General features: G+C 39.1%; 2 protein-coding genes and 1 long non-coding RNA gene across 6 annotated transcripts in view; 1 reads left to right on the top strand and 2 right to left on the bottom strand.

The window, feature by feature from the left end:
* Positions 1-36,308, bottom strand: part of SH3GL3 (SH3 domain containing GRB2 like 3, endophilin A3) — a 57,998-nt gene extending 21,690 nt beyond the window's left edge. The window contains exons 1-3 of one of the 3 annotated variants that reach the window (XM_042039656.1): positions 36,243-36,308; positions 34,046-34,126; positions 24,753-24,832 (exon numbers count right to left, since the gene is read on the bottom strand). In XM_042039656.1, the coding sequence (XP_041895590.1) occupies positions 24,753-24,832; positions 34,046-34,126; positions 36,243-36,246 (165 nt within the window). In that variant the 5' untranslated portion in view covers positions 36,247-36,308. Of the gene's footprint in view, positions 1-21,297; positions 21,438-24,752; positions 24,833-34,045; positions 34,127-36,242 lie in introns of those variants that run through there. The other 2 variants (XM_042039659.1, XM_042039658.1) reach the window with 2 other exon arrangements.
* A 30,334-nt stretch (positions 36,309-66,642) lies between these two features.
* On the top strand, positions 66,643-141,212 carry BNC1 (basonuclin 1). Of its 2 annotated transcripts, none has more exons than XM_042039323.1 (5): positions 66,643-66,811; positions 132,317-132,419; positions 132,581-132,816; positions 134,036-135,957; positions 137,996-141,212. In XM_042039323.1, the coding sequence occupies exons 1-5, from the start codon at positions 66,803-66,805 to the stop codon at positions 138,675-138,677; spliced, it is 2,952 nt and encodes a 983-aa protein (XP_041895257.1). In that variant the 5' UTR covers positions 66,643-66,802; the 3' UTR covers positions 138,678-141,212. The 2 variants fall into 2 exon arrangements, with proteins under 2 accessions (XP_041895257.1, XP_041895255.1); XM_042039321.1 differs by lacking the exon at positions 66,643-66,811 and adding an exon at positions 119,997-120,243.
* Positions 117,680-132,317, bottom strand: LOC121669820. Its single transcript, XR_006017905.1, has 3 exons — positions 128,432-132,317; positions 126,791-126,956; positions 117,680-117,948 (listed from the first exon to the last, which is right to left on the bottom strand). It is a non-coding gene; the product is annotated as an uncharacterized LOC121669820 (long non-coding RNA).
* Positions 141,213-144,179: the final 2,967 nt, after the last annotated feature.

Below are 144,179 nucleotides of genomic sequence, written 5' to 3'. Positions count from 1 at the left end.
GAGCCCTTTATTATTTGTAACTTCTCAGGCAAACAGGAGCAACAAGATCACAGACTATTTTTAGGAATAGATGATAGATAGTTTTAGATGAACTGAGTAGCACAAGGATATGGCAGCTGGAGAGGAATAGAAGAGAAAGGTGTTTGCAACGTGGCTTGCATGGGAAGGGAGATCCCAGGGCGTCCCCAAACACATCTTTCCCACATGGAGATGTTCTGTGAGCTGCCAGGGTGACATGAGCTCAGCATGGAGCATGTCACTGTTAAAGGGTCACGTGCAGATCTGTGCCAAGCATTATTATTCAATCAATTCAATTTTTCAATAACATGGAGCAAATTCTTCACAGCTGAGCATGACCCAAAGTGTAGAGAAGCCCAGCCAGGCAATCAGCTGAGACCTCTACAGCCAACCCTCCAGCTGCCAGCATCAACAGGACTGGAGCCACTCCATCAAAAGTGCCCATATGCTCCTGCAGAGAAGAATGCCCATTGACACGGGGAACGCAAGGCCTGCAGCTCTCACACAGAATCAATGAACAGCTGCAGCACAGCTCTGGCATAGGCTCAGAAGTGGCAGCTCAGTTCTACTCAGAAAGGAAGCTCCAATAGCACAATCCTTGTATTCTGGGATCCAGAAAGCCCTTACAAGCACTGGTACCTACAGGAAAACTGAGCAATGACAGCACTCCCCACTGATGGAGGAGTTTCAGCAGGCAATCCACATACACCTCTCAGACAAGCCAAGACGTCTTTCAGCAAAATCCCCTCACCAACCCATCAGCCAGAGGTTCTGCTTTCCCACTGATTGAGTGAGACACTCACACCAAGGCAGACAAGAATTTCTGCTGCTTTCAACTCTTTTGTGCTGTACCATTTAGTGTGAACTCTCCTAACTTAGAACAACTTGTATGAATAAAGACTCCTGAAGACACCTGGGTACATGTCAATGTATTTAATCAACAGCCTTTGCTTGGGAAACCCCATCAAAGAAAAAGGAAAAGGCACAGAGCCCAAGAACATGACAAACATGGTTGCTGGTTGAGGAATGTGTCTTTTTTTGAGGAAGGACTTACACAATCCAAAAAAATAGATGGAAAAAAGTAGTTTAGAGTGTTACGAGTTGAACTGCCTGATTTTACGTAGTCTAAACAAAAGATTCTGCCATGTGGGAGGACTATCACAACAGAAATTTTTCAAAAGAGAAGGGTGGCCATTTTAACAAAGCTAATGAGGACTTTACAGAAACATCTGCCACGCAGTGTCTGTGATGTGGGTGTTTGACCACAGCTCTAATTCCCAGCATCCTTGCAATTCTTTCTGCTGACAGGAACGCCGGGATGCATTAAATAGTTTTTGATTCCTGCTCTTTCAAGAAAAAGAAAGAAAACAAAAAGGAAACAGACATGAGTACATTAAAGATCTTGACAGATTGAAAAATTCTGTGGATGTACTTTAGAAACTCATCATCTCAGGAAAGCAGCAAAAGACATAGTAACACCTCTTGCTCTCAGAAAAGGTCTACAATTGATTAGGTAAGATGAAGCACTTGGCATTAAACAACTAAGGAACCTGTAAAAACAGGCCAATATGCCAGACATGGTCCTGCATTTTATGAAAGTCAATAATAACACCTACCAAAAGATTATTTATTAATCAATTTGGTATTTGCTATATCTGTTTAAAAAAAAAAATTAATCTCCTTTCTTTGACAGCAATACTGAGAATTTACCCCATGATTCCTGTGCTCTTCCTAGTGTATTTCTTGTATGTAATTTTCTGCCAGAATTAGGCACAAAATTACATATGGCTTGGCTTGGAGGTTTTTTTTATTAATTTAGTAACAGAAACATCAGACATTGAATTCTAGCTCTGATATCGCTTAAAGTTGTTCTACAAGTAAGTCTATGCCAGCAAGAGAATTTTAAGTAGGGTCAGGAATGCTGGGCACTTGCTGTTGCTTAGTCAACACTCAAAATCCTGTACCCAGCTGATCTCATCTGCACACAATCATGCAGCCTTTTAAAATAACCTTATTAACCAAATGCAGCCAAAGTATGTGTAAATACAGACTGTGCAATCTAGCCTTACAAAGAAGTCTGCACATTGAGAAGGGTGCTGTCTCTTGCTCTAAGCAAGAGAAAAGTCTTAGCATATTTCAGAATATTTTATCCTCATAATGTAATGGACAGCTTCACCCTGTCTGTGACACTCCAAAGGTCTCGAGTGTCTCATTAAAAGCAAGCCCATGCTACGTGTGCTGCTTTTCCACCTGTCTGGATTCCAGATTTTTTGCTCTCAGCAAGAACTATTTTTTAGCCACTGCTATAGCTTTGGATGCTTCAGGAAATATGGGGAACAAATGCATACAGGCTGAAACCACACATCCAAGCTCCTAATACAACATTAATGTAGAAGAGGAACTGAAAGACTAAATACTTGAATTTGGGTTAAACTGACTTGTCCTTGGCCACACAGTAAGCAACTGCTAACTCTGAAATGAAAATGCTAGGGTCCCAGATCTCCACTTTTTGCCCTGAGGAATGCAGTCTTAAATAAAATATTCTATCTATACTTCTAAGTAGGCAAAACAAGGGAAAGTTATGTTTATGGGACACAAATTTTGAGTTGCACTATTTATTTATAATGAGAATGAAAATTATTTATTGTGAGAATGTAATTTCAGATTTTGTCACAAAAAATTAAAAGATGAGTGTACAATCTAAGCAAGAAAGATTTTATTGTACACAGTCTGTGGAAAAGTGAAAAGTGTTCATATCTATTTTCCAAGTTAAAACAGATATGACTCGATGGCTCCAGTTTTTCAAAATTTGAGTGGAAACACTTAAATTCTGAAAAATGATGAGTCAAATGACATTCTTTTCCATGCAGGTCAGAAGGCCCAAAGATTAACAACTTTTCCCTTTGCTTCAACAAACACAAGCAATGTAATACAAGCAAGTAATGAAAACCAAGTATAAAACAAAAAAAATATATATAGGAAAAGAAGATACAAGCATAGCAGTATTTGTGAAGTAACTCAGTGGCTCAGCAGACTGGGATGGAATGTTATTTCCTATTGAATTTGATATGATTTTTCTTCAAAATAATAGAACTAATCAACAGCTTTTATACACACGCACATGTGCATATACACACTCCCATATTCCCTTAAGTAAGCCAAGAGGTATTAGGGACCTGGATGCTTTTGAACACCCCACCAAGTGCTTATCTAAATCTCTAGGCATGTAAATACTTCTTAAGATTCTAACCCAAGAGACTCATCAGAGAAGCACAGAGGACTCAACACTGCCAGGATACAAGCTCTGTTTCATTTCAGATTCTAGTCATAAACAGCTGAGAGCAGCTAAACTACTACTACTGCATTACTATTACTTAATGTCTTCTTTTCAATAAATATTTTGTCCTCGAGTTTCTTCTGGCACAGCAGAGCAAAGGCTTCTGTTATTTATATTCAAATATAATTGCCAGATAGGTTGTGGGTATTTTCTTAATCAGTCTATACATCCAATAGATCTATAAGCGATCTATATTCTTCATCAATCTATACATCCAAAACATAGAACCTTAGGGTACATGGAGTTTAGAGCAGCTTCTGTGTATGGTCTCCAATTACCACAAAGAAAACACTACAGAAATTGCCAACATTTAAACCATTGCTCGACTGTGGAGTTACCTGTGCACGTTTGGACCCATCACTTCCTTGCAAACTACAAGGTGCACAGCAAGATCCACAGCACTGTGGCCTAACACATTTCAAACAGCATTAAGAATTCTGACAATCAGCAAATACTTTTTTCACAAAAATAAGCTAGATGCTTAAAAAGTACAAAGAAACTTGAGTGCTCTAGAAAGACGGCAGATTTGCACAACAAAGCTCAGATTGAAGGCTCCTGGCTTGGCAGCACTCTGTCAGAGCAAATGAAAAGATACACTTTTGCAAAGAAACGCTGCATGATTATTTGCAAAGCAAAGGCAATCCTACCTACCCAAAAGGCACATGTAATAGTATTAAATTATACACAGAAGTCCCATTTTTTACTGGGAAAAAAGTTCCATTTTTACTTTTTACATTTTTTCTTTTTCCTGCAATGAATGCACTGATTTCTGCCAGGAGTCCACTACATGCCTCCTTTTACTTCTCAAATCCCAGTCCTCTGCACTTGCAAAGTTAGCTCAAGCTGGCACTTCTCTCACTTGTATGATCAGTGCCAGAGTTTGCAAAAATGAAGTTTTAAAGGAAACCATGGCAGAAATCACTGCTTTTGAATGAGTAGCACATTTAATGCTCCATAATAACTTAATTCCGAGTCCGATTTAAAACATTAGCACTTTCTATTCCTATATTTCATTTGTGAGCCCATTTGAATTTAGCTCTATTTTCAAAGAATTTTGCTACAATTTCTTCTTTTAGCCTGAGGATCCCAGTTTCAGAGCCTCTGGTGAGACGTGGCCTGAAGCTGTACCAACCATCACAGTTCAGACAGTGGAGAAGAGGTGCAGGAATGGAATATATCCCCAGAAGGGATGTAGCAATTCAAAGCAATCCCTAAGCAGCCACTAGCAGCTGGGTTCCCAGGGTCCCAGTGACAATTTAAAGACTGCTGAAGCTCCCGTGCAAGGCTGTAGTACAAACACTGCTTGCCTTCCTGGGAGAGAGACAGCGAAACCGATGCTCCTCTATCCCATCAAGGTTAAATCAATGCCACAGGTTCAAATACCAGGACAAAGCCTGCTCTTTGTTAGGGTATCATCGTCTTTGAGACTGAGAAATAGAAGAGTTTGGCTCAGTGCTCAAAAACTGAAACAAGCAGGGAAGGGTAAAGCAAGGAAATCACTTTACCACTGACTGTATTACCCCCAGCTCTGTGCCAGGGGCAGTCAGCTCTGTTAAGGCACTCACCTCCTGCATCAGGTTTTCCTGGCAGTGCCCTGGGTGTGCTCACCTCACCTTGCAGCCCAGGAGGGCAGAGCTGTCACTCTCGCCCATCCCTTGGGTACTTCTACTAAGATTTGTATGTTTTCTCTCTCACAGACATGTTAAGAAAGCCATGCATCCTGAGAAATGTTGTTTTCTCCTCATTTACTAATCACTAGTAACGTTGGCACCTTTTTTTCATCTATTTTAGTCTCTTTCCGCTACCATTTAGTTTGTTTTTCTCTCAGTTGCCTCACCCCTCATTCCCACTTACCCCTCTTTGCCTTATGTTTCTTTCAGTTTCCATAGTTTTGTTCTAACATAACTTCTCTCCACCTCTGCTGGATGTATGGCCTGCTCAAAACCTGAGCAAATCTCATACACACACACACACTTTTTCCAGAAAAAGGTCTAATCGTGATAGTTCCAACGCTAAGCCCAACTCAGAGGGACCAAGAATTGTCCAGCTATTGTTCCATTTTTTGCTGCATAAATGTAAAAAAAAAAATGTTCCCACATCTAGGAGCAGTGGCTTGATAAATTGTGCAGAGAAATTATACTTGGGCAGGAAATGAAACACTTCAGAAGGACCAGTTACTTTGTGCATCTACAGATGATAAAAATCACTCAACCTTCCATCCTAAATATTCTCTCTCACAAGCCAGCCCCTCCTTCCTTTTTCCCTGCTAGTGTCTCTTTTCTGTTCCCATCAAGACATGCATATACTTTTGTTCTCTTCAGTGCTCTGTTCAGGAGTCATTTATTGGTACACTCTCATGCTCTTTTATCAAAGTACAGGACTGGTTTATCCTGGTAATTTATGATTTCAACTCAAGGTTAAAAGAATAGAGTCCTAGGACAGAAATACTGTAAAGAACATCCCAGACAAGATCATGTACTTGCTGTTATTTTGAGAAACAGAAAATAACAAAAGGAGCAGGGAGAAAACAGCCAGAAAGAGATAAAAGCTACCTTTGCTTTCAAAGAGACTTGCAATAAACCTTTCCTTGAAAAGCCACCTTCTATCAGGTTTGTTTTCTATCACATTGATATGCACCCTTTATGACTCCACATTTCATTAAATTTAACCTTCTGCCTTTAAATTGCAAAAGCACTTTCCCACAGATGCAGGGGCATTTAAGAACACACCAGATAAGCATCACCACTTGCACTGACTGTGAACAACTACTCATCAAATGGCTTATGAAGCACACTGAGTGCCAGGCTCAGAAAATGCAACACACCTTGGTTCTAAACCACCTGCAAGAGTAGAGGCTTTTGATTAGAAATCTGTCACTTAGACAAAATGTCATCAGCATGTATTAAACCATTTTTTAAATGGGACTTGAGTCTCCTCCTGCCTTCAGCAGCAAAACACTTTTTGATTTAAGCTTCAAGTGAGACCTACAGCTCTACCAGGTAACATTAAACCCATGAGTTGGAAGCATACAGAATGTTTAATGTAATTCTAGCAGAAATGTTTAAAGGAATGTATTCCACCACTTAATAAACCTAAAAGGCTAAGTCCTTTCTCTTACAATGCATACAGTATTTGAGATAATTTTCTTTACTAAGTTTTTTGACAGAAAAATATTAAGCAATCAGTAATCACATGCAGATCATTATGGAGGGACCCTCAACTGTAGCTGTAAAATGTGCCTTTTATCTCTTCCCCATAACATAGAGCAGCTTTCTCCCCTTCCTATTTACAGGCATTCCTCATTCTTTTTAACCATTAGCACAGAGTTTAAACATGAGCCCCTGAACAATGTGAAAGGAAATGAGTTGTACATTTGAAGGGAAGAAGAGCAGCTGTCACAAAGCAGAAGCTTGATTCCAGCCACAGAGACCTAGAACAGCATCTCAACAGCAGTGGCCCAGCGCCTGCTATTCCAGGCCATTCTGGCCAAAGGACTTGAACTCCAATAAAGAACAATTCAAACACAATTCTTCCCCCTCTGCTCCCCCATAGCCTCTCACAAATGAGCTGGACCACCTAGTGATTAATGGAACTTGTTATTAACTTACCCAGACAATCTACTGCAGTAATATCATTATCCTGAATTTGGACTTTTACCTCCAGGTCCTACAGGCTCTTAAACCAGCTGAACTTGGGCACAGCTGCTGCTTCTAGTTCTGTAATTCTGAGACACATTGTGATTGTGATCTAGTCTTAAGTGCTTTAAACTTGAAATCCCTATCAGACTTGGCATCCTTCCCAGGTACCCACACAGGCTGAGTACACCCAGTAACACTGCAATTTTCACTCTGTTTGACCACACCAGTGGGATGAAAAAGTAAGAAACACAGGCTTCACATAGGCACTTCTAAACCACTGTGCTTTTACATTTGATGCCCTTGGCAGTTACTGAACTTTGGAAACAACAAAAACACTGAGAAGTATGTTCCAGAAACTGCGTCCATCTCATGGCAGTTTTTCAAGTTACCTACACACTGCCTACTCCTCCTTGCCTATAAATCCAATTTGTGGCAAAATCCAGACACATTTCAACAAGAAAAATCATATTCCTAAACAAAGCCTTCATCTCTATGCCATTGCGTAAACCATGGAGCTCCAGTAACTCTCTCATGCTCTCTCCACACTTATTCCAATTCTCTGCACAGAAACATTTCCCACTGCCCTTTGATGACTTCAAATGTGATCTTTCCAAGCAGCACTGAATGATCTTTCCTATTTATTGCAACTGTTCAGTCAGAACATAAACAATTGTTCTGAAGCAAGCCCAAACAAATACAGCTCTGAGGCCAGTATTTCTACATATGACAAAACAGTCGCTCCAGTTTGACAACTATACTCAGTCTTTAATCAAATCTGAAAAAGTATAGAAAAAGGAGAGTAAGATACAGAACCCTGAGAAAATGGAGGCAAATGGCACGAATCAAACAGATCGCCAGCAGGAGATGGTACATACACCAATGCAATGCTGTCTGTGGGCTTAAATTAGACACATACAGATATTGAAGAAAACCATTATCAGGGACAAAGGACAGTCTTGTCCATATATGAATAAAGTACACGACTCTAGACTCTATAATGTGATTTTGCATCTCTATAGAGAGTGACTCATTTCGCACCAGGCGGTGACACGTCACGCTATTACTGAGCATTTTAGTCCGACTTGTCTGCTGCAGCTATTCTTCAGCACACACATTGTACAACAAAAACTACTTTGTACTGCAAAACCTTGAACTCTTCCTGACAAACCTCCACTGTTTCCTAAAGAACTCAACACTGATGCTGACACATGCATTTATAGATCAGGAAATTCAAAGTCACCGTTATTGTACCCATCTCTAAGGGAAAACATCTTTGTAAGAATTCAAATGTAATAAACTAACCTATCTAGGACACAGACACATTATTTGTTCTGCAAGCCTACTCAAAAAAATGTAACAGTGTCAGACTCAAGACTGTCCACTTCTCAGAAGAGAAGATACAAGTACTTTTAATGAGAAAACCTGATTACATCAATGTCTCTGACAGTAATTTAAATTAATTGATGTGAGAGCTCAAATAGCCAAGAACAATGACATACCTGAAACCATGAATCTCCATGCTCACAGAATCACACTTTTACTTCCATATTTCATTTTGCAAATCTAAAATACTGTTCCCTAATCTGTTTAAAATCTTGTTTGTGAAAGTGAGCATACCCTAAAAAGAGAAATGTAAAGCCATCAAAGGGCCATAAAAAGATACCTGTAGTGATTATCCTTCCTCATTTTTCAATTTCACTGACTTTTCACTCAGTTCCGAACTCTCGTTTAAAAAAAAAATTCTGAATTTCTTTGAAAAGTAAATTTTGGGGATTTTTATTCTAAACTATGGTCTATTTGGCAGTTGCTTGTCCAGCCAATATAGAGACAGAATGTGCATGAGCACTGCAGACAACTAGAAGTAGTGGGTGCATCCCACAGAGACAACCCGTCCTTCCCAGGGTGACCAGGACAAGCAGCACCTCAGTGCCTGTCAGAACCATTTTCTGACTCTCTTTCAGCATCTTGTTTCAGGTACAACTGGGCAATATTTCATCCTGTTTCCTCTGCATGGAGAGGAGCTGGAGCTGTGAACGACAAGTTACACACTGCATGCATTCCACTGGCTGTTACCACATTAACACTTCTTCCTCCCTCCACAGGTTCCCAGTGCAAAATTTCACTTGGCAGCAATACCATTCTCATTTGGCCTTAGAACAATCCCCCTTTCTGAAGTTGTTCTCTGTGCTTGTAAGGAAGGCGTGGCTTCCTTTTGATACACTCATATATACCCACTGCAAAGATGGGAAAGGGTGATTATACTACAAACCAAAACCCTTAAAATCAGAGATTTAAACAACCCCTTTACACACTTCCTTTACAAGTAATATGAGAACCTTTCATATTATCTTCTTACTCCTCACTCCAGTGTCATTTAAGATGTTTCTATATTGGATGTCTCTCATGACTGTATTTAAAAATTGCTTTTACAGATGCTAATAAGTAATTGTCAAGGAAGTCCCTCAAAACGTTCTGTTTTGTCCAGAGTATTGAGAGAACATGAGAAGTTACACCACACTTATTTTTTACTGATTAGCTTGCCTCTTGCTACCTTTAACATCCTTTGACAACTTCACCCTGCCTTGTGTCTCTGTTGTACATCATTTGTCACACTAGTGCTTACTCCAGCTAAGCAGAACTTCCTTCCCCAGATACTCCTCTTGGTTGAAATAAAGGCACTCTTTCCTCCACTGAAGAAATGTGTTTCCTCTCTCCTTCAACAGCATTCTCAGTCTTTCACTGAAGTCAGGCTGAAGACTCTCAGATCTCACTGTGGCTTGAGGTGCTGCTTTCACCAGGAACACTCCTTTTACCCACATCCAGGTTGATCACCGTTTCACTTAAACCACTCAGCCATCCTGTTTGGATTCCAGGCCTGCAGGATTAGGGATAGATCTTTTTGCCCTCACATGATATATTATCATTATCACAACAGTCACCATTAACCCAGGGTGAGCTGGTAGCAGAGATTCCTTGTTGGCTCATCACTCAGAATGTCAATGAGATACAAATCCCTTGCAAAGCAGAGTTTATTCTACTCTGCGAACAAAACATTCTAATAATCATTAAGGTACTTTTCCACAGCTGCTTAGCCTTCTCTAAATCCTTTTCATCCCTGTTGAGACATTCCCTCCATTTCCCTTGTACTGGTAGTAGTGACTCTTGTGTGCTGTGAGCTCTTCAGTGGGTTAATCCACCTGAAAGCTGCTCACACACTGGAGCTGGGTTGATTCTGAGACAGATAAGCTGCCTTTAACAGCTTAGTGTGTGTGATCACACAAGCACCCAGAGCTAACTCAAGCAGGTGGACAGGACTTTACCCTGAAGGTAGAGCAAGGCTACCACAGCCTAGATTTAGGGTGATGCAAGCTACCATGCAACTTCATCCTGCATCTGATGGCATCCAGCTGTTAAAGCTGACTGCAGAAACATTGTACCTGCACAGGCAGTGAAAAGGTGTGTGTACAGTGAGATGCTCTGACCTCTTTAATGACCTCTATGCCCTAAATCAGTAAGCTTTACATTACCTTGCCCATTCAGTACTGGTCAATTCATTTCTGCTCTCTTCATATGACAGCTACCATTGCCACTCAGTCTAGTGAAAATCTATGCTCTGTTCTAGAGAATGTTGGCGTATTGTCAGTCATAGTTCTGGAAGAGAGCACTACTCTGATTCATAGCTCCTAAGAGGAATTGAATACACTTCATGTTCCCAGAACATTATGTGACCAGTTCCAGCACAATGCCCTGGAATTAAACCCAGAAACTGGATCCTTCACTCTTTTCTCAGGTTAAACTACCCTATCTTATTCAGGAAGATGGCTCCCACTTCCTCTTGCAAAAGTTAACATTAAATACATCACTGATTGCAGCACAGTCCTGAACTCAGGAGGGTCTAGTCAGCTTTCAGCACATCAACAGTCACAGAACTATCCATGGATGTAAAGCTGTGCAAGTATTTTACAACTTAATGGATTAGCGTGGTACCCTGTAGCTGGGTCCTGCATGAAGTCTGACTTTGTTAGAGTTGCTATAGAATAGCCAAATGCACCATTTTCCCACTAGAGTAACATGCTATTGTTGGTATTTCTTTTACACCATTTGAAACAAAGAAAAAAATCCTAGTTTGTCAAATAGGAGAGATCAAGCAACACATCAATCATAGCCTGCATATGCAGAACAGGAAATCAAAATCCTTAAAACATGTAAATATTATTTACTTCTTAAAACATGGGTAATGTTCTGCATAATTCATGACTACCCAATTGCCCTCCTGCATTTCCACCACCAGAGATTTCTGCTTATTCCATGACTTTACTGAAAATCCATTTAAACAAAAATCAGTTGATCTAAAAGTTCGAGTTTTTTTTTTAAGGCTGAATACATTGGACCACGTTATCAGGACACCAAGCACTACACATCCTCAGCGCCCACACGCACGATTAGCAGGATCACTTGACACAACCGATGTCAAAGAGCCCTGTCAAAGAGCAGGAAAAAGTAATGGATAACCTAATTCTGATTTCTGTAAAGCCAGAATATGTTCACATCACCTTTCCTTAAGTCAGACCTATTCATTATACATTCAACACCAAAGCAGTTTATCTGAGTCTCAGTAATTACTTCGCAAATAGTTTTAAGCACAAGCACGGACCAGCTACAGGAGAAATAACATAGACAAGATGAGGGCATTTTTAACAGTGACTTACAGCTTTAAGCTCAAAGCTTATGTATTTGGGCCAAATATTTTTAAATCTGTCGAAGTCCAAGAGCTGCTAACACTAAAAGATACGTTGCAAATATTTAGAAGTATTAGTTTTAAAAGTTACTATACAACTATTTATCTAAAGTAAAAACTTCCTTGGCAGTGCCATAGTTTAAAGTGACAGTTTTAGTGAATCCATTACCAGCAAAAATGTGGTCAAGATCATCCACTACAGCTGTGCAGAGGAAGCAGAACAAGACTCTCAACAGAAGCTGTACACAGCCAGATACACTGACAGTCAAAACTGTAATTTTAAGTTGATTCGCTTTGGAATTAACTTCTCCTCACATTAGCATGCTATTTCTCATCATCACTTCTGCATGTTTATCAGCAAGTCTGCTTTTTATGCATGAAAAATGACAAATAATCTGTTTATTGCCCTTTCAGAAACTACTTTCCAGACAGTAATTCTTACACAACTCCATTCCACATATTCAAGTTAGAAATTTGTCCTTCAATATTATTAAACTGCTGCTTACATGTTTTAGCACTTAGACGAGCTGTGTGAATTTTAAATCAATATAAAACAGACTGAGAACTCCTTCTCATATCCTTACTTTTTACTGCACATTATTTTGATTTAAATGGCATCATTCCTACTTATCTAAGCTGCCAGTCCTGTAGTTTCCTGTGCTTTTGGTACAGTGTGAAACACCCACATTCTTCTGCCACACAGTCAGCCCCCATTACTTGCTACTCAAAGCAATCCACCTGGTTCTGCTGTACGTGGATTGTGCACTTTCCCTTTGAATCAACAAGCATATTGTCTGCACTCTTTGAGAGGCTTCTTGTTTATTTGTTTCTTTCTTTTTCTTTTTTTTTAAGGCATTTTAGTTCACAGTTTTCCCAAGTCGAAGTTCACACCCAGCATCAGAGCACTGTGAAGCAACATGCTTCCAGTTCCTGGGTCTGCTACAAATGCAACTGAATTTTTAATGGCCTTAAAAGTCTCATTCCTCAAATATTTTGAAAAATCCATCAACGTGCTTCCAGCAGTGCTGCTGACTTAGCTAGAATCCATGGAGGCCCTTAGAAATACTACCCATGGGAAAAAAGAAAGGACTTAAGATAGCTCGCTCTTTGCTAATGCAACCTGTGCTCATCAAGAGTTGGAAAACCTAAATGGAACAAACAAGTCTCAAGCACTTTAATGTATCTGAAAGTTTGTAATAATCCCTGCTCCTTTCACTCACTTACTAGAAAACCTCCATGTATCAGAGTGAAAAGTGAAGAAAAAATCCCTCACAACCATTATTTCATCACTTTGTTCACCATGACTAGTTTGGAGAGGAAGTCACTGTACATTTTTGCCTTATTTTCGTAACTCCATTTCAAAATATGCCAGTGGTTTTAGGAAGGAAGACACTGTTACACACAACACCACAAACTCCAATACAACTGGGGATAACAGGTCTCCTCAGCTCCATTTCTGAGAAAGACACACACTGGAAAGACATCTCCACAAAGCACAATTCTTTCTAGTAGTAAGAGCAGCAGTGCAGAAATGCACCGCTGACTTCATCCATGGGGACAGAAACTTCCCTCAGCATGCACATAGAATTGACTTCCATTGTTATCAAATTAAACATATGACAGAGAAAACTGAAATAATTTCCAAGAATAATTTACACACAGAACACAGACCTCTGCAGAATTCCCCAATGAGCTATAAAGCACTGGTGCAAATGAGGTCAAAGGGCTCTGTCCCCCTCTGTGGGGGCACAGGGCTCTGCAGCAAGAAATTCCTACAAAAAAGGCAGTACATCCATCAGTAGCAAGACAAGCCTAGTCCCATGAAACAGGAACCTTTAATCACAGCTGAAGAGATCACTGAAGTAAAACTCTTAATCATCAAATTCAGAATGAAAATGCCATGATTCTTGCATTCTCCATACAAAACAAAGCAGTGGATATGGCCCTTTGAATCCTAGGTGGTTACTACAATGTACAGGGGAAAGAACAAGTAGGGGTTATTCAGAAGCTAAAGCCATAAAATGATAAACAGTTAAAGGTAAGTAACAGTTGCTGTGTTCCAGTGCCTCAGGCAGTCATCCAAGCAGATCACACCACACACGGAATTCATCCTAACATCTTTAAAAATATTACTTTCTTTGGAAGAAATTTCAAAAGAGCAGACTGGAACTGCTGGTTCTGAATTGATGAAAGGTTACAGTCTTTGATTACCTATTTCCTCATTTAATGGGTCTCCTTCCCCCCTCACCCTGCACACATCTTTTGTGACCCAGATGCCAAGCTGGCAGGTGCTACGCTCCCTGCGGGAATGAAAGACAAAGCGTTCCCACGTTTGTGACATTCTCTGCCCATACAGATGGCACAGGCACCATATTTCACTTTCTAGCTCTCTCAACAGGATTGCAAAAGGCAAAATCATAATTTTGAAGCAGAACACTGACTTTTTGACCCCCAATCCAACATTTTGTTTATGGCACCAAGTACATTTCACACACACACACACAGACACACGCCCCCACTGTTTTCTGCTGAGGAGATACCATTACCTGAAAATCCCAGTTTCTAAAAGACTGATTGCTCATTCCAGAGGGGTATTAAATACAGTAAAGGTAACTGAAAATACCGTGTTCAACCTTGCTGAACTTTGAGTCAGTGAAATTACATCACATTTATTCGGAAACTTTAATCCGAACTCATATCTACATTTTGCATTTATTGATACATATGCAAAATAAATTTTAAAAACAATTTTTTTTTTTTTTAAAACCCACAGCAACTGGACATTGCATCAATAGTCTGGAAGCACATAATCTGCTTTTGGTTCTGCCACTGACTAGCTCCTTATCCTTGAACTCAGGTCGCTTTCTAGTACCATATTCATTTGCATCTGCAAGAAAAAGAGTGAGAGCACTAAGACCTACTAGCATTTGCAACAGACTCACAGGGAATAAAGGGGCTGTTACTACCTAGGACCACTAATACTTGGTTTTTATATTTCTTTTTTGCTTGGTTAAGAAAATAATTAAAAAATATTTTCCCCACTTTTTCACCTTCGATCTGTAACCTGACTGCACAAGAACAGAAACACTGGCACTCTTAGAAAACAGAATTTTAGAACCCCCTGATTTCCTTTGAGTCCTGGATTCTTAAGTCATGTTCAGTTGACTAATTTCACTGTAGTCATTACAGTTCATTAAAAACAAGTACAGTATCAAAAATGCACCTTAATTAGGCTAGCAAAGAAACAGAATTGATTCTCCTCAGAGGCTTGGCATTGTCCTTTGAATAGAAAGTATGTAAGGCCAAGTTATTTTTGTGTTTCACATGCACAGCTGCTGCTATCTGAGATGCTGCAGGAAATTAACTGGTATATTCTCCCATCAAGGCATATAACTCTTAATAACTTTGGTAACAGAAACAGGTACACAGTGATAGGACACTGGGGCTCTCGAAAATCGAATTGAAGGTGTAACCTGAAATTTGAATAGCCCTTTTCTAAGTGGACTTGTGAAAAGCATTGTTAAAACCTGCATCTTCAATTCTCAACTAGTCATAAAACTCCAGCAGTGCCTTTCACGAACAGAAAAGAGACCAACAGTGAGAACTCAGCACAATACAGAACTAGACTGTGGCAATAAACCAGGGTGAAAGTGGCATTAACGTAAACAGAAGAACTTGTCCTTAACAATATCATTATAAGACCAAGTCTGGGGTCTATATGGTTTTTACAGAAGCTGTGGAGAATGGGATGCATTTTATATTTGAATTACATATGTGTTTAGAGAAAGTGGTTGCACTGCAACTTCAGGTAACACCAAGTGCTGCTGAAAAAATGTCAATGCAGTGCTGCTGCTGTGCTTCACTTGGCTGTTTGTTTTTCAGCATTGCAGGATTCTCAGGAGCCTGCACTGCGATGTATTACCCAGCATGTGCCGCAGTGACTCAGGCAACAGCAGGAGCTTGGGATGGAGTGCCAGCTCTCACTCGACTTTCAGGATGCCTGTGCAAAACTCTACAGCAAAGCCAAGAAGCTATAAAAGGAGATGAATTCAAGGAGAAAGTTCAGCTCCCACTCTATTATGCCACTCTCTATTGCAATGCCATTCAGACTTTCATATATAAATATTTTATGTGTAAAATATAAATAACCTCCTTCCAAATTGCAGCTGCATCTCTGCTAGGTTTCCAATTTACTGCATTATGATCCCTCTATTGCAGGCTCTGAGAGCTGCATTGTTAAAAGCTGCAGAGCACATGACCTCTACCTTCTGCTAACTTGTCCATATGCTGACTGAAACACTTACAGTTTCTTTTTGCTACACTTCTGCCTTACTGGCAGGCTACCTTAGCAGCTGATAAGAAGCAGAAGTAGTATAATCATTTCTTTCAAAATAGAAACTAAATTCTAATGTCCTTTTCACCACTGTTCTTCTTCCACAATTCTGTAAGATTTGAAGAAAAGTAAATCCAATTATCTAATAAAATGTAGGAATAGGACAGAAGCTTTCTCTCTACTACTGTCATGGATTTATCATGCCCAGTTCACACTGGCTGTTAAAGGACAGTATCTCTAACAGACTGTATGGCAACAGCTTATAGTCCTGGGAAATAAATATAGCTGCGTGTAGGCAATAAAGTTTCCTTTCATGTCTTACTGTCAGGATCAGGTTCTCTTTGTATAAAGTTTACCAAAGGACTTCCTTTGCTATCAAGCACTTGTGTAACTGAAGCTTTTGTGTATTAACTCAGTGTCAACACAGACTTTAAAAAGGCTTAAATATTATGTCTGGGCTAGTATCTACAACATAACAGAGAAGAAAAATAGTCAAGAGAACAAAAAAACCGAAAAACACCACTATCAGCCCAAATAACCTAACAACAAAATCCAATCGCACAACTTATTCTGTCTGGGGAACAAGGTGGTCTTGATTCTGAGCTGGTTTTCACTCCAACAGACTGGATTAAAATGCCACATAAATTAAAGGAGCAAAAGCAGAAATCTGGGAGGTATGAAGCAGCATCCCTGCAACTGTTAGTGATAGCTGAAAGTATAAAAACTATTAAAAAACAGTAAAAGGCTTTTTAAAAATTGCTAAAAAAATTGCAGCACTTGAAAAGAGAAATGCCACTCAGGATACATAAGAAATTAAAACAGAGCGTATTATTTATACATTTATTACACTGGGTTAAATAATTTTCAGAAAGCAAAAAAAAGTAGTAACAGGTTTTGGTTGTTTTGGTTAGAAAATCTGTTCCCCCTTAAGCTCTATCTATAGACAATAGAACCAGCTCCTGATTCACATTCTCTTGGAGCCTTTCTTTCTCCACTGACAATAGGAGAAGGTTTAAGAACCCAGCCTGCAGAGGCTACAGTAGCTGTTGATGATCCCATTACAAATAAGGTATTCACAATAGTTGTGAATATTGGTAGTTGTGTTTCCTCAGAAAAGCCTTACTTTCCACTAGCTCTGAGAAACTAAGCCCAAGAAATACAATATGAATAAGCTGTTGAGAGTGAAACTGCTTCTATACACAGCCTTCAGCTACAATTAATTAAAAAAATATTTTATAAGTGTGAATTCAAACTCAACAGCAGATTTCCTATGCCAGTATCGTGGCTGAGCTTTCAAAACAGCCTAGGGGAGTGAGGTTCTGAGCTCGCCAGCCTCCAAGTACTTCGAAAAATCCCACATCTTTACACAGAGATCCTCACCTGGCTGTGGTTTTAGAGCACAGCAGAAATCAGAAATGCGTCTGACACCTATTAAGGCTTTCTTATTCACTCTCTGTGCCTCCTGCTTTTCTAAACTCTAAAAATACTCCCAGTATGCACCAGAAGATGCAGTCCTTCCACCACCTGGGTTATCCCACATGCACAGCCACCACGAGAACAAGGGCTGCAGAACCAGCAGGCAGAGATACACACACCTACATCAAACGCTTTCAAATCGAAAACAGGAAAACAGATCAGATCTGGCAGAGGCTGAAAGCGACAGGACACAAACTCTCACTGCAAACACAACTCCACGAAAGTTAATTTAAAAAATTATATTTGAAAATATATTCTAAAAAAAAAAAAAAAAAGCTGAATTTCATGGGAGTTGCACATGAGTTAATCAGCTTTAAGAAACAGCCTGGCCTTGCTTATCAGCCAGTGAGAGCTGGTAAGACACTTCATGGGTTCTGCTTGGTATTTCATTAGTCAAATGAGTTATACTCAAGGAATCATCACTGATATTTAATGGAGAGAAAGGAAGTGATCCTCATTGCAGTCCACTTTCAATTAAAGAACTTCAATTTAAACTTACAACCTAGTAAGCAGAAAGCATAGTAAAGAAAATTCTAATAACGTGAAGGGTATTATCACTACATAACAGACACAGAAACTTTGAGACACATCCAAGCTTTGGGTCTATCCATCCTGTGACACCAGGGGAAGCAATCATTAGGGGACAGACAAGGGAGTAGCACTGCAGCTTTATATATTGGAATGTACAGAAAAACAGCTAAGACCCCTACTGCCCCTGGGGTCCAGATCTCCCTGCGGCAATTTCAACAGATACTGTAACACAAGAGTTCTTTCCTAGATCTCACTACCAGACACTTCGGTGAAGAACAACAAACACATGCAATTTTCAATGGGAAAAAAAATACAATTGGGTAAAAAATTCTAGGGGAAAACCATCAGAACACTTCTTGTGAATTACTGGATTGCAAACAGACAGACCCATGGTGACTTTTTACTACACCAACCAAGTTTGCAATAGCGTGTCATGCCTGATTTTGGCAAGGGTGTTAGTGACCATAAAAAGTTAGCTGCTGACCTTTCATAAAGCAAACACTCATTTACTTAACTGTAACTTCAGACAAACCAAGCTGACAAGCACCAGACAAACATTCCAGAAACCTCAACTGCATGTATAAAATCATAATTTTTGCTTTTCTCCTGGACTCCTGCACTTAGAATTTAAGCCTACACACAAAGGTGATCACCACCAGTCAATGAAAAACCTGTACACAAAGACACACAGAAGAGGCAGGCCTTTTACAACAACAAAACTGAAATGCAGTTCTTTTGCAAAAAAGTTCAGTGGTTCAGTAGGAGTAAGCAGAATTATTCCATAACTCCATTTATTTTATTTTACTTAATCTTTTTATACTCTACATCAATACTACTCTACATTTCCTTTAGAACTGTAGTTTATTTATGGAACAGAAGTCTATTTTAGCATGGACACAGTATATATATGGATCTTGTCACTTTTTTGATATTTATTCACATTTCTGAATGAACTGTTAAATACAGACTGTCTTAATACACTTGCTTCAGCCTTCAAATTTTTTGTCCTTAGGTTCTGTCAGCTTTCAAATATTATTCCTTAATCACATGCCCTGGCACAAGTCTCATTCCCTCCAGTATTCCTCAATGTCCTCTGGGACATTTGCCAGTTTTTGTCATCTGCCCCCATTCTCCTTTGGGAATACTAAAGGAATTAATTTCATTCTTTCCCCAAGCAATGCCTGTCTCTGCTGTTAACAGTTACCATTGGCATCTCTCAGCCACTCAATACACAAAGGTCTGTGTCTCCTTAAGTGATCCCACAGTACTTGGAAATGTAACAAATCTTCTGTAGAGAAATACCTCTCATGCTCTGCATTTGCTTGCTTTAGCACTTTGTAAAAGAATTCTTCTAAAAGATGGAATCCCAGTATTTCCACTTTTCATGTTCCACCTTACTTTTGTCAGTTCAACAACTTTACACACCTAGGCATGACTGTGCCTCTGTGTGTCAGAGATAAGCAGTTTCATTGTTTAGACATGGGTGTTTTGATCCACTATAGATATATGTTATTTCTTCTGTTATTTTCCACTACTATTTTGCCCAACATCTCATCTGAATTCTTACAGAATGAGCTCCTAAGAAGTGTCTTATGTTACCTCATGTAGCAAAAAAAAAAAAAAAAAAAGTATCTTATTCCTGGACTTTAATTTCCTAGTAAGCAGTATTTCTGTCCATAACAACAGACTTTTTCAATCAACTGATAAAAAATTTCTTGCTGAGTTCTACATTTGAAAATGAGTCAAAACGTTACTTTTGACCCTGAGAAGAAGAATATTCTTATGCATTGCAGTTCCTCACTGTATTGAATACTGGAAGTCATACCACAACTTTCCAATAAATGTGGTCAAATTCAATATATCCTACAGTTCCTTTCTGCCATTATTACTACCTTTATCAGATCCCATCCAACCTTTTTTGTTTGTTTGTTTACCTGACATCTGAGCAGGATTAAGTAACCTGCACTGTTACTAATTGCAAGACAAGATGACTCTTGTGGTTACCTCTCAAACTTCCTCAGTTAAGTATCTTCTGCATCTTGAGTTACAAGCTTACCACAGCAAAGGCTGCATCACTTACCAGCATGTCAAATGCAAAACAAGCCAAAAATCTTTAATAACTTGTCCTTGGATTTCTTTGCCCTGCAGATCGAGCATTTTCTCAAAAGAACAGAGAAAGTTAACTAAAAGATACCAATTCACAACATTTTTCAGGATCAGTACATTCCACGAAAGAGAGCACACTACTGAAACATTAGATACAAATATTTAGCATCTCTGTATCCAAACGAAGTGCAGATTCTGCACTTGGGCTGCTGACAAGCTACAGAGCTGAAGGAAGGCCTAGAAAGACGACAGCCAAGCATTCAATGAACCTTTATTTTCTTCACTCTCACCAAGACGAGCAGCTGTCGGATTTGACTGAATAGGTTACAGGTTAATTTCGATATTACCATTATCATTAATGACAGCCAACACAAATACAGATCTCTTTGACGTGGAATGAGCAAGCAAAGCAGCTGAGACTTCCAAAAACCTTCAGTGGAAGAATCCCACCGCAGCCACATCCTGAAGCCCCGCATCAATGCGGGGTTTTGCGCTGGCACCATCCTGCCGTGGAATGCAACCAGTCTACCTGCTTGGCAGAAAGGTGTTTCTCTCTTAAAAGAAACCAGCTAAACTATTAAAGCAAAGCACATTTAACAGAGAAAAGAGATAAAGGGATCAGGAGAAGATGAAGATTCACTCTAGAGAAGATAAGGGTACAGCATCTAGAAAAGGAGGGAAAACTCTAGAAGCATCTGATACCCTCTACAGGACAAATACATGGCATTCCAGGTAGGATAATAAACCAGCAATTTGTGGAAGATTAAAACAATGAACTCTTTAAGGGAAAGCTGCTACCCTACAGGCTGTAGCTTTAACTGAGGCCTCAAAACACGAACACGAACCCATCACTAAATAACAATTGTTAATCAGTAAAGACATGAAGCCCCAAGCAAAAGAATGGAACGGGGAACCTTCTCTTGTGAGAACAACACAAGAAGCTGACAGGCAAAAACACAGGCAAAGAACCCGGAGGTAACGCTGAAGGAAACACTCCCCGGAGATGCCAGGGTGATGCTGCCACAGACGGAGGAGGCATCCGCCGCGCCGTGCGGGAGCGAACGCTGGGCGAACCGCCCATCAACAGCAAAGCCCGCCCGGGCCCCGCCGCTCCCCGTACCTGGCTGGCTTTGTGAAACTGCTTCTTGAGCCCCGCCACCGACATGTTCGAGCCGCCGCTGCCCCGCGGCCGCCCGGGCCCAGGGCCGCCAGGTCCCGGCAGGTCCCCGCGCCCGGCCCGGCCTCTCGCTGCGCCCTCCGCGCGCCGCCGGGAGCATCGCCCTCCGCGCGCCCGGCCGCCGCCGCCCCATTGGCCACCGCCCGGCCGCATGCAAATGACAGCGGCAGCGGCGCCCGCCCATTGGCCACTCGCGGGGTTATGCAAATGAAGCGCTGGAAGACGCCCACGGTGCGCTGTCGCATGGAGACAGCGGCGGGAGCCGGGCGGGGGGACGGGAACCCACGGGGCACCCACGGGGAGCACCGCACCCACGGGGCACCGCACCCACGGGGAGCACCCACGGGGAGCACCCACGGGGCACCGCACCCACGGGGAGCACCCACGGGGAGCACCCACCGGGCACCCACGGGGAACACCCACGGGGAGCACCCACGGGGCACCGCACCCACGGGGAGCACCCACCGGGCACCCACGGGGCACTCTGCCCGCGGGGAGCACCGCCCGGGTCCCTACGGGGCACTCTGCCCGCGGGGAGCACCGCCCGGGCACCCACGGGGCATCCCGCTGGCAGGGAACGCTGCCCGAGCACCAAAAGGCCAGTCAGCTGCCTGGTTCCATCTGTCTTATGTCTAATAAGGCTGAAAACGTCTCATAATGGGTCTGTCTCATTTCTTGTGGTTCAACGTAGCATCTCTAGCTGAGCTCATTAACCTCAGGTCTATTATTGTAGGTAGTAATTTAATTATAGCTCTTAAAACATGAAAGCTCTTGTAGTAGTCCAGAACACACCTGGTTGGTGCTGTGCACCAGAACAAAATCCACTTGGTAGTGTGATTCCAAACCTGCAGCGATGCTGCTCAGGGCTCCAAAGGGCACAGTCTCTCACTCAGAGGAGCAGATGGACTAGAAAGAGCTCTGCTGAAAGGATGTTTTAGTTGGTTGGTTGGTTGTTATATGAGGGATTGATTGGTTATATACTGAAATACGACTGTGTATCAGGAATGTGCTGATATAAACTGGAGATGTGGTTCTGCCTTCATGGGAAAGCACTTCCAAGCGACGCTTAGATTCTGGGGAAGATAAGCTCTGTGATAATGCTGCTTGATCCTGGCTGTAAGGATACTTGGGAGTTATGATTCAGCTGAAACTTATGCAGGGACCTGGGGAGCAGTTCAGAAATAAGCTTTGCTGGCTGCAGCAGGGCTCTCTGTCACTCACTGTCATGCTCACTGCATTTTGATTGGGTTGGGAGAGAAAGGCATTTCCAGAGTGTGTTATAATTACTTCTTTAGAATAGCAAAGAAGAAAAAGAAAGGCATTTCCAGAGTGTGTTATAGTTACTTCTTTAGAATAGCAAAGAAGAAAAAAATATAAGAACTTTGAGAGTGATTTTCATATTGTAAATTGGGAGAAAGGAATCGCTGTTCGCACTTTTTAGAAAAAGTTATTATACCACTAAGAAATTAAGTGTAAAGACAAACACATTAATGAGTTAAGCATCTGGATATTACTTGACAAAGGACTCTCTGTAGAAGAGACAGAAGAGAAAGCAAAGAGGAGAGCACCAGTCAGCATTTGCTCTGGAAGGTTTTTGGAAATGTTTGAAAGAAGCCAGCAATCACCATGCTATCTGGTGCCACCTGTGTCTAGGGAAAGAGCTTTTTCGGCCTCCTTACAAGTAAATATGATTACACCTCAGACACCTGATTTCAGCAGTTGTTTCTCCTCCCTAATTGAAACTGGCAGCAAGATGTTAACTGCCAGGGCCAAATTAGGTATGGCTTAAATTAGCGACACATTTGTAGACACCTCAGGTGAGGAAATAAGGTCTAAACGAAGATACTGGAGCTCCATAAAAGGAACTAAAGCAAGCTCTTACTGTACTATGGAATTAGGGAGAGAAGGCAGCATTGGCTAATCTTCGCCTTTAAGAATGGCTGGACCAGAGCAAAGAAGGAAGGGGTTTGAAATAAATCGCTGTGGAAGGGAATGAATGGATTAGGGAGTTGCTGTTGCTCTTAGCTGTAAAATTGGATTAGATAAAGAACTTTAATAAGGCTGTATGCCTACAACTTTTTTTTTTAATCCTGCTTGTAGCCCAAGGATAGTAGCCATGTTGTCTCTGCTGAAGTGATACAAGAATTTGCAAGTGGGAAATGCCCTGTGGAAATTTCACTTCAAAGCCTAATTGCTCAATGACACAGACAAGGTGAAAACCTAATTAACGAGCCAGCTTGAATAGTCCAGGTGTTAATGACTTGGTGGAGGCAACCTGAAAGACACAGGTACTCAGTTCAGATACAAGTAAAAGTTATAGCTTGGAGTCAGTAATACAAAGTGGCTAAGGAATGTTGGAAGGCTTTATAATCACATAGTTAGATCTCATGGAAAAAAAGGATTGGAATTTGCTGGGTGATAATCCTTAAGTTTTATGCAAAGTTAGTGATTTAGTCTGCAAAATGAGGGAAATGAGAAATACTACAAAAAAATGGGAAGTGGTTCAGATAAATGCTGATGCAATGGTAAAAAAGCTTCTCTTAAAGGTAACTGTTACAAGTAGAAGAGGTCAGGGCATAGTAACACAAGGGCAGAGTGAAAAATACTTCACAAAGGGGGCCTTCAGGGCAAAAGTTCCAGATGTCTGTGTATTTAAACAACAATTACAGCTCCACTACTCAGGAAACATTAAGTGCATGAGAGGAATCCATAATGGCTCCAATATTTTACTGAATCAGGTGTGCTAAAATGGACAATGAAATTTGTGCAAACTGAGAACTCCTAACTGGGTTCAGATCAAGGTAGTGACTAGAAAATATGCACTGCCTGCTTACATGGGAGAACTGTGCTTGAAAATGGGTCCTGTGAAATTCAAACAAGATAGACTCGTGGATAAATGGTTAAATTTATAATTCACTTGCATTTCAGTATGGCTAATACTATGGAAAAAACACTGTCAGCAGAAACTCCATCTAAGGATTTGGCAAACAATCTCTAAGGTGTTTGGTTTTCAATGAACAAATCATCTTACTACAAACAAATCATAAACTAGAAATATTGTTTAAATTACCTAGAGGCATCTTAGCATTTGAAATTACTTGGAATTTGAAGCCAACTCCATCCACATTCGTTTGAATGTCTTAAAAATAATGAAAACTGTCATTGAAATACAATCTGGGTCTTTAGTGGTTACTGCCTTAAAAGAAACATCAAAAAGGGGAGGAAAGATGAGTTTGTGATGAAATTCTATTGTATTTGATTCTGGGCCACGCTGACTACTTTATTAAAGCACTTTTTTTTTAATATTTAAGCCTTAAGGAAAAGATAAATTACTGTGCATCAGCTTATCATGCAATACATTTCAACACAAGGCATTAGGAGACTTTGGATGTACTCACCTGATCCAGGATAAGAGCAACTACAGTGAGCAAGACTCTCAGACATGATGTGATATCCATTAATGGTCTGTAAGGATTCTCTGTATGTAATGACAGGGCCAATTACCTGGTTAGTTTTCATGTTAGTTGTCAAAACTGTGGCAATAGGCTGTGTTTTTTGGTCACAGGAGGAGAATATATTAGAAACTTATTGTGTAGAAAACAAGCATTTGGAAAAGATGATCCTCTAGGAAAAATATGCCATTTGAAAGAACAATTAGCCAATAACCCATTCTACAAGAGCAAACTTGTAGAAAGCCTTCAAAATAAAGTAGGCTCAGATTCATCCAATTCGACAATTCTAGAACAAAGAGGGGATTACTAAACTGAATTGACACGCTTAAGTTTTGACTCAAGCAAATGAAGTAATATATAACATAGTGTTCCAGAGTGAAATCCAAAGGACTAGAACACTTGGTGAAATTGGTCCCAAATGTCATCCATTTCATTATTTTACAGGTGTCACACAACAAACTTGGGAGCTGACACTGCAAAAGCAATGCCAGCAGCAGATTACCCCAAGAACAAGAACAGAAGAGAATCCTTCTGCAAAAAATGCCCAAGACAGTAAGGACATCTCATGTACCTGTTTCAGCAGCCTTTCCATATACTTAAATGAAAGAATTATTTATAATTAAACAAAAAAAGTTGGTCATACGAAGACACGTTCATGCGCAGGAGCAGGCCAACACAACGTTTCTGTTTCTCCAACACTACCAAGCAATTCTGCAGGTCAGCACATTCTGCACAGATAAACTGGCTCAGGTATTTTTGACAGGGCTTTACATTGCAGTATACATTTCATAAGAAATCATAAGGAACGGAAAAGAACAGACAGTTTTCTCTGCACAGCCAGCACTGGCCAGAACTTGGAAAGCTCCCCATTCCAAACGGACGCTTCTGGCAGTTCGAGCAGGAATATGTGACCCTGGGGCCAGCAGACACTCTGGCTAACCTACTGCAGTTGTTTAGGATGCTTATGTTTGCTCCCCAGATCTTCTAACTAAATGTAGCTCGTGAATTATTTTTGGCATATGTGACTGTTCTTCTCAAGCTGACTTTCCATATGCGTTGCTTTACCATTATCCAGATCTTTGCTTTTCTTGTCTCCTTCCTGTGTTTGTATTCCACACGCTTCTCCATGATACTGTACCTACCTTCTGTCCTCACTTTGCTAAATCTCTGGCTGTTGCTCTGCAAGTGTAAATAACAAAACAAAAGTTTGTTAGGTCTTATGCCATTAAATAATAAAGATGGTTCTAATTATGTATTTCTTTTAAAAAGACATATAAACAATTTAGGTGAGTTCAAAATCTAGATAGAGGGGGTTTTTTTAAGTTACATATGTCCGTACTATAAGTAGGTACTCTAATTTTGAAAACTCAACAACCTACTTTTTTGTGTATACAGCTCTGTCATTCTGAAGCTTGTAAAAATTAGCAATCCTAATCTTGCAAATTATACCATGTGGATGGACTCCTGGACAGTTCCAGCTTGGAGATATTGTAACTTTTAGGTGCCTATGTTGCTCCTGGTATCACTAAAAAAACAGGTTTTGCAATTAATGTATTACCTGGGTACTCAGTGCTCTCAGAAAACTCTAGACTGCTCAGAAAAAAATTAGTTATGTGTGTAAATTAAAACAAAGATGTGACTGCCCAAAATTACTCCACAGAGGAAACAAACCTGAAAATACTGGAATATTACTAATCCAGTATACCCAGAGCATTTTTATTTCCTCCTCACTTGCAGTTTTCAACTTGCTAAACCATTGGAAGAAACCTGTAAGATGTTTCCTTTTGGATAGGTCTATTGCCCTAAATGGAAACATTTCCGTTTTCTGACCAAATCGGAAAAAACATCACTTAAACTTTGAATCTCATCATTGTCAGTGCAGCAGCATTACTTCACACGAGCAGCTGGTCTGCCTGCTTCATCCCTCCGTGGATGTGCTCCCTCCAGGGACTGCATCCCCCCGAGTGCAGATCCCTGCGTGGGGCTGCTCTGGGAGCAGCGGTGGGAGCTGCGGTCCGAGCACAGCACAGCCAGCAACGGGAACCGAGCGCCTGGGTACCAGCGGGAGCTGCTCCGTGGAGGTACAGCAAGGTAACAAATCCACCAGGAAAGGCTGGGTTGGGAAAAAAACCCTTTTGCTATTGGAAAATACCAAAAAAGAAATATGTGGCCATTTCTGAGCTGAAATTAGCCTCTTTTCTGGGGAAGAAAAAGCAACCTATTGTAAAACCCTATTTGATTTAAGAGAAAAACAAATGTTGATGGATCAGCAATAACCACAGAAGGAACATCTCTCTTTGTGGTGGCCTTTCTGAAGTAGCTATGCTCCTTCTGATTAAAGAGTAAGGTAAAATAAACTCTTAACTTTTGATGAGTCATTGTAGTAATGTGGAGAAATGTTGCTTTGATTTAAATAGATTATACCCGAGTTCTGTGCTGCTGATTCACAGGTGACAAAATAAAAGTACTGATTGTCTGCACACAGCTGCCTGTGTTCATCAGAAAATGCTGAGACTCTCATTGCTGACAATGCCAGCACAAATTTGAAGTTGAAATGTTGCTAGGAGAGTAGCACTAGCTTCAGAAAGGTGTGAAGGACATTCGCGGTCACCTTAAAATTACTGTACCGTAAACTACTGTATCATTCTGTTTCAAAGCAGAATGTTGTGTAAACTGGATCACATTCACTGTCTGAAACCCGATCTAGAATTTCATGTAACTGTTATTGAGGTACAGAACAAAGGTTTAAGTAACATCTTAGCAAGTCTTGATCTTTATAATGATGTTTTTCAGTGGAAAAAGGCCCCACTGAAAACCAGCACATACTGCCTTGCCTTGCTTAGAGAATGCAATGCACAAGCTTTTAAAAATCATGATTTATTCAGCTTTATCAGAGAAATAAATATATAATCAGCAAGAAATCTGAGTAAAAATCTGCAAGGACACAGATTGCATGTAGTGAAAGGAGACAAATAGTAAAATGAAGTAAAAAATCCAGTGGTTTATCTTCTCCATGTGTAAATAGATGCCTAATTCTATTTTAACTTGCAGAACAGAAAATTTTAGCAACTCTGTGACACAGAGTCCTTATATAATACACAATGTGAACATTTCAAAGAGTTTGACTGATTTTTAAAAGCAATTTGAATATCAGTAAGTATCTTGTAGCAAGTTTGTGAATATTCAGGCATACCTGAATTTAACAAAACTTTTACAACATAGATGTTGTTTTGCTTTCAGTGTAATTTAATAGGTCTTTTGGGATCTGCGTGTTTGAACATCTGGGAAACATCATATGTTGTCTGTTGATCAATGAGGCAACAGGAAAGGCATGATGTGACACAGATGTTAAATATGGCAATACTCCATAGACCAACTGGATCACAAATGGGAATGATCAGACTTTGAAAAATCTGATTAAGATTCATTGACTGGATAAAATTCAACACTGTTTTTATTTCCCTCAAATTTCCTAACTGGTCTTATAACAGTATTATAGTGGGTATTATTGTGGTCAATGAATTATTGCAAACTGGCTTATTTGGAGGAACAAAACAATGTAACTGAAGACAAGGACTTTTACTATCAAATACTCCACAGGAAGATGAATACAACTTGCCAGATCCCTGCTGTCTCATCGTGAAGATTAATGTCTACTACTGGATAACTCTGCCACTTCTCGTAAAACAAAGAATATATAAAGCAAATTTATTGCATTAGTTTAAGCCTCTGTTAATTGACTAACTGCCACTATAGTAAGAAACCTTTTTCTCTCTCGTATGCAAAAGAGAAATAGTGTATATGAATTCCTTTAACTGTTACCCAGGAATGCCACCTCCTGGCTATGTACAGAAACGCCCTTTGAGAGGGAGAGGGGGAAAAAGCAGCTTTCATTCCGTAGTTCCCATAAAACCATTTCAGTTAAATAGATGTTAAAAATATGTGAAATACAGACATGCCTCCTGTCAGACTTCCTATCTTGCTCGTTGAAATGTAAAGGTACTCAGATATTTACTTTTCTAAAGAAATTGTGTGGTTTAAAATAATAAACACACCTGACATTGGCTTTCTGTAGAAACAACCTTAAAGCTGTTGTATTTAAAGGTAGCAGCTGAATCAATATCGTGAATGAAAATCTGACCTTACTGAAGCTGACAGGACTTTTGCCACTGACTTCAGTGGGGCCTAAACTTTCAGCCTGTAGTTTTTGAAAGTTACTCCTATGAAGTGGGTTCGAATTGTCAGAAGTGTTAAAGGAAAACAGACATATATTCTTCTGCAATTCAGTGGGCACAGGCTTATAAAGGGGAAACTGGTTGTGCAAAACAATGACAGTAAAGGTTTTCAGAGTCAGAGATCTCCCCCTCCCTATGATCAGATCAGAGTAGCTGTTGCTTTTGTTGCTTGAACTTCTCCAAAAATAGCCTTAGAGCTGTTTGGTGTTGCTAGTGCAGGAATATGTTCCTTGAAGCAAGCATATAATCACGCTGCAATGGACTTCCAAATCAAAGCAGAATTCTACTCTGGCTGCTAGAATGATATACAGACAGCAGGGTAAACAAGCCAGGGATTTTCTCCCACCTGGAAAGCAAGTAAGAAGCATTTCTCCAGTGCATGAAGAAGATTATTTGGGCAGACAGAAATGGTAATGCAAGCTGACAAATCACTTACCCTTAATGGGGACACCGGACTGCTTTTAATTTGCCAAATCTATGATTCTAATATTTTTTAACGCTGTTAATAGGCAGTAATTTCAAGGATTCCACGGAACAGTGTTTATTGGAAGAGACTAAAAAATGGTGAATGCTATTGTATTTTAATAACAGAGATCTGTCATGTGTGATAAACATTTTCCTTACAATTAAAAAATTTCTATCTAAATACAGAAGATACTGGAGGGAAATTAGGAATTTTATTCTTTTTCCTTTTTAAAGTTATATTAATTTTAATGAGTTTTGATAGGCTGCAGATGTGTGGTTTTTCTACAATAAATAAAAATAGCATGAAGTTTTAACACTTCACTTTTCTTATTCCCTTCTTTGAAGGAAGAAATTAAAAAACAGGGATTAAATTGAGATTAAGCTGTCTCTCTGCTGTTCCTACAGTGCCATGCTTGCTTGTCTTTCCTGATGTGTCATCTTGAAACTATGACCCAGGCACTGATACATGGAAAGCAGGTACCCACTTACTCAATCCATCGGTACAAATGTCCACAGAGTTTGTTCTTTCTCTCAGCTGCATGCTCTCGACATGTACACTAAATTTTGACATATATAATAAGTAATGGAAAACACATTTGTGAATCCTGCTTTTTTTTTTTTTTTTTAATTTTGACTTAAAACATTACAGGGCTTCTAGGATTCTTAAAGTACTATGCTTTTTCTTAATGAGGGCGATTGTGATGAGGGTGCCAAAGAAATGATAGCGTGCGTTAGGTGATTTTGTAGGGTTTTTAAGAGGAAGGCAGGGTTGAGGAGACAACTGCTCAAGAGAAAAAGAGAAAAATGTTCCAGCATGAACCTGTTCCAACAATTTGCTCTAATATTAGTGATACTATCTTCTATCTGTAGATGGCAGTGATCTCCCACTGCCTGCTTCAGGAGGAAAGGGGGGAATGATGGTGGTAATGAAATACTAAAATTAAAACCACTGTGCAAAACAGATGTGGGGAAGAGAAGTCATAAGGTATGGGAAGGCATATGCTTTACAGTATTTCATTCGTGTGATGAGAAGATGTCATGCCATCTAGAATCTATAAATTTCTGTACCAAAGGATTTTGATGCCAAATTCCAGAATATTGCGTTTTGAAATTTATCTATGATTAAAACCCTTTGTTGGCTTTCTGCACTTCTTGTACGCACCTTAGACACATTTTGTTATTTTAAACATGTTTATTCAAATAATACCTGCTGTTTTCCTTTCAAACCCCTCTGGGTACTTAGCTACCTCCTTCATCAGTTGCTCAGCAGGTCTATTACCCTGTTTAATTTTTAGCTGTTTTTCTGTTGACACTTGCATTAGTTTTCACTTTCATTCAAATAAAATGCAGTAAACAGTGTATAAGTCCATCTGGGTGTACTTCAGTGAAGGGTGTGATGTGAAGCTCACTGAAAGCAATGAGTTCTTATTCATTTCAGTAGGCTTATGATCATGCCTCCCAAAATCTACCTTGCTTGGTGACCGGCAGATAGACTTTTCAAAATATAACATAAAGGCACTATTTTCAGTTGTGGATTGTTTTTATCTTAGTGTTTCTGCCTGAAGTATAATAGAAATATAATATTTTTTATGAAAATATATTTATTTAGAAATATAATACTTTTTATGAAGATCAGACTATAAAAACTACATTTTTGAAGTTCTATTTCATGTGTCACATGGGCTCCTAGCATCAGATTTTAAATGGAATCTAGACACAAAAATGCAGATGAGGTGCCTAATAGGATTTCAAACATCGTCTAAATGCATTTAAAAATTTCCTTCTGAAGCTTATAAATATCAAGGAGATTTTGAGTATTGTGGGGATGAAGATGCCTACAATGCATGTATATGCAAAGCGGACACAGAGAAGTACCTAAGCCAGTTATTTCTTAAGAGCCACTGTTTTTAGTAGAAAGTGTCTCACTGCAAAGAGAAAAAAACCAAAATTATTCCTCTGCTTCTAAGGCAGCCCAGCCTAGTGTAGATGGTATGAGCATTAGATACCTTAGAGCGGCACTGAGACATTCCTCAGCAAATCATGAGCAACTATCTGCTTCAGGTCCTTCTATTTAACATTAAGCCATTCCTTTCCTTGCTGCTGAAAGAGGTTTTGCAATATCAGCACACCCAATCTGCAGCCACTGTTGTTTCACTGCAGTCGAGCAGAGGTTTGTCATTAGTATGACCAGTGGCAATTTTGGCCTCTAGCGCAGAAAGCCACCATAAACTACTGTGCCTAAATCCCTTTTGGAAAGCCTAGCTGGGAGTTCTGCCCATGTGCCCAGGAATGTGTCACATCCAGGATGTTCTGGAGCAAAAAGGACATACACCCTTCTTCCCAACAGTAGGCTTTCCATACATTCCAGTAGTAAGGTAAAGCCATCTACCTGGCTTCACTCTATTTAGAGCTTTCTACACATGAATCCTACATTTTCTCCTCTGAATTTTGTCACCTCTTTCTTGCCATACCAAATAGCTTTTCTTTCTCTTTACTGACCACACTCTTCGGTTTCTTGAAAAGCAGCAGCAGTTTCTCTAACTGATCTGTCATACTGTTTAACCTGCAGTTCTAAAAATGAACTTTTTTAATGAGTGAATGGTTAATCTTTATATTCCATTGTGAGAAAAATAATCCATTAATCTGTTCCCAGTATGCAGTTTCATAATATGCACTCTCAACCAAAAGCAAAAAAAAAAGGGCAGCTAAGGAATTGTGTATGGCCTTATTGCCTGTAATTTACAGATCACAGATGTCTATATCCAGACTTGCCTTTTCCCTCACACCACAGGCAGGGCACAGTACAGAAAATTCATTTTCTTGACCATCTTATATTGTTCCAAAAAAGACTATTGTGAGATATGAAATAAAACCTAGGTTTAATATCTCCACTCATGCTCGAAATGCACACAATAAGATCCCTTCTTTGGGAGGTACTTTTGGTCACTTCACAAAAATGTCACCATTGGAATTTTGCAAAAAAAACTCATTTAGTAAGCAGTTGGCCCAGTTTGCTTTAGATACACTTCCAAGATTATTTGCAGCTTGAACTCAAAGTGTGCAGGACTCTGTATAACTCTCCCATAGCTTCCAGTGACACTGCCTGACTTGCAGTGCTCCTGTCTATCCTTCCTCCCTTCTGCTTCCTCCCTCTCTCATTCTTTTGCTCCCTCTCTTCATCTTTCTAATTCATTCCACATGTCCTTGAATATGTACCATGCAAGCTGCTGTTTTGCATTCAACATTTGTTTATCCTGGGACTTATCACAGTATCTGAGAATCTCATAACTTTCACAGATTTTTATCCTCTTGAAGCCTTTGTGAAACAAGGAAGTGTGTGTCAATTTACACGTGGGGAGTGGTCACACTGTAGATTAAGTGAGGTGCTCAGAGCCCTGCTTAGCCGTGGGAGCTCTATTCAAGTATTTCTTGGCTCCTGATCTGCTGTATAGATTGAACATTCCTGTCGAACTACATCTCCTGCAGTGCACCACAGTCTCTTCTCAAAGTGAGGACAGGCCATCACTCCAGCATTTTTGGCTTCTGGGAGATACCAATCGGCTGGGGAGGCTCTTCTTACATTAGAACAGGGACATGAGACAAAAATTCAGAAATTTCAGAAAACCCCATTGTGACTTTTCAAAATCAAAATTAATGGATGGGTAGAAAAGAGAATGTGTGTGGGAATGGGTTCAAGTATCTGACCTACATTTCCATTCCCCCAAAAGAAACCAAAGCATCCTAATATAAAGAAAAAGAAAAAAAAATTCACGCAAAGCAGATATTTTACTCACAAACAGTTAATGATCTAAAAATGTTGGCTTCTGAAGAAAATTCTGTAATGGCCCTAGTTGTATTATAGAGTGGAAGAAAAAGCACATAACTAAGATTTCATTAGAGTTATCTTTTCCTTCTTATTTCAGAGTATCTGCTGTAGATGTAGCCAGCATGCTTTTTTGCAATAAAATTCACCTACCTGTACATCCACACAGTAAGTCTCTTAATGCTGGTTCTAAATTAATTTTTTTTGAGTTATCAAAACATAGGATGGTGTATCAATGTTTTACAACTCAAAGGGGAAGCTTCCAAAGCAGTGAAAGGAAGGCTCACATAAGGACTGAGGCTGGCAACATGTGAAATTTGGGTGCCAGGTTATTAAGTATTCTGATTTAGCCACGATGTGAAACTCCACAGTGAGCTCTACAAATAGCTTTGCTGATACTGAGGTAGTGACCTCTGAGGCTTTCATGTGACTGTGCTGCCAATGGGTTGTCTGGTCCACCGGGGTGCCACTTTCCTTTGATTTATCTTTGAGTCTGAGGAATTTTTTTTTTTTTCACTGTAGTAAGAAAATCCTATTTCAAATTCATCATTAGAGCTGGCCCCAGTGGATAAATCCTAGTAACTAGATATTTATTTTACATGGATATATGTACTGACTTTAAAACAAGCCTCATGCAGATAGATGTCTGGTTTTCCTTATCAATTAAGGGAGATGGGGAAGGGAAGAAAAAGGGGAATATATAATAGCTCACTTACCTGAGAAAAGCTGTGCAGCTGGGTGTGATCTGTTGTATAAGGCAGAAAATATGCATCTAATCAATTGTACTCTCTTGGAACCTTAAAAAAAAAATTGGTTTATAGCAAATGTTATCCTACAAACTTGGTGATTAAATAAACATTCTGATTACTTCTGCACTTTTCTGCAGACCAAATAGGTCACCATAAATGAAGTTTTTTAAAAAAGAGAAAGAACAGAAAAGCAACAAATTAAATGTTTGTGTAAAACTATTCTGGTAGTGAGCCCGTATCTCCTGTTCTCGGGATTCAAATTGCTTTGCCTAGTGAAAATGTTTCAAAACTGACATGCACAAAGATCCTGCATTCTGCTGCAAGCATAACTTCCACTGAACTGTGTAAAAATAAGGCAAGATACAATGTCAACACTAAGAAGAAAAGGTTAAGTTACAGTCCTTGTAAATTTGATGGGTATTGCATAAGAAAGCCTTTTTTCAGTAAATCAGTTTAGTGCTATTTTCTGTTCAGTATTAAAAACACTGCAGCAAAATCAAAAGTTTCTAGATCTATCACGAAATTGTGAAAGTAGCATTTCTACAGGCTACAAAAGATATTTTAAATCTTCAGAAATCTCATCAGGGACTTAATCTGTGTGCTGAAATTTTGCAGAAATTGGCTCTATCACCTCTATGCCCAACTGCCTAAAGTCACCCACAAAACTAGAGACATATTTTAGTCTCTGTTCAATGTTTTATGCAAGAGAGACAGTAAGGAGAGTAGTGTCATCTCCACCCTCACAGCAATTACAGCTGCTGTGCAAGGAGCTCAGTCCAGCTAGTTTCAAGAAGTGTGTTTAATGCTAAGCACTAACAAAAATAAACCACATTAGCTGATCATACTCCGAATATAACACAAAGGCTATTGCACCTTACTGGATTTTCCTGCAAAACTCCCCCCAAAATTACCTTTTGCACAAATGAAGTCAGCAATGCAGTGTGCAAAGGCTGGGAGTCTCTCACACCGAGCTAAGCTTGAGACAATGCCAGTTACTTCCATGATGGGGTTTTTCCTCCTATTTTTACTCTCTGAGCAATCCTCTTTCTCAACATTTTTGTTATTCTATTTTTTGCTTCATAGTTTCAGATACATAAATACATGGAAGCATTTTACAGGAGTTCCAAAGCTTCCTGAGAAGTGACTGACCTTTATAACTCTTGGAGTACGTGCAGTTAATTGAAAAGCTCTCCTCTTGATATATTTTCTCTAAACAATGGAAAAACTATCTATGTTAAACAGAACCCCATCCAGGTATGTGTGTAAACTTGAGAGAAGAATGCAAGAGAGTTATTTATAAAAAGATGAAAATATTAAGTATTATTTATTTAGTGCCAACCATATTCTTGGTTCTTATCTGTTCTTACAAGCAGCACTCTGTTCTTATATGGAAGAAGCAATTTGAAGCCACAGCATCTGAGCTACAGTAATTTTGATATAATGGCAATGAAAAGATGCCAGCAAAGTACCTTTTATGTGTGTGTTAAACTTAGCTTTGGTTGACAGTGTGCCCACTGCAAAACATACACAATACCTATAGGAATGATAAACAGAGCTTTCTCCAAAGAAGATTTTATTCACTTCTGTTGTAACTTAGTTATTAATTTAGTGTATAATTTAATCTATCAATTCCTTATCTATAAAAGGGATGCATCAGGACTTCTGTGAGTCTTGTCCAGGCACATTTCACTGTCTTCTGAGAGGAGCTATCCTGCTATGGGTGTTGCTCCACCCCTGCTACTCCATAGCCCTAGTCAAGACGAGGGGCTCAAACTGTAACTGTTATATCCAATATAATGTGAAACATTAATTTTATTATGGTAGCTGCAGGCATTAAGACTTTAAACAAGGAATAAAAAAATACTACTGTTTGACATTGTAGTAGAATATGAAGGAAAGAGTCCTGGAAATGCTTTGAAATACCTTAGTAATATTTTCTGAACCTCTAGACACATTTACTATGATCATGTCTCTCTTTAAGTCTTGTAAGCTAACACCATCTTATTAACTTTTAATATATGAAAAATATGCACTACAGGAAATGTAATGTTACTAATGAGGTAAAGATCTCCCCCCTCACTGTTATTTCCTGTCCATCTCCGTGGTAAGTAACCATGTATCTTTGTATATGGACATGTACAAGATAAGTGAAATAGCTACTTACCCATCTCCAGTCCCAGTGGACCTTGATTAGCCAGTAAAAAGGTATAGGCCACATCAAACCAACGCTCTACAGAACAAACCCAAAGAAGTGCATTAAGATTCTGCCCTTGTAATGCCAGCTAGTGAGATTTTCACACATGGGGAATACTGAATAGGACCTTCTAGAGCTAAAAGATCCTGCAATCACATTTTGTCCCATCAACCAGTAGTTCCCAGAAAGATAAATACAAAGAAATCTGTAGTCGGAACATAGAGAAATACCCCCAGAAAATATCTCAGACTTTTAAATCAGAGCAATATTCCTTGTTAAAAAAGCAGATGAAAAGTATTTGCTTGTTAAACTTTGCATTCATAAAAGAAAACTTTTCTTTGCTGAAGATTGCACACAGCTTTCAAACACTTTTCTGCAAGCCAAATACAGACATAAATTTTTTTCTGATACGAAACGTAGCCCTTCTGTAATCTAATCAAAAGTTAGACTGCCAGATCCCAAATGATACTAAAAAAGAAGTTAACATTAAATTTCTAAGGGTCATTATTAAAAACATATGGAATGTTCCCTCCAGTACCTTTGGAATTTAATTGCACACTGTCTGGACACTCCAAGTATTCCTCATAGGCAAGGAACAAAACATGCTGATGTTAGAGGCCACGCTGAAAGCTCACCCCTGCTTCCCCCTGCCCATCCTCTTGCCCCGGCCCTCCCTACCCCTCTGGCCAAACCCTAATGACAATCAGCACAAGGAATAGCATGATCATGGAGGAGCGCTTGAAAGTACTGTTAAAAACAGATTTTCTCAAGAGTAAGAAGAAAAACTCAAGAAAATCTGGCTTTAGTGACTGGTCCAAATTTAAACAAAACCCACCCAAAGCAGCAAACCAAGCAGAGCAAACCAGGCTCTGAATTAAAGCCAACTCATGTGAATTTCAGGTCAGCCAATGGCTAATAGCAGCTGCACAGGGATTAGAAGCACTGCCTGCTACTAAACTGAGCAACCCTAAATGTAAACTCACTCATCCATTGAAGTCATGTTGAACATCTACTGGAGCGTGACTTAAATCAATACACAGAATTCCAGATAAACTGGTGAAAATTGGTTCAGCAAATGTATCCAGTAGAATAGGATTTAAAGGGGTTATTCAAATCTCCCTGATACCTCCTACTGTTTCAACTTTTCTGGAAAAGCTGATCCAATACAAAACTTGTAGTACTTCCATGAGCTTCAGATTTCCTGACCTCCAGCGAGTGGGAGGCTTATTGCAGTTTCCCTGGATGTCTAAAAACGCATCTTTTTTTGGAATGGCACATTGAGCATTTCATTACTATGTGAAGTGCAGTGGTGTCTGTGCTGAAATTTAGTTTCCATAAATTAAATAACACCTGGTAAATGCCAAGAATATCAGGGGATGTCTATCCATGCAATGTTACAGCATCCTTGCTCTGGTTTACTGATACTTAGTTTCCTAAGATTAGCCTGTTGGAACTATCTAGAGGGCTATGGGGTTTATTTATAAACTCTAGTATACCTGCTCATAATTTATTTAAAAAATCATTCCAATCATTTCTTTTATAAATCAATTAGCTTCTACTGATTTCCTTCCAATTTACAGCGAAGTATCTTCTGCCTGTTGTTATGCTGCTTAATTAAGTTGGGTATATGACCTTTAAATCTAGTTCTTATGCTGTAGGATGATGCCCTCAAATCATTTTCCAATACCAAATTTATTTTAAAATTCCCTTGAAAAGTTTAGTAGAAGGACAACGAGAAATCAACTAGGGCCATGTTGATGAATTAGGAATTATTATTATCTTAGCTTTGCTTTGAAACAAACAGAAAGAATATGCAACCAAACAGATGAAAATACCATCCATAAGGAAAACAATTTTTAAAAGGTAGAACTAGCACCAAAGTACAGACTGTTCTGTGAAACCATATTTCTAAGCTTAAGGAAACTTGCTGGCATCTGGGTCACTGGGTTAGAAAGAATTGTGTTAGCAAAAGAAAGATTATTGTCTTTCTAATTTAGTATGCTAGACAATTAGGGGAACTTGATTTCAACAAAATGTTTCCAATATTATAATGCATGGAGTTATGCACACTGCAGCTAAAAACAAGTTAAATTCTTAACAAATAAAGGGGGAGAAATGTAAATCCGTCCTCTATGACCCACTTCTTCTGCCTATGTACCACACAGGGGGAACTCTGCAAGGACATAATCCACAAAATGTATATATATAGTCTCTGCAAGAGCACTACACAGAAACAATAAATTTAAAAAGTACATATTCAATTTGCTTTTAATCTCCATGTTTCTTACTAAAAAAAAAAAAAAGTAAAATTTGTCAACTTCAAAAAATAATGTAATGACATGTTAAGAGAAAAATCAGCTTACTATAAAAGACTCAGTTAAACTTTAAAATATACAGCTAGAAGTCCTGAAATATTTTACGGTTCACCACCTAACATAAAACAACATAGAAAGACAGCAGCAAACACTCTGCTGCTTTAACAACCAAATCTGTTCATGTAAAATAAACCCGTGCCATGAATGCTACACTGGATTAACAGACATGAAAATCAACAAGTTCCCTCTTCTAGGCAAGAATCCCTTGTAGCTCCATGCTACAACCCATTGCAAGGAAATTAATACTGCCATAAGAAACTTCAGATGGCATAAGAGTAGCATTGCACGGACATTTGAAATAGGCTGGAATGGAAGTTTATTCCCAATGAGTACTACTGGGTATTCCCACTGCATGGAAGGCTTTGATTACCTTGTGTTTGGATTATGCTTTACCTTGCAAGACTCTGTGATCTCACAGTGAATGATTACAAGCATTCGTAAGTGGTAAGGACGATGTGATATTTAACTCAGCACGTAGCTGGGGAATATGATCCATATTTTACCAGTGAAGGGACTGAGATACAGACTGGTTAAAGGGTTTGACCTAGAAAATTCTTCAGAAACGGGTACTGAACATCTCTCTCAGGTTCCACAGCTGTGCCTTAGCCAAATGCTTTGCCCCTACCTGGTGTTCAGACCACACCTCACTGACAGGGTGTCACAGTAGTCTTTTATCCAGAGTTTCACCCTAAATACATGTGAAATTAGAGGTAAAATTTTTGAGTCTGCAGAGACAATTTTGTAAGGCATTTTGCCTCAAAAATCCTTTCACTGACATTTAAACTTCTTTATCTTTTCCCTAGAGCAGAAGACAATCCTACTTCAGTATAAATTGCTACACAGGAGAAAAGCAATAGTTTCTCTTTCTCTCTGCATGAAATCACCTCTGCTTGGTTATTCAGATACAATTGCTACATATTTACAGGCCTAAATAAAACTACTGGTATATTTTAAACAAACTGGTAAAGTTATTTTAATGTTGCTTGTATAGACACGAAAATCAGATGCACAGGTAGCTCTTCTCACTACAGGGGAAAGGCTGCAGATGGGTGTATGTTTTAAAGCTCGCTGAGATTATTGAAAAAATACTTACAAAGATTTCAGCAGTCACTAGACCAAGCCTGTGGCCAACAGGGTGAAACTGAAGGTATTCAACTTCCACAAAGCTGCAGGGACACTTAATCACTAATGAATGATCTGGTCCACCTTGGGCAGCCGAGAATTTTGTAGTAGCCCTCACCAGGGCCAGCATTTTATATGATTTCTCTTTTCTTTGGTAAGTTCCCCAAAACCTTACATATTTTGATATAAACCCCGTCCCTTCTGCATCATCTGACTTCTGAATCAGCCCCTCAAAGAACACTTCATTGGCAGTAGGTACTGTGCACAGAATCTTTGTTCTCTGCCATATGCCCCATGTGGTATTTTAGAAATTACTGATTGCTGCATGATTGTTCTGTTTTCCCCTGTAGCTCTTGGGCTATATATCTTCAGGTGTGTTAAGGTACCATGGTACGATGCCAGACTAAAGTTTGCCTTAAACAAACTCCCAATAGCTCTGATATCACTTTTAATTTATATTATAATTTCTAAATTCTAGTTGCTCCCTTGTGACTTTTTTTTTTTCCCCACAAGTGCATCTGGAGCTGAGAGGCAGTTCTGTGCAGGAAGCAACCATGTGTATTAAATGACACCCTGCTGTGTGACTTGTGTCTCGGTGCACTCTTTCACCAGAGTGGCCAGTTGAGTCCCACAGGTTCTGGGCAGTTCTTACTGTTTTACCTAAAGCAAAAAATTCCTGGGAGTGTCCACAAATCTGAACCGGCATCTGTTCTTTTCCTGTTGTTTCTTCTTTGAAAATATAAACAGAATGTTAATTACCTTGCCCTGATTTTATCCCACTGCTCAGTTTGTTTCCTTTCAACTTCTGAATCTATTACCACCTGCCAATTTGTCTAATCCTCTATTCTGGCAGATGTAAGGTTTTAGCTGAGATTCCTGCAATGATCCTGAAAGAAAATGAGCCATATTCCACTGGGTCAACAAGACTTAGAAAGCCAAATCTGTTACAAACATTACTTCATCGTTTGCAGAAATCTACATACAGAAACTTATTTCATAATTTTGTTCATGGATGCATTCTGAGGAGCTTGACGATCTCTCACATGAAAGAAAGTCACAAGATTTGTGCCTCCAATACTTCCAGTGTCCTTTTAATTTTTTGTCACGTTTTGTTCTTAAATGAATAACAAAATCAAACTTTAAATAATTTGGAGATTCTTCCCTAGTTCTCAGCACACACACACACACACACACACACACACAGAAGAAAAAAGCTGAATCAGCGTTTTCACACGTGCTTTAACTCCATAATTATGTGCTGTGCTAAATTAGAGAGTTGTGCTCAGGTTTCATATTACAAGGATTACTTTAATTCGACACAGGAAAAAAAGAATATTTTACACTGTATTTTAATAAATAATTAATATTAACCTGCGTCTATTAAATAAAGGTTCAAACTTGCACAGTGCCGTAAGCTCCCACTGGATGGTGTTTATCGACTTGCAAAATCAGGATCTGGTACAATGGTATTTGGAGAGCACTTCTGTTTCATACTGTGCCAGTTCAATATTGCTAACTACAGGTGTTTAAAAAGCATAAAGTGGTCCATCAAATATCAAAAGATTAGCTTTATGCTTGCCAGATCTTTAAAAAATAAATAAATAAATTTGGGGCTCTGCTTATTTGCCTCCTGGTTTTTGATACTCCAGGGTTCAGCTGGCTCATGTTTTCATGTTTTATCTCTAACCATAAAGGCGAGAACTCTTTTTTGATGGAAGCTGAAGTTTGCATCTACTCACTAGCCTGCAGGAGCAGACTTTAAGAAAACATCAAATATCATTAACGCTCATGGGAAAACCGTGAAAATGGGCTATGCTGGTTGATAACTTACTAATTTACAAATTTTAGTAATAGACATTGGTGCTTTGAACTACTGATGTGAATTAGCCAGGTTCTACTACTTACTTAATAGTCTATGTTCCTTGTGGCATTGAAATTATTGTGGCTTAGAAACCTACTCTACAACTGAACACGGCACTGCTTGCCATGTGAATCTGGAACAGATTTACTCATGGAGCAGTGGGGGTTTTACATTCTGTGTTGGAATAGAAAGAGTATTTAAGACTCGATTGAGTATCTTTAGACTAGTTACTGCAATTGTTTCAGTAACGAAACTGCTGGTTTCCCCTCCTTTTATAGTTCTTGGCCTTCAACAAGGAGCTCCACAAGGTGCAATTTCATGCTGTGGATTTTCATTGTTTGTTATTTGACGGATGAGACATAGTCAGAGGTGTTTTGTGAGCCATTTTTAAGAAGGAACTGTAAACCCCTGAACATCTACATCTTTTGGTCTGTCTTAAATATAGGAGCTACCGAAACAAGTGACATGGCTTAGATTTGTGGGAGGAATGAATAACTGAGTAGACAAGAACTAATACACACTTGGGCTCTATTGCTGATGTATCACAACATTGTTCCAGTAATGAACTTCTCCAAAGAATTAAGAGTTCCATTTGAAGGCTCGTTCCCCTGTCATTTTTGCACCTGGCCAGATTAATTGCCTCAAGAGCTGAAAAAAAAAAAAAAAGATCTAAAAATTTTGGACCCATTTTTTACCTTGTGTACTGTGAGAAGAGTAACTACGTTCTTTTCTTTCATAAATTGATTTAGTGCTTTAATTGGCTGTTGGGTGATGTAGAAAATAAAAAATCTCATTCTATACCTCATACCTTACAACCTATGAATCCATCAGTTCAAACGAGACTGCCGTGGCAATCACAAAACAAAATCAGCTGAGAATGAAGGGAAAAACCTTTTTCCCTTTATCTGCTAAAAATCTCTTGTGTTGCTAAGTAGGTATAATAAGTAGAGAAGAACTACACATAAACCCACCTAATTTAAACGTGGTGCTTTTATAGATTGAACTAATAATAACAAAAAGCATTTCAAATTATGAGTTAATTAAACGTCTATATATTCTCTTTACTGTTGCGTTCATTTTTACTCAATTTTAGGATTAACCAACTGCCATGCTTAAAATTACTATTGAGGTACCAAATCACTATTTATGTACCTCATACTGTGACAGTGCTTTGTGAAGCAGTCTCAGTATATATTCCTCTATTGATAGGTGTGGCATAATTGTTTCTAATGGTCTGTAGTTACTATTAACAGCTGAATAAGCAGAAAACTATTCACCCACCTAATAACATGCAAATATTTAATATTTTAAATATTAAGTGTTCTAAGTATCAGTGACTGAAAACCCTGGTACATTCAGTTCATGCAGAATTATTTCACTTCAGAGTCAACTGAGGAATGAATAACCTCATCTTTAGTTCTCCTAATTGCCTCTGCTGGACTCCCTGGCTTTGCAGCCAGACATCTTCAGCAAAATGTGCCATGATCCATCACTGAAATCCCATCTGAATTTCTGGTTATATCTAAGATCTTTTGTTGCTTATTTCATACTATCCATGCTAACACAATTATTAGTAATTTTTACTGTATTAGTAAGGTTTATGCTTCCTTGCACTACTATAAAATCTACATTTGTGCTTCATAAGAAAGTAGGACACTTCTAGAACACCTATGCTTGCATGAAGCCAGCAGAAGTTTGGAATGGGCAGAAAGCAGGTTTGAGCTTTTGCTTTAGTAAATGTTAATTGCACAGGTTTTTCCTGCACAAGGAATTGCTCTCTCAGAAATACAGAGCTGTGCTTTGAGAGTCAGTATTTTTAAGAATTTGTTTTTTGCTTTCTTAATCAAAAAGGATTTTTTTTCCTCAAAGTTTATTTATTGCTTTGGCTTTTTACCCCCAGAAGTACATTCCCAAGATTTTGATTTTCAATCTGGAGTCCTACTGGGTTCAGAATTTCACTGAATATTTGAGAAGTGTCCTGGCCCAGGAAGGCTTGCAGAACTGGACACTTTTAAGCACAGAAGTATTTTTAGTTGCAAATATTAAAAAAATGCACTCACAGCTGTTCACACAGCAGTGATTGGAGTGGTTGGAGTACCGAAGAATGCTGATACCTTGATATGTTTTATGAGTGTAATGTAGCTGCGCTTCAGGCAGAAATTCTTCAGAAGAATGAGGAAAAAGAACACGAAGTGGAACTGCTTAAATTTTTAAAAAAGGAGTTACTTTTTTTCTTTTTAAAGGGACAGAAATAATACTGGAGTTCTTATACATATATACTGCCATGGAAATATATTTCATTTGGGTACACTGCACAAAGCTGCTTTTATTAAAATTCTCTCAAATAAATGCCATAACATGAGAGTTACACAGGATACTGGTTTAGAACTGATTTTGTTTCTTTTTTTTCATACTTCTCATGCTTATCAAGCTGTCAATTGTGCTCTTTGAAAAAATGAGTGTGAGAACACAGACAAAACTAGATCTTCCACGGGGCTTATAGAATGTAATCTGCATATCTACTTCCCCAATGCCCTCTTCCACTTTTCCTTTGACCCATCTGAAAGGAGCACCTGCATTTCAGCATAAATGTGTTCTACCAAAACCCACCCAAGCCCAACAGCAACTTCGCTGTGCATCTGATCGGTGTCCCTCCAAGCCCAGCAGCCCTCCTCCCAGAAAGAGCCAGTATTGACTACAGGGTTTTGAAGCCAAGCAATTGATTTCAGTCTGCAAAGACCTCCTGAACTGAAGCTGGCAGTTTCCATGCAGTCTCAGAAAAGCTGGTTTCAGACTTCAGAGATTTAAGACCCAGCAGTTGGTTCAGAGCAATTTGTTAACGTTTGGGTGCTTTATACAAATAAAAGTCTCAAGTTTAATTTATTTTTACTTTTTTTGTTTGATTTCCATAATACCTGCTTGGAAGAAATCGGGACTGCCACGACTGAGCATTGATACTAATTAATAACTCCCAATGCAGTATACATCAAACACTGCAGTTAAAGAAAATCTTCTGGTTTATTTGCTTTTATTTAAGGAAGAGAACACATAAAATAACTGAACACTGTAAATAAAATAAAATTATAAATTAAGATAAAATACCACCCTTTTTCTTTTTCTCTATAGCCTCATGCATTCCTTTCAAACATGAAATAACTTCTGAAGGAAGGATGGCTGTGGTGAAAATCAATATTTTTCCTCTAGCTGAGCCTACTTCAGAGAAAAGTCAGATCCTGCCTATGCCCTCTGCTTGCATCTAAAAATTTTAGGTTTCATTCCCTGTGGTAACTATCATAACTATACAGCTACTTCATACAGTATATATTGACTTTGTAAACTGTGGTTGTTCTCTGGTGCGGGGATCAGTATTCTGGACTGAGCATTCAAGTGTGGAAACAGGAAAAGTCTGACATGTTATTAGATGCGTCCTTACTCATGCTCTTTGTAAGACTTCCTACATATCCCTGGATAGAAAATCAATGGTTACATATGAAGTATCTGTGGTTACCTATTGGAAAGCAGCAATATGCTGCTTGAGTTTGTGAAAGAAGCTTGGCTTTCTTATTTAGCAATGAAGGACTGCAAAAGACAAAACCGAAGTTGACTAAATAATATAATAACCCTTAGCTTATTGCAAGAAGCACCAAAAGACACAATGAGCAGGAAGTGAAGACCTACATATGAACAGTCCCCTGCTAACCACAGCATAAAGATTTGCCTTTGAGCAGAGCAGAATCTACTGCTTCTGCAAAACAAGAAAAAGTTGATGAGGTAATATAAAGAAAATATTAATTAATATTAATTTAATAATTTAATTAATATTAAAGAAAAGTGACAGAGGAGAATTAGAGACAAGAAAGGTATTTAGACACAAGAATTACTAATAAGCCTCAGAACTTAATATAAGCTATGTACAGTGTTTGCACTATTCTAAGTTGAAAAAAAATCATTAAACTATATAGTAATTTTTCAGTAGAACTATAGTTAGGAACAGGGCCTCATATAATTATCAAATAAGAGATTATTTCCTGCTCCAAAGAGCTTTCTATCTAAGTGTCAGTCAAAAGAGTCAGACAAAAATATATTGCTAAGTGGTCAGTTGGGTATTTCTTTAGAGATCTTAAACCAAACTCTGGTCTTAGCATCTGCAGGTTATCATGTACCAGCACTGAGCTCACATATAATTGTCACAGACTTGGCAATTACAGCTTTACAAGACAAGGTCTACTACCTCACATTTCAGATGTAAAATCAAAGCAGAGTATGTGCCCTTACGAGGCTGTAGTGTCTACTTGAGGAATCACATCCTACTAAATATGATAGGCCAGATTCTGCCCCTGGTTATGTGCCTTTGTCAACCCACTGACAACATTAACTACAAAATAATATAAAGTGACACAGGGATTAAGCATTTTTACAGCTTAGAAAGCAGTGAGCTCACCTTAGAACATCCAGGTATTCTAGGCTTGAAGTACTTACATCTTGCAGCTGCTAAATGCTCTTTCCGTAGAGGATACACATTACATAGCATGCAGGTGGCAGTCATATCCTATCACTGTTGTAAAAGCAGTTTATTAAGCATACACAGTGTGACAGGAAAATGGAAGATAGCCAGGAATTTGATCTTACCTGGTGCTCTGTGCTGCTGCTTCACGGTCTCTTGCCATGCTCAGAAGTCCTATGCTTCGTATTTGCTTCAGGCCTAGAGCGTCAAAGTGTATCAGTTCTTTTACAAAGCCACACAGCATCAGTATGACATGTGAAACTAGCCAGTTCTACAGCTCTTTACACTTCAAATGTTTTCATGATATTGAGCCTTACAAAAAAAATGTCAACCCAGCCTGATCTTTAAGCCTTTCACCATTGAATCAACACACGTGTCACAGATATTTAACAGTAACTGTAGAGATGGATGAACGAGTTTGTGGAAAATCCTGACCCAGCGTGCATTTGCTCCAAAAGCCCTCCCAACCCTCTCTAAAGTTCCTTTCACATCAGTGGAGATCTTATTTCTTTGTTACTCCTTGCTAATTTCCTGGTCATCATGCTGCTTGCTGATGATGTAGCAAAACCACATCCATCATCATAACCAAACCCTTCAGCTGAGTCCACACAGCTTGATTATAAAACGTCACTTTGGTAAGGCAAATACCTACTGTAAGGAACAACAGTCCCTCTGCTGAAACAAGCAGGATGTTTCACATGCTGGAAGTGAAGAATGTGCCTAAATACTCTGCTGTGTTTTTCATCTTGTATAACAAGCCACTTTTTCACAGGAAGTAGATTAACTCTGTAAAGGAGGCAAGAAGAGGAGTCAGGTGTTCTGGGAAGTATGGGCCATCACTGTATTTGCTGTCATTTCTCTACATTCTCTATTTTACCATTCCATATTTTCCCTTTTCCATTTCTTTTTTTTTCCAGGTTTCCTTCCCCTTTATTTTCTGCTTCTCTCCTTTTGCTCACAGACTCCAGATCTGTAAGGACTTGCTTCGTAACTTTGTCTTGTACAGAATTAATTTAGTACTTACCCATTATTTTGCATTATTCTGCTTTAAATGTGTGAGTTCCACTGTCCAAGCAGGAGCAAATGACCTGTGTGAATGCTGGCGAGCACCTTGTTCTCTGTGGCTGACAGGGTATAAAGCCCGTCACTCTTAATTGCCACCACAGATGACCTTTCAGCCTGAGTTTTGAAGTTCAATCATGAGATATATGGTATTTCCCAGGCTATTTGCACATGTTTTAACTGAAGACTGTGTGTATGTGTATGCAGCCATGGGTCACTACACAAAGTGGAACCACCAGCTTGTGTTGTAGGCCACCAAACAGCCACCAGCTGATAACGACTCTCAGTTATTACTAACCAGGGTCAAATTCATGCCAGTGACCTAGAAGGAAAGGGCTCCATATCTCATTACTAACATTCTGAGCTCTCCAGTCCCCCTGACCACTGCATTCAGGTCTTTTAAGTAAAAAAAAAAAGAAAAAAAAAAAAATCAGGAAACGAAACCAGATATTTCAGTAAAATGCATGTGCAGTACATGACCACATTAAACAGCATCCAGAGAGAGTGAAATTCTTCCACTCACAATCTGATCATGCATTCTCAGCATACAGATACCTCCTTAAACAAAACAGCTACAAAACTATCAACTAATATCCTAGGAATGAGTATGATAGAGAAGCACCTCCAGTCTGTCGAGTGAATACCAGACATTTAGAGAAAAAACAAAATACTTCTTTTACTTGATAGTCCCAAACTTTTCTGAGTGAGTCACTCTGGTGTGCTCAGTAAATAAAAAGATTCACAGAAGCCCCTCAAGTGCATTTTAACAGACAAAAAGGGATTTCAAAGTCTTTTTAAAGTCATACCAAGATAAACTGTAAAGTTTAAAAAAACATTTCTTTTTCTTAAATCCTAAGACATTAATGAAGTGCATTTGCAAATATCAAAATAGGATGCCAATATTCAAAAATGGGATTTCAAATTCTTTTCCCCCATTTCAGGTTCTTATGCAGTATTTTTGTTTTCTATTTTGGGATTGTACGTAACTTTTGTAAAGTTTCAGGATATTTAGACAGAAAGGACTCAAAGCTGCAGGATACCTTTAATGTGATCCAGCAAAAAAATTACAAATGCATGCTTCAATTCAGTTAAACTGCTGATTGCCAGAACACATTTGAGGATATAGTTCCAACAGATCTAGGAATTTGAGGTCTTTAAAGCCTAACTAATTTAAATAAATGTATACACTCAGCATTTTACTTTCCTTAAGATGATAAATAGGAAAAAATCATGAACTCTAGGTTCTTTCCCACGTTATCTCTACTACCATATAAAATATTTCTAATTTAAATGTCCTAAAGTTGTCAAGATACTCATTAAAGTAGGAGAACTCATAGCCCCTAGCATAGCAGTTATGCCACCCTTGTATTTTTTGAAATACTAAATCCTAAACTCAGGCTTGGTATGAAAGTAGAGAAATTAATTTTTATTATTTTGTTTTACTATAGACTTGGATCATTTGGTTCATGAAGAGCACATTATTCAGCTATTTATTTGGGCTTTTAGATATATTCCTTCTGTAGCAGGCTATTAGCCACCTTCAATGCAAAAAATGTGTTGAAATATTATGTCCAAATTAGTTCATTTGCCTGAAAGGGAGTGGGAGGGGAATAGTGATAGTAAGAAAACTCTTTGTGTGTGTTGTTCCAGGCATGATAGCAGCCCTGCCAAATCCAGGTGTTCAAAATCCAGAAGACAGTTCCCAAAACACAAAATTGGATCAAACATCACAAGATTAATATCTGTTTGTTTTTCTTTTGATTTACTTTATGTCTTCTGAGATTTAATTTTTAAATGAAAGCGGAGATTCTTACTTAACCGCAGAATTTTGGAAGCTGTGAGTTAAAGAAGAAAATTATACTGAGAACTTCATCTGCTCCTGCTTTTGCCCACCCTCTATTGCTCAGCATCTACACTGGAACTGTGAGGAAGGGACTACACAAGCCATTTCACCAGAGCTGCACCACCTGGACTGTCCAGCACGCTGTGAACCTCTGGGCTGTCAGTTACAGCACACTGAGAACATCAAGGCTGCTTTGTGTTGAGGAAGTGATGCAAATGAAAATTAATGGCCCAGTGAGTGTGGTCCTGCAGGAATCCAGTAGCAGTAGCACACCATCCTCAATCTAGTGTGATTATTTGGATTATTATAACATAATAATAGATAACATAATTATAAGAAGTGTGATTACTTGGGTTATTCGAAGATTTCATTTTATTTCTTCTGCAAAGGACAGCCTGTGAACTCTGAATCTAAATTTCACTAATTTGAATGATTTGGCCTCTACATAAACTAAGCTGAAGGAACAGATGCATGAAATCTCAGAGACCACATGAGTTCAACATACACACCTTCAAGTTTGTGATCTGCCTATGGGGATTCCACTGCACATCTCCACAATGTCAAAACTTTCCCCTGGATGCTGGTGTAATTAGCCCTAGAGACTGTTCTAGATTCAAAGTGATTTCCATGATGCAAAATGTGGAAGGAGAGGCCATGTGAATATGCTGACACAAGCAGGTCTCCTTGACCCATTCCTGGGATAGCATTATTTACAGTGTTTAGGAAACTATCTGATCTCTGAATCTGTTTGTCTCATTCAGTCTAGTGAGTACACACCTAAATAGTGCACTAGTCTAGTCTGGCACTCAGAAAGCATTACTGTGTTCCTAACCTGATCATCCCAAGCTTATGCAACTGTGTTTTCTGTCTTTCCCACTAACTTTTGAATCTATTGGCCAATCTCAAATAAATTCGATAGAAGAGCAGCGATCTCAAAGATACTAAGTTCTACCCAGCTACATGAAAACTGATGACTAGATAGATGACTGGCCTCATTAAGAGAAAAACTGCAACGTGAACTTAAAAGTTCTGTTTTGTCTGGCTCACCAGCTGGACAGTCAACACACAGGCAGCCACAGGACATGCTGCCTCTTGCCCAGCTAGTAATTAGGTATAGCAATGAGACCTCAGGATACTGTGTATGGACAGCAAGAGAGGACAAGAAAGCACAGGTGGAATATTTGAGGTCCTGGATAGAAGAATCATAAGGTACATGAGAGGAAGCAGATGATATTACTATGGTGGAGCCTTACAGAGACATAAGATTAAAAGACAAAAGCGTAGGCGTTGACTTATGACACCATTCTTCATCACCAGGAAGGTGTGTAGTTGGTGGTTATCAATAATGTGCAACTCTTCCTTTTTGATTTTTAAGACAAGAATGTGTATCTGAGAACCTGATCTAAGTTAGATGCTCAGTCAGAAGTCAGTGCATCTGCACCCAACTGTAGAAACCAAAGATGGCACGAGTGAGAGCTGAGACAATAGTGTCCACAGAACATTTATAGCCTAAACCAGAGATCTTCCACAGAGCACTTCAAAGGCAAATCCTGCACTGACCGTGCTATGTCAACCCTGCTACAAACTGAACATTGCAAAGATGTCACCAAGACCAGGACTGGGGTTTAGAACATTTTGTGACTGCAAAATAGGGACTTTCCACTGGCATTCGCTGTGTTGGACATCATATGCACAGGTGGCATAAGTTACCTTCTAGGTTAAACAGATGCTTGAAGCTACAGTACATCACCTATCAGGGTATTTTAAGAGAATCAAACAGAGACAACCTGATGATCATAAGAGCCACAATGCTCCACAACAATATGTATGTTAACACTGTGGAGCTTAATAGCTCCTCAGCAGTATGTGACTGTGTTAACTTATTGAGGTATTTGCTGTATAACCTAAGTACAGGGGTCACAAAGAGAAAAAGAAATTGCCCTCCTCAACTATTAAAGCACTGTGCATTTGCATATTATTCTTTACTCTCTGACAACTGTAGATATTCTCATCGTGACCTCCAATTGTCAGTTTTCAGCGTGCTGAACAGAACTGAGGAAAATGTGCTAAGATCACAAAGGTGAAGTTACATTTCCAGTTGTTACCCTTTCTCATCCAAAGCTTCAATAAAATTCTTCCCAATAGAATACAAAAAAATATAGAACTGGATTCTTTTCTTTGCCCAAAGATGCCAGGGTGCAGATGAATTGCAATGTAAGGAGCAGTGCCATCATAAAGGAAATGGTCATGCATGGGGTTTCTTCTGAAAATAGTTCTACTGATTTTGAGTGGGGCACCCAAGTACAAAACTGGGCGCTGCAGTCTCTGAGTGCTCTTGAAAAACATTTTTGATACACGTCATGCTTTGGTAGACCCTTTATACTACATGACTACACAACAGGGATACTTTTCTTATGATGACTTTAAAAAGTTATGATCATGCTATTTTCTCCATGTAAAAGGAAAGCAATGACTGTACAAATACTTCAGTATACTGTAAGAAAATGAAGGCAGGAGTTTTGATCTACATCTCTGACTCATGTTCATGAATTCATTAACCTCAGTGGACTCATTCACCTCTGTTTTCAGAGTAAAAACTGTTCTCAGTGAAAGATTAGTCTGCAAATGGTAACATTTCCCCAAACTCGTGGCTGACAAAAGCCATATCATTGTCTGGTACATATTAGAGTGCCGTTAGGGCTGCTGTGTATTCAATCCCTCTATCTATAACCATCAAAGGACTGATGCTCCAGCTGGAGATCAACAGCCATACACACCAGTGACACTGCTGGAAATGCTGTATAGGAAAAATTCTTATACAAGAGGAATCAACATCTGGAGGTACCTACAAACTCTCTCGTTCCTTTGTATCCCTGGAACAGCACATTCTGCTCAGACTTCTTGAGCAGGAATTAGCCACTGATTAATTTATCCATCTCTGTATTTCTACTGGGCTCATCAACAAGATAACTTGTTAAGAAGTGCTTAACTGCTTATTCAGTTGAGTGTTATTATTGCCATCAGCATTTCTCGTGGATCTTTCAGTGAATTTACAATTAACCAGTGCACAGCTTGAATCCACAAAATCTTGGCATGTACCAATAGCAATGGGGGACAGGACTCTTCAGTTCAAAATCAACAACATTAAACAAATATCACTACAGTGCATAAAAACCTATATTTTCCCAGAGCAGAATAAAAAACATAACTTACCTGTTTATTTTTATAGTCCATTAAGTTCTATCAACTGTACTTCCCTATAGGGAAAATACTATCTTGTAACACTTCCCCTAATAAATAGCAACGCCCTTAACAGTCTTTACTACCATAAATTCAATGCCTGTAACGAACTTAGGAAAATTAATCATGGTGTGCTTTAAACACTAGTGGCATCAGTCACGTCAGAACTGGTTTGCAGGAAAAGCATCTCCTTGAAAGTATGGAGCACCACAACTCCCACTGAGCTCAGTAAGGCTGGCACTGTCTTAAAACTTTTGTGTATGTGTAGGAGAAAAATAGATCAGCCTATCCCACCCACAGTTTATATATTGTTTTCTTAAGAAAAGTTCAGCTCACACAAATAAATGTTTAAATTTGCAGGCTCTTTTCTAAACTATATTAAAGGAGATCAAATTCTGACATATTTGCTCTTGGTGCTTCCTGATCCTTGAGTGTTATTTTTGATTCACAGCTGCAGATTTCATTTATGCAACCTCAGTGTTTTGGGTTTGCATTAATGAAATCTGTTAGAAGCAACCACCTGCCTTTTGCTTTTCTACATCTTGATCTTGCAGATTAGCAACATGCAAGAGAAAATATTGACACAGAACTACTAATGCAAGTGATTTTTGTCATAAAAGTTATTTTTGTCCTCAAGAGCCATCGATCTCTTTCTCTGCAATGAATTCCTGTTGCTCTCTAGATTGTAACTATCAGGGCTTGTCAGGACTATCCCATGTATAAAATATTTGTGCCAGTCGTTTGCCAGCTGGCAGTTCAAACCAACATAGCTCATTGTGAAAATGTTTTGCCTGGATTTTAAAATCAGATCTAGGGTTAAACTAAAGATTGTACCAACTGTATGTCTTAAATCCATTCATTCCATCTGACCTGCACATCTGCTGCATGTTAGCCTTACCCTGCTGTCTGACAGTGGCACACATTTGAATCCTCATCATTTTGATTAAAGACTTGGTTTTGTTAGGATGTCATGTACAGTATATCAAAGGAGATCAGTAACCAGTCTGAAAGTCAGATGACAAAGAAAACAATCAGCACATGCACAGTTAAGCAGAGTTTCATGAAAAGAAGGCTTAACATAATGAGTCATAATTTGGAAAAGCATCTGTAAGTGGTCTCACTACTCCAAGCTCATAGTGGACAGTTTAGGGTTTTAGAAACGGTTACTAAGCACAGACAATCACAAGAGGTGTGCTGTCATGGGCTCTGTGCTAGTCTGAGTACAAATTGGTTATCTCAGATCATCAAATTGTACAACATTCAGATTTAGGACAGGCAAAGCACAGAACATTTGGTAATAATCTTTTTTAAATTTTGGAGATTTGTTCAGCTGTTCAGTAAACTAATGTAGAATAGAAAACCACCTTTCCTTTAATCAGTAGATAATGAAGAGCATTTGTCTCTTACTTGTAAGACTATCTTAAATACTAACTCTGTCTTTGTTTAGCAAAAATATGATTTTTTTTGCCTACCACATTAAAAAAACCTGCTGGTCAGCCTTCCTGACTGATTCCTGGTTTAAATATCTTAGCCTATTATGTTTCCTATTTGTGTTTATTAGTGTATGTATAAGTGCATCTGTGTCTGTGCATCAAGATCATTATTAATCATCGTAATGGCAGGGGAAAAAAAGAAAACTTCTAAGCCCACTGGAAGAGCAATAGTGTTCCAGTAAGTTCAAGGTCTGCTAGGATTAAGGTTTGGCTGATCTGAGCCACCTGTTCTTCAAGTGAATACAAAAAGATGTGAGTGTAGTTCCTGAAGAAGAGAGCATGGATTAGCTGGTTTTAGGAAAAGACAAATCCAGATATTTGCTGAGCAGAAATGGTCAGTGTTAGCTGCCAATCCTACCAAAACAAAGTTTAGGGTCTGCTGTTTGTAACATTTTCTTTGATGGTTACCTCTCCACATGTCTTTAAGCAATAGTTAAAAGGTAACAATTATTTATGTAAGATCTTAATATACTTTTTTTTTCCTCAAGGTATACAGGATAATTTGTTAGAAAACTTTCAGCTAACTTTAAAACTTTATCATTAAATGAACTAAATTGTTTTTAAAACAGAAATCAGGTTTTTTTAATGATTCACCAGTCCTTTTGTTTATATCACTTCAGGATTTCACAAGTGAGTAATTCATAATCACTTGAGCTGTCCACTGAAGGATCAGGCTTCCATCCAGTGTACATATGGCACTTGTGCCTTCAGGCTTAGGGTTTTAAAGCCTGTAAAGAAATGCAGTCAGGCATAACGTGGACTACCTGTGACCGAGAAACATGTGCTCATTAAAGAACACCTCTGCAGGAGAGGAACAGCACAGAGGCTGGGAAAGCAGCAGCAGGGTGGATTTCCTTGGATCACTGTGTTAAATGCATTTGGAAGGCAAAAGAGTGCAAGTAGAAAGGTATTACGGGAACACTCCCACCAACTGGAAAACGTTGATCTTGAACATATGATCAATGTATTTCCCAGGTTTCCTTCTAAAATCATCTGTGTTCTTTTAATGCACTTAAAGGCATCCTGTGTTGTATCTTCCGCACTGACGCCACCAGAAAGTTTTCCGTGGTATGCTAGTATTTGTGCATGATCTTCAGCAGGAAGCTCTCCTTTGGTCTTCTAAGCCATGTGCTATTTATTATAGAACTAGGATAGGAGCTGGTATTTTCCCAAGCAATTATGTGAATGGGGACCACGAGCCCTTCTGACTTTCAGTAAAACTCACCCGAAACATTTAAATATTTTGAAAATTTCAGCAACTGAGTTTTGAACTAACTTTTAAAAGAGCATGAGCACAATCCTGCACATAATCTTTATGAAATAAATCTTTTATTTATTTTTGGTACTCAATCCCTCTGTATTTTAGACCAGGCTATAAGCAAAGATAACTTTCACTCACCAATTTTAGTTCACAAGGATTTGTAAACATTCATTTACTAACAGAGTAATAGTTTCACTGTGATTTTCTTGTAAGGACTTACTGAACATCGTCACAGTCATAAGAAAGTGTGGATTGCTATATTGGTGAGACCATCATAAGCGATTTTGACTTGTCTTGTACATTTCACTGCCCTAAAAAACACTCAAGTATCTTATCAGACCAGAATCCACTGATTAATAGGATGGCTGTGGTAACTTATTTTCCTGTTAGTGCTTGTTTAAGCTCTGTTAAATCATTCTCTCTGTGTTCAGTCACTGGATTAAACTCTGGAAAAAGACAAATTGCTCTTATTCAGCATAGTTTTCTTTACTGCACCTTGCAAAAGAATTAAGGTGATCTTTATTGCAATGGACTGCATCAAGAATTATAATACAGTTTAGGCTCTTATTCACCATACATTCATTAGTACTTTTCCCTTCCTCCTCAAGTTTCTGTTTCTTCATAGTGACCACAATCAGATGTCTGGTCTACTCCTCCAACATACATCCTCCCCCAACATTGTTTTTATCAGGATTTTCCTTTCCCAGGCCATTTGACAGGTTTTGTAGAGAATATATTTTTATATGCAAGATATTTTTAAATATCATTGAAATCTATTAAATGTTTGATTTTTCTGTATTAATAGATTGATAAATCACAGGTTTATAGTAGCAATACTTATTTAGGACAATCTGCAGATGCAACATCAAATTTGTGTTCAGTTTCAGTGATGTACAAGAAACACGTGCTCATATTCTTTAGCTATCTTTTAAGCTACTTTCTTTATATCCATGTAGAACAAGTAGTACCATGGCCATACACGTAACATCAAAAGCTCTCCCTCAAAAAGCAGTACAGAGTAGCTCCATTTAAAAATGAGGGGATGAATCAAGCCTCCCTCATTATTTCTGGGAGATTTGTCACACCTATTTCCATTAAAAGAACACTAGAACATAAAAATGAGCCTACTGAGTCACACCAAGCATCTCTCCTGCCCTGTATCCTACCTTCTACACAAATGGATGCCTAGGGAAGAGTAGTAACAAAACAAACTCCAGAACACAACACAGTCCCACTGCTACTGATGTACTGCATCTGAAGGCAAATCTTTGCTTAGTTCCTTTTTCACTGAGCATTGCCACTGACATTTAATCTTACATTTTCTTCCACTTCCTACAGTTTCACAGCTTCTCACTTTAGAAAACTGTAAATTGTTTTAGGAAATTAAGTCCCTACAACAACAAAAGTGCATTTTTATCATCAGCAAAGCAGACTTGACACTGGCAGAAACCAAGAACTTTGTAAACACAAAATGAACTCCACAGCATTGTGAGATAATATGCATCTATAAAATGCAGTTTTCCAATTTTCTCTCTTTTGTCTCACTTAGAGAAATGTTCACTTACAGAACATTTTAGTAGCAAGTTTATGGAAGCCCTGTTCCAACAAGAGGCTTTCAAAGGTACGTGCTAGTTCTCGTACCTGGTGCTCAGCCAGCAGATGGGGCTATTAAAGTCACAGGAATGAAAGAGAGAAACAGCGTAATTAGCAAAATTAATGAAAATCTCTAAGTACTAAAGGCCAGAACAAAGTATACTTTACAGCTTAGAAGAGATCTGAATGCATTCAATGGTACAATAATTTACTGTATTTTTTTCTGAATGTATATGTGCTGGAGAGTGAACCAAAGGTATTGCACATATTAATTTATTTTGTATGGGTGGAATTTTATTGCGTGTGATGAGGCCCAGTTGTATCAATGCGACAATTTTCAAGTAAGATCTAAAAAAAAAAAAAAAACAAAAACGTGTCATAAATGCACACCAAGTACTAAATCAGCATAATTTCAGTGTTTTGAATTGCCATGGGAATAGCTGAGTTCCCATCAAGTTAGGTCTTGCAGAGGTAGCAGTCATGCTTCTCTTTTCCTAATGGTGCTACCATCACTCCCTTCCCTGTTGACTATTGTTCAGGTATAATTATAATGTGCCTGCAGAAATCCCATTAAATGTCTAGCTTTTGTTTGTAAATTATATGTATCGTAAGGTTTATGAACTGATTTGCGTGTTAAAAATTCGCAGAAGAATTCCAAGTGAAGAGCCTTAGAGTATTATTTTTCAGTAAATGAAAATAGCATGTCAGTATTTTAGAATGGAGATTTGGGCCCTTTTCTCCAGCTCAACAGAACCTGCCTTTCAAATATTACAAAGGACAACTGGGCATTGCCTAAAGGCTGCCTGTTTGCAAGCAGCACAGCCAGTGAGCAATTTATTTATTAAGGGCACAGCAAACACGTCATTCAGCTGTACACTTTACCCAAATCTGAACCCAAAGATGCTGTTGAGGATCTTAAATTCTTGAATTGCTCCTCATGAAAATATATTGCTAGAGTACACTTTTTTATCAAAATTGATCTGAAAAGTGATATAAGCAGAAAGAAGTTTCTTGTTTAAAAATAAAATTTCATCTGCTCAGAGACCTGAACTCACATAGGATGCTGAAGAAAAGCATTAAAAAGAAAGCAGCCAAGGAGAAATGAAGGGATGTATTTCATAAAGTATGAGGTCACCCTGCTGTCTCAGCAATCTTGTCTGTCTCTTTTTATCACTGTACTTAGGTATTACTTTTCCACACATTTTATGTCTGGAAGGCTAGGATTAATACTTGCTGAGGGGTATAGAGTCCACCAAACATTCAGAATGCCCAGCTGCACAGTAGTCTGCAGCTGAGATTTGTACTTTTATAAAATTTAGGCTACCTGGCTTCTTAAAGGGCAAGGAATACACATGAGAATTTTAAACCCTGCATCTAATGTCTCTCCCTCACGTGAATTTCAAAACAGCTGGCTTTTATACATCAATTCATTTTTGTATATTGAGATGGAGAATTACATCCAACAAATACGGAATTACTACATTATTAGACATAAGACCAAACCCTGGCATTTCTGTAGTGCTCTAAATTTTACCTCACTCTAGAGCTGAGAAACATGGAAACGCTAGTACTGGTACATCAAAGCATTGGAAAAATTTAATCAACGGCACCTTCAAGCTATTATGCATATCAAGTGGCAAGATAAAATCATGAATAACAAAGTTCTGCAAAGTGGTTGCACAAACACTGTTGAAGCAATCTTATAAAAGCGTATTTCTGCTGGACTGGACATGTCCTTTGCATGGAGGACACCAAGCTCCCAAAGGAAAGAACGTGTAGTAAACTTTTAATGTGTGAAAGATCAAGAGAACGACTGAGGCAGAGCAAAAAGATGCCCTGGAAAAAAAAGAAAAATTAACCTCACCCATTGTGACACAGGCAGCAACACATGTGGCAAACAAAACATGTTGGAGAGACCCATTAACATCTGCTGCAGAAAGCTTGGAAGAAAGACATGCAAGCCAAGAGAAGAACAGGGTAACTGGCAAGCAGAGAGAGTGTGAGAGTGGGAGCACGTGCAGGGAAACTGCAGAAACAGCCAGGAAAAACGATCCCAACGTACGGAAGTTGATGTCACACAAACTCGTGCTTCTTTCGTCTTCAGAACAACAGGCACCAACCGATGATGACAAATTCATATTTGGACCTTCATGCCAACCCTTAATCTGTGGTGCAGCGGCTAATGTTATTCTTGGAGCTAGACAGACTCTTGCCTAAACAGCAGTAACCTAAAAGAGCGTGTTCACTTCAGCTCCATTAAAAAATGTGGGTGGGGTGAAATACATGGGAAAGAAGCAATCATGAAAGCGATCCATAAGGACGTTCATTTCATGCTTCTAAAAGGGTTTGGCAATAAGCAATTGGGGATTTTTTTATTAGGGGAAGGTCCTTGTACTTAAAAAAGTGAGAGAGACCATTTATTACAGGAGAATTGAGAGAAAAAGGGTTCCAAGGCATCCATATTTATAAAAGAAATCATCTAATTTTTGTATTTTCTCCTTTACCCCTGGCAATGTCTGCTCCCATTCTTTGTTACTGAGTTTAGGAGACTCTTACTTTCACAGGAGACATGAAAGAAGGACATTAAGTTCACGTCACATCTGTGAACATGTTGCCATGTCAACAGGCAGTACTTTGTGGCTTAATTATTGATTGACTCATGTTCCTTTAGGACATAACACAAGCAATAACAGCACACCGAGCTGCTTTTCTAACTTAGATACCTCTTTATGCCATATAAGAGGTGTGGCAATTCCAACCTAGGCATGGGTAAGGTCTATATTGGAGCTTTAGCATAAAAGACCCTACCACAGCCACCTTGCATGAAGAATATGGTGGTCTCAAACATACATAATTATATTAATCACATCAATAAAGAACTGGGACTTGAGCCTTTGTCCTTTGGATAAAAAATCCTTAGCATGCACAACTGCAGCTAAAGAAGAGCTTTTTTAGGTAATGCATGGATTAGTTCCTACAATCACTCAGTCATTCAACAAGCCAGCTATAGCAACCAGAACAAGTTATTTCCAGGCATAAACTGTGAAGTAAGAGAAGGTAAAAATTACAGTGCATTATGTAATCCATGGCAGCTATTCATGCACACATTGTTTTCCTGTGGTGGGTACAAGGTTGATTAGCCCATTCTCATTGACCATCAAACTACCTAAGGTTACCTTATGTTTACCAAGATGTAAAAGCACATACCCTAATTATTAACCACGAAGTATCAAATACTACAAAACTACCACCCTAACTTGCCTCACAGGAATTTGTTCCTACAGCTACATTCCAGCTAGGAGTCTATATGCACAAAGCAAGGGACTATAAACAGGCAGAGAGGAGCACTGAGTAGTTCCAAGAACTCTCAGCAAAGTTTGAAGGAGATAAGCTGAATGGGGAGAGAGATGAGATATTTTTAAGTTGAAGTATCTCAATCTGCTCCATTTCACAGCTGGGTAAATCAGTATTATCTCTGCTGGAGTCTTACGAAGTCTCCTTTGCAAGAGTAAATTCAGATCTTGTATTGGAAGTGTAGTCAGGCAGGATTCCCAGGAACTCAAAAACAAAGTAGAAGGGTAAGGTCTTGGTTTTTTGAAAAGGGTATTTAAACTAGAGAAAAGACATGTAGAAATGCAAGACACATTTCCAATCCAAAAAGAGAAATTTTTTTTACCGTATAGGTAGTTCCTTTGAAAATTTCATCTGCCACTTACAATTTTAAGCTTAGTATCCTGGGAAGTGGATGCACAGAAAGAGGTGGGCAGCATCTTGGAACATCCTTTTGATGTGTGTGGTCATGTTCACATCTTGCTAAGCTTAATATTTCAAACCCAAGTTGTAGACACAGTGGTGGTCACACTCAATTTGTCACTGCTGTACCATTATATATATGCTGTGGGCCAAAATAAGTGCTCCTTTCTGCTTAGTTCTTTTTCTGTAATATATAGAAACAATTTAGAAATGGGTTTTATTTAGAAAGTTGTATTTGAACTAAGCAACTTTTAATTAGCAATGTTGCACTATTTTTTAAGGGTGTTTTTTTATACATCATTGAGAACTCTTGTATGCTCTTCAAAGTAATTTCCATATAAAATTTTATTTCTTACAGATGCATAAGTTATGCTAAAAGATAGGCTTTTACAACAAACTTTAAATTTATTTTCTAATTACACTGTACATTTATTTAGAGATGCATTTCAGATTTGTTGACCTGGCAATATTTGCTTTTCAGCACTTCACTGTTTTTTGGAATTTGCTGTTGTTTCCTGTGAAACAGGAACATCTCCCAATCAGAAATCCCATCTCATGACTAAGAAAACACATTCACTCATCAGATCTACTGATTTTCCTCGGTGGCTTGGATCAAGTCTGTCCAGGCCTCAGAACCTCCTCTGTGTAATCAGGAAAACAACACTTGCCTTCTGCTTTTGTTCCACAGTGTCTAGAAGGGCGCTGGGACAGTCTCAAAAATTACCATGTTCAGTGTACTGGGATTACAAACTGTGTTACAGTTTCTTAGTGCAATAAATGAATAATAATGAGCCTGTTCTAGTTTCAGAAGAATACATCCATCCAAGCCATTTATGTAAATAAGTTAACTTGATACACAGAAGTGCTGCAGCCTTACAAATTCTACTTCCCCCCGTCTGTAAAAATGACACTTCTAGCTCCTCACTGCTCTTGCTTAGAGCTACTTTTCAATTTAATGAGCAAACTTTCCTCTTGCCCCCTCACTCCCCTCTCTTTAAGCATTAATCTCTTGGGTAAAACATTGTCAAATGACTCTTAAAAATCTAAAAATATAATGTCCATGCTACAGCCTATCTTGGCAGTGTTATCTTCAAAGAGTTCCAGAAGGCTAGTGAAGCATGACTTTTTTTTTTTCCTAAACCATGTGTATACAACTAATCAGGCTGAAGGATGCTTTTACAAGATACTCCTTCCCCTAATCTGTTAAAATTCTTTCAAATGTCATTCCTACAGATGAAATTAGCCTAACTGGTCTAATTCCACGTGGTAAGATTTTTATTAAAGAAAGCTCAAAGTGAAAGAAAATAATGATAGAGAAGAGCATATAATTTGTGAGGGCTTGACATACACTGCTCGTGGAGCTGTAATCATCAGAAAAGTCCTCATTTGCCTCAGAAAGTGTTACCTGCGTTATCATGCCATGATGACTCAAACTTTCTTTTGTCTTTTTAAACACTGGAGCTACAATGACTCCTGGCCACCTATAAAGGAGCCCTCTGCCTGCCTGGGCAGAGAGGAGCCCACAAGGAGTCTCAATTGTTTTATGCAACCTGAAGAAGGCAATATTCCAGAGTACTCTTTTTCGCTACATTAGTTACAGAGATAGCCATCAGAAAGGAAAAGGGCCATGGACCTGTTCCCCACAGAACTAAGCACTACAGTCAGCAGCTTAAATCCAAAATGCCTTCTGCTTCCTCTGGATTGATACACCACTGACATTATCCAAATCAAATTAAAATCCTTGAGGAGCATATATCCATACACCTTAATGAAAAGTACCATTCATTCATACCTTCTTGTTATGCCACCTTTTCTCTGCATTTTATACAGTCCACTGTATGATGCAGTATTCCATCCGCCAGCCACTGAATGACAAACTAAAAATTTGTGTTCCTGCAATTCCAGTTTCACTATTGCCACTCACTTTAATGAGTGAGTTCTCCACAAGAAGAATCTCTCAGCTGGCTCTAGACAGAGACTCTGTAGCTGGCATGGCCTTCCTAATGAATGACAGCATAGCCTGACGTGTTCACTCCTTAACAGAGGTACAAGAGGAAACAAGATGAACCAGAAGTGAAACAGAACCATATCATTTTCAGCAGTATGATTAGATTGCTTATTTCTTTACAGCTGGACATGTATCCTGCTTATCTACTCACTGTGCTGAGCCAAAATGCCAAAAGCATAAAACATAGCTGTATGAGGTCACCGTGGCATTAGTCAATTTTTTTACTAAAGAAAAAGAAAGACATGCTGTTCATTCTATTGAATTTATATACTGACACATGATAAAAATCCAACCTCGACCAAAGATTCCTGCAGGAGACTCTTCAGTGGCTAAACAGAAATGTACAGCTGGCACATATCACATGATTTTTTCCCCTAGTGGTTAGAGCTGTGATTACTCTTAAATGCATTTTGCAAAGATTCTAGAATGCAAGTAATTTACAAGCTTTGCTTATCAAATACTATAGCTAAAGTTTATTATAAAGTTAAAATACAGTAATTACAACATGACAAGGCTAACTGATTCCCAACAGAACCACCCCTGTACTTTCTATTCTTCTGATAAGTACAACTCTTCCTTTTTCTGAAGCAGTTCTAAACAAATTATGGATAAATGTTGCTTCTCCCATATGTAGTATGCAATAGCATCTGAGTGACTACGATTGAGTGAAATCATCACAGCTGGAGAACAGGAAATAACCTGAGGGTGAAGGGAGTCAGAAAAAAATCTGTTCCAGGGTCCAGAAGGTCTCCTTGGCTGCTGGGGTCTGCAGTGGCAGTGTACGAATGAATGAAACACAAGAGTGAGCATAAAAGGCAACACCCTTGAAGTTGAACAATACAAGCCAATGAAACTTCTGGCCTTAGGTTTTACGTATCTACATGGTTTTTACCTCAAAAAAGTAATTTAGTCATACTTAAGAGTTCAAAGAACCCGAAAAATAAAGAATACTTTATCCAGGATTGTATTTACTATTGTGTAATTTGAATCTCTAAATGACTGAGAAAAGTTCCAAGTGATTACTGATGAAACTTTTTGTGAGTATAGCTCCTCACATTTCTTCCTCAGCCAAATGTAAAAGTGGACCGTGAAGTTTGGTTATTTATTTGATATTGAGTGTTATGTTAAGCACTCCACTAGGCCCAGCTATTCTCTCAAATACTTTTAAATGGGCTTTCTTTGGTTTATCAAGTTACTGATTTAGCAGTTAACTTTTTTTACTTGTGCACGTCTGTAGGTGAATGACTATGTTATATCAACAGCTGTAACTGTTGCCTGTGGGTATTTTCTTGGACAAAATGGATGACTCCGCCTCTTCTCACATGAATTCAAGGTGTGGTCACCTACTTCAGTGTGTCTCTGTCTGGAATAGCAACCTCGCATGACATGCACCATGAAAGAACAATTTGTATAATGCTTTTAGCTCTTTCTGTCCATTCTTTAACATTCCAAATATTCACAATGTCCAGCTACTTCTGACTAAGAAAGTCAGGAAGTGGTAATTTTTCAGGAATACAATTCACTCACGGTTTTGCTCAGGAAAAGATTCCTCCTTCAGCATTGTTCTTCCTACTCAGTCATGTAGACTGAAGTTGGCACACCAGAAGTGTTTGGCTTCTTTTCCAGCTGCCCTAGAAAAGGTATGGAGATGTCATCCTCCTCACAATGAATGACAAATTGGAATTATCACAGTAGGATGACCCAATATACAGATCCTGGTAGTATGATCCAATATACTGAACCAAATACCTTAAGGTGATCGATAATAAAAAAAAGCCTGGTTTTGTTTGCTTGGTTGGTTTCTTTTTTCCTTTTTTTTTACTTTTCCAAAAATCCATTCTAAAAGGCAACAGTGAGCTACAGGAAAACGAAAGCAAATATAATACAATTTTTCTGGAAACCTTTAAAGAAGCAGTTTCCAAAACTGGTCTGGAACTCTGAATGTCCTCTCCAAATCACTGCTGGCTAACGAAACTTGTGGAAGTAGATTCCATTGCCTTGCCTTCACTCTGTCTCTTTTTATTGATCAGGCTCCTTTGAAAAATAGAAAGAACACACCTGGAGATTACAACTTGGCTACACCTCAGGCAGGGCACTCTAGTGAGGGGATTGTGGTTGCTAGCACACACCTCTCCATTTTAATATATGCATGTTTCAAAATAAACAGAAATGCTCCTAACATACTTGCATTCCCAAATATTCACATTGACTTTGGCGTACCAGCACCAGCATTCAACAAAACACTGGGGGGGAAAAAAATGCAAGCATCTCAAACATCCCGTTTTGATTTACTTTCTTGTGGACTAACATCCATAGGTGGTCCCAGTGCTGAATTGAGACTCTCTGTTGTAGAGGCTGGCTCATAACTCCAGGGTTTAACATAACACTACACCATGAAGGAAACTCTAGTGCACATTCCAGCCCTTTCACTAAATAGCATGGAAACTGTATACACTCATTCCAGGTATAAAATTAATCTCTTCCTAGTGCTCACTGGCCTATTAGCTTGGCAGCCTTTCAGCACTATGCTTTTACAGCATCGACACATTTCAAAGAAAGCAATGTGTCTTTAAATTCCTGTTTATAGAATTCAAGATTCTTTGATTCTGTTTCAAAATCATGATGATCATGACATAAAACAGGGGAGCTGTGTGTAAAATGAGTTGTCTGTAAGATCTGTATTATTCACATGCATTTTAAACCTGAATTTAAAAAGATTCATTTACTTGAAGCAGCTTAGTGAACTTCAGTATTTTGGTAAGCATATGCTACACATTTACAAAAGATCCATTTAAGAGACTTTCTGTTTGTATTTCCCACATTTTTATTGCAAGACCAAATAACGAGTAGCAGTAATAAGTTCACGTGTAGCATTAAATCAATATGATTTTTTCCCCCAAAGCTGCTTCCTTTCTGAATAGTTACAACAACATATGGCATTAAATAATTTCAATACAGACATTATACTTATCAAAAACCTCGTATTATGTCCTCAGATGGCCTGCTGTAATATGCTTCATTTACTTAATTATTCAAACGTTTTTGTCTGATTAGTAAGTTTTTATTTATATAAACAGTTCTTTATGTGATCAACTGTAGAGAGTTAGTTGACATTAGTTACTGTTTCCACTAAGACTCAATGAGATTGCAAGGGGGATAAAGTGATTAAAGGGTTCAAGTTCTATACATCATATACGCATCTAATTATATTTGCTTGTTGCTATATGAAATCATATACAGTGATAATAATAGAACTGTAAAGTTGTAACCAGATCTATTCAAACTGATCGTCCAGAACTGTGTAACAACCTTTTAGCCTGGGTAAAAAGATATTCATTATTTTGGCAAAAAGGTGCAAAGATATTTTTCCCTGTGTTTTATGTATACAATCTGCACAAATATAGTTTGTGCATGTCACACAATGAATACACAATAGTCTCTTTTTTATACAGAGTAATTCATAGGATCCATACCTTTGAGTCACTATTTTTAAATGAGTGTATCTTCTTGGGAAGATACATCGAATTCAGACAACTAATCAATTTTCTGAAACAGGTGGATCTTAGCTGTGGAAGCTTTTAAAAAAAGAGAAGGAAAAGGTTAATTCTCTTGTCACTTGCCCAAGTTTTACACTGATGTAGCTTTGCACATTGCTGTGGGATCACTTCCCCTATTCACCGTGTTAGAAGTCCAATTCAGACTTTCCATCGAGCTCTTGGCATGCTGGCTGACAGCAAATGCCACCTCTTGACTTCTTGGAGCAGTCAAGGACTGTGCTCCTCACCGTGTCCGAGCAGCGGCCTCCTCCAAGCCGGGAGCGCTGTCTCCACGTGCGGAGCGGCTCCCAAAGCCTGGCGGGGCACCCCGAGCCGAGCCGAGCCGAGCCCAGCCCCAGCCCCAGCCCCAGCCCCTGCCCCTGCCTCTGCCCCTGCCCCAGCCCCAGCTCCAGCCCCTGCCCCAGCCCCAGCGCCAGCCCCTGCCCCAGCGCCAGCCCCAGCCCCTGCCCCAGCGCCAGCCCCTGCCCCTGCCTCTGCCCCAGCCCCAGCGCCAGCCCCTGCCCCAGCCCGAGCGCCAGCCCCAGCCCCAGCCCCTGCCTCAGCCCCAGCCCCAGCCCCAGCCCCAGCCCCTGCCCCAGCCCCTGCCCCTGCCCCTCATGCGGGGCGCGGGCGGCACCGAGGGACGGGGCGGACGCGGGGCGCTGCAAAGCGCGCTCAGGTGCGGCGGAGCGGGGTCACAGCCGGCAGGTGACAGCCCACCTGGGACAGCCCACCTGTCACCTGCCCCCGGCCCGGGGCAGCGAGTGTTAAATAGCGAGGGGGCAGAGCCACCCACCCCGGGGCACAGGGGGTGCCGTCGCCGGTGCCGGTCGCCTCAGGACTGGCCCCAGCGTCAAGGGCCTTGTGGTGCCGTCGGACATGGAACCTGTGAGTACCTTCCCGGCGGGCGGCTTCGAGCACTCGGGGTTACGTGGTGTTGCGATGGGGGGAAGCCCCGCTGCAGCCTCCGGGCTGGAAGGGCGCCTTGAGCTGGCCGTGCGGCGGGGCCGCCCCGGGCCGCGGCCTCGCCGCTCCCCGCCGGCCGCACGTGGCTGCGCCGCGACGCCGAGGAGGCTCCGTGGGGCGGCGGGGACGGAGCGGCCCCGGCCCCGGGAGGGCCGCGGGGAGTGGCGCCTCACGGGGAGCCGCCGCTGCCCGAGCCCCAGGAAGGACGGGACGGCTTTTGGCCTTAACTTTTTGACTTGGTTTTGTGCGTATGTGTTTTTTCTTTTTATCATAACTGCCGGAGGGCCCGATATTTTGCCCTTTCTATTAGCAAGCTTGGGCGTTGCGCGTTTGGGTGATGGTTAATTGCTACCTTGTAAAGCCTTTGATAGCAGTCGGGGAAGTGTTTTTGTGGTCAGAAGAACCTATTGAAATATACATGTATGTTTACAAGATCACCGAGAAATTGACAGCAGTTATCACAATGCCATCCGGTGCCTCCTGGAAGACCCTCTGGTTTCATTTTACTCATTCTCCTCTTTAGGGTAAATGCTCAGATTTAGCTTTGATGCTTGAGTTTCCAATGAGTTACACAGACAGTGTGTTTTTGTGTTACGAATTAACGTTTTAAGGTAGATTTCCTCCTCCATTCAAACATACCATCTTGTGTTTTGGTAGTGCCTTTTGTTTTTCAACTACCAGGATGCTGGAACATGGTTGAGCTCTTGAGAACAAGCATTCTGCTAACGCTTATTACTTACAGGTGAATGTGATTTTTCCCCATGTATAAAAATTTCTACAAACCAAAAAGGCAGCTCTAAACAATGTGCAAAAATTCTTTAATCCCTTTTTTTCCTTTACATCCTAATGCAGTTGCTCTTAGAATGTTCTATGTGATTCTTCTTGTGGCCAAACTGAGGGTAACGTGTTACCTTCAGAAAATTGTCTGCAAAATAGATTGTCTTAATTATTTCATTTCATGTGTGCTTCAGTTGGATACTTCTTCAGTTGCTGTTATGTTTGCTTTGAAGGACATTTTTAAAATAGTGAGTGGTTTTTTTAGTCTTTCAGGGATGCTGGATGCTTCTATTAACAAAAAAAAAGGAAAAAAAACCCCACTCCTCCAACTCCTTTATGGTCTCATGTGAATAAAGGAGTGGGTAAAAGATACTTAATCAGCTGTTTGTGTGTATAATGGCTGTCCTTGTTCTAGTTTTTTTCATCCTGTATTATTTTTAAATCATTGTAATTAGATAAAGAGTGCTGGTATTAATTCCTAGCAAACAAAAAATACAAACGTGCACAGGCTTTAATGATTTTATGTAACATAGCAGTCTGACAGTCACATGTGCGAACTTACAGCTGGACAAGAACCTATGAGAGGTAAATCACAAAACTCCATTGTTAAAAGTCAGGATGCCAAAGATAGCTTTGGAAGCCTTCAGTGAAGGGAATTCTTAGGTGGGAAAGAAGACTGGATGTAAGTTTTGAGCGTTTTGTGAATGTGCCTGTCTTGCTAACGTGGAAAGTTTTGTTTGAGGGAAGGCAAAACAAAAAGGCTGCAAAACCAGGTTCTCAAGTTAGAAATGGTGTTTGCCTGGACACTCTAGAGTCTGTTACCTTCTATATGATGGAACTCATTTCATCTTTCCAGGCACATGGTTGGCTCATCTCACATAAAAGGATAAGGCTGACTTACTGGGGATCTTTAGTTTATCTTTTGCTCTCTGTAATGGGATAATCAGGTAGTCATACTGTAAGACATAAAACTGAATTGTGATGCACACACGTGCAAGTCCTTCGGCATTTCTTAATGGGAAGTTTCAACTTTGCAACCTGTTTTGTCGGGGGAGTTTGAATATGTATTTTAGTGTTACTTTTCACTTAAGCAGAAAACTACAGTGGAACTCATAGAACCATGTTCATTGGCAATATGATAGGATTCAAAGGGCAGAGCCTGTTGAAGGAACATCACACATTGGATTTTCATCTCACTGGCCTTATTGGTAACAAAAACCAGACTATTAAAAGGATAACTGGGCAGAGAACAGACTTCTGCTTTGTGAATGGATTTTGTAGCTGTTTGCTGACAACTTGTTTGAGAAAACTATTCTTGAGCTCTTTACGCTTTTGTATTGGTCCCTATCTGCTCTTGGCTTTCCTAAGTATGTTTCTTGTTCTCTGTTCCCCAGGGAAGGGGGTAACTTGCAGGAGGGATTTTATTTTTCTTCTTCTACACCATCTTAATGTTTTGAATATGTTGTGTAAAGGCATTCATTCTCCTCGCTGTTCTGATACCTGTTGTTACACTGGCCACTTCCTTCAGCTAATAGAAGTATTTTGATTAAAATTTATGTTCAGTCCTTGCATACCCTGCAGTCCAGAGCTTCTGCAGTCTCTACTCCTTTATAAATGTTTATGACTTAACCCTTGATGTACCATTGTGGTAAGGAAGCATTCATTTCCCATACAGGGAAGAGAGGGAGGAAGCTGCACTGATGATTCAGAGGTGTGAAGCACTGGGAGGAGCTGCACATGAAAACCCTGGTGTCTTACAAACAAGTTTTTCTAAGATCACAGAGGGAACTGGGCCAGGGGCTTGGATGCATATGTTCAGCTTACATCTAACAAATAGTTTTTGTGCAAAGCCCTCAATTACATTTGCATTTCTTTCATTCTAGTCCAGAAGAGTGTCTTGTCACTCAGAATATTGATTCTCACAGTTGGACTTCTATTCATCTTAGTATGCATATAATTTTATATATATATACTTCTGTGCCTATTTTCTAAGTACAAGCATATTTGTAAATAAAGCAGATGTATCACTATTTTGGTATAGACTATTTAGTAGCTGGTGATGTAGTTCAGGGTTTTTTTCTGTCCCATATTGCTTCATACTTCCAAAGTCAGTTCTTACACCATGACTGGAAACAAATGCTGCTTCCTAGTGAAAAGTAATGTATGATACATGAAGTGTCAGGCAATTCATCAGGAGTAAGGAGGAGATGGCCCTAAGACAAACAGTTTGCTCTTTAGAATATAATGGTTACTTAACCCTTTAACTCGTTGAGCATGTGTATGAAGAGATAACTGGAGGAAAAAAATCCTTCTCAAGAAGAAATAGTAGTTCTGTCTTGAAATGTTTGTAAATGAGAACAAGCCCTCAGCCCATCACTGCTAGTTTTTATGAGCAATTCATTTAAATGATAGAAACTGCATCTGACTTTGTTTCTTGTGAAATTTGGGTAGTTATTTCAAGTGTTTTTAACGTTATTAGTGGCATGTTCCCCAAATGAAAAATAGTTGCAGGCATGTTAATGTCTTTCTGCCCAAGTCCAACCCTGATCATTGTATGTTCGTTTTCAACAAGAGCTGCAATAACTGTATTACTTCATATGATTTCTTCCACAGATGGAGACTTAGTGTGTTCTTTAAACTGTTTAAAGAAATACTGGTGTTCAACTTGAATCCTAACCTACTGCAAAGGAAACTGGAAGTAGTTTTAGGAAGTGCAATATTCATAAGTACATTTGTTGATAGTGCAAGCCTTGCGTTATTTTTTACTGCTTTACTTTTTTATGAAAAGCCACATACAAACTAGCAATTTGAACGCATTTTGCCCAGGAGAAACAAATGAAATTGCTTAGATATCTGCCTTCAAATCCACAAAATAAACCCGGTGAAGAATAGGGGCCAGTCTTGCTCTTAAGAGCTGTGATCATTTGCTTTCTGTTTATAGCCAGGGATGCTTTTACCTGGGATAGTGGACAAAGAATCTCTGATACAATTCACATCTACTGTTGTTATTTTTTTTAAGTAGAATTGACTTTGCCTTTTCATGTGAAGTGGCATGCATTGATATTTGCTGATGGCTTTTTAGCTGCTGTTTACCTGCTGGTAGGTCAGTATGTTGTGCTTCTAGGAATCAGTATGTTTATTTTGTTGCATTTTTTTCCTTTGGTACGATATTTACAGAGGAAAAGTATTTTTAACAATGTTATTCTTTGCATGGCTTCTGTTTTTATTTTAAAGTAGCTGGTTTAGACCCAGACTGAACAAAGTACTTAAGCACATGTGCAACTTTAAGCCCAGGGACTATTCACAGAAGTTGCATGCAAATTTATGTCCCTGGAGCCAGATCAGACCCAGAGAAAGAGTTGTAGAGTTTGTCATACGGCTTTTGGATTAGAAATCCTGTTGATTTAAGGCCTGAATAGTCTGTTTGGCTGAAGGGCACTTAATGGGCATTCTGATTCCAAGAGGGTAAAGCAGTGTCCTGGGCCTGAAGACATGAACATTAAACTGTTTAGAAATTTTTACGGTGTCGTTTTAGGTAACCATGTGGGACCACAGCATGGTATAAAAGAAGGAATGTTGTCTGATACTAACCCTTAACTTCTAATTCCTGTCTTCAAGGAAATACGAGGACTGATTTGCTAATTGTCACTGATAGCCTTCTGTCTGTGCTTTAGTTAGAGTTTCTGGAAGAGTGTGTTGTATTTTTTCTCTCCTTCTACCAAAAAAAAAAAAAAGGCAATTACTTAAAAAAGGTTAAGCACAAACCCCTCAGTTACTCCTGAAGGGGTTAATACAGCAAACCTCTTGGAGACATCTGGCAGAAGCTGTGGGTGTTGGGTGTGGCAGATCCCAGGGCCGTACCAGTCTCTACAAGGGAGCTGTCATCCTCCTTGATTTATCCTTCCCTAATGTCACGGGGTATGGATGTTGAAACCGTGGCTAGAATGTGAAATACGAAAAACATGAAGATTATGATTTAGTGTCTGGGGAGGCTCATTGTTGGCCTCTGTTCACAAGTTGTAAGCATTGGAGGTAGCTTGACACAGGTTACAAAATCTGGTATGTAGCAGAAAAAAAAGGCAAGAATATTTTGGCGTTTGGAACTCATACATGTGTTAGTGCACAAAAATGAGTGACGGCAACAATTAAATCAAAGACTGTGCTGATGATATATTACATTGGAAGCACATTGAAGGTGCTTGTAAATAACATTTAAATAAATGTACTTCCTGGTCCTTCACTTGCAAATAAATATAACAGGTAAAGTAGATGAAAAAAATAGGGAATTAACTGTCTTCAGTAATGACAGTTTTGATAAAAAACTAATAAATTAACAGTGTTCAAATACAATAACTTTGTGTTCATGGTTTGGCATCTTTTTGAATCTGACATCGATAAGAAGCTAAGTTTTAGTATAAGTTTACATGCAGTTTTTTGATAATGAAATTGATTTTATTCTTTACTTTCTTCTATCCTGACACAGTTAAATATTCTATAATTACAGTAGTTGGATCAAAATGAGTACCGTGGATTTTAGTCAAAGTATCCCCATGTAATAAATGTTAACTAACTGAAATGAGTTCATTGCATAAAATTGTTTTTCTTGTTTCACTTTTCTTAAAGCATAATGATGAATAGGACTTTGCTTTCATGATGGTAAAATACAGATGTCGTAGTCATAGAAGCTGTTAGTACTTAAGTATCAACTTACAAATATCAACTAATCATGTCTAGTATGTAAAACATTTTCTGATACAGCATGATGTAGATAAAGTCTCATGGGTAAAGTTCTATTCTTTTGGACATATATATATGTTATTTGGTTGGATGATAATTCTATTATTGTCAATAAAAGTGGTGTGTTTTGAATTAAACTGCTCTCTACAATTCAGCTTCTAAACCAGCACTTTCTTCAAAAATACTTAAGAGCTTAATATATATGCTTGAATAAGCTGTAATTTAGCCAGTTGATGCAGAAATTCATCATAAATAAGTTCCAGATTGGGAAATGCATTTTGTTGGTTTCAGGTATGAATGACCAAAGGAATAAAGGGTATTTGTGCTGAGGAACAAAAGCAGGGCTAAATTTCTGTTGAGGAAAAAATGAAATTAGGTTTTAAAAATACTGCATGTAACATATAAAACAATATGTTGTTTGAAGCCATATTCATATGAGGTTTTTTCCTGTTTGGTTTTTTTTTTTTTTGTCATCTGATTTGTTGAGTTTGCAGTTATTTTAAAGGATAGAAGTAGTGTTGTGCTGTTAATGAGATATTTTTAATTGGTTGGGTTTTTGCCAGAGACAGTTCCTCACACTGACAGCTGGGAAGTTGTTTTCATTGTAATGCACCCGGATGTATGAGAACTGCTGCAGATCAGTTTATACTCTCAGGAATATCTGTGAAACTACTGGTTTTAGACTTCAGTGCTTTATCAAATTCATTAAGAAATTTGCAGTATTTTCTGAAGTTTGGAGTAGGATTTTGTTTTGAAATGTTGCTGACATTATCATGGTCCCTGAGAAGTTCTGCAGCTAGAATTGTATTGGGATTCCACATTAACCTGCTTCAAAGCAGGAAGTAGCTGCTTTTCTGATACCTTTGTACACTGGAGTCTGTCTTGCTGTTGCTTTATATTAACTTTGCCCAGATCTAGGTGATACACCTGATGCAATAGAAGCTGAGGGGCAGTGAAGACTTAGGTATCAAATATGTGTTACTCAGTGGATTATCTTTCTGAATATCTTTGCAGTCTGAATCTTGTTTGGATTACCAGGTCCTTTCATTTTGGTTATATTGTTGGGATCTCTGTATAATCTTATCTTTGCTGTCTTGTGTTGTCATGTAGTACCATCTGAGCTCATCTGCTGTAACTGTCTGAAGAAGTCTGGAATGTGGAGCCAGTAAGATTTTATTAAAACAATGTACCAGTAGTAAAAAAAACCTAACAAAAAAAGTAGGATCACAATATTGTAGGTATCCTCTCCCAAAATAACATATCTTTGGACTAGTCAGGACATCTGGAGGGAGTTTGAAGCCAGGGAAAATGGCTCAGCTGTACAAGGCTAAATGAAAATAAAAAGGCAACTACATGGATTCATTATATGTGCATAAACCAGGAAATAAACAAAGTGATGAGCTGAAAGATCAGACAACAATGTGCTAATAAATAATGTCAGCCTACCCAGCATCTCTCATAAACATGGTATGTTTATAAAAACATAAAGATCGGCATTTTTCAGAAACAAAAGCGTTAGTTTTTTTTATCCTGCTGTCTGCATGAAAGTTAGAGGTTTGGGAAACGGTGTAGCAGCAGAGTTGTTCTGCTTCCTTTGGTGTCTCCACAGCTGTATGAGTGGCACTGCTGTGTATTATACACAAGTTGTTACTCATGTCTTGTCATGATCAGTCAGTTGCCCTTTTTAATGTCCAAAGAGAGTTTTCCTGGTAAATATAGGTTATGGGTGTCTAGCAACCAGGCTTCTCAGCTGTTTTGCATCACACCTACCTGCAAAAATGAGATCAGCTGCTTTTCCACTTAGGGATGCCTTCCTTTAGGAGGTATGTTGAAACAAGCTAAAAGTTGTCATAGAGAGAAGGATCGTTCCTAACAGGTACAGAAACCCCATGGGCTCACGGTTTGAAAGGCCTTTTTAATTATAGGAAAGGATATAGGTACACACAGAAATTCAAACACATTGGAAGTTGGTTTCCCAAAAGTCTTTGGATCTTTTCAAAATCACATATTTCCAAAGTGAGTACACCACTTGATAAAGTTTAATGCATTTTTTTAAAGCTTTTTTTCAGATTATGAGAAATACATTTTTGCATCATCTTTCACTGAGTTGTTTTCGTTTACTTAGTCTACTCACTACCTTACAAACTGATAATGAAGAATGTAGAGACTAAAGTGAGGGTGTCTTAATTCTTACACCTATCTTCATACAGATGTAGAAAGTTCAGAAGGATGAAAGCTGAGAAGACGTTTTCATTTGCAAAACTATTCCACACTTCTCTGAATCTTGCTCTACTTAGCAAAGCAGCTTTATTTGTGCAAGGAAAGGTAAAATTTTTTTAGAACACAGGTTTTTCTCATGCAAATCCCATTCAAGACCATGAATATTTTTGCTGGCTATGAATAGGCTTTCGATCATTGGAGTCTTAAGAAATTAGTCCTATTGGGTTTATTCATCCTTTATAAAGAGACTGTTTGAGTCACATGCTTAATTTGGAACATCCAGTTGTTTTTTTTATTTTTTCATAATGATGCTAAAAACAACTTGTTTTGTTGTTGTTTAGAGTATGTCTGTGGGAAAGTATACAGGAAAGTATAGTATATAGCCTACTTCAAGTCTAAACATGACTGCTAACGTATATACAGTGAAATGAAACACATTCAAGATTTGAATCTAACCTGTCCGTCAGTTGCCACATTACAATAATCTAAAATCCATAGACCTTCCTTGGGCCAGTTACTATTAATAATCCAGAATTTGCTGTGAATTTAAGCTGAGCATATTAACTTTATTTTTTAGGATCCTTTGTATTTTAAGATGCAACTTCACCATAACTGAGAATTCCACGTTTTAGTGAATAACATTTCAAGCAGTAAGACTTCGAACTTAAGTGCAGGCTTTTGGGATCTTCTGGTGAGCCATGATGTTCGTGACCACTGTGATGAATAAGATTCAGGTTGGAAACTACTTACTCAAATTGGAACTGTTCCCCCATTAAATCAGGGAAATTATTCCTTTGAGTAGCTGTTCAGCAGTGTGGATAAGAGATTCACAATCTGTCTGAAAAACCACATGCATATTTTCCAAGAGTGTTACACATCAGCTTCTGTTTGGTCAAGCAGTTGCTTTCTGTGTAGCTAAATCCTCCTTGGTTTGAAGTAAAGACGATATTCTTTGCTTTCTGTCCTAAATATTACGTAGGAGTTGTGTCTGCTGTTAAAAAGCTTTCATTCTTCACCCAGGTGTAGCTGTATTTCAGTGAAGAGGGAAATGATCCTTGTATATCTCTTTCCTCACTTGCTGTAGAGGCTGGTTGGGGGTGGGTAATGAATTGCTTGTAAAGGAGTTTGCAGTGCTTACATGAAGTGTGTGGCTACGGAAGTTTGAAGTTATTTACTTTCAAGATGAATAGTTCTTTAAGAGATGGGTTAAACATTCTGGCTAATATGCAAGATATTAAGTCTCTAAAAAGTCATTGTATGTATCATTTGAAACAGCGTAACCCCTCCCTCCATCTTAAGTTTATAGCAATAATAAGCCTTGCAGATGCTTTTCCTGGGAATTAAGGACCAGCTGGGGTAAACAGACCTCAAACTATCCTCTTAGCCAGTCATTAATCTTCAGGGAAAGCCTTTGCTTTGATCATTATTGCTAAAATATGCCTAGTGCAGCCTGGGCTTACATGCCAGTAAAAGCAAAGTAGTATTTTGCCAAAACATGAATATTCTTTTGTTTGTCAAGTAGCCCTATGTCTTGGACTCATTTTTGATGTGTGTAAACATGCTTGTGTGTATGTGTGTGCACACAAACAGACATGAGGGCATGAGTTTCCCAGTTAAATTATTCATTCTGCATTTATAGCACTCTAAATGAAGTGGGGTGTCTGACTCAACACTGTTGTATCGATCAGCTTTTCAGTTAGCTTTGCTTCATCTCAAAACTTGTGAAAAGTCTTGGATCAGGCATCTTTGATTTTGAAAATTGGTAAGAAATATTTTGCCCATTTTTGACCTTATGAAGACCTGATTTAAATTACACCAGGGTATCTCAAGAGGACCGAAAAGAATCAGGAACTGTGCAGCATAATCCACCCCAGCCTGGCCTTTCTTGGTGCAGCTGGTTGATTGAGAGTTGTGTTGGTGCTCAAAATTAAAAAGCTGACAATTACCAAACCAATTTTTTTGTTATATTTTTGGAAGGGACTTGTTGCTGTGCAGTCTATCTAGTAAATTACCACAGTTTTCAGAAGTCAGCTGTGGTACAGTATTTCTTTTTACAGGTCACAGAGCTGAAAGTCCAGCAGGCAGTCTTCCTGAACTTCCAGGCTTTAGTTTTCCTGAAGTGTGGCAAATGCAGAACTCTGAGATTGGAGGTCCCATGAATCACTCTGCTTTCCTGATGAGCTTGCCATGTGTTACGTGTTAGACAGTGTCTTCTAGTCAAGAACTAACAGGAAAACAATGTGCACTTCAGAGATTTGCTGCTTTTTGCAAAATGACCTGTATTACTTGTGTATACTTTGTCAGCTTAAGCCTGGATTAAGAAAGATATTCAATATTTTCAGTGTTAAAATGTAAAGTTTCGCTAGAGGCAGCAATTCTTCATGAATTTCTACAAACATCCCTGAATTTGGGAAAATATTGGTATTTGTTGAAGGAAGAAAATTCCCATCTTCTGTAGTTAACTCTCCACTGGGCGCGGGGGGAATTATTCTTTATTTTCTCTTGTGTTGTCTGTCAGAAGTAGGGGTTATGTGGTGCCCTGTTGCACGAGGCATCAGGCACTGTAGCAACACAAAAGAAGTTGCATGGAGTTGACAATTGAATTGTATTGAATAGATCCAGAAGAAGGGAGCTGTTTCACAACCTGTGTCCTTTGCCCTAAAAGACTTTTGGATCTTCTCCGCTACCGCCAATGTTGATTTTCTTTGTTCTGTATTCCCTAGGGGGAATCATCAAAGTAGCAGGAGAAGGAAATCATTCTTATATCTTCTTGCCAACAGCATTTTCCCTATTTTACTATAAATGAGCACTGTGGAGGAAGTGGAGCGGGGGGGAAAAAATTCTGCAGACCTTAAACACCCTGAGCAAAATCTCAGCGGTTGCAGAGTATGAAGCTTATGGTTGCTTTTGAGAGCCCTGATGGACCTTCTTGCAAGAATCAAGCAGCTGGAATGAGGGCTTCTGCTGGTGGAGGCTGGGTATAATCAATTGCTGTATGATCTGATCAAAGATAAAAGTACATTATGTACAGCATATGTAATGTGAACTTAGAATATTTTTTCGATGTTTAAGCCATATATTTTAAATTACAAGAATTCACCTCGGTAATACACTGCAATGATCTTCAATGGGCAGAATCCCATTGCGCTTCATTTGCTCCCCAGTGCAGTTGCCCATGCAATTTTTCATTGTTGTATGAGAAGAATATTTCGGAAAAGCAGTCAATACAGTTGCTTGATCTTGTGCCTTGGTATCAGATTTTTTTTTTGTTTTTCCCACAACCCCCTCTCCCAAAAGTACAAAGCAATAAATAGCTAGGCATGGTGCTCTGTAAAAATAGGCTTTTGACCTCTCCATTTATTGGTATACCCTTTAACCTTGCAGGTTTCTAACAGTTTCTGCTTGGTCCCACTTTCCTCTCTGTAAAAAGAGAAATTACTGTTAGTGTAGCAGCAGTGCAATGTTTATTTTCTGAACAGTTTTTGAACTGTTTCTCGTGTATTAAGGGAGTCTAATTAAAGCTAGCAGTTGCAATTTATCTCTTTGTATTTCAGCTCAGGCTGACTACTTTCTATTTAAAAACTTGTTTCTGCTGTGCAGCGTAGATGTGCAGGCTGCTAGTATTTAAGTAACTTCTCCACCTCTGTAGACACTTCAACTACAATAGGTAAGTAAATCCAAGTGTTCGATTTAAATTCATTGCAAAAGCTGAATTATTATTGTTTAATTCGTTCCTATCATCCCCTTGAAGTTGCTTTGCTTTTCTTATTAGTAGACGTCCCTAGATGTCTCAAGCCTAAGAAGAGAATTCCTGCGTGTTTTCCTGTGCTGCAGGAAAACTGCCTGCATGTTCCCCAGTTCCACAGAACCATTGCCAGCATTTTTCTTTTGCTTCCTAGCAACTGCCAATTTGGCAAAAATGAATGTGTGGGACCTGGAACTTTCTAAACTGCAGGAGATGCAGAAACAAGGGTCTGTTTGTATTGCATGGATGTGTTTTATAGTACTTTCAATAGCAAAGAGGTGTCAGTGTCACCAGCCTGCCAGCATGAGAGATGAAGGAATAAATTTTTAGGGCAAAAGATATCCCTTCTCTGTAAGAAGTGTTTGTAGAAGAGAGCAAAGGCAGCATGGAGAAACCACGACTATGCAATGTGTGATACCATTTCTGTGTTTAACTAATGGCCTTCAGCCTGGGACAGTGTGCCCTCACTGCAGTCAGGAGTGGGGATGCAAATTCAACCAGGATGGTTTTAAAGAACTCCATTATTCAGATCCAGCATTTTCAGATAGTCACGGCAAGATAATCTTGTCACTATAAATCTGCCCGCTCACTTGAGTTTTGCAGCCCACACTCAGCCTTGTGCATCTTCCACTATGTTATTTTTGGTTTAAGCTTAGTTTGAGGAGTGTTGACACTCGCTGCCAATCCCATGGAATACAGTGTGCACGTGTGAGAACTGTCACACCTCTGCCTCATCCCTCACTCCACTGAGGGAAGCCTGTTTTGTCCTTGTGGTCCTTGCCCTACTTCTCAATTCTAAAAAGGTAGTTTGTTCCTCCAAAATTGCATAGATCAGTCTCTTTTTGATCACACCAATCCCAGTTGCTTGTTGCTTTATTTAAAAGAAAAGAAGAAAAAAACCCAAACAGCACAAAACACCCCCGAACATTTGGGGTTTTGTTCTCTGTATTCCTCTTCTCTACTTGCCTAATCTGCAGCCATGCTTCTGCATAGTATTTCTGACAGGAACTGGGAAGCAACTTGCTCTGCACTGAGACCTCATAACTCAATGTTCTTTTATAGTATTTTGCCTCTTCAAGCACATTTAAATTCTAACATTTGAAGCATCTGATTAATTTTTTCAGAATGTTGGAAACATGTTATCCCCTGGCTGAGATCTTACACAAAACATTTCAGCCTGCAGCAAGCTTTTCTTTTTAATCTGGAGTTTTAGTAAACCCTCAAAAAAACAGGTTTATAATTGAAGTGACAGCACAACCCTAATTGTAGCACTACTGGCACACCTCCCTAACCAGAAACATACATTGCTGCCATTTTTAAGAAGAAAATTAAGCCCTAGTATGCTAGGCAGTGGACTTTATGCTTCCTGTAGTTTTCTGCAATTTTAGACAAATCGGAAAATGAAAATTTCTTCCATTGAGGATGGACTATCTACAATTGGCATAAAGCAGTGTGATTCAGTTGGAGGCAGTGATACTGTGCAGATTAGCCTGAGGTGACAGAGTGGCATAATAGATTTTAAAAGCATGTTTGTAACATGTAGGGAGCTTGTGTTTTCTCAGGTGTAATAACTGGGTATGTTTGCTGTGTTTGGGGGTTTTTTGTGTACAATACTGAAAGTGTCTGGAAGTTTCCAGTCACATTTTGTACTAGAAAACATCTTTTCAGTTAAAAAAAAAAAATGGAGCAGCTTCCTTAACCACATTTCATGCACAACTTATCCTTTCTGATGGTTGTTGAAGAAAAATAAAAATGCTGTGTAATCTTACATTAGACCTAAGTGGCCTGAGCTCCTGGGTGGTCCCAAGAACATGATATCCTGCCAGGCAGATTTTGCATTGTATAGTGAACAGATTTGGGTGAGGAAAATAGACCAGTGTCCTCTTCTTGTGCATGTCTCATGATGCTTGTTAGCAATGTTAGAATGTGCAGTTCTCTATATAATCATCTGTAATTCTCTATGGTGTAACACATCTAGGCTTGGGACTCCAGGTCCTTGGCAGGCACATTAGATACTGCCTGTTATTTTCACTTGTCAGGAGTGACAAGTGGAGCAGAGTATCAAAACAGTCATATTTTAGCAAGTGGGGGGAAGAACAAGTACTTTGAAATGGCTTGTATTCAGCTCAACAGCCAGAAGTCATGGCCATGAGGACAATTTAGGGATCTCTGCTAACAGTTCTCAATTAGCTGAGATCTAACCAGGCTAAAAAAACCACACCTTTCACACCTTGCCAGGACTAGTGACCTTTGCCTTGCACTTCTGTCACTATAAACCTTCTTTGCCACTGCCAGCTAAGCTGCTGCTGCTGCTGGCTCAGTGTAAGGAGCAGGGTGCAGGTACTCCAGCCTGGCCCCACGTGAAGCCAGCACAGGTCCAGCAGAGCTGGTTTTGTTTGGGCTGTATATGCACGGCAGAAGGTGCCCACTGCACAGTTGCTGGAATTTGCAGATCTGCATGCCACGTGCCATCCCTCCATCCTGTTTTTCCAGGGATGTGCCAGGGACACAAAGACATAATACCGTGTTAGCAGTTGGATACCCCTTCTCCCTGTGACAGAAGGGAAGCTGATGGGTGAGTGTTTATAGAAGATAAATGGTGACCCTGTCTTGGAAGAGTCTCTTCTGGCCAAGACTGAGGTCTGCCTGTGTAAAGAGAAACTTAAATTGCAGATACTGTTGCTTGTACTGCCTTTGTTGTAGGGACTGACAAACATTTTGTCACTTAACATCTGTTAATCTGAGACACCCCACAAGTATCCTCTTAGAAGGGCACATAAATGACGATATAAATTAATGTGCTTAGCACTTCAGTCAAACCTGCATGTATTTAGTAGTTTAACTGCACAGTTATGAATTTAATATTGCAGTGCTTAACATGCTTGATAGTTATGCAGTGAGAGTCCTGCCTGTCAGATCAAATAGCTCCGTATTTCCACCAGAGTCCCCATGGGGAGTTGTTCAGATCATATTTGGTTCTCCCTTGAAGAGTAAATGGGGGAAGCACATGACAGAAATGACTGTAAACATACCAATCTGCGTTGCTTCCACCAGCAGTTCTCACTGGTGTTATCTCTGACACTCAGGCTAACTTTTTGTAACCATCATGCAACATCATGAGTAATAATCTGTTGTTAACACACTGTCCATCAGAAATGTTTACTCACAGAGTGACAGCTAACACATCTGGACTACATACCATGTTTGATCTGAAATACCAGACTCACTTTGCTGTAACAATGACAAAAGCATGCCGTGGCTATGCAGTTCAAAGCTTAGAATATAAGGACTGTGTGATGTTTGATGTAATTCAAATATTTATAAAAATATTGGCTATTCTGAAATATATATTAACAAATATTGTCTAAAAAATTATTACAGTTTGTAACAGCTCTCATAAGTGCATTTTTACAGTGTAATTGGTACTACTACAGAGTTAGAAAAGCCATTTTTTAATTAGGTTTTCTAAGTGTACTGTTTAGTGAATGTGCTGTACAGTAGAGCATAAAATATACAAGAAGTCTATCTTACTGCTTCTAGCAGAGGTCTTGTGTCAAAGCATGCACTTTTGAAGTCCAGGTATCTCCATTGTCATCAAAGCTGTACTGATGTAAATCAGGGATAGGAATTGCTGTATCCCATGCTTTATTGCAGTGAAGGCTTTTCAGACATGGACTAAATCTTTTGCAGATGTAATGGGGACTCTGTAGACAGCTCTCTTACCACCTGGGAGCCTCACACAGGGCTTTCTGAGGGCTGCTGTGCTCCTTGGGGAGCACTGCATCCATCCTCTGCTGTGTGCCTGTCCAGGTGACTTTAGCACCCAAAAGGGGAGAGCAGCTTAGCCCCAGCCTGCCTGAGTCCCTCTTACAGCAGGTCCAGAGAAGTTCACTTTGCCAGTGAAAATACCTGTTGTGGACTTGGATCAAACAGAAGACATTTGCCCTCAAGCCTATTAAGTGGATAAGCTAAACCAGACCATTTACCCTATTCATACCCTAATACAGTCTCGAGTTGCAGGTGCATTTTCCTCTGGGAAGGCATTCTTTTCACTTCTAACCATAGCCTGTAAACCATAGCCTGTACCTTTTCCAGTAGAATATTGTTCTACCTACAGGATACAGGCGTAATACTTGACTGTGTGTACAAAACAGAGCTTGCAATCTAATATGATTTATATTTGAAGAAATTTTAACACTTAATGAAAAGATCATTTTGGATCAATTCATTTAGTAAACTGTTAGCTAGGACATAGCGGGTTTATTTCCTTCCAAAAATCTAAACCATTTATATGCTTAAAACAGAGTTTCTGTGACTTACCCTTATTAAAACTCACAAGCAATAGGTTTTCCTTTTAGATTCCTTGTGAAGTTTTCTCTCAAGATTCCCTTTCATTTTCAAAAAAGAAAAGTAATGCTTCTACAGTAGATATTTGTTTTCAGAATGTAAGTGGAGGAGATAGCAGTAGGGAAATAGCGACAACTGGCATGGGACAGACAGGAGATAATGACTTTTATCTATTTCTCTGGATCAAGTTTAGCAAGATACTGTGTAATGAGGTTTTTTTTGTGGGCTGAAGAAGTCTGAAATGCAGATGTTTCTTGTTTAAGGTAAAGAATCAAATAGTGCTTGGTGGTTTATTTAGAATGATGCTGTAAGGCAAGAAAAAGCACTCTTGCATGTCACATAAAAAAAAAGATCAAATAGACATTTCATGACTGAAGAAATGAGTACTAAAGGGGCTTATAAGACAGAAAAAGTAGTTATGCAGAATTGTCTCTCAGTTCTTCTTTTAATGATCACCCTCCTTGCTAGAGGAGCTCCACCTTTAGACAAAAACAATCATGAAAAGACTGTAATTTATATAAAATTATGCCTTGAATCTACTGTTCTTCATAAACCTAAGCGTGTCCTTTTGCAATTATTATTCATTCTGAGAGGAAAGGATATTTGGTGGGTTATTTCCTTTGGTCTTTTACACCCCAGGGAAAGAGCCTGGTTGGGGATTTTTACAGCACTCAATGGTTTACGAGGTGCACAGAAAATACTAAGTTACAGAGAAATATTTAAAAATAATTTTGGTATCTAATGGAAATTAGAGCCTTACTTTTAAAGTGATTCTGAATTATTAAATACCAAGGAAGATACTTCAAATTGAAGACATGGTGTGTAGGTATTCCCTGGAAGGACCTGATTCATGTCACAGGCTGACCTGGAGATCCTTGGAAAAGTGGAGCCCTTTTTCCTAAACAGCCTTGTAGGAACGTCATGGGTTTCCCAGCTGTAGTCACGATTGCCCTGGTAGGAACTTTCAGCCTATCTGCCTTCTTCTGATTAGTAAATAAAAGAGCTTTCTAGAGTGAAAGCAACTGGACTTGTGGGTCCTTCTGCATCAGAGGAGCAGTTGCACTCTAGATTGTCTGCAGGTGAATTGCTTCTAGAAATCACAGCTCTTCATTACTGTCTTAGTGTCTTGTAATTCTAAAATTGCAGGTGACTGCATGTCATGTACTTTATCTGGTTTGTGCAAGGAGATATTTGTGAGAAAAGCAGAAATACAGTGAACACTTTGACCTTGAAGTTCTTGATTCTGAATTTGCACCATAGAAATGGAGCACTGCCACAGCATTTTGATGACCTCTTACTTGCTTTCTGCAGGTTATAGTGATTAAAGTAATGAGGAAGATGGCTTTTATTTTTCTGCACAGGAGGTACTCCTCAATTTGTACTCAGTCATTCCCTTTATAGGTAGGTGGAACTACGTATGCATTAAAGGTATACCTTTGATAAATGTAGCAAACTTAAAACTAGCCTTGAGAAAATGACTGAATTCCCTGGGCTAACAAGAGTCCTCTTGTTTATGTTTTTGTATATTTCATTGGACAGCTTTTATTTTAAAACCAGCTGTCACAACCTGATGTTTCACAGCCTTCACTGTGGGAACATGCGTGAGTTCTGGCATCAGTCTACATGGAATATCTGTTGGAACAAATGCAGTATCAGGGCATGCCAACCATGGCCAGTTGCATTTAGTTGTAGCAGTTGCTGAATGTACCTGGAGGGTCGACATTCAGCAGGAGGTGAAGTCAATTTTGGCACCTCTCTAATAATGCTTTGACTTCAAAACTTCAAAACAGGAAAAAAATGACTTTTCTATCGAAGCTGGGATAGCTTGCTTGGCTGTGGGACCAGCATAGCTGTGAGGACTCTGTTTGCGCTTGGGTCATGAAGGACATTGCAAAGGCTTCAGTGAAATGCAAGTCAAACTGAAACACTGATCCCTAAGACCACTGTAAAAGCCCCCAAACTATTATCTGCTCCCTGAATGGTTTCCTTCCACAGATTCTTTCTAGTTACAAGAGTATGTCTAAGGCAGCAGGACAGTTTCTTGTTGCCCAAAATGCAGTTTTGACATTTTGAGGGAGCAGTGTGTGTATATAAGGAGACAAACAATTTATTAGCAATACTAGAATATTGGGCCTAAGTGCAGCCCTAGCATTCAAATGTGTAGAAGGTTCCCTTAAAATAACCCTGTGAGGTCACAGCTTCCTTCATAGGAATTAATGCAACTTATGTGTTGTGGCATAAATGGTCCTTTCTGAAATATGCATTATATTCATCTTCTTTGCAGTTGTGACTGTTTGAAGTGAAACAATCCAATAGTCTGTACTAGGCTATTTGCACACAAATCAAGTTGTCATTAATCACACTTGGAGAGAGTGTGCCCTGTGTGGAGTGAATTATTGTCAGAAAACTACAAAACACATCCAGATCATTGGGCAGGAATAAAAAAATCATCTAAAGAGTAACACATGCTAAATCTAAAGAGCAACATGTAAAGTATTTGGAAAACTAGTAGATTCTAGTCAGTGAGTTAATGTGGGTTTTAAGAGAAATACTCAAATTAATTGATTGAACCTGTTACAAATGTTATGTATACAGATAGGATAGATAAGAAGTATTAAAGAAAAGGAAATATTTCCTTCCATAAATGTAGGGTCCTGACAACTCCCACTGACCTCATGGTCAGATTCAATGAAATAATGGATCACACTTAATTTGGGGGCCTGTCTGGTGCTGGGAACAATATGGAGCAAAGCACCTCAGGGTGGTTCTGCTGAGTGTTGTTTGAATACTGTCTGACGTTCCTGGGAAGCACAAGTGTTGCTCCATCTTCTGTCTACTCTCATAGTTCTGGTGGGATGAAAAATTAGATGTGTTTATATCTGATTGTAACACTTCTCTTGGGGTGCAAGGAAGGAACAGGAATTATTTTGTGTCCTCTGAAGAGTGCAACGGCTGTAAAATCTAACTGGTCCACTAATGTGACAGAAAGGGCTAAAAAAAGTCCTTGTTGTTTTCTTTCAGTTCCAAATGATAAAGGAAAAGCCATCTTGATCTAAGCATGTTGAATATGCTGAATCATGATCGTTGTCAAACCACTGCAAGGGAAGAAGCTGAAGCTTCAAAGCAAACCCTGGAATTGCAAGCTGCAGGCACCAGTCTGTAATCCAAAGATGCCAAATCTACTTTATGTTCTGGCGTGTAGAAGGACCACTTGCAGCAAAGTTACAAAATTCTGCACAGTTATACACAGATAAAATCTAAATTTGAATACCAATATACTGCTCCTTGATATTTGGCACTGCCTGAACCAGTTTGGGGCTGATTTGCTTTGGGGAAGTGGCATAGCTACCCTTGCGTTGTTTTGTCCTGGCTTAAACCCTATGAGGAAAACTCAATGCAAATGTGACTTTACTGCTTCCAGGCTTCAACTGGTACCTGCAGAAAGGTCTGCAGAGCTCTGTGAAATCTTGCTGTGTGAGTCAGCACCCTGCCCCATGCACTGCTATGCACTTTTGACATGAGCCAACGTTTATGTGGAGTCCATGGGCTAGGAGCTATTTTGCAGGAGTAATCCCACCAGTTGTTTGCTTGGCACTCGTGCTCTAATTCCATCCTCAGAAGTATTTTTTTCTATGTGAGTGCAGACCTCCATGATACACCTTTTGTGAGCAGAAGAAAACATTTGGCAGGCTCAAGCCCAAAGACAGGAAAATGTGTGGTCACACTGAATTTAAGCTATAAAGTGTGTATGTATTACACTAAAGTTGTATTGAAGATGGCATTACAGAAGGAAAACTAGAAAACAGCAATGAGAGGTTCCAACACTGGCAGCACTTGGGTCTAGATTTCAGTCTTTAACCTCTTTCTACGTGGCTGTTCCATTGCAATGTAGAAATACTGTTTTACATCCACAAGTAGGTCAGGCCCTTAAAAATATTTATTTGGGATATTTCAGAGCCATCTGAAATAATGCAGAGTTGTGTACACACATCACCATGTTTTGACTGGGATGCAAGAGGGACAAGTTTTAGAAAGACTTTTTTTTTTTTTTTTTTTTGATAGATGGAGAGAGATGTCTTGCAGTGCAAAGCTAGAGGATTTTGGTCTTGGATAGAACACACAGAGTCCTCCAGAATGGCTTATTCCAAAGAAGTAGGAAAATGACAGCCATGATTATTTTTTATATTAATATGTGTACACTGCAAATAAAAATCATATAGTGAGACTGTGATGGGAAAGTGGAGAACTTTGTCAAATACAGTTTAGATTTCTGTTAGCAGCCATGTATTTTCCCAAGTTCAAATGACAATGTTTTGTCCAAGGAGAAGTCTTTAATTTTCTATCTATCTGATCTGAGTGATTTGCATACAAAGGATCTATGGCAAAAAAACCCACTTAAATGTTGGTATTTTTATTGGTTTAAAAAGACTTGCGTCTGCACCCTTCATTTCAGAAGATCAACATCTCTCTCAAGATCTGTAGATAGATAGCAATTACAAAAAGTGCTTCGCCCACACATACAGTGGCTTAACTCTTTAATAACAGTTATTTTTGTAAAAAAAGGCATGAACACATCTCAGTCAATACACTTTTGTTGTTCTGCAGAATTTCGTATTTTCTTAAGCTCTTCAGGAGCATGAGCTGATAGCAGGGTCACAGCAGTACATCTGTGGTGCTCACTCATGTCCACTCACTTGGGGAGGAAGAAGTGGTAAAGCATGAAGAGCTCGAGTTTATTCTCTCCCTATTAGTCAAAAAATAAATGAGCAGTGAATGCTTCTACAGCACATAATACAAAAAAATGAGTATCTTATGAACGAAGAATAAGTTAATTTTGCCTTAGCTAATACTGAAGGTAGTGTATGCTTTTATATGGGTTTATGTGGGCTTTTTTAACATGGTTTTATATGGGGTTTTAATATGGTTTCATATGGTTTATATGAGGCAGCATGCATGGTTTTATACAAACCATGAAAACAAATGCTATCATGTGAGCTTTCAGTGGTATTTAGGTAGTGCAAAGGTATAGTTTGTCTTGGACTATAAGAAAACTCAACTTGATACATACTATTTCTTTGTGTTCTGTTGTTTCACTGCTGTCTTTTCCTCCCTGTCTGTTTACACTTTTGTTAGGTTGCACAAGTATTGATACTGTTACTTTGGCTCCTGTGGAATCCGGTTTTACCCTGACAGCCAAAGACGAAACCTTCAAGCATCACCAGGGATGTCTTGAGCACCCTTCACTTTCATTCCTCTATTAGTCTCTAGTTACTCTTCCATTGGAGTCACAACACATTATTTATTCCTCTGAAGAATAAAAGCTTTTTGAGTAGGGAAAGTAGCATTCATCAGTTTTTTCACAAAAGATGTGAGAAAAGGAGTTGTGAAAAACCATGGTTCTGGAGCTCTACTATTGTCTTATTCATTTTCTCTTGGAACATTCAACTATTCTCTCCTATTTTCTTTTTTTTTTTGCTCACTAATGCTCCAGCACCAGAATCAAAGAGTTTGCCCTGAAACCACTCCAAAACATGCTTTGGTGAAGGAAGAAAAGCCTCTGAAGCTGTGAAAATGTCAGATGGGTGCTATTGAGGTGAAAGGGCAAATTTGCTAATGAAGACTATGGATGATGCAAAGTATTGCATAGCTGACATGCAGAAGGTATTTGGTATAAGGGTAGTTGCCAGAGGTCTTTTTTAGCCCGGTGTAACTTCCAGGGAAGTGCAGCAATGAAAAACTCAGGAGAAAACTGAAAAAGAAAGAACCCAAAATCCAACCCAATTAATTAAAAACCTTTTTTATAAACATTATTCATTATCTGGAGAGGATCAATAGAGGGGGCACAAGTATGTATGTCTGTGTGTTTATGTTCACACTTTTTCTGCTTTTTAATTCTGTTACTGGCACTGCCATCTGTGTCCTGTGTCTCTGTTGCCTTTCATCCTGTACTGACATAGATCTTGGTTTTGTGACCTTCTTTTTGTGGTGCAGATGTTTGATTCTTGGTGCAGTCTCAGGTGTAGTCCTGATCTTAGGCTACGGGAAGCCCCAGCTATGAATCAGTGGTAATAATCAACCCCTGTAAATGGAGAAACAGAGCTGGGACATGACAAAGCTTCAGATGCACTGTGGGTGTTTTCCCCCTTTAAGCTGGAATGAGTTTTCTTAGCTCTTACCTATGGTTGTTCCCAAGAGTTAACTTTTAAATGACCAGCTATCATGTCTTGCAAAGTGAATTGCAGGATGGACTTTTCTTAAGGCAGAAGAACCCATGCTTGTTGTTTGAACTTGAATATTATTTGAAGTTGGGTTGGTTTTTGGTGGTTTTTTTGGTCTCTTGGGCATAAATAGAGCAGGTGTGTGTTTGCCACAGGCCACAGCTCGGGAAAGCTATGTCAAAGCACAATGAGGTCATTGTGAAACATCAGTATTCTTCCAGAGACCTGGCTGTTACAGACAGGAATACTTAAGAAAGATTTGTAGACTGGATTGCAGATGATAGAAAAGACTTCAAGAAAAATCTTAGTCTGCCTAATTGTGTTGGCCCAGTGAGAGCTACATCTTATCACCCACCTATGAACAAGCTGTTTGAAGCAACTGTGTTGACAGTGAAGTGGGTTTTGCACACGTCCAGTGTTGGGTTGATCTTTGAGTGCTAGGGAGATCTGGTTTCTTTAAACAAATCGTTCTGCATGTGAACAAGGTGAATATTTTCATTGTAAAGTGTGCTTTGACTTTGAGTGTGTCGGGAAATACTGTACCCACTAAATGATTATTAAATGGAAAGGAGGGAGGAGTTCCCAGGCACTATGGAGCCAGGTTCTACAGCTGGACTTTGAGCTGACACAGACAGCACTTAGCCAGGAGTGGAAGAATATGTTGTATAACTCACTGGCTCTACCAAGTACATAGTGGTACTCTGCAAATAAACTTTCTATCAAGGTATTTTTGGACTTCTGCCTCAAACCAAACGGATAAGGAGCATTTATGGCTCTAGCAATAAAATTCTGCAGATGTTCTTTTTTGTATGTGCAGTACTAAAAAGGAAAGCCGTGCTATGCTTTTATCAGATCAACTTGAAATCAGTACAAGTGTAGCTTAGGGTTGGGATTTATGTTTTTGCAGCAGCATACCTTTTTACTCCAAGAAGGCTTTCAGTGTTTGTGCTTAAAGTCCCACATTAAGGCCCCCAAAGTGACAACAATATGGTTTTCTTTGTGAGATTTGAATGTCTGGATTAGGTCACTTCACTCTTTTATAGCTTTAACCAGCTTCAACTTGTACTGTGGTGACACACATCTGCTGACTCGATGGATCAGTGCATTAAGCTTCAGGCTGACTGGTGGGCCATGCTTGAAAGACTTTTGGCATGTGCTGGTGCCTGCATTTTTCACCCTTGACTGAAAGCATATGCTTCATACAATTGAGACAGTGTTAGCATGTGGGTCTCAGGCAGCCTCCTACACATCTGGCAGAGCCTGGCCCTCCTTCCAGGTGAATCATCTCTCCTGGGAGGGTGGCTTGCAGCACTGTGGCATCTGCAGAGTGGCAGGAAGTGTCTGAATTCATCTGAGAGTGATTTTTATCTTCACATGCTTTTCCAATTTCATCAGGCCCCTCATGCTACATTCCAAGTGACATGATTAAACCTGCCAAAGACAAAGGGAGGCTGATTGATAAAAATTATCTCTGACCCTTCACAATCTGTCATAGCTTAAGATAGTAGTAATAATAGTAGTAATGATGGAATGAAATAAGTGTTATGCAAAGGAAGTTATTATTGTTTAAATAATATTCTGTAAAACAGGATTACTTCCTTGCTTTTTGTTTCCCTTTTATCAGCCAAATTAACTTGTCATCAGCATAATAGAAGAATGGACTGCAAAGGATTATGAACTTTACGTTGACTTTAAGTGGCACTTTACAGTGATTTCTATTGTCTTGGTTTTATTTTAACGTTTAAGTTTGAAGGCACAATAAAGATGCAGACCAACAGCAAAGGATCAGTTTTCACAGGGGAGGTCAGACATTTAGGCAGAGGTGTTTTTTAACAAGGAGTGTATGGATCTATTTTTCTCAATACGAAAAGAAAATCTTTGAAGGAAGGTTCTAAACATAACTGGTGCTACACAGCAAATAGAATATTTAATAAGCACAGTACATAAAAATATTTTTATTCTTTAGTCTGCTGCACTAGACCAGGCACTTGGGTTATATTTCCTTCCAACCAAGCATCTGGACTGATACAGATGATCTGTAAGAAAGGAGATTAACTCTTTGTACCCTGAGATGTGTTACAGATCTGTTGCATTTGCTGCCATTTCAGTATTGCCAGTGAGAAAAAGTTCTTATAGAAATACAGTCAGTCTCTTGCCTTCTTTAGAAAATTCCCTTTATTTTGCCAGAGGAAAATGAAAAACACTTAGGCTAAAAAGCATATAGTTATTTTGAAGTACGAAAACTAGCACATCTGTGTAAGTTACAGTGCAAAGACAACTATGCAAATTTAGTTCTTGGTTACTGTTGTGTTAATGATGAGTAATTCTGTTGATTTCATTTGAGTTATTCACAATTAATGTATCTAGTGAGGGCAGAATCTGACCCAGTCGGCTTTGATGTGTGCTCTGCTCTGTCAGGAGCTGCGAGGTTCTTTTGAACAGATGCCTGTGTTCCGCTGATATGCGGGGTCATTAAAAAGATCAAGATGACCAAGGCTGAGACGTTTGGATGGCTGCAGACAGCTGTGCTGTGCCTCTGCTGGCTACATGGGGTGGATTCTCTATGAATTTTCCCTCTGAGGTTAGGTGTGTGGGAGCATTTTGCATACTGACCACTGCCAAGCCCCAGCCCCATGTGTGGATGGACAAATCTGGGCAAAGATTACAAGTTACGGCTCTTCCTGAGAAAGCAGTAGGTTCCCATGTGTCATGTAGAAGAAAATCCATGCAGGGCTTTTGCTAGGCAGGCTATGAGAAAGTTGCAGGGCTTTTCCCAGAGAGACAAGGCAGCAAATAAATAGCTGCTGAGTGTGTTGTTTCTGTACTTAACAAAGGTTTGGTGTTTAGTGTATTCTGTAAGTACTGGACTTTGCAGTTTACTGCTACCACAGCAAAGCAGCTGATCACCAAGTAGCTGAGTCAATGTTAGATAGCCTGCAAGGCTTCTTTACAGATATTTTTATGGAGGACTTAAAATTGCACAGGATTCTAAGACACCCTCAAATGATTGCAATGAATACCAGCTATCAACTTAATCAGGAAATAATACTTCAAATCCTGGCAACTTGCTAATAAGAAGCTTCTTCAGTGCTCTGATGGTCATACCTTGCTAAAAACCAAAGGTTTAATTTTACCTGTTCAGTGTTGTTTTCATGCCTTTTTATCTCTTTACTTCTGTAATAGGTACTTTATTTCAGGGTATGCTTCAGTAGATTGCACAAGGGTGCATTTGTTCATTCTGTGATTTTTTTTTTTTTTTTTTTTTTCCCCAAAGCCCATTGGAGATAAAAAGTGAATGACGTTATTGCTTATATACAAGTACATATGTAAGCAGAATGGCATCATCTAGCATAGTAATACGGGTTTTTTTCCTCAATGCAAATAAAGTTCTCCAGCTAAATTTAGCTCAGAGTATTGAATACTTGAAATGAGAGCAGAATTGAGCTGTATTGCTGTATTTCAATGTTTGGATAATGAAGCACATTCTTTTTTTTTTTTTTTTTGCACACTTGGGATTTTTCCCAAACATGTTTCTGGTTCATGAACTCTGGTGAAGGCATTGGGATGGAGCTCTGAAGAGCAGGGCTAGATGCAGCCATCATTTGGATATGGCTTGGCAGAGCTACTTAGCTGTGACTTTTCCCCATGAGCCAAAAAACCACAAGCAGGGCCCTCAGCAGTGCTGTGGGGTGGGAGGAAAGGCTGTTGCACTTTCCACCAGCAAATCCACTCCAGCTGAAGAGATAATAGCCCAGTGATGAAACTGGGCCACGTTTAAAGCGCTGTGGCAGAGTCCTGTGGCAGAGCAGGTAAATAGGCTCTCATTCGGACCCGTATGGTTTTCTGGAAGAGAAGGACAAAGTTGGCTGACACTTGATCCTTCTCTTGGAAAGCCTCTTTCATTAAGTAGCTGCTGATAGGAAGTGTCATTCGGCACTTATAAAGGCTGGCAGTTGCAGATAGGTCTGTGCAAAGGCTGTAGGGCAGAGGGACTCGAGGAGGGGCTGCAGGTGGAGGCGTGCTGAGGCAGAGCCTGACAGGACAGCACTCGTCAGTCAGACCCGAGTGCCACTTGCCTGTCTTGTCCACTCTGCAGCCAGGCAGGTAAAACTGTCTGATCCTTAGAAACGCTGCAGTGACTTGCACTTTTGGCAATCTGTGCATGTAGTAGTCATTGCCTTTTTTCCCCCCCACCAGTTATGGTGCAGGGTTTTTTTTTTTTTTTAATGAATCAGTATTTCTTGCTGGTCAGCATTTAGCAGCATACACAAGAATGTAAAGCCATACAAGCACCATGCTTCTTATATTCAACAGTAATTCTCTTTGAGATAATTGTAATAAGTCATAAAGATACACTCCATTGTGGCAGAATTGTTCCTCAACTGTAATAAAAGAAGTGAAACTGCACTTTTTTTCCTCTGAAAACAAATAGAGTTGTTTCAGAATTTCTGTTTCCAGTGTTCCTGGCCTGGCTTCTGGTTTTTTGGTTTTACGCTCAAACTTGTAATCTCTGTTATTCAACAGGGGTTTCCTTCTTTTCTTGTATGCTTTAAGATTGTCAAGGTAAGGTATTTTCAACCAGGAAAAGTTGGGATATATACAGTTGTTCATATATATTCATGTGTGTAAATTTAGATGTCCAACACTACATGCTATTAACAGTGAATGTATGCTTCTTTTTCTTACTCAGCTGCACAGGTTGAGAAATGAGTGTTTGTGAAGTGACACTGCATGTGTAATTGTGAGGTAATGGAGCAAAATGTAACATTCTTGCTGTATTTCTTGGCACTTTTATTTAATTGTAACCATAACAATGAATTGATTAATTTGCTAAGTGCAAGGACTGTGCTAAAACTTACTCCCCCATGGCTCTGAGTGCCTTTGCCACTAGGCAACAGTCTTTTTCCAGCTTGTGTTCTCCTTGTCTGGTAAAAAGGTCTGACAAATAGGTGCTGGGTGTGTGTGTGCATGCATGCACATGTGCATGTGTTTATTTTACTCTCATTTAGAGCCATTAAGAACTTGATCCCATAAGGTTCTGAGCATTTTTATTTCCTGCCGGCTTCTCAGGGGGAATACCTTGTAGAAGGCATTTGGCCTTGATGATAACACTCATCGCAGAAGAAAAAAAAACAGTGGGGGGGATGAGGGTAGGAAGGGAGATGGGAGAGAGTGAGTGAAGGAACATGACCAAAAGCACTGAATCCACCATTTTCTTTGTCTGCCTGGTGTGTTTGCTGCCATTAGTTCATGGCAGCCAACCAGCTTGGAGACAGGACTTTACACGGGTTAATAGGTGTGTGCGGCTTTTATCTGCCACTGCCCTCTACTGAAGAGAATATGAGAGATGATTTTTCAGCTATCTGTTTTTGTAATAATTTCAGTCTTGAGGTGTCTGAGGCTCCATTAGAACAGACAATAGAGGTCACATACTTCTGGACATCTTTAATTTTTTGCAGGAAGTGATATACAGCCTTCTGTCACGTAATGCAAAGGCACGGAGCTTGGAGAAAACACTCCTACTAATGTTCAAGTCACAACACCATTTAAACCCCTTACATGTAGAATTAATAGCTCTCAAGTCAAAGCATGCAATGTATGCCTAGCTTTAGGAAATGTCACCAACTCTTGCTACATAAAAAACCCAAAACAAAGCACTAGGCAGCCTGTAAGTAGAACAAAGTTTAATTTTCATGTAATCTTCCAGTTTGTAAGAAACTATTTTAATAAATTTTAAAAAGCAGCTTTTCATTTCTTTGCTTTAGACAGTTCAAGGAAAAAATTGTATTTGAGGTGTTTTTTTAACCTCTGACATGGAACAAAATAGTTAGTGACTGAAGCTAAATATGGTCCAGGCTTCTCTCAGTTTCTGGGGAAAAACTTGGGCTGTCTCACTATTTCATCAGCTTTCCCTTTAACTAAAGCAAGGGACACAGTTTCGTGGTGAAACAACAGAAAGCAGTAAGGGCTTAACAGGGCCCTCCAGGTAACATGAAAGAGTGCCTCAGTCATCCTCTGTCTTGTTACTCTAAACACCAACTGCATTGTCTCGAGTCGTTTTCCCTTGCGGGAACACTTAGCCTTACCAAACACTGCTCAGCCTTACAGGTACATTCCCACCAATTAAAGAGGAGGGGTTCCTCACAAGTGCTGCCAATGCACCCACCTAGCTTGAGCGAGGATTGCCAAGTACAACAAACAGTGCCAAAGCGTGTGGTGGTTTTGGGCTCTGCTCCAAGGGGGACCGAGATGAGACACTCAGTCACAACTTAGCCTTTACATAAAGCCAAATCTTTGTGTATTCCCCTGGATTATACTTGGAGCCATCCTCATAATGTAAGGTATACCTGTGTGGCTTCTGGCCTCATCTGCTGGCAGAGCTCCAGCCTGGGAGAGACCAAGCAGTGGTGTATGCTTTGGGTTGAGGCTTTGTTTGGGGCTTACCAGTTAGGTTGGCAAGTCTGGTTTGTGGCAGTCAAAACTGAGCTTCTCTCAAGGTTTTCAGCTGTGAAGCATATGAATTTGGGGCCTTGCAAAACACCAGCCTCCCAGAAGAGAGAAAATAGGTACCTTCCAGTCTTGGATCTAACAAAGAACTGAGGGTGGGGTTTGGATGAAGGTTCAGATCTGTATTCTCTGTTTAGTTTCAGCATTGTGGTTTTGGACCATCAGTAGTGGTAACATACAAATGATTTTTCACTCTAAAGAGCACAGTAAAATGCTATTATACTTGTTAATCTTCTTTTTTATATCTTGCCAGGTGAGGACTGCTACACTGCAGCTGGCATAGTGGAGGTGCCTGTGTTTTTGCCACTCTTTGTTCACAGGGGAATGAGGACAGTTTTCTGTACACAGTATTCTGCCTTCCCCTTAAAACATCTGAGTCACACAGCTGTTTCCCAGTTAAATCAGACTCAATCTGACTGTACATTAAGTTGTGTTATGCAACACAGGCTGGCAAACTTGTCCACTGATACAAACTGCACAGAAAAATCTGAAGATGGACAAAATCCCATTCCTCTCAAGGGTTTACTCTTCTTTGTCAGTGACACTTCTGTTATAAGCCCCTGCCTGGATTTGAAGGAGGTTTGGTCACCATTATTCCTCATTACAGTAGGCTCTGCCACAGACTGCTTTAAAATCTCCTTAAACCTCTGTAACAGAGCCCAGAGTAAAAGATGTTCCCATGTGCACACCATGACACCTCGGGGTGCCACAGCTGTGAACCTGCCTTGCCAGGCCTCTCTTAGTGCTGCTGCCACTGCATTTAGACCCCCAACAAAGAGGAAGGCAGTGGGTGCTTTCCACTGCTGCTGCCTCTCCCTGCTTTGCTGGCAGAGGCCGCGTGTCCTGGTTTACATTGGCAGAAGCCAGCATAGCTCAGGGATGAATTTAGCCCTTGGCACTCCTTAGAGAGCTGACTCAGATGACTGCACTTGAAAACTACAAGCTGGTCTCTTATTTAATTCTCCTGAATGTCCAGATTTTATTATTTTAATTTTTACTTCTTTTAAGGCTTCTTTTTGTGTTTAGTGGGGGAGCCTTGCTGTTTGACTCCCTGGGCTGTCCTGGAGTTACTGCAAGAATAGAGTAGTGATAGTTTTCACCTATACAGCACCTTATCCCAAAGAATCTCAAGTTCTTCTCAAAAAACAAATTCAACCTGATCAGTGGGCCAGCTGATAGGTAATATCCATTATTTTTTATATGAGAAAAGGAAAGAATGGAAGTCCTAGGTGGTGTGCTCAAAAGTGTATAGCAGATGAATTTCAGAACTAAGATGGAAGGTAAATACCACAGTTCCTTCCTCTGAAATCCATGGGCAAAAGGATGATCTCTGGATTTCTTTTCTTCTGCCAGCTCCTTCTGTGGATCACATTAAGGTGCAAATAGATCAGTTTGTGCCTTGGATGTCTTTTGAAATTGATTGATTATCTCTGAATTTCAGCTCGTATTCTGATTTGCATGTCCTTCTTGTCTCTGCTTTGAGGGGGAAAGCTTGAAAATGTGTCCTGAGTATAGATTTGGAAGGTACAGTAGTTTCCATAGCAGCGATTCCTAGGTAGTAACTCTGGAACATACCTGCACTGCTCAGTGTGCTGCTGGCAGTGTCCAGTGGTACTGAGGGCTTGATCCACAAAATCCAGCAGTGGGAAGAAGCAGTTGGAATTCAGCCAGCCTGTCTGAGCAGACACCCTGTATCTGCTGTGTGTGTTAGTTGGGGGTCTCAGAAAGGGCAAAGGAACCCCTGCTGCCAAATCTACAGCTGGAAGGGAATCCTCAGTTAAGTATCAAGTACGCAAGTACAAGCTTGGGAAGACTTGTGCTGTCCCAAGTAGGTGATAGGGTCACATCGTATGCATGTTTTGGCATTTTGGAGGATTATACATTTCATGTTAGGAGGTGTCTTTTCAGCAACCAAACGTTATCTCTGCCTGCGTCTCTACAGAAGCGGAGACTCCTTGCACAGTTTCTGCTCACTTGCAGTTTTGCAGCATGCAGCACATTCCTTAGATTTTGAGGCAGAAAAACTGGAGTTTGTCTTTCATACTGTGTGAATACTTTGTCTTTGGAGAGAGCTTTAGACAAAGACAGGAGAAAATAGAGATTTGCTTCAGAAATAAAATTCTGCTGTCCCTGTTGCTGTTTCCCTATGGAACTGCTTCCTGCCAACTCTGCGTCTGACACACAATTGGAAGCAGAATTGGTTGGGGCAAGTTTGTGACTGTAGCTGACACTTCTGTCATGCCTTGTGCTGAATGCACAGCCTCTCCCTGCATCCTGGGTGTCTGAGCACATTAGGAGCACTGTGGGGAGGAGGGCCTTGGCAGTGAGTGCCAGAGGGGGTGAGCCACGGGCACACAACCACACAGCCTCAGCAAGCAGAGTTTGCTGTTGCTCCTCTTGGAGAATACTTTGTTAAAACTGTGGTGGACATGTCTGAGAGACACCGTTGGCAAATACGATTTACGAGTAAAATCTAGCTACTAATGTGAGATTTCTGTGAAGCTATAAAAGTTTTTGTCTAAATTGGTCTTGCATGCAACACACAAGCATACCAACTTAAAAAAATCTTAACAGAGGAAACTGAAATCAGTGGATTAATTTGCAGTGTAGGGACTCTATTAGTTGTTCTAGTAACATTTGTCTGAAGAATTACCCTGCTATTCAGTAGTGCTTGGGTTTGTTCCTTAATCCAATCACCTCGTGACTGTTCTCTAAGCTTTCCCCTTCCTTTTTCTATTCCTAACATGCAATTAAAATGAAACTCTCCTGTATTATTACTGTAAATAATTTGCAAGTAAGAGAAGAACATGAAATTTCAAATGTCACTGCTTTGCTCACTCCTGTTCGTTAAAATGTATTGCTTTGATAATTTAGTTGACTTCATTGGACTTATGACAGCACATGATTTTTTTCCCCCCTTACTAGTAGATTAAGTAAATGTGCAGTAATAAATAGATCTAGTTGTTTGTCACTGACATAAAGATGGGGTTTGCTCTTGCTTTAAGTAGCCATGCAGGTCTCACAGCTGCATCTACTGAAGAAGACACAAACAGGTATGTGGAAATTGCTAAGCTACAGAAATCTGTCTTTCTGGAAGTTCCCAGCTTTCTGCCACAATTATTTCTCAGTACTAAATATAATATATAACATAAAAGTCCATATAAATTGGAAAAAAAGGTGCTTTCAGAACAAAATTTCAATTCAAGCTGTGATTAATTCCAGCTTTTCAATAAGGCTGTCTAATGTCATGCTACTAAAATATTCAGTTTAGTCTAAGTGCCATTAAAACTCTGGCAGTTTAGAAAGTTTTTGATACTTCTGTGACCTGCTCTAGAAATTTACTGAAAAGTTTCTGTAATTCTGAATTACAGAATTCCATTGCTCATGAAGTTTGAACAAATGACAGTAGCTGGATCCTAGGCAGGCCATGCTGCCAAAGTGCGTAAATGTCTTCTGAGCCCAATAAGCCGTGACTTGGACCTCAGTGGGCTTTGGAGCAGGCTCTTTGTGTGTGTTAATTCAGGGCAGCAATGCCTTTACAAACCTAAGTGGGGTTCTGTAAAGATGGTTGTACGCTACAGATGCTGTGATTTTTGTGATAAGAGTAAATATCCGGGAGGAATTAAGGTGGATTAGTCAAACTACCTTTATATAGTTGCCAAGCGTTCAAAAGTGAAAGGCTGCCACTAAGCCACAAGACCCTTACCACAAGCAGCACCATGCTACTGTAACTGTTATTTAAATTATTGCAGTGGGAGGTATCTCTTAATAACCATATTAGTACAGAGTTGCTTAATGACTTCACAGGCAAATAGATAATTAAACCATTAAACACTATAGAACTGAAGGTGATGTCCCCAGTGAACTTCAATGTTGTCTGTCTTCTTAATGGACTGTGAAAGCCAAGCCTGGCTCTGAATCACAATGTGGACTGGAAGGAACCATTGGAGAATATGGATCTAGATTTTTCAGCTTGAGCCCTTCTCCTGATGAGTCAGGTTTTTCTGAGTATCTGCTTTATAAACATACCTGTAGATGTTTACACAAGAACAACAAAACTCCATCAAGTCTTGCATTAGGAAGGGATTTCTGTGTCTATAGTGGTTTTTATCTTTGCTTCCATGGGAGAACAATATGGAGTTCAATTGGAAGATACTGTGAGAGAGAGAATTCTAAGTGAAGTCCTACTTCTGGATTTATGGGCAAAAGATTTCTAATACTGCAGAGTTTTTGCAGGTTTTATGTTAGCTGCATTTGTATTCAGAGATCAGGCAAAAACTGTATTCTGAAACTGGCCCACTGGAAAGAAGGGTGGGGTGTCTGCGTGTGACACTGAGAATAGGAAGAGGTGGAGATTTTAGTAAGGTCTCCAGTACTCCCTGGAACTCCAGGCATATGTTGTACTTTTTTTATCTTGTAAACTTAAAGAGCACAAATAGCAACAAGAATGGCAAATGGCGTAAATCTCAGACGGCAAGATTTGCAGTAGTAGGGTTTTTGTAAGAAAACAAGAAACCATGGATTTGGTCATGTCATTGGAACACATTTAATACACATATCTGTTCTAGTATATGCATGCATTTTTTTTGCAGGCTAAAATTAAGCATTTTGATACAGAGCTTGAGCAGACCACAGTGTTGTAAGATTAAAAGACAAGGTCATCAGGCCACAGGGCACCTTCAATTTCATCCTCTGAAAATAAGTGAACATACTAAAAAGCTATGGGAGAGTTTTTATAAGTAAGTTTGACTTCTGTAACAAGACTTTTATTTCTTGTCACCTTTATGTTTTTATTAGATTTTTCAGTTTTCATTTAACATTTTTTTTAAAAAGCCTCTGAAAAGGACCCTTGCCTGTAGCAGGAAGCATAATCTCCACGTTTCTCTCTTTCTCTCTCCTTCTCTCTCTCTCATTATATGCTGGCATGAACACTCTGACATTGCTAATTGCCTCCACATTACACTGGCTGAATTCCAACAGTAGTGGCATAAAAATTAATGAACAAGACAGAGCTCACACATAAGGAACATATGGTGCAATAGCGGTCAATTGCATTCGAGTTTAAAATAATGTCTTGAGAGAATCATGATCAAAGCAGTTTCACAAAATGAAAAGGGCCAGATTCTACTTGCACTATGTATCTATGCTACCTCACTGTCCTCACTGAGTGTGTGAATGTGAACAAGGAGATTCCCCAAACTGTAGAGAATGCCAAAAAGCTATTTCATTTTCAAATGTAGTAGGAATTTCCCCCACTATTCTAACTGTGAAAAATAGTGTGAGTTAATTTTCTGCTGGGAAGCAAAGCTAGGGAAAAAATGTTCTTAGAAATTGAGAGAATTCTTCCAAGATGTTATCGCTGTCTCTGCTAACAGTGCCTTCACAGTGCAAGCTATGCAGTTTACAGAAAGGTGACACACAGTTATTTCCCATGTGCAATTTAAAGTTAACACAAGTTAGTTTTATCTGTGTATATGCTTCTCACAAAATCCAGATTTCAGGACAATTAAGATAGTGTTAATACAAGGTACTCTCAAGAATCTTTCAAGTTGAAGGCTTGCTTAAGATTAATGTTAAAATTCAGGTTTTATTCTCTCGCCAAAGTACATGCTAGGTAACCTCTTGTTAACATTAATAGGAGTTAAATATTTGCACTCAGAGGAATATAGACCCCAGATACTATACATACTGTGCTTATATTACATAATATAAATAAGCACTGCTTGTTTAATAGCTCTTGCTGTGTTATTATGGAACAAACTGTTACAATAGTGTTGCAAGGTCTTATGATATAAACTGATTTTTATTGTGCTGGTGATTTCCTATCATGTTCTTTGTCTTGTGAGATTTGAATACTAACTTTAACTTATATGGGACAAGTCCTACAACAGTTTAATGAATGACCCAGATAAATCACTGTATCAGTACAGAGTTAATATACATGGAGAGGAGCATTGTATCACTTCAGTGCCTGTTTCCTCAGCCAGATGAGGTACTTCAGCCCATTCCCCAGGTTAGAGCAGCCTGGGTGGGGTGTTGCCCAAACTGAAATGTGGCTGCAGATGGCCCCGCTGGGTCATTATAGCCACTGGAGAGAGCTGGAATGCAGAAATGCTCAAGCCAGTCCCCAATATGCCTCCTGCTACTCTGCAGGAATTTCCTTGGGGCTAACTCACGCTGGCTCGTAGCCATTTCTACTTTAACTCCTAGCAGGATAAAGAAGAGTTAGGACAGCTTATTGGGGCACTGGAAATGAGTGGTAGACAGTTCTTTACCTGTCTGGATATGAGTCTTATCTGTATTTGAATTTTTCTCTGCTGCTTAAAGAAAGTGTTTCTCAAAGAATTACTGAACTATCTTCTTGGTAATCTAATCAGAAGTAGTAATTGCTTCTCATCTGGATTCTCAGAATATGATATAATGTGGATTTCAGTTGAGCTTTTATTTACTTATTTTAATGTTAAATAAAATAGTCAATTTTAATTTTTGGGCATAGCTTTGAGATTTGCTTAAGACACATTACAAATTATATTTTAAAGGGAAAATCATGCAATAGCTGAGAGCTGAGTTCAGTGCAATCATAAGCCTTTGCATTTACAATGCAATTAGGTGCTATTCCCCTGCAATTAATGGGCCAAATGACACTCCCACTTACTATAGTAAGCTTCCTGATATGAATCTGAGATAACTCAGATTGATACTGAGACTTAAGGAAATGCCCTGTTCTGCAGAGATGCAACAGGGAGAGAAAAGCACCAGCTGAGGTGCTGATTCTGCTGCTCTTACTGCAAGCTGGTTTTGGCCCACTGTGTCTTGGTCTATACATGAGGAAGCAGCCTCCCTCTCTTCTCTTCCTTTTCATAAAAAGAAGGCAAAGGGTACCAGATGGCATGTGTTACAGAGCTTTTCCTTCTAGCACAGAATTTATTTCCAAGATGTAGAATTGTGAGGATTCCTTCAGTCATCCCCCCGGAGTCACAGGTTTGGTATCTTGCCAATGGCATGTAATACACTTCCTGGCATGCTGTAGGAGAAGTAAAATTAGTTCAGAACTTCACTTTACTGTTGTGGCTTTTTTTTTCCTGTGTTATTTGAACATGCCTGGAACAGGATCAGTGTTTAAGATGTATTAACCATTTCATTTCTGAGTGGGCCATAGCCTCTCAGCCTGGTTGTAGACTTGGACAATTGTCAAAATCTGTGAACACTGAGTCTTGCTGCTTAATGCCACCTGCAAGTGTCTCTCATGCTTGGTTCTGTTTCCTTGGTATGGACTAAAACTTTGGGAGTTAACTGGAAGTGATCGTAAAAAAAAAAAATCCTTCATTTATGTAGCTTTTCTTACAAAAATATTACTGGTAAAATTTATTTTTCAGGAGTTGGGGCTTCCAGGTGTGGTTTCAGGGTTGCTTTTGTAGACAAAAGAGAAAGAAAACTAGAAAATTCAAGTGAGCAATTATTGTAGGTTGTTTCCCTTAATGTTTTCAAGTGAATTTAAAGCCACATGAAAAAAATCCTCATGAAATAGTTATTGCAACCCAGGGATTACTATATGCTAATAGATATTTCTCTGGTTTGCAAATTTGGGTGCAACTGAACAAGTTGAGTGTCAAAAGAAAGTTTGTCTCAAGGGACTTCAGCAAAAAACTTCATGTAGGTATTGAGACATAACTAAATTCTTTGGCTTTTACTTGCTTTCTTTTCTTTCCTTTAGACAAATTTTTTTAGTTATATTATGGGTATTTGTTTAATATTATGAGGAAAACTTTTTTTTTGCTATTCCTCTTACACATTCCCTTGTCATTTTATGGTGTGCTGCACTGTTATCTCAAGAACAATACACATCACACTGTATGCATGTAGTTGAGGGCATGTTTATATGAAAAAGGAGATTGTTTCTGTCTTGCTATAATCCATGTTTGTACAATTCTTTCAATGTCTTTTAATTGTTTTGAACTCTAAAATGAAATGACTTCTAGATAAAATGAGCTTTCAGCTCTCTCCTTTTCTGACAGATTCCAGAGCATCTCTACCTCAAGGCATGTTTGGTCACCATTTTGCCTTTGTGACCCTTCCTAACCTGTACCACTCAGCAGGCTAGCACTAATGTCAGTACTGTTTACTTGGGCAAGACTGATAGCATCCAGGTGGAGTTTCCAGTCCTCTTTTTTCTTTTTTTTTTTTTCTTTCTTTCCTTTTTTCCCCCCTTTTCTTTATACAGCCATGGAATACATACCCTAGCCAAAGAGTCAAGCAGCAGGCTGTTTTGCAGATGTGCCAGGTTTTTACTTTACAAATTAGTTAACATTGTCATTTTCTTTTACACAAACACAGGACAAAACCTCCAGTCAGAGGGACATGGCATGGTTTAACTGACTTCAGTGGTGTTATACTGCTCTGAGGTGTACTAAGGATCTGGCACGTACATCTGAATTTTTCCCTTTATTTGACCTTTTCTAAATACATTTTCCTTACACTTTGTGGTCAGCTTGTAGTCCTCACTTCTCACTGAAATACTAACACCAGCACACTTCATTTGAGTTAATCACTTGTATGCTGGTTTAGTGACACCAGTTACTCAAATGCCTTTTCCCTGCTTTTGTTTCATTATTTCATCTAGATGAACAAGGTTGTTCAAATTAGTATAAATCAGTCCACTTACAGCTTTTGACACCTACAATTTAAGTACTGAATTTCTGTCCTTGACAGCTGAAAGTTCACATTCTCTGAATTTAAGACTGGAATGTAATTCTTGGCAATTAATAATAGATCATTAGAAATACTCTGAAAGTATCCACAATTGAACTGTAAAAGCGGTGTGGCTGATCAGAATCCTACTGAGTGTTGCAGCAGTGCCTGTCAGGGAGAGAATATTTATCAGTGAGTGCTTGCCTTCCTCTGCAACATCAGCTCCTGCAGCCAGCATAAAAGCAGGTGGGAAAAGTCCCCGGTCAGGTCTTTGGGGACCAACTTCTGCAAAGAGCTTAAATACCATTAGTGTGGCAAACTGTGCCGGGTACTTCTCATAGTCAAGTACAGGAAGTCCAGTATAACCCCAGTGCTCAGCTGAGGTTACATTTCTTTAATGCACGGAGATCAGGAGCCTGCCACTGGAATGTAGCATGAGGCTCCATCCTTTGGCTCCAGCTGCAGAGCTCCTGAGCTTACCTCACTTCCAGATATTGGCTGATGTGGTGGCTGTTTTTCCAAACCTTTAACTGAAGCTCCATGTTGATACCTGTGTAGGTTCCTGGAGGAGGTAAACAGATGCAGCCTACTGAATTATAGAGGGAAGTTGTTGAATGAATTATTTGCCCATTCAAAAAAATTCAGATTTGTCAACAGGTGCAAATCTCTAGAGATGAAGCTTTGTAAACGTATTTTACTCCCTCACCTTGGTCTTGGAAGTGATTTCCTGATTGTAGGAGTGGTGTGCAGTACTCCTTCCTTCTGTGCTCCCCTGATAGCATGACAGCATCTTTGTAACTCTGCCACTGAGGGTTTGTGCACTCATGACCTAATGCTGAGATGTTAAACCTAAGCAAAGAACCCCAAAATAACAATTTGCTTTTCTGCCATTTTCAGCTTAAAAGAAAATGTCTGAATTTGTTTCTGATTAGAATTGCAGAGCTGTTTTACACATAGGTGAGTCTTCCATTGTCTATTCTATATGAGCTTGGTGGTTGGTCTGTTTAGAAGCTGAAGTTTCCTGCAACAGGAGAAAAAACCTGTTTAGTATGCCTGTTTTCTTGTGAAAGCGAGTCACGTGCGCTTTTGTTACATTTATGGCAGTTGATTGAAAAGTGGAGCAAGAACTCATTTCTGAGAAGGTTTGTAGCATTTGTGGACTTGTTATAAAATACCCATCCAAGAAAATTGTCAAGATTTAAGTCTCAAATTAAAATTTATTTACCACAGAATAACACTGGTTTGTTATTACTTACTGTGTCTTTGTGCAGGTGCACAGTCACTCTTGCTGCTTTTATCACTGATAACATACTAGGAGCTCATTTTAAATAAGTTTCAAAGGGAATTTAAACTAAGAAATCTGGAGTTTTATGCTATTATCTTGATTTGGTAGTGTTTTCTTCAGTATTTCTGGAGGCAAGAGAGAAGGAAGGGAGAAAAGATGATGCTTACTGAAGCTAATCTTCCTAGGCCCCATGTATCAACATTTCTGTAGAGTCCTGTGCAGAACTAGTCAGAATATCTGCTTTAGGCTCCTGCTTTGTAACACCCACAGAAGGAGCCTCTCCCTCTGCCCTGAAGATAGAGGAAGCCTGGACAGAATAAACTTTAAGAATATCCTCTGCTGATGCTTACTAATTGTTAAAGAAGTCAGTAAACTGTTGTCCTAAAAAAGCTTACTCAAGTTTCATTCATTTGAGTGTAAGGTTTTCAAAACTTTACAAGCAGTTAAGTAATGGCACAATAGCACAAGGCTGGCTGGCTCTGAAATAGCCCAAGGTGTTTCTTGCTTCTGCAATAGGGCAGGTCCCTGCACAGGCAGTAGTAGGGTGGAGAGAGAGGTATCCCTGCCTGTAGTCACACAAGTGCCTGGCAGAAGATTGGGAACACGGTCCAAAGTCAGCATTCAGCCCATTAGGCCAAATTCTCTGGAAAACTGTCTAATAAATAGATACAAGGTATTTGAGGTAAAATACCTTATATATACCTGATATAAGCTCAAAGGTATTTGAGCTTAAAACTTGAATTAAAAAGTCTTCCTTCGTTATGTAGCGAACCATTCCAAAACTTTTGTTGTTGACTGCTACTGAGGTGAGTTACCTTTTCACGTGTAAGATGGATTCAGACAATGTTTCTGCAAAAGTTAGGTGGTTACTTGGAATGCTAAAATGGACACTTGCTCAAAAGTGAAGACATGTCTGGTTTCATCGCTACTTCAGAAACTAAAGGAAAAAAGAAAAAAAATTAAACTTAGACCAATAAAAAGGTCTTGCATCATGCCTAAGGTCATTAGCATCTGGCTTTGGGAAGCTGCCAAAGGGAATGAATTTCAAAGACTGAGACTATTAGCTGAGAGCCTGCCAGTCCCAGGAGGTCTTACCTCAGTCTTAGAGCAAGAGCTTCCTGGCAGATCTTAATAGCTGTGACAGTACTTTGAGTGCGAGGATATCACTTAGGAGTGAGTCTAGAACTACACAGGGCTTGGAAGAAACTTTTTTAACGCAGTGAGTGGCTCCAGGAAGCCACCCGAGCCCAGCAAATGGGCAGTGTGCAGGTGTTGCCTGCTCACAGAGGTTCTCTGTGCTCCGGGGGAAAACAGATGCTTTTCTGCACCTGCTCTACTTTCAGCCCAGCTCAGAGGAATGCACTGCATTAATCTTGTACAGAGGTGACCAAGGCAAGGTGAGTCGGCAGGGTCTCTTCCCCAGCCATGAACAGGCAGCTCTCTAGATGAGCACTGCTGTATATAAACCCTCAAGCCAAGAACAGGCAGTGCGTATGTATAGCAGGCACTGCTCCTGCTCATCCTCCAAATACTTCTCCAGCCAAAAACCCCAATCTCTTCTAGCTAACCTGAAATGAGTCACAGTCAGCTTGTTTCATAAAGTCCCCTGTCTTTGTCAGGCACTGAGGAATGGATCTATGGTTGCACATTATCCGCTTGTTAATGCGACACTGCAGATCAAAATAGGTGCCCCTCCCTTCCAGCAGCCTTTAACTGTGCACTGGGGAGGTCAGAGGAATGCAGGCTCTTTTGGGGTACAAACAGCTGCCCAAGGGTGTGTGGAGCATATACATCCATTTTAAAAGGAGAGAGTGTGTGTGTGTGTGTTTTAGCACATATATAAAACCAAAAAGAACTTAGGCTGAGGCGTTTAGGAAGTGAACTACCAAAAAAAAAAACAAAAACAAAAACAAACCCCCTAATAAATAAATGAAGCAATCCTACAAGTCAAATGCATCACTGACGTAATTCCTTTCCTTCAGTGCTTTGTGTCCCTTTTCCAGTGCACTTCTCTACTCAGTGTCAGTTGTTGTCTCCAGACATTAAAAAGCTGGTGTCCTCACCATGTTACTGATGGAAGTATTTCACTGATGGTAAAATGAGTGAGCATAAGCATAAAGGTATTTAAAGGGTTCTCACCTATTTTTAACAGATCTTTGGCAATCCAGGTGTAATAGAAAGAAGTGCCTAAAATCACTTGCATGGCTATATAAGTGTACAAAGAAACATGAGACATTTTTTCCAATAGTGTATTGGTGTTGCAATACAGAGATGAAATATATCTTCTTCAAATAAAAACCATCGTTCTTCCACAGAGATAACCTGTGGCTCATCACTCTTCTACATGAGATCATTGCACAGCAGAATGAATTTCACAAAACATAGTGCAGGTAACTCTACAATGGGATGGATTACTGTCTTGCTTTAACCTCAGTAACGATGACTGGTCTCAGATCAGTTCCCATATGGATTCAGTTTAGTTCTCACAAGGGAAGGTGTACACATTGCTAAAACTGGCATCTTTTTTCCTGAATTTTTTTTTTCCTGATAAATGAAATCGTATTCAACAGGATCAGGGAAAGCAAGGATTTGAGTGAGCTGTGAAAAGAAAACACGTTTTTCTACAGTTGGTGTCTCCAGGGCTAGATTTGGGTGGTAGATGGGACAGGGTGGGAAAGCATGCATTGTCTGCAGGCCCCTCAAATGTCTGTTTCCTCAATAGCTAAAAAGACATAATTTTAAATGTCTGCTTGTGCTATCATAGGCCCTGTGGATTTTGTTGTATGAATAGCCAGAGAATTTTTTGGAAGAAATAGAGAAAAACTTTTTTCATATGGTTCAGGTTTGTTCAGTTGTGTTTTAATTGCAGGTTCAGTGGCATCCTTTGTGCAGCTTCATCTCTAAAGTGAAAATTTAAAAGTGACACACTGGTCACTTAAGTATTTAAAAAAACGTTAACAATCTGTTTATGCTTAAATTTAAAGTTAAAGAAACCACGTGAATCAGAAATGAAATATTTTTGACAAAGACTAAGCAGTTTGATCCAAAATAAATTATGAAGAGCTGCTCAAATACTTTTTCCAAACTGTAATTATAAAATTACTTGCCTATCCTTTTGCTGTTAATATTAAGTAAAAGTCTAGTTCGTTATTCTTAAAAATGCAATTATTATGCTTTTTTTTTTTTTTTTAATCTGAAATACTGATAGGCAAGTTAAAAGGAGATCAGTGCCCAGACCATTCTCTGCCGTAGCTGCCTGGGGCCAGGTACTGGCATTGCTAATTGGGTGCATTTCTGCCTAAGGCAGCACAGCAGGATGCTGGACCTGGTGTCCCCTCCATGTTCCCTCTGTGTGTGCTTGAGTGATGCTTGTGCTTCCTGGGAAAGAGCTGTTTGATTTCAGAGAGGAGGAGCAAATGCTCTTTAATATGGATGTCTTTCTTTTTCCAAGATTACTGTTACTTCATTGGCTCATTTATTTGTCAGTGGTGTTTCAAAGTCCAGCTGGGTGTTCAGAGCTTGGTAATTTCCAGTCCTGGATGTGGTTGTTAGTCACCTGAGATTTACAAACTGCATGTCTTAGGTAAACTCTTGTTTCAAACTGCATTTATTTAGTAGAGATAACAAAGCAGGTATCTGCTGTATTCCTGGTCACAAGTGTTGTTTACTTGTGCTCCTTGGGCCAGTTTTTCTGATTATAACTGGCTAGGTGTGATGCAACACTTTAATTGGCACATAAAATAAGCAGCGTGTTCCACTGCTAGTGGCTGGACTGTATAAAGTAGTTTTTAATTAGACTAAAGAAGCTGCAAATACTGGTATTGTCGCAAACTGGCTTTCCAGAAACTTATTTACATCACTGTATATGAAAGTAGTTTGCATCCCCCTTTCCTTGTAAACACGTGTTTCTCATTCTGTGAGGCAGATGCTTCACAATGAATGTCATGCAGGTAATGGTAGTTTGGAGAAAGCATCTTGATAAACAGAATATGAAATTTCTATGGCTAGAAATGAGGTTTTAGAGCTTTCTGAAGAAGCCTTTTTTTTTAAAATAAACATATTGCAAAGGCTGTGCTTTTTCTCTTCAGTGGCCAGTATAATGTGATGGTTCAGCACAAAGACATCTTTTTCAAAGTGTATAGAGAAAGAGTTTGTAAAGGCAATTGGGACTGTACCTGTGCTCTGCTAGTTTTATAAGCAGCAGTTGCCACTCACTTCCTAAAATGGAGCTCAGGAGAAAGTACTAATCTTGGGAAGAGGATGAAGCCACAAAACTGACTGAATGACAGGCTCTGTCCCAGGTTTATTGTATGATTTTGGATAAATCACAAATTTACCAAATTGTTAAAGGGAGGTAATGCTTACAATGGGCGTTGAGATGTTTTATTAGTGGGGTTTTTTTTAATAAAATGTGTTGAAATTACTTGGAAAGAATGGTGTCAGAGGTATATGGAGTTTATTACAGATCTGATATAAATTGTATTTCTGGGAACTAAACAGATTTATAGCAATGAGGATTTTAATGTATTCAGAGTATGAAAGGGTGCCTCTTTTAGTAGTCCTTCTTTAGTATAGGGAAAATTAAAGATTACACCAAGTATTTAATATCTATTTGAAATTGCAACAGTTTTTAATAGAGATTCTGCTGACAATACCACAGCCTTATTTTAGCATGAGCGATTTCAGAGGAAGATAGCACTAAATACTCAGGCTGAATTTAGTGTTTCTTCCCTCTTCAGGTTTTTGTCTAATGAGTGTGGAGTTTTAGTGCTCCTTTAATCAGAAGTTGCAGGGGCTGGATGCCAGCTGCATCTCCTGCGTGTGGAAGAGGCAGTTCAAAAAGAATATTTTCTTAATAATCTGTTGGACAAGGAGCGTATGGTAGAGCCATATCTGGGTGAAGAGTTTAACGCAGAAAAATTTATGACAAGCTGGGCTTTGGAGCAAAGCATGTGGCCGGACTAATAAAAAATGTCTCACAGTTACTGCTGCAGGGCTTGATCCTGCTTCCCTTCCAGCAAGCGACACAAGTCACGTTGGCTGTGCAAGGCAGGATAAAGTCTTTCAGCTTGTGGACACCCTCAGCAGGAGGGGACACCTGTCCCAGCCATTGAAAAAGGCATCAAAAGTAATCCTGAGCTGCCATTAACCCCATGCTGCTCCAGTACGAGCTGTTGCAGCGTAGTGGCCTTTACATCCTATAGGGCAGTGAGCATTCAGCTCTTCTCTCTAGGAGCCCGAGGCTCCTTCTTACCACCACTGTATGGTTTATTTTAACACTAGGACGACATAAAAGAGAAAAGGAGGTTTGTGAAAAGTCACACAAACCGTGTGTGTGTTTAGTATACCTGAAGGCTCGTTACTTCCTTGTGGTAATCCTGCCAGGCCTCCTCCTTCAATCACTTCTATGTCGGTCTGGCAGTCAGCTTCCTGCAGATATTATACCCCAAACCACTGCTCCATAAGAGACTTCTGTTTTACACCTGCCACCCTTCTTATAATTGTATGATTTCGCACCTTGTTCTAGCCCTGGCACTCCTCCAAGCAGTTCCCAAACGTGCAATAAAAAGTGGTTGGTCTTGGAGCACTTTTCTTCTTTTCCACTTTTCGTGCTATGCATACTTCCCTATTATTGTAAACCACGGTATTAATGGAGGGAAGGCCCAGGTAACCAGTCCAGGGCTTCAAAGTTATTAACAGGTCAGCTCTGGTTTCACCCTAAAATAGGCTTGTGCTTGTTCAAGTGCATTTCAAGAAGCATCAGTGATAAAGTTTAAGGCACTCAGTAGCCAATACAATACTTAATTCACATTAACTTAGTGTTTCTTGAATTGCTTCTATCTGTTGAAACACTCAAATATTCACACAAGTTACTTACTTCCCAAAGTTGCTAGCTGTCTGTGGCATTCCAGCCACTTTAACCACGTCTAGTGTCCCGATCACCCAGAGAGATACAGCTTGAGCTGACAGTTTAGCTCTGGTCTGGACACATTTAAGCAGATAATTTCTAGTATGCAAGTCTGTTGTTAGTGCTGCCTAAATACTGGGTAGGAGAGGTTCTGTGTTTTCTATACATTCTCCTGTCAGAAAGCTGAGACAGGGATTGGCAGAAGGAGGAAAGGGGCTGGAAAGCCTGCAAGCAGAGAAGGGCTCTATGCTGGAAGTCTGCTCTGTATCCTGGGTTCAGAGGAAGGCAAAGTGGTGAGGAGATGAGAGGAGGGGAACTGTGGAGGCTGCCTGGGCAATGGGGCAAGGCAGCATCGGAAAATAACTGAGAGCTCACGGCAGATGCCAATTCCTCAGCCAGCTATTCTTGGCAATGAATACAAAGGTTAAAGCAAGGCAAAGTTGTATTTATTTATATATGTGTGTGTATGTATATGTATGTATATATTTTATTTTCAAAAGGTTTCTCTTATTTCCAGGTTTTAAATTATTTCAGACGCTGCCTCTATTGAAGGTGCCACAATAACTCAAAGCTTCACAGAGACAAATCTATTATAGCTTATATCACAGGAATGCCCAGAGGCCTCTTGTAGGGACAAAGCCCCATTGTGTCAGATGTTATGGAAACATCATGTATATCTTTGATTTATGGTGGATTTTGAATCACCCTTAATAGTTTAATATTTTTTCCCATCAGTAAGTTTCAGTTTTCAGGCTTTGAAAGGGGCTTTGAAAGGGCTTTTCTAGGTTCGGGCAAAAATTTCTACAGATCACTACAGCCACCTCTGCACACAATTTCTATATACCACCATTGCAAATACCAACAATAGGCAGTAAAACTAGATACAAGTGATACTGAGAATGTATCACAGTGGTAGATTTGAACACTAACTGTTAAAAGAGTAGGAAAATGAGATTTTTCTTTTTTTTGTGAAGTATTCTTAGAATTGAAATGTCCCTTTGCTAGCAAAGTATTCAGACATTGTGGCCAAAAATGAAGGAGGCAGAAATGTAGTGAAAACACTGAAAGATCTTTTGGAAAAACTCGATGTAACACTTTCAGTTAAGTATTGTCAATTTTATTTTCTCCCCAGTAACAGTCGGATTTGTCCTAGCTGCTGCTAAGCTGCTTTTTTGGATATGATAATATAACAGACAGTAGATTGACTGTGCAGTGCAAAGTTGTCCTGTTGAGCATACCAATAGTGGGAGAGTTGCTTGCACAATTTAGCAGCAAACTCTGTAAATAATCTTTGGAGGCCACTAAGACTATTAATTTATTTTAACAAGTGTTTCTGTAAAGTAATAGCTTTCACCAGGAATGGTAATTTTATTCATTATGTGAATGCAGTAACTTTGAATTTGTTCAGCATAATAAAATAGCATCTGCTACACACGAATGTTGGAAGACATTTGGACTATGACTGCATAAAGTGATGGTTTGTGTTAGCTGGAGTGCCAACATTTTTGTTAATGCCACTCACATCATCAAGGTATATCCAAAACTACCACCAAGTAGCCAGGCAGCTTTCACTGCAAGTTTCTCACATATTATCCTTCTGCACTCCATTTCTAAAGTCTTATCTCCCTTGTCCATAGCCAAAAGCTACTAACTTGGAACAAAGTTCAATCAAGACCCAAACATAATGAAGAAGGAGAAATCACAAAAGATGGAGTTAATGGCTGCGGCTACCACTGTGGATCCTTTTGCCACAGGCTCTGAAAGTCTGGAAAATTAATCAAAGTTCAATCAAGGATGTATGATATTGCGGCTGCTGCTGCTGCAGTGTCTGGTGTCACCTGGGAGCTGTCCATTAAAAACAGCTCACTGCAAACCGTCCTGGTATCGATGTGCTATCCCGGTTGGAGGGGGTAGTCAGATGCTACTCCAGGACATTGCTATGCCTTCTGCTTTCACTCCTGGGTAAACTTGGAAAGTTTAACACGTATTTCAGACATAAAAAGAACAGGCACATATCTGGAGTAAGTTAGTTAAAAGAGGCAGAGAAATCTACTAATTTTAGAGAAAATCTACTAATGGAGGATGGGTGACCCTTTCAAGGAAGTTTTCTTGGAATGTCGCTGTAAAATAGGAACTGAAATTTTCTCCCAATCTATTAGAAGAGTATGTGGATGGGAAGAGATTAACTGAGAATTAAGGTTTTGGTTAAAGCATAAAATGTTAAGAAAAGTCTTCAGTGGAGTGGGAGACCTGGTAAATAAGCCTCTATAACAAGCATTGATTCTCATAGGAGTGACAGTACTTCAAGTGTGGTTGTTAAACTCAAGCATTTGGTCATAAATTTGTAGCTGATGAGCTTGCAAAAGAATCTTCAGTAGATAAATTTGTAATTTTTTTGGCAATAATTCTTCATCCAAAAATTTGCTTTAAAATTACAGACTGTTTTCTTTTTATTTCATTGCCTGGGAAAAAGGTGTCCTGTAACTTGTTTGATGTTTATGATTAAAACTTGGCAACAGTTGTAGGCAGGGAAAATTCATCTTTCATTTTATCAGTCTGCCACTGAGACATGTCCTAGTCATCTCTCTAATGCTCTAACACTCCCATGAAACAAAGCAAAATTGCCACCACTGGTATTACTGCTATGTTACTCATCAGTTATTATATGCCATGGTTTAAACGGTTGAAAACCACTACCTGGTATTACAGAACAGGAAGGACAGAAAAAAGAGGAGAAAATAAGAAACAAAGCCATAACCAAAAGGAAGGAAGAGGCTGGAGGCTGTGAAAATAAATACAAAGCTCCATAGAGTAGGTGAAGGGTCTCCTGTATTGGTAGGATTCATCATCTTTGGGGAAAAAAGAACAAAGAGCATTACTGTTTCAGGTGTCATATTGCCAACTCTCCTTTCTTTAACCATGTGAATATGAGTGGCTACCAGTTTTATGGCAGGCATTTTATTCTGACTTTGACACACCTCTGGCCTGATGTCACACCCTTTGGCCCCGGGGCACAATCGTGGTTCCTGACTGTTCCTCTTATGACACCACCAAGTCTCTGGAATTCTGTCTCAGCCCTTTCAATCAGATAGCATAAACATGTCTGTCTCCCCATTGTATTTCTGCCTGGTTCATCAGAATGGCTTGACTGAAATTACTGGTATTCTTTTGATAAACCATTAGTGTTAGAAAGGGGTTTGAATTTTTTTGTCAATTACTAAATCTTGGTGACAGGCAGAAACTGCCTGTTAAAACTTGTGTTGTAATTTGAGGATTAAATGCTGCACCTCTGAGAAACATCAGTATCAAAACTGATTTGCTCTAAGAGACTTAACATTGTTAGGAGCTGTGGTCTGACAGGATAGATTCCTTAATAACAGAGTTGGCAATTAAATGTTTTAAACTCCTCACAGGACTTGCAAGATTAGAGGGCAGTTGGTAAACTTGTACAGAAAGGGACATGTGCACCCACCTTAATCCCTGACAGTGAAAGACTTCAACTCCCATTATTGTTTGGTTATTAGATAAAATGAGAAAATTGCATTTCACTTGATAATGCCTTTCTCATCTTTGGGAAGTTCTCAAAGAACTCAACATCACAAAGTCTCATTTTTTGCTAGGACTTTCATGCTAGCTCACCCCAAACTAGACTGACCAGGCAAAGAAAGATGGGCAGAGCTGCCAAGAACCTTTGGGGTTGTTGTTCTTGCTGCAGCATTCCCATCTCACTCTATAGCCCATCTCTAGCTGGGTGGGTACCTCATACATGTATATGACACTTGTATATGAAAGAATGATGCCATCTTTTGCCATCCATTTAGGCAGAAGTTGCATGCTTCATTGCAGGTAAAAATGTTTAGAAAGGTAGAGACCAGAACTAATAGTTAAGCCAGTTTTCTATCTCAGCCCACAGTGGGGGGCACTGGGAGGAAGGAGCAAAAAGAGTCCTTTAAGTGCAGACTCTCCAAAAGGATCTCATAAACCCAATTTGGACATTTTTTTAAATGCTCTCAGGTCCTAGAATGAAATTGTAAGCATTCAACAGAAAGGCCAGTTATTACAGAATTGGGTGGACTCACCACTGTGGCATATGTGGATATGCTCTCATTAGGAGAGATAAAATGCTGTACTTGTTTGTCATCAAGTACATGCTAAATGTCTTTTGTCTCTTTTGTTCAGTGCAAAGTAGCATTGAAGGGAAGAAACTAAAACACTAGAAAGTGAAAGAGTGGACTAGAGTAGTGCTTCAAGAAAGTTAATGCTATTAACAGGTCAAGCAGGGCAGTGTATAATTCTGGTGATCCTAAGATACCTCCAAAAAGATTTACATAAAGAATGAAGAATCCAAATTGGAGGCCCAAAATACGCAACTACAGAAACCATTGAAAGCATAATTATTCCACATTGTATAAATATGCTACTATTCATGCTGAGAGATTTGCCTTGAAAAAGGCTGTAACTTAAAAAACTCCAAACATTATTAGATGCAAAAGTATTACATAATCAAATTTTTCAGAGACAAATACACTGTGACATATAGCAACCATCAATAAGTGTTAAAAAGAATCTTGCTGTCCAGGCCAATCCTAATTGTTAACTGCAGTTTCTTGATCTTAGTGGCAGTCAGTGGAGAGGCACCATTTCACAGGGATGGGTTGGTGGTACTGGTGTTGGTGATGTGTCTCTGGGTTTGCCAGACACACTATTTTAAATGTTAGCATTTTGTAATGACCTCACTACTGGTTTGAGCTACAGAAAAGTAATGCAGTGAACAGTTAGATGAAAAATAGTGCTGAAGCAGGGGTGCAAATGCAAAGAGTATTCAATAAACTTTTTTTTGTTGGATTCAATTTGTCTAATTACCCTAAAGGGGATGTAAGCAGCAAGACAGGGATAAAAATTTAAACTCTGGGTAAACCTTTAGTAGAAAACAATTTTGGACGCTTTATAGCTCAGACTACCTTACAAAATCAGCCTATGTGGAAATACTGAACAAGAAAATTGAGTTTCTCTGTTGCTTAGTGAGCACTGGAGTGCCCTGACTGTCCTTCCACAGATCTTAGAAAACTTTATCAAGTACTATGTGCCTTTAGCAGGCCTGTTTGTAGTTTGAATAGTGCTCAAAACCTGTGCTGCAGCACTCTAACTTTAACTCTGTTTTCATCTTCATGTGCACGGGTTTGTTAGATTTTAAAAAACCTTGAACTTCCAAGTTGTTTGAAACCCACAACTGTCTTTGTCTTGCTGACAGGTTATCAGTTCTCCACATTTTCAAAGTCTGTTTTCTTTCCCCTTCTACTTCCCCAAAATGTTGTGTCCCTGCAGTCCTGAACAGCCATTCCTACTCTGTTGGCTCTTCTCCCTGAAAGGTGACCCAGGGCCCAGTGGTACGATCATGGGGCTGACCATTGCTTCACATTTCTTCTGAGAGGTGAAATGTTTAATCCACACATCTCTCCAAGGCAATAAGTGAGCAAAGCATTAAATTAGTGCTAAGATCTTTGCCAGCACTGATTTAAGTAAGAGGGACATCGTGTATTATGTGATTGGAATTTAGGCCAGGCAGGCAGGACACGGAGGTTAACACTGTTGTGTAGCGAACTCTGGGAGAAACAGCGTGAGGCAGCAGCATGTGGTTGGGGAATGTAGAATTTACATGCCCATTTGCCTAGAGAACACAGTGGCAGACCAAACCTACTCCCAGTGTTTAGTCAGTGCTTGGTTATTTTCCTGATACTCTCTTCAGAATGATACTTTTTTTTTTTTTTTTTTTTTTTTTTTTTTTTTTTGTTTTTTTTTTTTTTTTTTTTTTTTTTTTTTTTTTTTTTATCCAACACCAAAATTCAGGTCATGATTGAAATAAGAGTCAGGAGAAATCTTTTCCTGGGGATTGTATTGCACTTTGTGCTGTATGACTCAGTTGTGTTCATAGTGATTCCCTGCAGTTAATACCCATTTTTAAAGTACCCTAGATAATGAAATCAGTTAAGAGCAACTGATTTTTTTGTTTATAGTCAGTTCCATGTGTTGGAGCTCTTCTCAAAACCATGAATACTCTTGCTTCTTGTTAAGAAGTTTTAGCACTTCACGATCTGCCCTACATCCCCCTACCTTTGTGCTGCTCTGAGCACACAGGCTGAGACACAGAGAAGGAACAGGCTGGGGCAGGTGGGAGAAGAAAGCTGCTTTCCTTGGGCTGCATTGTTACACTGTGATTTTAGGTATTTGTTATGACATAACATGGAGTTCAGACCTGCGGACCCTTTTCCTTTGCCCTCAGCACTGTCCCTGAGAACATAATGAGGTGCTGCAGTTTCCTCAAAGAGCTTACCATTTACATAGATTTAAAACAAAAAAATAGTAATTCAGAAGCAAGGAAATATAAATCAGTTTAAATAACTTGCCTGAGGTCAAATAGCAATTCAGTGGCAGAGCTCCAAGTGAAGTCCAGGACCTCTGTCTCAAGGCTGGTGTCCTGTCCCAATGTCTGCTTCTTTTCACAAGAAGCTGGTTTTCTAGGAAGCTGGAAGAAGATTTAGGGAAGTCACCCTCTGCTTTCCATTTTGGTCATTCTTAAGATACATCTTGGTAACTGCTCTGTACAAGTAAGCTTGGACTATGAATCATCTGAAATTACAAAAAAAAAAACCACTGTTAATGTACCAGTACTCCTTTAGAAGTTCACTTTTAGTTACAAACCATGCCTTGTCTATGTCACATTATGCTAGGGATCATTGGATTTTGCTAAAAGGTGCAGAGGTAGTAAAACACTGAGAAGTTGCTAATCAGAAATAGTGGACAATTTAAAAACAGTGTGAATATGCTCTATTAAATATTCATTGAAAAAGCTTGACTAATGAAAACAATGCTTTGAATAAAAGACTGTTAGGAGATAATTAATTAGAAAACAGTAAATTGGTCTTAAATTGTTTGCTATGGATAGTTAGCCCATTTAATAAGAATTATCATCTTCCGGGTAAATGGCAGATAGCTAGTAAATAGGTTTTTCCTGGGAACTCGCTAGAGGGGAGAGCAGCTCTCCACACATCTAAGTTTTAGTCGCTTATCATTTTGAAGTCAATTCAGAGCTTCTGGCAGTTTATGTAATCTTAAGCCACTCTTCTCACCTTTGTTGTAGAATTCTCAATCATGTTGAGTCCTTTTTAGTTACATCATTGCTTATTTCATTAAGAAGGAAGTACAATTTTAGCAACAAGGTGTGCCTTTGGCTTTGAGTTAACATCTTGAGAGAGCAGCTAGATTTTATGCTCATCACAGAGCAGATGCTTTTAAAACACTGCTGTTAAGAATCAGTTCAAATAACATGTTTTTGGCCATGACTTCTTGGGCACTTTTTCCCACAGTATACAAGACCGGTGATAATCCCCATGTCCTGCCTTGTGTCCCCAAGAGAGAAGTGCCTGGGGCATCTTGCAGGGCCCAGAGGTGGCACTGAAAGTATCTGGCAGACCATTCTAGGAAACTAAATCCCCCTCTCTGTTTTTCCATCTTGTTCAATAGCTCAGCAGGAGAAATAAGGTATAGAGTGGAGAAACCTAAGGATTTAGGAAAGCTCTGTAGGACCAGATTCTGGGATCATGTTGGCCTTATCCTGGTCTGATTCCAATTACTGCCATGCACTTAACATTAACTGTACTCCAGTATTTAGCTAAATGTAAATCAGGTTCTCCTTAAGCGTTGTGCATTTATCTAGTGAATAGTAAACAGGATTAGTAGAAGACAACTAATAAACCAACAATAATAATATGTTAGCTGTCTTCTCCCTACAGCCATCTTATTTCCTGCTGCCTTTCCTACAGGATTAAAGGTATTCATCTGGTCAAATACTCTGGTGTGTTCCTGCAAGGATTCCCTCTGAGTTCAATGCAACTTGTTCATGTCTCTCTCTGGTATACTACAGTGTATTACTGTATGCAAAGAAATTATATACAGGAGTTAAAAGTGGAGAGGAGAGAAGTGTTTTGTCCTAGGGGGTTGTTTTGGTTTTTTAAATAGGTGAGAAAGGACTATGACAAAAATCCTGCTCTAACTCATGAATGCAACCCAACACCTGAATAACTAAAAACAGATTTTGGCCCAATTACTAGAAAGTAATTCTTCTCCTGTCTTTATGACCTGTACTGCTGTTAATAGGAAGCTTCAACTTCATAAAAAGGAATAAAATTCAGCCCTAACTCAAAAGTAAGTTGATAAGGGGAAATTTTTTAACTTTAAAAAATAACACACCCCTCTCACTGAACCTTTGAGACCTGCAAATGTTTAAAAAGAAAAAAAAAACCTGCAGCAGCTGCAATTTGAAAAACAACACTGACGCTAAAAATAACTAATTTTACTCATAAGTATCTCATAGCTTATCTGCAGATAGTTGTACACTCTGAGAAGAAGGAAAAAAAAAATTGTAATAGGCCTTAGGTCAGCTGCATTGATTTAATGCATTACTTAGGCTGCCAGAGCAGAGGTAGAATCTCCTCGCACTGCATTAGGAGCGCCTCAAGCCTCCGTGACTCCTTTTGATCAAATCTCTGTGAAAGATGAGTGTCATGCCCTCTTCAAGCCAGCTGTGAGGGGACTGCCCTGCGACTGGAGGAGCGTGCTGGAGCACAGCACTCCGGGGCAGCGAGGTGAGAGCTGGCTGCAGAGGTGAGAGGCAGACACAACTTCGTACTGTAGGTCTGGAGAACACCAAGGGGGAGGATCTTATTTCACTCCCCTGTGCACAGCCTGAGCATACATCAGACCTTGAGGTGCTCAGAGTCAGACAAGAGTAAAGAGGCGTGTGATGGTTCTGCCTTAGTACTTGTACAGGCAGGAGTGTTTCCAGTACTTCTTTGTACAACTCACTGAGGGAATGGGAAACTGTTTTATAGCTCTGGAAACATAAGCACAGTAAGAATGTCTGAGGTAAGGAAAGTTCTTTGCAGTTCTATATGAATGTATGTTTTTACTGTGCAACTTTTACTTGTGGCTAGGCACTGTGGAGATATAAAAAATGTTGCAATGGTGTTGTTTTGGGTAATGAACAATGGAGATGAGAGCTGTAGGAAGCTGTGCTCTCCATTTCTTAATTATGAAAAAATACTGTAAAAGTAGAAAACTAGTTTCTGTAAAAAATCTGTTTTTTCTTTCTGCTGTGCACTGTAAACAACTGTATGACTTTCCTGTTCTACAGTAAGTAATGCAGAATTGCAGGCTGATGATAATAAGCAGAGCCATCACTTGTGTAATTGTTTTCCAGTTGAAGTAGTAGCATGTAAATCATAAATACTTGACAATATTTAATTTTACAAGTCCTCAATATACATTAATAGCAGTAAAATCTGTGATTTGTGACTCAGATGTGTTTTGAGTCAAGTGCTTTAACCAGATACATTATCATTACCATGACGTATAAATGCACTAGAGAGCAGACAACAATGTAATTTCACTACGAAGTTCTTTAGAAATTACCACTAAAGTGGAGTGTAATGTATGCCCTTTATATACAATTTATTTTTGACTATTTAGCATCCAGAAAATAAGGCCAGTAATTATTTTCTTAGGATCAGTCTGTTTGTATTTGGGGGAAGGGGGGGCACAGGGGGGGCAGGGGGAGGTGGGTGGGTTTGAGTATGAGTGTGTGTGTATAGGGGGGTCTGGGATTTTAAATATATTGTGCTAATTAAGTGTCTTCTATTGTGATGCATTTAACTTATTTATTTGGATTTTTTTCATCACATAGAAAAATAAACATGGTTTAATTATCAGCTCATACATAATGAGGTTTTGCTAGATGTGTTTAAGATACAGCATTTTACTTTCTGGTTTATTAATTGGTCAAATACTTCCAGTCCTCTGTGTAACAAATTCTTGGTTTAAAAATGAGGAGAGGGCAGATCACTAACCCAGGGGAGGACTACTGATATACACAGGCTGTGGTTTATCCTTCCGTAAAATCCTACGGATAAAAAGTGACACTATTTTTTTACCTCTTTCTTTTTCTTTTCTCTTTTTTTCCTGTTTCTTTCTTCTTTTTTAGATATTTTTCAGTCTGAATAACCTGGCAACCAGGCAACATTCTGATATTTTGGGGATGTGGGAGAGAGAAAATAAAATAGACTGGTTTTGTTTTAATTTAAAACAAACCATTGTTTGAAAGGCATTTAACAGTAAATTTTCACATCTGATCTGAAGTTGGATTTTATTGTGCTCATTTCGTTGAGATTGTTGTTCAAGCAATTCCATATAAATTTTTGTAATTCATGTAACTACTTGGCTTCTTGAACCTCGGGAGCTGATTGTTTGTCTTATCTTTTGGTGAGCTAACTCTGCGTTATGTTGCAAAACCTTGGGGCATGTTGTGTTTCTTCGTGTTCCTGCAGTCTACAAGTGAAGTCAGCTTCATTAGTTTCATGATGGCACATCAGTGCATGGCTGGTGTTGCCGCTTCCTTCAAGCTACTCCTGGAGCATGATCTGGGCTGCCTTGGTTTGGATAAGCTTGTAAGGATTTGTCAGCCAGATGTGACAAGATTGTCAAGAGGCAAGTAAAGAAGGAGATCTGATATTAATCAGTGCATAGCTTGGAGCCAAACTTTCTCAAATGCAGTGTAGTAACATGTTCTTCTCATTTACTGCTTCTCTTTGTGGCTATAGAACTGCCACTGTCTGAGTTTGACGGTTAAAAGGCATGCCAGCTAATAGTCTTTAATTGTAAGGATACAATTCTAGGTGGGAAAAGATCATATGCTTCTATTTTTAACATCCTTTTGGAAAATAAGTGCAGTTTGTTGTAAGATATGCAAACGGTATGTTAGACAAGAGTCTCTGTTTCTGTCCTTTGGTTTTAAAACAGTGAAATTGTGGCTCAGCTCTGAGGGCTGGAGGAGTGGGAGGTAGGGGAGTCTCACTCCACTCCAGGTCACGGGGCAAAGTGGGTCCCCCATTATTTTAACTGCTGACAACAGCGCATGTTGGTTTGCTTTGTTCTAGTATTAGAACAATATACACTGAAGAATACCTTTCTAATTTCTAAGAAAAGGGAAAAATACGGATTTTTGAAGAATACGTTGGATATTCAACTAGATTATTTACCATTCTGTGTATAGTGCTGATAGAGGTTTTTTTTAATAATCTGTATACTTGTGCAATTCAGTTTGAATTAAGCGCTGGAATTTTGAGAAGTTTACAGCTTAATCAGACTTCTAGCAATAAGTGAACATGTAAAAAATAACTGATCTTATGGAAAATACATTTTTGTCATATTTAATATATATATATGTATTTTTTTGTCGATTTGATTTCTTAAAAATAGTTATTCTGTTTATTCTTTGAACTGCTGAACCATCTACAACCTATTCAGAACCCTAAGAATAATGGTATGTGCAAACATATCCAAACATTCAGGAGAGCTCAATCTTCACAGAAATTATTACAAATATTGGGTCACTTCTCAGGCTTTTACTTGAATTTCTGCCTCCTGGGGTGCCGCGAGGTTTGGCCTTTTGATACCAAATGTCTTGATTTCCAGCTTCCATGTCTGTTCATAATACTGTTAAAAGATCTGTTCCTACATATTGAGCATGTCATTCCATTTCCAATCCAACAAGCCAGTGATTTATTTGGTTTGCAGTAATATAGACTTCATTACAATGACACTAAATATACCTCTGATAAAAACAGAAATGTTCTCGTTTTGTTTTAGATTGCAGCTTTTGTTACAGATACGTGGTTTTAAAGCATTTTGGGATGATTTGGCATTCAGTAAACATTTTTCATGAAGATTTGAGCTAAAGTTTAAGTATGGCTCTTGAATTCATTATTCCATAAAATATCCACCAAATGTAAGGAAGAAAAACTGGTTTTGCCCTCTGGGTCATCTCCTGCCCTTTCAGGTTTCAGTGGTGCAGGAACTCTCACAGTTCCTATGTGCTGGAAGCCAGCAGATTTTGTCCTAGCAGATGCTACATTTGCAGTTTTACAGCAAGTGTCATTGCCTGTCTTCTTTTTAGTTTTTATTTCTTACTAGTTTGTTGCTGTCATTTAGAAAATCATAGAGATTGAAATCTCAATATTCAGACTCAAAAAAAATATTATTGAGGGAATGAGGAAAAGTGGCAGTGTTTAACAGACTTCAGTCATTTTAGTATTTAGTATAAAGAACAGTATTTCATTCCATAGTTTAAAACCATTATAGAATGGGGGGGGGGGGGGAGGGGGAGAGGACGGGAGAAAAAAGAAAAATGCTATTTTTTACTTCTAATTTCAAATATAGAAGTTTCAGTGAGAAATGGATGTTTTTTCATGTGAGAGTAGCTGATGTCTGAAAGCCAGGTAAAAATTTCCTCACCTGTGTTCAATAAAAAGGAATACTGAGTTTTAAATTGTGAAATTACCAATGGAGCTACACAGTTGCGTAAAATATTGCATAACTGTAGCACCATAGATAGTATCATGTGTATGTGTACAAATAGTGTTTGGGTTTAAAATTTATGAAATTGCATTAAATGGAATTGTGTAACACTAAATATTTCAGAGAGTTCTTATTTTACTTGTATTCTTTAATCCATGTCGTCGCTCTGTAGCAGGAAAAAGGAAGAGATTTTAAGCATGCATATTTTATGGCTTTGAGACTTAAGCCAGCGGTGTGAGAAGCTGAAAAATTTAGGATTGTCTTTGAAACATTAACTCATCCATATTGCACACATGCACCATTTTATAAAGTAGGTAAAAGAGTCAAAGACGTATTTTAAAGGCTGTGCAATTGATATATACTAATAGTCCTCATTTCTCTGATACTTGTGCATTGGTGTTAATAACACTTATTTCTTGCTAGCATAGGGCTTGGAGTTAAATATTTAATTCAGCTTCAGTTCATGGCTAGATCTGTAGCTTCAGCATTTAGTGTAGCATGCTTAGCATGTCAGTATGGATAAGTAGTATGTGCACAATTTATTTGTTAGATTAAATAGCATCTAGTGCTTTATCGTATGAAATTTCACACCATTTCTGTCCAGTGACTTATCTTTACCCCTAGAGTCTGAGCAGTTTTTCTCATCAATATGCAGCAATCTGTTACTCATTTTTGAAATGCACTAATAAGAACGATTTTTCCTGTAAATTTATTAAAAAGGGACATTACTTTAATATCTTGTGATAGATACACTGTTAAATTACCAGCAAAATGTTTCTGACCTACACGGGCTAGGGCAGGTGTGCTGTGGAAACTGCCGCATCGCAGTCTGTTTCAGAATCAAAAGTAAATCACTCTAAGATAATGATAACGTGATGTTTTTCCTTCCTCAATCTGTATTTCTTGTTTTCATTTCCAAACCAAACTGTAAAAGAGGCTCTGACTTATGTCCCTGAGGTGGACCAAGCTGTCTGTCAGCACTCACCTGTTGTTAACAAGTGAGATTAATTGCTGCATAAGCCAGTCTATCTACAGCCATGCTGCTGAATGGCAGAATTAAGTTTTATTGTCCAGTGCTTTGTGTTTAGAGCAGCAGCCCGAGTGTCTGTGCTCACACACAAACACACACACGTTCTTCTGTCTTTATAATTATTTTGACAGTGCCATTAACAAGAGTTGCCCTAAGGGGCCCTTTAGGGTAAGTGACATGCATGAGGAGTGATTTTCATCCCACAAGTTATGCTGTGATTAAAGTTTGGCCTTGTAGCATGGCTGCCTTGCTCGGAAACAGCTCCTTGTGCTTCCTCGCCCGCTGCAGTGCCCGAGACTGCCCCGAGCTCCTCTCCCTCGGCCGCGAGAGCTGCCACGGGGCCCAAACCAGCTCCAGGTTGTGAGGCTGTGTTTAGCTCAGTCTCTTAGCTCAGCTCCTCACTCCTAGGACTCTTCTCACTTAGAAAAAATTTTTAATAAAGTGCTGACATGTGGACTGTCTTTTAAATCCACAAGAAGGGTTGATTTGACGGAGTGGTGCCATCCTGTGAAGGTATTACCTAGTTTCAATTCTATCTTCCTGACTTACTCATTCCCCTCATCTCTTTTCTTTTCTTTCTGTTTTGAGGACATTTTAGTCAATTATTACAAGGACAATTAAACAGTTTCAGCTCAAGGTGCTCAGTTGCACCTACAAGAGAGAGATTTGGTCAAATTCTAGGCCAAAATTTATTTTGTTCAGCCCCACTGAGGGAAAAGGGTAATGGGGTAATGAAACTTGCTGCAGGATCTGGGTTGTATATATCCTGATTATGTGTATTTTTAGGCTGTGGATGTTTAAAAGGAGGTCGGGTTTTGGTATCTGACCCCAAATAAACAGTATGGATATATACATAAGGATCCAGATAATTAATGGGTTGTGTTCCATGGTCTTATCTAGAAAATGTATTCAACTTGTGGCCTTTGTGTACTTCTAGAAGAAAAAACGTAATTCTCCCACAGAACGGGGTAAGTGGGAGTTGAGTGGTATCTGCACTAGCCAAAATTTTCAGTAGAATAGGTGTTAAGTTCAATTTCTAAATCCATGGTTGGCCTGTGAAACAAAAGCTTTTTGTCTGAACTTTTCAAAGGTTCTTGCACCTAAGCTTGGTAGGAGTAGATGGTTGGTGTGAATGAAAACCAGCCAGGTTACTGAGGAGCCATCGTCAGTTTGGGAACTGAGCTGTAACTTTGTGTTTAGTGGCACTGTAAAAAGCAAATTGTGGCCCACCTCCACCTTTCCCATCTGTCTCCTAATTGGTCTCTTAAGCAGGAGACAATAATTTTGCTAAATTATTTTATTAATAAGAAGTTTTTCATATTAATTGTCTCGGGCCAGTGTTTTTAATGTGTCTGAATGGAGAAGGTTGGAGCTATTTGGTCACTGTTTACTCTATCACATCTGTGTACAACTTTTCTCTACTTAATTAAAAGTTCAAAATACAGAAGATATCAGACTGTTTTCTGGATATGACAAGCTGCAAAGCTGGTTTGCTTTTTAGGAAAGTTGTTTGTCGTTACTTAGGTTTATTAAATAACTATTAACAGCAGCTGTTACTTTGTAAGAAACAGGTTTTTTGATATAAGACTGGAAATAATGTGTGCATTCAGTCCAGTATAATTAGAAATCTTATAAGGACATTTTTCTTACTTTAATAATTTTGTGTAATTATTTATTTTGGTCTTAAATATTTCTAAACTTTAGTGTAGAAATAAGAGAACTTGCAGCCACCAAGTGTAGTGGATTAGGTGGAAATGTACTTGAATGGAAATGCCTTTGTTCTGGGGGCTCAAGCTCTGAAAGGCAGGCAGTGTTTCTCTGCTGTGGTGGTGGGGAACTTTCCAGAACCTTAAATACGTGACAGAAGGAACCACCACAATACACCATGCAAGTTGTAGCATGGGCCAAGTCTCTGTGCAGAATAACTCTCAAATGGGCATTGCTGTCAGACCTGTGCACGTGTCAGTGCGCTGCAGTGCACTATTTCCTCCCTTTTTCCCATTCCCAGTGTGTCTTCCCAGCTCCACTTACAGACAGCAAAGGGCTTCCATATTCTGTCCATCCTCCAGGCATCTTGTTACCTCTTTGAAGTGAGCATGTCAGGAAGAAGAAAATGGCCCAGAGCCTTTCCTTGAAGATGCTGCAGGGGCCTTACTAATGGTCTCCACAGGCAGATGGGATTCAGAGCCTTACTAAGCTGGGAATACATTGAAATTTTCAAGGAACAATTAGAGGTACAAGGTGCTTAATCTAACAGATTTAATATCAATTTGCATTTCATGCCTAATTGTTGGGCTGTGTCTTCAACAAGTGCTTACACCATCTAGAGCAGGCCAGCATGTTTTGTGATTGTACTTGGAATACGCTGGCATATATATTAGTTCCAGTAAACTACAGAGAGCTCAACAGTGTATCAAAAACTGAAGTCTGTCTTCAGGAAGAACAGACACAATGGCTAAATATGCACTAGAGAGTGGATGGGGGGATACAAATACATGTGGGATGGATAAAACCCCAGATATTAGGCTGATATGGGTAAGGTGGATTGTGATACAGTGAAAGTAAGGTGAACAAAATGTAAATTGCGAACTTGTTTTAAATCATGACAAAACTGACAGGCAGTGTTATTTATTAGCAGAATATATCCCTAGGGAAAGTGGCAAAAGTTGCCTGACAAACAATGGACAAAGCAAAGCTTTGCTCATTGTATCATGTGGGAAAGTATGGCGCTGAGAGATGCTTATGATAAGGGGTTTTTGATTTGTCTCTGCTTTCAGTGGTTGTGCAAAGGATTCAAACACAACAGTAATCAAATGTAGCTGGGTGAGGAAAAAGGAAAACTTATTTAAATTCTGCAAACACAAGAAACCTGATGGATTATAATAAAAACAGGAAAGAAAAAAAAAATGGACCAGAAGGGCAACTTCAGACTCATTTATAGTTGCTGTTCTCTGTGAAAGGTGCACACAGATTTTTGGCATTTGATTTAGCTGTGAGTGCACTTCTAATTTAAGAGGTGGTATAGGGATCTATCTCTTTACTTACCTTGCAAATATTTTAAAAGGAGCAAGCAAGAAAATACTTCCAAATAACCAGACATATGTCCTATTTTTAATTTTATTTCTTGCCCCACTGTAAATCATGCCTCTTCCTCCACAAGTGTTGTTACTGTGGAGTCACTGTGGGTGTATTCTGCAAATATGGGACATCTCCCAGTTCTTTCCTTATAGGATTAGTGCTCACCAGGGCACATATCTTTGTGGGTTACATATATTCAGTGGGATTACCACTGATGATGAGATGGGCATAGGAGATAGGGCTTGTTGCTAGAAACCCTCAATAGAGGGCATGGAGAGCAGGATCTGCTACAGCTCATCTAATGAAAGTTTCTCTCGTATTTGTTTCATGTAATTCCTATTCCTTCTTCAAACTTGCCTTTTAAATGGATAGAAATTTCTAAGCCCTGCCTGTAAAATATATTCCTGTAACCTGGCATCAGTGATACCATTTTGTCAGTAATCCTCACAGCAGAGCAGGGAAGCTCTCAAGCTCTTCATGTGATGGCAGTAGCTTGAAAAAAAGCAGCATTATTTAAAGTGGGGAGAAACTTTGTGCAAAAAAGCAAAGGGTTTTTCTTAAATGCCAGAAAGTGCCAGAAGTGAGGGTGCTGACCTGTGTATTTCTGTGGGTAAATAGCACCTGGGTAGCCTGGGACTTGCTGTTCCATTTTACCGCTGTCTGCACTTGCAGCCCTCACTGTGTGCAGAGACCCAGACCAGCTTTCCAGCACGAGCAGAGATCTCCAACTCAGTCCTGACAAGGTCTTCGATATTTCCTTGCTTCTTCATTTATTTCCCAAGCCAAAGTGCTGTCAAACCAGAACACACTTAACACTGAATGAGACTGGATACACTTGCAGTGCTCTTCTTCTCTTGCTGCGTTTTTTCAAACCCATTGAATGCTGCAAGTGAGCATAGGTCCCAGAAGACGTCAGCAGAGCATGGATGACCAAAAACTTACTTTGTGGAATGAAGCCTGATTATATACTCCGAATCAGCATGAGTACATCCCATTAGCCTGGGCTTTTCCTTAGCTGTGAGGGCTGTGAGTGGGTTGCAAAGAAACATTCAGTAACTTTTGAAGCATAATTGAAGCCACGTCAATATCTGGTGATGAAAAGGAGGTCAGCAGGTGTGACTTTCAGGCAGCAGATGTTAAGATTCAGTGATTAGTAGTTAGATGTTTTTCAGTGACCAGTTTATAGGTTAATGTCTGTCTTGTAGTGAGGGATCATTTTTATTTAAAGTTCAGCATTCAGATTCCCATGGTCATGCTGGTAAAACCACGGAAAATTTTGATCAATTCTTTCAACTCTATTTTCTAAAAGAATTAAGAAAGTGTGGCTGATAATGGATTTGGAAAGATCCATTTGTGAAGGAGAGAGTGACTGGAAAGCAATACCAAGATCCTAGATGATAGCATAAGATTTAATTTTTTAGACCATCTGCCTTCTGTTTCTAGAAAATGAAATTAAATAATGATGTGAATGAAAGGATTGTACTTGAAAAAAATTCTACTGTAATTTCCTTCTACATTCCCAATCCTTTAATTATAATTTTCAAGCTTTACATCTATGCAATACAGAAAGTTATTCCTTTGTTCTGCAGAATGAAATTGTGTGTACATTCCACTTGTTGGGAAAATAAAGCTTATTAAAAGACGTAATATAATTACAGTACCTCAGAATAGGCGTATTAAGGATAGTAGGATTAACAGGCAAAAGACAAGGGTATTATTTTCATGAACTTTTGCTAAATTTCTATTCATTAAACTCTGATATTTGTTAATTTGGGAGATAATCAAAGTGCATCTTTTACAAGTACCTTTTAAAGTTGAACAGTGACAATTTAAAATTGTGACTCACTGATTATTTCAAAAGTTGATTTTGCTCTGTTATATATTGTCTGTGACTATATTATATATATTATATTATTATAAATGTTGCTAGAAAAGTTTTAGGAGACACAGACTGTGAAAAGCATAAATGAAGGGAAATGCTAAAAACCTGAAAAATCCGTTGTTTCTTCTTAGGGATTCTTTCAAGTCATTTTTTAAAGACAGCAACAGATCCCAGATTCGAGGCTGCACCTTTTGATGTGTTAGCAGGATGCATGGTAACTGCTTCTAGTTTCCAGAAGCAATAATGTGACTTGAGAGGGGATCAGTTCAATATTTAGAATAGAAGGGGAGCTCTACTCCCTTTGTAACAGCTGCTTTCATATATGTAAAACAAAATGTCCTCCTTTTACTTGTTCCTGTTTTGGCATGTGCAGTCTTCTACACATACACAGGAAAGCAAAATAAATACATGTACCATATAGAAGAAAGCTCTTACAGAAAGCTATGAAATGCAAAATTTGATGTGGCATATCTTTCTTGTCCAAGTATACAAATTAAGTAGAAAAAATAGTTTTAAAGGTCAGTGGTTTGTGGAACATGTCCAAAGGAAAAGGAATGAAAAAAATTTCGAAATCTCAATTAACTTATCATCGTGACAGCTTTTTTCATTGTGCAGATTTCTGTTACTTCTTGCAGAAAAAGGAAGTACTCTTTTGTAATTTTGTCTGAAGGGAATGTAAAAGATGCATTTTTGGAATGCACTGTACCTTTCTGAACCTAGCAGGGTTGCCTGTGGAAGGGCTTCAGTCCAGGCAAGTCACAGAATATTATATATGTAGAGAGGCAGAAGATTTGAACTGCATTATTGTTTGATATCTTGTGGTAGAAATGAATCCACAGTCAACTGCACATTTTCTTCCCCCAGCCTTTCCATCAGAAATTTATGGCTTTTTATTGTTATGTGGAAGTATTTTAGCATCTAAGTGAAAATATATCCTCCATTAAAATGAAGCAATTGACACTGCGTAGGGTATTGATGTGTATTTTATGACTTCATGGGGAGCACAGAGCTTTTCTCAAGAACACAGGATTTTGCAATGGCTCCTTTAAAAGATTAAAGGTAAAGTGATTCAGAGATTTCAAAAGCCCTGTTGCCACTTGTTCCGATTCTTCAAATTTTGGCAAATCTCAGCATCAAGTCACTGCAGTTTGGAGATGTGCATGTCACATAACTCCTGGATAAGCCAGACACTGAGGTTTTAAAAGCTCACTCCAAATCCATTACTGTGAAGCACTAGGCATCCAAATGTCATGAACATGCTTGTTTGTAGAATACATTTGTATGAAGTGTCCTCTTCTGCCCTCCATCAGATTCTTTAAGTCTAAAGAAATGCCCATTGCAAATCTCAGTGGAACAATCTTTCTGCCATGTACTTTTGAGTTTAAATGTCTCTTGCATCCATCTTTCTTATCAAGTTTTCAGATAATCAGGCTTCCTTGTATGTTTTCTGAAGTGCCAGTGTGGGAATGCCACGTTTCCTTTTTTCTTCAAATCTTACCTTACTTTCCTATGGGTTTTTTGAGGAGTGGAAGTCCTCAATTTGCATAAGACCTGAGGAGAGGGAACATTAATTTAAAAGCAGAAAAATGCAGACATTTTACAATTGCATGATCTAACTCTTTTTCTTTATTATTCCAGTGAAGATCTCCTGCACATCAATTTCTTTGCTTTCCCTCCCTCAATAAATATTCTGTTTATGCAGGAACTATTCTCAGTATCAGATCCAAGCAGTGCAGAATCCTGCAAAAGCTTTGCTCTGTAGCAGTCCCTCTGGAGCTTTAACTAGGACCTCCAAGTTGTCTGCCTTCTGCAGCAGATGGGCACATACAGAAGAAATCACGTATTCCAGGAAGCATGTTTGTATCACCCCATTGATTAGGGACATCTGAATACTAATTTGATTTGCATTATAGATGACCTTGGTGAGAGTAAAGTGATGTACAAATTGGAACTGTGCAACTGGTTGCTCTCTGTGTGCTCTATTTTGCTTTCAAGCATTTCCCTTACAAAATGTGATTGTTTAGTCTTTGAGGAATTGGAGTACTTTTTGGTGAACTTTGTTACTGAGAAGCATTAGGGAACTCCTGTGTCTTTGACAGAATACATATATTCCATGTGAATTCCATGTGTGTAGGGCATGGCATCTGTGCAGAGCTAATGCAGTGCTCATTAGAACTTCCTACATTGCAGTGTGGAGTTCCAGCAGAACTGCAAGAGAGGGGGTCTTTGATCTGTACATCTGTTTTCAAACCTTCCTGAGAAAGTGATCATACATGAGGATCACAGCTTGTAACACTTTATAATGGTTATGAAGGTGCTTCAGCCTAAATAGATCCACAGAAGTGTTGCTATGTATATTGTTAAATATCCTGCTTCCATATTACTGTAGTGTTTCTTCTGGTGACTTGACTCTTTCAGGCAGAGGTAGCTTTGTATAACTCAGGCTTTGCCTGGATTACTTATATTGCACATGGATAGGGGTGTGCTGGTGTGTTAACTCTGTCTTCATGGGGGTTTTATGGGGGTACTGTGGATGTATAATCTGCACACTGAACGGTGCTTATGTATCACCTATCATGCTTCTCATTGATCTCCAGGCTATCCGGTGCACTCTCATGAACTGTAGTTGTCAGTGTTTCAAGCCTGGGAAAATAAATCAGCGACAATGTGACCAGTGCCGGCATGGATGGGTAGCACATGGTAATATTTGTTTCTACAATCTATAGAAAACTGTTTAGGATCCTCATAACTATTACATGCTTTTTGTGTCACCCCTCAACCCCCACACCAATATTAGTTGCATTCAATTTTCTCTCTCTCGGGACTCAAGTTCATTTACATTTTGTGATTTTTATTTTCAGCCCTGAGCAAACTAAGGATTCCAAACCTCTACCCATCAAGCCAAGTAGAAATAGTTCAATCCAATGTTGTCTTTGATATCAGTAGCCTCATGTTGTATGGAACCCAAGCCATTCCTGTGCGCCTTAAAATTCTGCTCGATCGGCTTTTCAGTGTTCTGAAGCAGGAAGAGGTGATACAGATTCTCCATGCTCTGGATTGGACACTGCAGGATTATATACGTGGATATGTGCTACAGGTATTTAGAGGGGCTTTTTTATAGAAATATGACAGTTAAGTAGTTTTCTAGTTTAATCTTCTCAGTGGTTCACAATGTGTTAAAAGTGTGGTGCATCTGAAAGGCAGTAATAGACCTGTATGAGCTTAATGCCAGAAAAGAAAGGGTGAATTTCTGGTGATTGGTCTCTTTTTTTTAGTTGCACTTAATTGAAATCTTTCCACTTGCTCAAATCTAACAAAGGTAAGCAAAAATAAAAATCAACAGTTACTGGTAATGTATCAAAGTAAAGGCTTTAGAATTTGATCCAGTATTATTTAAACAGTGAGTTTGCTTTTATACATCAGAATAATGCATCAAGAAATAAACTTACCATTATTTAAAACACTAGGGACAATATTAATCTCTGGTATAGTGCTACCGACCTTACTGAAGCTGCAGCCAGAGTGTATTTGGCCCTATGTTTTTCCACTGATGTTAGTCCTTGCTGCTGTGGAAGTTACCTTTTATGTAAAGTAACATTATGATCTTACATTATGACATGAATCAATATTTAATGGTCTTGATAATCTTGCTTTTTAGTGTTAGGATTAAAAATATGGAATCAATTACCTTGAACCTCTATCACATGAAAAATTTATAATGTTACATTCTTCATCATCTTAGAAACTCTTACATGCACTGTGAAAAATCTCAGTAGGCCATCAAATACATGTTCTGTGATAAAATATTTATTGTAGTTATTGGGAAAAGTTAGGCATAGCTAGAGTTTGAAAGAACTCCAACACTAGTGTAATTACAGCTGTGCTCTGTGAAAACTGGCAATAGATCAATACAGGTTCATTTGTTCTCTGATCTTAGTTGCTTGGAAGATTATTAAACTCGCAATGAAAGAATACTTGACTTAAATGAGGAGCTAAATCTTGGTCTGATTGCTCCATCTCTGCTGTCTGTGCTTACAAGATACTATCTGTTTTTCAAATAACCTGTCTTAATTTCTGTGAAAAAAATAGTTTATTGGAAAGTATTACTGTTAGTTCATGAAGAAATAATATCACCAACGTGGTAACATTTGGAAGAAATTATCACAGACTTCATATTAATCCCATTAAATTCAATGTTTGTATTGTTTTGCTAGAGAAGAAATTTTAGTCCCTGAAAAAAATGAGACATTTGAGGGGGAGGTGTTTTTTGTTTGCCTTAACTAATGTCTAACTCATTTAAGTATTTTTGGCTTTAGGATGCTTCAGGAAAGGTGCTGGATCACTGGAGCATAATGACCACTGAAGAAGAACTGGCTACTTTGCAGCAGTTTCTTCGCTTTGGAGAAACTAAGTCCATTGTAGAGTTAATGGCAATTCAAGAGAAAGAAGGGCAATCGATCATAATACCACCACCAACTGCCAATTTGGATATTAGGGCATTCATTGAGAGCTGCAATCCACACAGTCCTAATTTTTCTGCTTCCTTGGACAAAATGAGTCCCACCAACATTCATCCCTTTGAGAATATTGTAAATAACATGGCTTTTATGCTGCCGTTTCAGTTTTTCAGTCCAGTGCCTCCACCTTTGATAGGTTCACCACCAGAAAGACATTTGATTGAGCAAGGTCAAGACCATAGCAATGAAACCAAACAAGATCTTCAGATACCATTTTCTGAAAGCAGCTTCTTAACTTCTAGTTCTGCACCATTTCAAGTTGAAAATGAGAGGAGCATAAATGGTCCAGATGTCACTAAAACAGAAGATGATGCCCTTTTAAGTGATTCCAGTTCACATAATACAGCAGCAAAGCTTGAAATGACAGCACTATCTCCAGAAAACAAAATTAAATCTGTTGAAAAAAATGCTGGGCCAAGGAAAGGGCGTGTCTTCTGCACTGCATGTGAAAAAACATTTTACGACAAAGGTACTTTGAAAATACATTACAATGCTGTTCATCTGAAGATAAAGCACAAATGCACCATTGAGGGCTGCAACATGGTGTTTAGCTCATTGCGTAGTCGAAATCGTCATAGTGCAAATCCTAACCCCAGACTCCATATGCCAATGAACAGAAATAACAGGGATAAAGATCTAAGAAATGGTTTGACCATTGCTGGACCTGGAGATAGCAAAAGGACAGAATTTACAATTTTAACTCCGGATAGCAGAACTATTTCCAGCTATGCCAGCTCTTGTACAGATTCAAAAGGCCAGGCTGGATTTTCCAGTATTGGACACAACGGTGTCCTCTTTCCAAACCTGAAGACAGTACAGCCTGTTCTTCCTTTTTACCGTAGTCCAGTCACACCAGCTGAGCTTGCCAATACTCCAGGTACTCTTCCTTCTCTGCCTCTTGTTTCTTCCTCAATACCAGAGCAGCTTGTTTCCAATGAATTGCCATTTGACATGCTCCCTAAGAAGAAATCTCGTAAGTCGAGTATGCCCATTAAGATAGAGAAAGAAGCTGTTGAGACACCCAATGAAAGTAGCGATGTTGCCAGTTCTGAAGATGATTCACGTCTGCAGGTGGTAAGCGATGGAGAGCTTGAGACCTGTGAGCATAAGATACAGAAGCGGGTGACCGACAGGGTGGAAAAGCACCCCCATTCAGGTAATTCATGGAAATCTCTCTCTGGGGTAGAGGGCCCAAAGTATTTTGAATCTGTCTTTGCGCCAAATAACAAATACATCGAGGATATCTCTGAGAATGAATTGCAACACTGTGAGAAAGAGGTTAAACCAGAAGAAAACCAACCCTTAAAAATAGTTTCCAATGAGATAATATATGAAGATCCAAAACACCACCACAGTGATGTTATAAAACCAATGACTGAACCCCCCATGTATATTAAAGAGCAGTCAAAGCACAGGATTCCTAAAAATGACTGCCCTGAATTGCAACACCACTTGCTGACTGGGGGCTTTTTCAGCACTTTGTCAAACAGGGGTGCTGCCATTCCTTGTTTTGAAGACTCTAAAGATATGGATCATGTCAGTCAACATGCACTAGGGATTCAGAAGGAAGAAAGCCGCTTTCATTGCGACATCTGTAAGAAGACTTTTAAAAACCCTTACAGTGTAAAAATGCATTTCAAAAATGTACATCTCAAAGAAATGCATATTTGCACAGTTGAGGGCTGTAATGCTGCTTTCCCTTCTCGTAGAAGTCGAGACAGGTAAGAAAATTATAAACAAAATTGTACTTATTTTACCATCACAATGGAGCCTAATTTGAAATTAAAATGAGTGTTTGAGGAATGGAGCCTAGAAATATTTTCTGTGTATCCTCGTATAACAGGTATGATAACTTATCAGAACATTCTTGAAATGAAAATCCATTGAAAGAAACATTTCCTTTCCACTAGACTACAAGGTATTAAATAAAACCATGAAAATTTCATAACAGATAAAGACTGGAGTAGTTGAAAGAATACTTTAGTACATAAAGGGAAAGCCACAAGGGTATGAATTCAGCAATTTTCCAGTAGATGCATGTGTGGACTTACATGTTTGATATGCACTTTCATGTGTATTTTAATATATACAGTGTTTTTTAATGAAAAAGCAATGAGGTCAATTTGGGAAATCTTCGCTTGTCCTTTCTTTACTCAAGGATTTGGAACAGACTGGTGAGAAAAAGCCTGTAAGAAAAGCAAGATTAGTCTTTGTCAGCACAAAATTAACATTATGCAGTGGTAGTCAAACTGACACTATCTGGTGTGTATCCACATCAGTAGTGCTTTTCTGTGATACTAAACACTAATTTCTAAGCTATAGCATCAGCTTGATTCAGTTTAATGTTAATTTCAGTACTGTATTGCTGTAATTCATTTTATTTCAGCCTATTATGAACAAAAATTGAGAAACAAGAACTGAAGCTTTTTTGTTGACCATCAGTGATGTTTCTGAATCGGTCAGTGATAGGTAACATTACAAGTTTTCCAACTCCCTAACGGTGTTAGAGCAGCTCTTGGCTGCAGGAAGTGTGCCTGGATAGTAGTTCAGAGTGACACAAGGTTTAGATTGTCTGTAATCTGCTAGGAGTGCTGGAGCCAGCTGATGCAATCCAGAGAGAGGATGAGCTGGTCTCTGAGGACTGGCCACTGCATCTGAGATGTGCAGATTCATCTGCTGCTGGCAGGGCTTCATACCCTGCTGCCTGCATCTTCCCAGATGTGAATTCCTCTCCACTGTAATTGCGATATGGGTCACAGCAAAGAAGGCCAGCAGTAAGATTTGCATTCACATGCCACAAATTCCTTCCCACACCAGTATGTTGAGATAAGTTTTAACCCATCTTCCAAAAGCACCTATGTTAAAAAAAAAAAAAAAAATAGGCAAGCCAGCTCAGAAGACATTTCACAGCGTTGTGCAAAACAATAGTTATTTGGAACAACTTTGCAGAAGTTCCTAGACTTTAACATAGAGTACTGTGACTACAAGTGCTAAATATTTCTGTGCCTTTTTGAACAATTCATGGTTCTGATTAAACCATGATGGCAAGGAGAAAGACTAATGTTTAGCCAGTATTACAATAAACTCAGCCTTCTAGACAGAGCCTGTAAGTTCCCAATGAGCTGATTGATAGTATTCAGTGAGGAACGGTGATTTTGTGTGTTTTGGTGGTTTTAAACTGAATCCAGAGATGCCCATGTGATAACTGAAAGTTGCATATAATTCAATATTCCTTTTTCAAGGAAACTCCTGTCATGAAGAAGGTGTACACATCTGTACTGATGTGTACAGCTGCATCCTGGACATGGTTACAGTACTTGAGATCATCAACATTTTTTGCAGACTCAGGTGTCACTCCTTTCCTGCTTTGTCCATTGGGAAAGAATCTTGTTTCTTACCCACCTCAGTCAATTCTCTGATCTCAGTTCCGTTTACAGGTTTTTAGTCTGTCCTGCACCTCTTTTAGGCTCAGCACTAGATCTAGCAGAGCAGACAGCTATCCCTAATGCAGGAGAGCATCTGAAACATTGATTGCTGTAGAGTTAATTCTGGTATATCCCAGTGCAAGCAAGTTCAGACACCGTCACATGTGTAAATTGTCCATGTGCACTCCCAGTGTGGCAGTTGGTCAAATCTGAAGTATACAATTCATGCATGCTACTAAATACTGATTTTCCTTTTCTTTGTTTATGATCATTATGAAACAGCTGTTAAGTGAGGCGAAACACTTTCTTGCTAAGCTTGTCTTTGTTCTTCTAGACATAGTTCAAACCTAAATCTTCATCATAAGCTTCTGACTAAAGATACACTGGAATTCAGCAACCATTTCAATGCAACATACCTCTTGAAAGACATGGCTAAGGAGTTTTGCCAAGATGTCTCTTTAAAACAACACGTTGGACATACTTCTGTAATCTTCAAAGGAATGAACAGAACAGGCAGCTATGTTTTTCCAATGAGCAAAATTACAGAACCCTGTTCTGAGAGTTATGGATACGATCCATTAAATGATGGAGCTGTTCTGGATCTAAGCACTACATCCAGCGTTAAATCTGAGAGCAGTGCTCATTCTTCCTGGGATTCTGACGGAGGAAGTGAAATATGCACCATGCCCTTGGATGATAGTGATGAAAGCTGTGAAGGACCCAGCCTAATGCCCAGTGATGAACTCTACCAAGACTGTAGTTTAATTGAGAAAGCTAATCAAAACTTTACAAATTCACCTTCCAGTTTGCCAATAACTTGTCATATATGTCAAAAAACATACAGTAATAAAGGAACTTTCAGGGCTCATTACAAAACTGTGCATCTCCGCCAGCTCCACAAATGCAAAGTCCCAGGTTGCAACACAATGTTTTCCTCTGTTCGCAGTCGGAACAGGCACAGTCAAAACCCCAATCTGCACAAAAGTCTGGCTGGGTCACCAACGAGCTTACAGTAAGATCAGACTGATCTTAATTTATTTCTGCTAAGAATTAATCATTTCAATTAAGGAATGTGTTAACATTACTTTTATTTAAGCTCATTTGATTTGTAGCCCACTCAACGACCACAGTCAAATTCTTTTCTACTGTGTGTGCTCTCCAGCAGTTTGTTAGCAAAGCTTGGTGCTGTAGTTTTTGTGCAATCGTTTGGTTTGATGTGGAACAGCTAAAACTTCTGTAAGGAAAAGAAAGCATCTTAGAAATGGGGGAAATACGGAGACATTAACTAAAGTTTCTGATACCTGTGAAGTATTACTTGCCACAGTAGGAGCTTCAAATGAGAACCATCATTGCTTGTGTTTACATGTTAAATGAGTTGTTGTGTTGTGTAAGAAATGAGTAATGATTGGACTGAGTTTCCTCTGGATGGGTTGAGAGTTTTGAGGCTACCATTTCATTCCTGAGACCTTAGTCTGAAGCTGACTTACAGTATTAATAGAACAGAATATTTGTACTTAACTATATCCCAAAATCCAAAAGAGAAAATACAAATTTGAGAAAACTTTGCATACAGCCCAAATCTTCTGAAAATCCTGCAGTCCTTAGTCTTTAAGTTTGCATTTCACCTGAGTAAAGATTACAGTATTTTGGATTTCTTAGAATTTAATACCATTTGCTTTGCAGGAAAAGGGGCTACTTAACTTGTTGGCAGAATAGCCTGAATAAATCTAAGGCATTCTGATAAACTGTAGTGGTAGAAAGAATGAATAGGTTAAGCTAAAATTTCTAAACTACAAAAAATGCATCCATAAAATAGGGGGGAGGAAGTAAGCCCTTTAATTTAAAATGCACTTTTTGAGTTCTACTTTCAGGAAGAGAAAAGTTTTGTTTAAAATGGGGGGGGAGGGAAGGAGAAAAAATCCCAGCCAAGTACAAGTATCCAAACTGCTTAAGAGTTTGAGGGTGCAATTCTAAGCCTCTGAGAAAAAGAGATAAAATGGATGCAGTAGATACCTATGGATGCAGCAGTTAGTTTCTCTTACCCATGGGGGATAAAACGTGTTGATCTTTGTAACAATAGAAGAATGCTTATTCTCATTAACACCTCTTTTTTATAAGAACTTTTTTCAATATCTGTTAAAATGTTTCATATCTTTGTACTTGCCCCTGTAATTAACAGTATTCTGCGTTATGTTCTATGCACTTAAGAAGACTGGCCTTGCATTGTATTTAAAAAACACTTTAATATTTAATTTGTAGTCACATCACACAAATGCTGTGTGTGTACTTGTGTTGTGTCCTCTTTTAATCATTTGCGAAGAGGAAAAGAAATAAGAAAGCAAGTCTTACAGTACCTTTTTTACTTTATTCCACCAGTGGAAATCTGTTGATCAGTTCTAGTATGCAAGCATGACATTGACAGCACAATCTGTACATATTATACCAAAGTGCTTACAGTATTTGTGGTTTCTAGAACTAGTCTAGTTTTCCAGTATAACTGGATCTTAGTCTTTATTCATTTTTTGTGACTGAATAAAAATAGACTGAAATTCAGGATTTCATATGTATGTAGAAAGAATAGTACAATGCTATTGCCATATGTCTTGATGTTTAATTTATTCTAAAAAATACTATGGTATTGTAACCATTTCATATTGTATAAAAGAAACAAATGTGGACTGAATATTTCACCAATTCTTTTGAAAACTGGTTTGTGTGTGAGTATGGGTTATGCAAGGAAAAAACATGACACAGTTGTAAATGTTTGTGCTCACTAGAAATGGTTTCCATGCATTGTGTAAAGTAATCTTCTATTTTTTTAATTTACTGTAGGTTTATGTGATATTTAAAATAATCCATTTGTGCTTGAAGCCGTCAGGAAAAAATACTAGCCTGCGGAAAGTTGTGCCATTGCTTTGAGGTTTTGTGTTCTGGGGGGAGTTGGTATTTTGGTTTTTTGGGGGGAGTAGGGTGGTGTTTGTTTTGTTGAGGTTTTTTATTGTTGTTTTCTTTGGATTTTTAATAGAAACTTGTATCAGTGGGGGTCATAGTTTGAAAGCTAAGGGCACAATCACAGGAGACACAATTGCTCCCAGCCTTTTGATAGTATAAATCAATTATTTGTTTTCCAGCTATTTCAAGCTCTTTTTTTTAATACATATATATATATATATATATATGTATATATAAACCTCTTTGTTTAATCATTATCTGGTTTTTTGAAACAAAATGTGATGTAAACTAATGTTGTAATGCCCATTTATTTAGTTTTCACTGTGTCAAAAAGAAACACATTTGTATACCCTAATAATTTTGTATGTGTTAATAAAATCCAATGATAATGCCTCTGGTTGATTCAGAAAAGTAGGCTTTTTTTGCTTGAAAATACTGCTGTTCTTAATTTTTATTTTAAAAAAACCAATTAGTGAAAACACATTCTGTCTGTAGAGAGCACTGGTTTGACAATGGTACTGACTTGTTCCATAATAAGGAAGTGTCATTATTTTAATGAGCCATTAGAAATAATGTAATAAATGTTGTCAGATATGTTATTGATTTTTTTTTTTTTTCCTTTGGGCAGTAGGCAAGGGTATAAAAGCTGTCAGCTAAATAGAAGGTAAATACCTCATCATGGAGAACTACGCTGAAAGATGTTTTGTGCCCTCTTTATTCTTTCTATTTTGGAAGGGTTTGGTGGGGAGGGGGTGTGTTATTTCTCAAAAATCTGGACAGGATAGGAGATTTCTCAGAATAGGCTACCCCTTAGTACCCCTAGAGCAGCATATGTATCTCATGAAGCATTTGTGTAGCTCCCTCCTCCTAATGACCACAATGTGGCTGGACCAAGCCTTGACATCTCCTGTTAGTTTTAAATACGTGTGATGCTTATAGCAGCCCGTATCACATATTCACCACAGATGTTGAAGGAAGTAACCTCACTTCAGAATAGTAGTACCATTATTTTTGGAGCTTTTCAGAGTTGGTCTGGAAAGCTGAAGCAGCTTCCCCTGGCTAAGGCTCAGTTCCAGAGATGTTCACATCTGTGATCTGTGAGTATGTACAGCTGGGGGCTCAAATGTTTGCCTGAGATGTGAACTGGGCCTGGACATGCCCACCCTTGCTACTCAAATTATGTTGCACCTTTTTTTATTATTTGTATCTTTTTTTCTTCTTCCTTAGAAAACAAGAGCCTCAAAAACTAGATCCTGTCATCTTTCTGTGACTCCAAAGGAGAAGGCACAGATGCACACTGCGGGGTAGCCACTGTGTTTGAGCATCCAGTTTCAGAACACAGGTATTTTGAATAGTTTGTGGTAGCAAATCTGTGTCCCTCTGGAACAGCGAGTGTCCTGGTGCTTACAGGAGTATTTGCAGAAATCTATTTTGAATTGAGCGTAAGGAATCTGTTTTTATAGCCCCAGTTTTCTCAGTACTTTGAAAAGAACTTTCGCAAAACCAGAGGCTGTTGTTTCTAATGAATCTTGGCTGAAGTTATACACTGCAAAACCCAGCAAAGTGGAGAAACAAGTTCTGAAAATACCTGTCTGATGCCCTGCATTGACTAGGGAAGCATAAAAAACAGCTAAACTACTTGGACTTAATCCAGGGATTTCTAAATAGGGTGCCAGGTCCTCCTTGAAAAGGGTTCACGAGCAATTTCTGATTAATCGGTGAGCACAGATTTAAGAAAAGCGGCTAAACTAAAAACACCTTCAGAGTTTGAGATACAGCCCATAAGGATTCCATTCAGCCTGCAAGTGAGCATTCATTTCCAAGCTGAAATGAGAGTTCAAACTGGGAAGGAGACAACAGTGCAGTAAGAGAAGGTAGGTTGGATCACAGGTTTTGTTCAGAGCAGCATTTACTGCCAGTCCCCCTGATCTGAGGGGAGGGCAAGACAAGGTTTGAAGTTGAATTAAGTATGCATAGCATGATCGAGTCAGCTTTGAATGACTTGGAAAACTTCTGGAAAACTCTTGAACAGCTTGCTGGCTTGAGAGATTTCCACATAACCTCAGCAAGCATGTTTCTAAAGGTAAGTGGGTTTTAATTTCCTCTTGCCTTCACCCCTCACCCCCTGGCTCCCCTTCCCTTTTAGCATTCCTTGGATTATTCAAGGTTGCTAACTTGGAAATGTACTGTTGAAAGATCACCCTGTTAAACTGCAGCTCTCTCTGCTCTGTTCCCTGTGAGCACCCTCCACTTTCATGTGTGGTCTATAACAAGGCAAAGGAAAGTAACACCATGAAGTGACAGTCCCTCTCTGGTGAGCACTTCCATCTAATTCTGCACTGGTTTAAAGCTTCATGGGAGCATTTGTGGCTTTTTATATTGTGTCTCTGTAACTCCTACCCTAAACTGCTAAAACTGACTGGGAATTACTATCCATTATGGACTGCAGATGCTTGTGTTTAATAAGCAGAGAAGTTCCTTTGACTGCTGAGTGCAGCACTGAAAGAGTTTGTCAAACTTGTGCTTGCCAAAGTCTCCAGCAAAACTCTCATTAGTTTGAACTGTGAGGAGCACCATATATCAGCATCATTCTACAAGTTTTTGAATTTTTGTTTTCTTTTTCAATAAATTAAGGCCAATCCAAACATGTCTTAGGTGTGAGTTGATTCTTTGCTTCAGTCTTTTTAGTCTTTGGTCACTAGTCTTCTTGTTCTGTTGTTTCTGCTCGCTCCATGTAGGGATTTCCAATATGTGTTACTTTTGTAATATTGCTGCTGTCCTTAACTCCTGCATCTGCCACTCTTTAGAAGCTTGCTAATTGAGGTAGAGGCAGTCACTGAAGACTGTATGCTCTGTAGGTCATTTCAAATCTGAGAAACTGTCAGGGTTGGACTGTGGAATTAGTTACCACTTTTTGGGAAAGCATATTGATGGCTGCTTGAAAAAAGGTCCTAGATGGACACACCATGTACTAGAAAAATCTCAAGCCTTCCCTGTCACATGATGGTATGAGAGAGAGAGAGAGCTCTGTACTTAGAAGCTTCCCTGCCCTGACTTTTTCAGTCTTTGAGTCACACTGTAAGTTCTTAAGATGTGTAACACATTTCCTATTCACTCCCTGTCTGTATATCTCCTACCACAGACCAGTGTTTCTCAAGACCAGAAGCCCGGTCTGCCCTTCTCACTGAAGCCTAAAGCCAGTGAGGTGACTGTCAAGGATGAACTGAATTATCCTGGATTGTTCTACCTCCTCTTTGTAGCCATTCAAATTCAGAAACAGCTAGTCCTAACATTTGTTCAGTCACCACAATAAACTGCAATGGCTTCCTAATTTTTTAAAAAAGAGGATCCTACAGTTGCAAGTAATAAATTACTGTTAAGGTCTGTACTGAGCAACTTGTACTGCAGTAAAACTGAGCAGACAAAAAGATTTCAATCTGAGTTCTCATTTTAATTCCAAAATTATTATTTCTAACTATAGTCATTATACAAGCTGTTTTCTAGGAAAATATCTTATTTGAATCTGCTGATTTATAAGCATGACAATATGTATATACACTCCATGC

The sequence above is a fragment of the Corvus kubaryi genome, unplaced genomic scaffold (genome assembly GCF_017639235.1).
Source record: "Corvus kubaryi isolate FWS band 111438036 unplaced genomic scaffold, C.kubaryi_AGA036_p1.0 37394, whole genome shotgun sequence".
NCBI classification, from domain to species: domain Eukaryota; kingdom Metazoa; phylum Chordata; class Aves; order Passeriformes; family Corvidae; genus Corvus; species Corvus kubaryi.
This window is presented reverse-complemented; position numbering and strand designations above follow the sequence as displayed.

Coding starts and splice junctions, on each gene's coding strand:
- BNC1 (XM_042039323.1), top strand. Junction 132,420..132,580: donor GCATGGATGGGTAGCACATG/GTAATATTTGTT, acceptor TTTTATTTTCAG/CCCTGAGCAAACTAAGGATT. Junction 135,958..137,995: donor TCTCGTAGAAGTCGAGACAG/GTAAGAAAATTA, acceptor TTGTTCTTCTAG/ACATAGTTCAAACCTAAATC.